The sequence below is a fragment of the Papaver somniferum genome, chromosome 8 (genome assembly GCF_003573695.1).
Source record: "Papaver somniferum cultivar HN1 chromosome 8, ASM357369v1, whole genome shotgun sequence".
In the NCBI taxonomy this organism is placed as follows: Eukaryota; Viridiplantae; Streptophyta; class Magnoliopsida; order Ranunculales; family Papaveraceae; genus Papaver; species Papaver somniferum.
Window position 1 is genome coordinate 16,020,472 of NC_039365.1, and position 144,179 is coordinate 16,164,650.

Here is a 144,179-nt window from a genome sequence, read left to right on the forward strand (position 1 = left end):
AGTGGGAAAAAGTAACTTCATATCAGAATGCAGAGGTTATTACCACGATTTATAAAGGAGATACCTATATTAGTGGTGATATCACTACATCGTCGGATGACAGAAACAATATCACCTCCAATAGTGGTATCCCCTTGATAAATCAAGTAAGCATCACTTTGGGTTGATATGAAGTTGTCGCTTGTGTCTATATCAAGATCAAGTTTAATCCACGAGTTTTTTAAATATACAGAGGTTTTGTTAAACTAAGTGTCACTTTGAGTTCTACATGTACGCTTATGCAATATCAATATGCCATTGAAAGACTAGTGGATGGTCGGTATGTTTTGTTTCAGACCAAACATATCGACTAAGTTTGGTTGGCATATTTTGTTTTAGTCCAAAATGCCGACTAAGTTTAGTTGGCAGGCTTTATTTTAGTCGAGCGTACCGATTTTTCATGGACTGAATTCTGAAAGTACTTGGCCGGCATGCTTTGTTAGTTAAACATGTCGAGTTTTCATGGATTGAATTTTGAAAGTTTGAGTACATGCTATCATTTGACGAATTAAACCAACAATTTCATTTTGAGAATTGTTTTGAGTAAAGTAATTCATTTTGGCTACAAAATCTCAAAAAAAAAAATTTAAAAAAAAAATCCAACAAAATTCATAAGTTAAATTTAATAAAAATAATAATCAAAATATTTACTTAGCTAATTTAATATAATTATATTTACTTTACTGATCAAATATATGAGCACTCCTAATTAATCAAGGACATTTTTGATAATAAAAGAGATATATGGCTATGGAGATTTAGATTGTACTTCCTGATAATCCTATTTTGTTTTATTATCTAGTCTCCGATTAGTTTTAGTATACCCAAATCCGACGAATTTTTTAGCTATTATTTAATTGTTAATTGAATTTTAATTACCTTTTATGTTTATTTTTGAATAATAAAAACTAACTAATTTTTTTTTAAAAGTTCTTAAAATGACGAAAAAGAAAGTATATTTAAAAATCTGAAAATATTAAACTAAGAAAAAGCAGTTTAAAATTTAAAGGGTAGATTACAAACTAAATTATCGACGATAACCCAGTACTTTTACCACTTTTACACACCCCTCATCCTTTACCCTTACATGGGCTTAAATAAGTAGGTAAAATGAAATCTCGGATATAATGTATCGCACCGATTATACGAGTGTGACTTTGGTATTAAAGACTATATTGGTTTTCTTTTGGAAAGTTAGGGGTATAATTATGAATGAATTTTTGGGACCATGATTTTGTTGAGGGGACCATGGCTTGATTAAGTCACATGCCCTATGGTTATAAGGGGTGACCTAAAAGGTGGAGACGACTAAATTACTCTTTTATGAATAAAATATTTATTTAATTAATTAATTAACTAATATTTTTAATTTTAACTTTTTTTTTTCTTTCAATTTTTTAATCTTTTTTTTTTTGTATTCGGTTCGGCTAGAGGAAAAAAAACAAATCTTGTTGAACTTGAAGTTCGGCTAAGAAAAAATATTTAAAAAGTCGCCGAATTAACAAAAAATTTCAGCTAGGGAGAAAAAAAGCGAGCTAACCGAACTCGACGTATAAATTTACAGAGAAGAGTTTGGCTGAGGAGAATTTTTTTGCGAACTAATCGAACTCAACATATGGGTATAAAGAGAATAGTTCGGCTAAGGAGAAAAAATTTGCGAACTAACCGAACTCTGCATTTGGCGTTCTATATAAAAGTTCGGTTACGCTTAGAAAATTTCGTTTTAGGTGAAGTGTTCTTCATGTTCTTGGTTCAGAAATTTCGGTTACCAAACTAGGGTTTTTTACAACTTCTACTAATCGAACTTGATACTGCAACTTTCATTTTCACCCTGTTTTGATGATTACTACTCCATTTTCCAATCAAAAACGAACTAATAGTATTGGGTTTGTGGGAAAGATACTTGCAAATTTGTATATTGCTAGAATCAGAGACTTGTCGAACCAAAGCTAATAAGAAAAAATTTAAAATTAAAACAATATAAGGGCATTTTGGTCATTAACTAAAATGTGTGGTAAGGGGTGGCTAGAATTTGTATATTGCTAGAATCGAGGACTTGTCGAACCAAAGCTAATAACAAAAATTTTAAAAAAGAAATTGAGTTTTTCTTCTTCAAAAAAGTTAAAATTAAAATAATATAAGGGCATTTTGGTCATTAACTAAAATGTGTGATATGGGGTGGCTTCACTTTACTTCTAAATGTCCTACTAAACTTGAAACCACGGGCCCCTCAAAAAAAAAACCATGGTCCGCAAAAAATGGTTTTAATTATTGTTGTGAAGGGTATTCATGAAAGCCCATCAAAAGAAGGTACTTGTTCAATTTCTACTAAATAAGAACGATTTTTTGGGCACTAGCCCATTTTGTTGGGGACTTCTTTGTGATTCAATTGTCCACCCTACATTTTAAGGGGTGTCCTAAATGATTAGTGAAGACTAATCTGCCATTATCCTAATTAAGGTTATAACTAATCCTAATAACCCACTAATCCACTACCCATTAATCTAACCCACTAAATTAAAACCTAAAAACAAAACTGATTAAAATCAGTTTCTCTTCCATTTTCTTCTCCATCATCTTCTTCTTCTTCTTTTCTTTTCTTTTCCTCTTCTTCGTAGACATCGACGTTAATCGTCGATTCCAAAAAATTTCATCGTCGATTAATCCATCTTTATAAGCAATGCGTACCAAGCAAACACCCAGAATTCCAGGATTGAGTCCGGCAGTCGCAAATATTGCGAATCTCCCAAAAGAATTGCAAATTGATAAAAAACTTGAAGAAAAGTTGAGTGGCCAAATCAATCATCCAACAACAAAAAATAAGTCTGATTCGAGTAAAATGCAAATTCGCGGGTAATTTTCTTCATACCCATTCCTTTTAATTCGTTTTTTATTGAAGAAATCGATTAGAAATCATCAAAACCAATTGAAAATGGTAGATACATTAACATTTCGGCTTGGAGAATTTTTAAAAAACCCTATTCTTTTGTAACCGAACTTTCAATATGAAGAACAATTCGGCAGTGTCGCAATTTTTATGAATTTTTAGGTAACCGAACTGTGTAGTTCGGTAAGCTCGCAAGAAAATTTTGCGTAACCGAACTCCTTTTTTACATGGAAAATTAGAGTTCGGTGTAGTCGATAAATTTATATAGGTGACCGAACTTTGGTATTATATAGTTCGGTTACTTCTCAATTTCTAGGGAGAACCGACCTTAGGTCTGTCAACACCAAATATATAGTTCGGTTACTTCACAACTTACACCAGTTAACCGATCTCCTAGTTCGGTTACTTCGCAACTCATATACAAGATCACCGAACTTTAGTCTGTTAACACCTTGTGTTTGATGTAGTCCCAGGTTCAATTTTATTCGATAGAAAATATTTTGTTTAGCTAATAATGTGGTTTTCATTCATTAGGAAAAAAGGAAAAAGATCTAATCTCCACTTAGATGAATATTTGAGAACCCCCACCCCTCGTGGTAAAATACATTTGGATTTCCAAAACCGTGGTACTAAAAATGCTAAACATGGAGGGGATCGTTACAGGAAGTGAACCAAGAGAATGTTCGTAATGTAATCCAAGATGTCAATCAAGAGGTGATGAAGGAAAATATAATTGATAATGTTATTGAAGAAGAGAATGATGATGAAGAAGAGATAGGAAATGAAGACCAAGTAAATGAAGAGTTTGAAGAACAAAGAAAACAGGTTGAAGATGTAGAGGAAGAAGACCAAGTACATGGCAAAGAAGGATAAGAGGAAGAGGACGAAGAGGAGGATGAGGAAGAAGAGAAGGAAGGGTAATAAGAGGAAGAATAGGAGGAAGAGCAAGAAATTTTTCCTGTTAAATAGAAAACAAAGCCGAAGCCTCCTTGTGCTAAATACTCACACATTCCACCTGCTAAGTTGTGTTTGTCACCGGTGACCCAACTTATGGTACTCCAATTTATGGAGGGGAAACATTGTTTGGCTACAAACACTCATGGGCTGCGAAGATCTATGCGACAAAGTTATTCTTAACTAACAAAGCGATTTTATTTATTTTTGGATATGTTTCATCAGGTATTAATAGTATGATGTTCTTTTCGTAGGATCATAATGATGCAATTCGTCTTATTCGTCGTCAAAAGGCGCCAAATGGGATCTTTCCAAGGAGTGTGCCGAGTTTCAGGCGAAGGTTAAAGAATGTGTGTTGTGGAGAGATATTGAGCTCCAACATGTGGATTTTGACGTTGTTTCCGTATCCGAATTTCTCTAAAGACATTATCCCAAGACATATACAATGCATCTTCCATTTGGCGAGATGGGAATTACTCCCGATGATTGCATGAACATCACTGGCCTACCCGTGGAAGGTAAATGTCTTCGAGAAGGCTACGACCCCTCGATGCATTATGAATCTCTTGAATCATTGGCTCTAAAGTTTCTAGGATGGAATGCAACAAAGGCCCAATGTGAGTTTAGACGTGTTGTGAAGTCTTCTAAACGTGGCGATGAGTATAATCCCAAAGAAGCAGATGGATCCTTAAAGAAGATAGTCAAGAAATTTAAGTTGGTAAAGTTGAAGAAAGCATTTGAAGGGACAGATCAGAAGGTGAAGAAGGGAAACCTGGTTATGAACAAGGAGACGCTTACGCACCATGTCACCACTTATTGGTTATATCAGCTAGGAACTGTCATTTTCCCCGATACTTCTGGAAATAAGGTAAATGCAAATTATCTACAGCTTTTGGAGAATCTCGATGAGATGAACAACTACTCTTGGGCCACTGGGGTGCTTGCATTTTTTTTAGGATAGATGAGCAAAGGGTCGGGGATTAAATCAACTCAAATTGGAGGTTACGTAACTCTTATTCAGGTGAGCTTCCACATTGTTAATTAGCAAATTATTCTCTAAAATTTTCTGCGTCCAATTCAATTTCATATATGTGGTAAATATTTTTGTTTTTTCGCATAGGTTTGGATCTACGACCACTTCCCTAAATTAGGATTGGCTAGGGAAACTCTAAATTATCCCTATACGAACCTACAACAGGAAAATAGATATTTTTGGATGCACAAAAGAATTCTAAAGAAGAGCAGTTGGATTCGTTGAGGGATAAATTGGATGATATAACGGTGAACGATGTGGTATTTCACCCATACGCCGTACCCAATGATGTCCCTGTAGATGAAGATGATTTGAATGGTTACTCTACCGTCTCGGCTTACTATGGACCAATTTGGCATCCTAACGGCTATGCAATTTATAATCCAAGGAGAATACTAAGACAACTTACTTGTGTCCAAATGGATCCCTACGTGGAGAATAAAATTTCACCTTGATGGTTCAAGGAACAAAGAACACCGAGAATTCCTTTGTTCCAAAACATGAACCAACTCCTACGGTAAGACATTGGAATGAACAAAACAAGTACAACTTACCTTTAGGTGATTTAGTACCTTGTGGTGAAGATGTAAATGCATATGAAGAAGATTATATGGAGTTTTATCAAGAAATTAGTCATGCTATTGCTGATAAGGCGAAGGCAAATGAGAGGGAGGCTAGGAGAGCTCAAAAGGAGATGCCAATTTGTGGAGAAGAAGCCATTAAGTTATGCGATAATTTGGTAAGTACATGTCTTCTCTTTATCTTTAAAGTTGTTACAAAGTGTTGAAAATATATTTACTTGTGGTTAAAATTGGAATCAGGTGGAGAAGGGTACAAAATTGTTGAAGAAATGGATGATTAGAATCCGTAGTGGAGAGTCGATGTCGCCAAAGGAACAAACCCAGTACCACAGCCAGTAGGAGCATCTTATATCTCAAAGAATGGTGGAGGCAAGTCGGTCTAAGAAAATGAAGAGGGTCGACAACAAGGAGAAGGTTCAAGTCGCGAAGCTATAACCACGGTGGAAGAAACCGGTGGAGGAGATGAAACCCCAACTGATGAGGAAGTTCCATCTAAGACTCTTGGTGAAAAAAGAAATAAAAGCGTTCGTCGTAGTGGCCGTTAGTGATTTCATATGGTAATAGTTTCAAAAAACATCTTAGTCATGAATTTCGTATGGTTTAATTTCGTATGTTTTTGTGTTTTAAACAATTAGTTGAGGAATTTAGTAGTTTGGTATGTGTAACACTTTTATATTTGTTTTAATTGGGTCTGTCTTTTTATTTTATATTTGTTTTACAAGTATAGTGCAACAACTCTTTAATGTTTTGGCTACAGGGCGAAGTTCGGCTAGTCATAAATTTTATGCAAAAAACCGAACACCTAGTTCAGAAACCTGTGAAAGTTTACCAGGTAACCGATTACCTAGTTCGGTTCCCATAAAAATTTACAAGAAAACTGAACTTCAAAGTTCGGTTTGCTCGCAACTTTTTAGTCATTTCCGAACTATTATCTGTAGTCTCAAATTTGTGTACCATTTATATGTTCAGATTGTGTTTGAGCCTTCAAAAAAAAGTTCGGTTCTCACATAAATTTACAAGAAAACCGAACTCCAAAGTTCGGTTTGCTCGTAACTTTTTAGTCATTGCCGAAATATTATCTATAGACTCAAATTTTGAGTTGTCCAGAAGTTGCAAACCTCATTCTCTTGATGCAGAAATCACAAAATTGCACTCTTAGGTTTGTTTTAGAGTGGTTTGTGTTCCATTTATATGTTCAGATTGTGTTTGGGCCTTCAAAAAAAAGTTCGGTTTCAATCATAATTTTACCAGGTAACCGATCTATTAAGTTCGGTGTAGTCGCAAACTTTTTGCGGTAACCGAACTCATAATTTTGAAATTAAAAGTAACCAGTATCTAACACAAATATCAAGTAACGACTACTTATTTTTAAATTATAGCCGTTATAAACCTCAATGGTATATATATGCATCTCATAGTTAACATTTTGTTTCAAAATCTCATAAAAATAGCAGTTAACTAGATGAAGATCTTTCTCTTTGCAGAAACTACGTACTATACTATCCAAACAAGGGTGAAGAACGAAGAATGGATGGTATTATGAGTCAAAGTTATTGGGGGAAAATTCATGAGAAATTTTGCTCCGACACAACAAACCCTCATAACCGTGACCATTTAGCTTTGTTCATTCGATTTGGAAAGATTACAGATAGAGTTGTGGAATTTTTGGCTTTGTTTCGGATTGTAAGGCGGTATCGACTTAGGGGTGAAACATTCGAGGAAATCGTTTTAACATCAAAAAATGAATGGCGAAGATGGAAAAGAAAGGATTTAAAATATGAGGACCATTTCCGCATCCTTTTTCATAGCGCGTTTCGGATATCAAATGTTCTGTAATTTTATTTCGGCAATTTCCTGTAATAGTTCGGCAATGTCTTGTAATAGTTCCTAACCGAACTTCTGTTTGTGAATTCAAATTTAAAAGTTGAAAAATATTCAAGAATTTCATTTTATTAAATCCAACAGAACATACATATAATATAGAGTAGAATTGAAAGAAATGAAATTTAGAAGTTGAAAAAAGAATTTTCTTAGAAACACTTATTCATATAGTTTTGAATCAATAACTTCGGCAATCTGAAAGATTTTACCAGCTAACCGAAAAATCTGTTCGGTTACCTGGTGATTTTTTTCAGTTTGCCGAACTTTACTGAAAAACACTAGTTGGCCCCAAAAATAAAGTTCGGCAAAGTCCTGTAATCTGATTCTAACCGAACTATTATTTGTCAACTCAATAAAATACTAAAATTAACCCAATATTTAATACCAGACTTCAAAAAACATAATATATGATTCATAAGCATAATTAGTACCATTAGAAGTCTCATTTAATCATCCTCAAGTGCAATTTGACCTTCATGTACAATTTCGTCCGACTTTTTCAAAGCTTTCCACATCTCCATGTTATGCTCATACATAATACACCAACCCAACATTATATCGGGGTTAAATGAAGGCCAATAAGAGGTTCCGGAAATCGGAAGCAATGGACAATCGGGTTCTAACCGGAGGCCTATAAAGTGGTTGTTGTCAATCAATGCAATCACACATCTCCTTCGTTTGAGTTGCTCGACATATACCGTTGTTTTTGGGGTGAATGTGAAACTAGCATATTTTGAGAAATAATGAACTACACAATTGAATGCCTCGTCGATTAAGTGTCCACATATCGGCATGCTCATCCAATAATCCCTTGTGATCGGATGGCCCCCATGAAGACGACTTCGATACCTAAAAAATTGCTCGTTGATACTACCATCCCCGCACAACATTGTCTTGTAAAAGGGCGGATTCTCCTTTAGTTTCCACAACAACCTTTGCCTTACATGAGTGATTGCGCACCAATTATATCGCTTGGCACCTTCGATGAAAGGCCCTAGTTGTTGTACGACAACATGAAAACCGCAATTACCATCTGGAGGAACATCGTCGATGGATATAAAAAATTCTTTAATCTATAGAGGTAGATCTTCCAAGTAGTGTTTATTAATATCTGTCGGTTTACCATCATTTGGTTGAGTGTATGGGGCACATTGGATCCTTAAGCTTCATGTCTTGGGAAGATGGTTGACTAGGTGGAAATTTAATTAGTTGGCTTGGTCTCGATGTACACATCAGACCTTTTTTCTGCAAATCTCGCCCACTTGTTTCGCCTTTCTCTGCAACACTCCTACCCTGTTTCTTAGAGTCCTCCAAGTACTTTGCATTGGTCCACTCATGTGCACAAGGATTTCTAGTAGTTGAATTTTTCTCACTCTTCTTCTTAGCCAACACCTTCGCATATTATCTAAGTTTCTTTTTTGTTTCTTTGGAGCGTGGCCTACCTTTCCCTTTGCCTTTTTGCGGTTCATGAGCATTCTCCGAAGTTTGTGAAAATATGATTGTCCTCATGTCATCCCAAAAGATTTTTTTTTTGGAGTTTGTCCATTCCTTGATACATCTCTATTACGGTTCTTCCCATTTCGTTGTCACCAAACTCTTCTCCTGCTTCTTCTCCCTTTGGAGGAGGGATAAAACTTAGATGCTTACAAAATGGATTAACGTCGCTTAAAGGGACTACGCCATGCTCATAGTTGAGTATCATATGGAGACAAGGGAGTCCCATGGACTTCTTCATGTTACAAACACACACCTCATTCGACTCGGTTTCCCACTTTTCAATCAACTCTACTTCTATAATCAACAACTTCATACATTGCCGAGATACGTTGTAATGGATTCCCTTGAACAATTTGTAACTAGCATATTTTCCCGTTATTTTGAATATACGGCTTTTTTGGAACTTCTCTTTAATTCTATCAATGTCGGTCTTGAAGTAATTTTCCACAGCATTCCACATGGTTACAAAGTTATCAACACATCCAAAGAGATTCTTCTTCAACCGGTGGTGAGCCTACTCTACCAAACTTGTCGCTTGATTTCCCAAGTATTTATAATGGTTGGTATATGAATAAACAAACCTCTCTTTATGCGGTTCTAACCATTGGCGAAGAACATACGATACAACATCGTGGTAATCGGGAGTATCCCAATGGGCGATAAACTCCGCAATATTTAGATAATAATCTTCCTCGGTAAGAGACCAACACACTGACTCCCATTCACCATTGAAAGCAACCCATTTAGCGTAATTTAGTTCGTATTGCTTTTCAACTTGCTCTTTTGCATACGCTTGTTTATCTTACGGTAGTTTCTTAACCTCATCATATCCTTTTTTCTTGGGTGGACATATTATTGGCTTGCACCTATGGACCAAATTACACCATATAGCATATTATGGGCTAGTGGGAACACTACCTATATTGCATTCATCAATGCGACTTCATTGTCGGTCACTATAACCCCGGGAATATCATCACCTCAGAAGATTACCTTAACTTGTTGTAGTGCCCAAATGTAACTAGGTTCTTGCTCGTCCCTTAAGAAACAAAACACAACGGTAAAAGGTGACTTCGTCGAAGTACTCCCAACAATATTCAACAATGGAATCTCGTACTTGTTCGTCTTATAAGTACAATCCATTATTAGAACTTCATGAAAACATTGAGCCAATTGAACACTCGTAGGATGCGCAATGAAGAGTTGTGTTATCTCTCTGTCCGAATCCACATCCTTTTGAATCGCCTAGTCTTTCTCGTTGGCCAAGAAATTTTTTTGTTGCATCACTTGTCTATCTCTCCATTCCTTCCTTTTAATCGTCTCAATTGCATTGTAAATGGTGTACAAAGATGAGTGGTTATCCTTTTTATCTTCCTTTAGTATTTGGAACATTTGAACCGGTGAAATACCCATTCTCCTCAATTTTGCTACCTTGTCCATTTATTGAGGAGTTAGCTTTGCCGCCATGAAATGTCCTTCAAGATGCTCCGGACGAGGGTGGTTATGACGACCTTCCATAACCCGGTAGAGAACCCATCCATCCAAATTTTTGTTATGATTAAATGACAGCTTGAATGGGAAATTAATCTTCTTTGAGAAAGTTTTGTTCTTCCTATTTGCCTTTCCCTTACAAACATAACCCTTCCTCTTGTGGCTTTTGTCGTTATCACCGCTTCTCTCACAAACCATTTCAATGCGAGTTTTTGTTCATTCCCATTCAAAACTAATACGCACATGTCTTTTTGTGCATGTTGTCTAGCCCAACTCTTTACCTCCGCCGGATCATTGAATACCAAGTCATTCATGTAGTGATGGGATGTGTCCTCGTACAAAATATCAACTGGGGAAGGTTGATTTTCCATTTGTATTGGATCACATTCAACCTACGAGAAATAGCACAACGTCAATGACAACCATAAACAAGAAACACTTAGAAGTTCGGAAATGTAAAATTTTTATCGGCCTTACCGAACTAAGAGTTCGGTTATCTGTTCACTAAAATGTTTTTGCGAGCTTGCCGAAATTTGATGACAAATTTTCTCCTTAGAAGTTCGGCAACAAAGTTAGTTCACACGACTAAACCGAACCCTATGTTCGTCAACCCCGAGAGTATACTAGACTAAACCGAACTATTATATGTCTACTATATGCTATTAGTTCGGCAACGTTATCTGGAAAAATATAACCGAACTTTGAAAAACCTCCATTAAAAAGGAGTTCGGTTACCTGCGACTGCTAAATCAAGTAACCGAACTGCACATACAGAAGAGTTCGGTTACATCGCAATGCATGTTTGTGACCACTTTGACCTAGCCGAATTTTTTTATTGAAATTTTCAGTTTGACCAATTTTTTGCACAATTCAAGCTACATTAACTAAATTTGAGCCATACATGAGTACCCATATCTTCATCTTCTGGTTGTGGCTGATAAAATTCATCATTTGGGTCGTTAGCTTGAGGTTGGGGACAAAAACATTCATCATCTAACAAATAACTCATATCCGGATCGTTAGAAGTATTGACAAATACTCTAGGAGATGAAGGAGGTTCTGATTCTGAGGAGGAGTTATCATCATAAGAATCACTCATATCATATTTAGAAAACTCAAAATAAGATTTTTTTGGGTTCAACACTATTTTTCTTCGTCTTTTCTTCTTCTTCTTCTTCTCTCTCAAAAATCCTGATTCTAACAAAACTATCTTATTAATAACTCACTAATCACTAATTAATCATTACACTAACACTAACTAATCATTACACTAACACTGATTTAATTATAAAGGGCTTTTTTGGTATTAACAAAAAAATAAAAATAAGGGGTGGTTCAATTTTACTTCAAACATCCATCCCCAAAATAAATGGGTAGTCCCCCACCAAAATGGGTTAGTGCCCAAAAAAATTGTTCATAAATAAGTAGCCCCGAATTATTTTGGAGAGACCTCAAATTGGCAAGGCAAACTAGCCAGGTGAATAAGTGTGTGGCATTTAAGAAGCTACAAAAATGGGGTTCTAATCTGTTAGAGGACAGTTTCCTAACAAGCATTCTTTTTCCATCATAGCTGGTAACAGGGACGTGCCTAAAGTCTTGTTTAAAGGGTGATTGCTGCTGGTAAGGAATCAAGGGGTTCTTTTATGTAGGACGATGGGCCCTAAATTAGTTAAAAATCAAGTTTTTAAAAAGAAAGATATTTGTGCAACTTGTGGTTTTGGTTGCCAGGTCCTGGTTGTGCGTATCAGGAAAAATATATTGAACACGGCCGAGCGGCAAGTCTCGTAATTCCGAACCTCCAGTGGAACACAATAACCTTCTATAAGAATGCAACATTTGATTCAATTTCCAGCGACCTTAGAATCTGTATCACGATGCCCTCAAAGCCAACTTAATGAAATATGTTGGTAGGGACGATTAGTCTTGGAAAAGATTAACCAGAACATACTCCTCTGAACAGTATCAGTAGCTTTATGAGAAACAACATTTTCTCACCAGCACACTTATACAAACCTTATAATTTTATTCTTCGTAACCTCTAACAAATCAATCACCACCTTCATCTTTTTCAAACACTCATATGATTGTGAACAGTCAACACCATGCACATTCTCCTTTTAAGGATATACTTGCTCTCCTGATAAAGGCTCAAACCTGCTATTAGAGTTGTTACAAACAGCCGTTTTTTCGTTGCACTTCAAGACACATTTCCCAGAGTTATCAATTAAATCAGCAACAAAATCATTAGTGAGTGGATGTCCTACAACTTGAACGTTAGACACACTGCAACATAGTCCAGCGAGATAACAAGGGTATTATAATCGAACTATTGGTAATTATTAGTCTAGCGAGATAGCGAAGAGTATGAAAAGAGTAAAACTAACCAAAAGTAGTATAAGTCATCTGATGCAAGCGCCACTCGACCCAACAGTTCAATCTGCAGAAGTCCACCAATGGCAAGAACAGGTTCTGGTAACTTGAAATTTTGCAAACGATGTTCCTGTTGGATGGTAAAATCAACCAGAGTAGTCAAGACTTGGGATTCCAGGCATCAATGAAAAACTAAACAATCACAAGATATTTTCTTCTCATTTTCACCCTCCACCCCTTTCCCAAATTAGATAAAAGACGCACATACCTGAACCATTGGAAACTTTTCTGAGGTATACGTCCATACTACGTGATCTTCAATGGATCTGCGACCTCCCTCATAATCACCCAAAAGGTCTTTTCCTTGTTGAGGTTCTCTAACATGGCCCATTCTGAATCGCACAGCGCTGGCCGAAAATATAGGAAAATTATAATCCGTAATATCTGGGTAGAATAAAAAAAAGTAACTGTCATCAGAAGAAATTAAAAACCAGAGAATGGAGTCAAACCACATAATTAGGTACCAAGAGTTCATGAACATAACCTTGGTATGGTTTGATGTTGATATCAGTGATGAAACACAACTTGGATACCAATTTATAAGTCAATGTCTCAGGCACCTCAGAACTACTCTCTCCCAAACTTGACCAGTAGGAAAGCATCCCGTTGACTACCTCTCTAGGTTCCAAAGTGTTGTGAATATTTTCTTCCAGATAATGATCAGTACTAGACGCACTTATAGCCTTCACAATGCAATACGTTGGAGGAACCAGACCTGCTGCTAGGAAGGCATAAACTCCGTGGTTTTTCTTCAATTTATCCACTTCAACACTACCAGTGGTGTTGAATCCCAATGGCTCTATCGCATTGTTTTCTTCAATGGCTTTAATAGTGCTCGATAGTGCTGGAAACAATCTTAAGCGAAGACTCTTGAAAAACCCACTCGCAGTCACTGCAGAACACATTACAACCGCATTACAATCTGTCAAATATTGGAAAACAAATAATTTGGACAAGACCTGAAACTGCTCATCTAGCTCTCACTTAAGTTTCTCTTTGATCCTATTACGGGAGTAAAAAAGATCAAAAGTCTTTTCTAAATTGTTGTGTTTTCCCCTGCAACTAATGTAGTCAAGAAGTATTCAGGACATCTTATCAACCAAATACAAGAAATAAAAGCTGTGTCAAACAAACTACAAATGTATTTTTAAGATTATGACGGTGAAGTAACACAAGTAGTCTTTTGCAATTTAGTCTTTTGTATTGCTCAACTAAAAATCAAATACAGGCCTCTGCTTACACTTACTCTCCTTCAGAAGCCTCAAGCCTTGGCACTTGTCAATCCTACATCGGGGACTATATAATGGCAGCTTGAGAAGGCTTTCATTTGTGTTGGATAGTAAAACATTAACGAACCCTATTAACTCATTTTTGTGTAATCACTAAGTGTTGTTAGTCAGTTGGTTTTACTAAAGAACCTGCAACCAAATCTCTACTTCTAAGAGTTGAATCTTGAATATCAAACTTCAATATAAGTGTAATCGCAGATAAATTAGAGAATTGAGGTCAGTAGAACCCACCAAATTCGCGCCAGGTACGCGAAACAGAAGCAACACAGACAACATCAGCTGGATCATCCAAAATCGAGATAATTTTCGATGATAAGTCACCGTTAAGCAATTCTATAAAATCAATTGAAGAACCCTCCATTTGAAAACAGTAGAAGCAAGCTTTTGCAGAGGACTAAACCCTGAATGAGATTTAAATAGATAGTAAGTAAATAAACACACAAAAATAAAGTCAAGTTGAAGGATTTTGAGATGAAATTCAACTCAGTTGAATGTTATCCATTTTTGACAAGAAGATCAAAATAAGCAGAATCACAAGAAGGAATATGCAGACCTTTTTTCTTCACAAAAGAGGAGATATGAGATTTACTGTGGCAATAACAAGAGATAACCAGATTATTATTATTATTATAAACTTCCACTTAGAATGTTCACCAGCACCCATTTCAACTGCTTCAAAGAAAAAGCACCAACTTACACGTAGGAATGACTCCATTAGAATTCTAGAAAATGGAATTTAAAGTGGACCCCTCTTACGAGGGATCCCATTGACTAGATGAGGGATCCCATTGACTTATAAACTACCCAATTAAGCCCCGTCTACCAATGTAGGACTAAGGTCCAACACATGGTTACTCTTGGAAAAATCAACCAGAGCAGATCTATCTTCCCTGTAGTTTTGCTGATCTTATTGGGATTGAACGTTACTCTTGGGACACAATAACATTTGATTCAATTTCAAGTGACCTCAGAATCTGTATTACAATGTTACTCTTGGAAAAGAATTACCAGAGCAGATCTATCTTCACTGTTGCAAACTGTAGTTTACTTTTACTGATTATTGGGATTGGACCAAGATAATCAAAATTGTGAGGATTGTCAGAATTTTGTATTATTGTTACAGATAATCTAGGTAACATTAAGCTATAAATATACACCAACATGCACGATTTAATGAAACAACGTATCTCACCAGTACACTTGCACAAACCTTATAGTTCCCGTAACCACCAGCAAAATGATCACTTCCCATCATCTTCACCTTCATCTTTTTCAAACACTATTATGATTGTCTACACCATGCACACTCCAAGATAAGGTATTTAAAAACGATATACTCGCTCTCCTGCCAGAGACTCAATAGCCGTCATTTTGTTGTACTTCAAGACGCATTTCTCCGCAGCGAAATCACTTGTGAGGGGGTGTCCCACGACTTGAACGTGAGACACACTGAAGCATAGTCCAGCGAGACAACAAAGGGTAAGAATCTATAATCAAACTATCAGTAATTATCTAGCGAGATAGCTGATGGGTAAGAGAAGAGTTAAAAACTAACCACAAGTAGTATAAGTAATCTGATGCAAGCTGGACCCGACCCAACAGTTCAATCTGCAGAAGTCCACCGACGGCAAGAACAGGTTCTGGTAACTTGAACTTTTGTAAAAAAATTTCCTGCTTGATGGTAAAATCAACCAGAGTTGTCAAGACTTAAGAATCAAGATATCAATGAAAAACTAAACGATCACAAAATCAACTAGAGTTGTCAAGACAAGGGTGACTAACACACCTGAACCATTGGAAACTTTTCTGAGGTGTATGTCCATACTACGTGATCTTCGATGGATCTGCGACCTGCCTTATAATCACCCAAAAGGTTTCTTCCCTATTGTGGTTCTCTAACATGGCCCATTCGAAATCGCGCCGCCCTGGCCGAATAGATAGGAAAATCATGGTCGAAATGATCTGGGTAGAATCAAAAAAGCATTTGTCATCAGAATAAATAAAATACCAAAGAATGGAGTCAAACCACATAACTAAGAGTTCATGAAAATAACCTTGGAACGGTCGGATGTTGATCTCAGTGATGCAACACAACTTGGATACGAATTTATAAGTCAAAGTCTCATGCACCTCAGGATTACTCTCTCCCATGCTTGACCAGTAGGAAAGCCTCCCCTTGACTCTCTCTCTAGGTTCCAAAGTGTTGTGAATATTTTCTTCCCGATAATGATCAGTGCTAGAAATACTTATAGCCTCAACAATGCAACCTGCTGCTAAAGAAGGAGCCAGACCTCTTGCTAGGAGGGCATAAACTGTATGGTTTTTCTTCAACTTCTCCACTTCCACACTACCAGTAGTCTCGACTTCGAAGGGCTCTATTATATTGTTTTCTACAATGGCTTTAACATCGTTTGATATTTCTGGAAACAATCTTAAGCAAAGACTCTTCGAGAACCCACTTGCAATCACTGCAGAACATATTAAAACCGTATTAGAATGTCAAATATTGGAAAACAATTAATTTGGCCAAGACTTGAAACTGCTCATCTAGCTATCAATTTAGTTTCTACTTGATCCTATTACGGCCTTGCGGGAGTAACAAAGATAGTAAATCTGTTCTAAAACATGTTTTTCCCCGCGCTAATGTAGAAAGAGTGAAGTATTCAGGACCATCTTATCAAGCGAATAGAAGAAACTAAAGTTGCGTTGAACAAACGACAAAAACAATCTTTATTGACCTCTATTAAGAATATGACAGGGAAGCAAAACAAGTAGTCATTTGCAGTGAACATTCTCTACATTGATCAGGAACCATACAAGGATGATGTTTTTATGGTAAGCAGAACTCTGTCAATACTAAATGAAACAACTGAAAGAAAGAAAAAAAGGCAACTAGTAATAGATGATCACATACCAGCTTTGACTGGAAATGAACCAAACTCATGTTCTGCACTAAATCCCTCAATTCAACCATAACAGAAATTCCACAAACTTCTCAAATTAGAATCCCTATAAAGACAATAATCTTCACTGGTCTCTTATCAGTAATTGTCAATTTACAGTCAGCTCAACTTAGAATCGATTACATGCCTCTGCCTACACTTACTCTCTTTCCGCATACACCTAGCATAGCACACACCCTTAAACTCAAGTTACAAGATTACCCAAATTTCATATCATTTTAGCCTCTAAATCTCTAAATCTGCAGGGTGTGGATCCAACATTTATAATCTCTAGTCTCTTCAGTAGAGCATGCAGAAGCCCCAAGCCTCGGCACTCGTCAATGCTACATTGCGGACGATACAATGGCAGCTTGACGAGGCCCTTTCTTGTTTCGGATAGTAAAGCCTTAGCGAACCTTATTCACTCATTATTTCGCAATCACCAGTGTGATGTGTTAAGTGTTGTTAACGATTGTATATCCCTAATAACTGTAATATGGTCCTCTAATAGGTAGTCTGATGCTATTATTAAAGAACCTCCAACCAAATCTCTAGTTCTAAGTGTTGAATCTTGATTGTCAAACTTCAATTTCAATGCAAACAAATAAAGTCAGTAAAACTCACCAAATTGGCGCCAAGTATGCGAAACAGAAGCAACACGAACAACATCAGCTGGATCATCCAACTTCGAGATGATTATAGTTGATAAGTCACCATTAAGCAATTGTGCAAAATCAATGGAACCTTCCATTCAAAACAACAGGTAAGAAACCAAACCTGAATGAGATTTTAACAAATAGTAAGTGAATAAACCCACAAAAATGAGTTCAAGTTAGAAGATATTGAGAAGAAATTCAACACATACTATTTTGTACAATAAGGAATATGCAGACTTCTTTTTTTTCTTAACAAAAGAGGAGATAAGAGGTTTATGGTGGTAAGAACAAGAGATAACCAGATTATTATTATTATCATAAACTTCTACTTAGAAAATTCAACAGCACCAATCTCAACTTACCCATTGGAATGACTTAGTTACCCTTAAAATTTCCACTTCTTCAGACTTCTTCAACTCCTCAACCTCAATTTCACTGTTCTTTATCTCCAGTTATGCAATATTTACATTTCTGATTACACAACTGCATTAATCTCAATATAATCAAGAAACCGTTGTTCCTAATAGAAGTAAGAGTTTGTTGAAGAGCAAGTAAAGTCACAAAATCAGGAGAAACTTTCAAAAAACCGAGTAATTAGCATACCAGAAAGAACTTGAATAAAGTAAATCAGCAAGATCTCTATTAAAAAGTGAATCAGAATCAGAATCAGGTTCAAAAAGTAAATTCTCTTTAGCTATGAATCAAAATAAGCTCTAAGCCATACTTGTGAAACACAACCTTTTAACTTCATTCTCATCTATTTCGAATCTTGAATTCAATGGTTGTGGAAGTTCTTCAATGGGTTCAAGAAATGGAATCAATTGAAGAAGATGATGAAGAAAGTTCTGTGTTTTTGGATTGAGATTGATGAATATCAATTCTGGTGTGATTGGAGATTTTGATGGAGGAGTGGGACTGTGGGAGTTTAGGGGGTAAAATGACACAAGAGTGGGGACCCTCTTTGTAAGAAGTTAAAAAAACTATGTTACAAAGTCAAAAGTTAAAAAACTACGTTGAAAAGTCAAAAATTAATTTGATGAAACAATTTCAGAACGATATCTAGAAAGAAAAAAATTTAATTTTATATGAAGCAAATCCTTTGGTTACGGACTTTTGCAGTTGGCTTGTGCTTGTGGATAACTATGAGAAGTTATTTTTTAACTTATGTAAGTCGAAAATTCAGAAGTTTCAGTTGTAAAACCACTTTTAAAATAAGCTCTTTTGCTTATGATTTCTGAAATTGGCTTATGCTACTGGAGAAGTGAAGCACTTCAAGCAGAGACAGGTTCCGGTCCGGTAACCAAAACATTTGTAAACAATCTTCCTCTCCATGGCAAAATGACTACTTAAAATTGGTGATTACTGGTTAGGAATTGGGGGTTCCTGGATGTCACACTGGTCCCTGTACCAGTTCAAATTCAGTATTAAAAGAAGTTTCTTATGTAACTTGTGGTTTTGGTTGCAAGGTTATATAGCCTTGTCACTCTTGCTTGTGCATATCTGAATATTATAATGAGCATGATCTGGCAACAAGTTTTGTAATTCCTATTCTGCAAAAGAACCTTCAATGGAACACACTAACGTTCTACAGGAATGCAATGTTTGAATCAATTTAAACTGATCTCTGCAATAAGAATCAGTATGACAAGTCTCTCAAAGTCGAGACGACCAGTATCAGTATTCTTTTTTACCACCAGCAAACACAATTTACTAAAACAACACATCTCGCCAGCGGACATTGTTATCACCAGAATCCTTCCAACCTCGACAAAAAGAAAAAGAAAAAAAAACTCATCACTTTCCAATCCCATTAATCTTCATCTTTTACAAACATTGATATAACAGCCAACACCATGCACATTCGCAAGTATTTAAAAATGATACTCGCTCATGTTATGGCTAAGAACTAGATCTGTAAAAGCACAGCTGACACCGAGGACTGCCAAGTCATCTTCTGATGCATCGGAGTCGTTTCCAATAGCCTCTTTCCGGTTGTACTTCAAGACGCATTTCCCGGAGTTATCAATCAAATCAGCAACGAATTCATTTGTGAGTGGGCGTCCCACGACTTGAACATAAGACACACTTCAGCATAGTCCAGCAAGATAACAGAGGGTAAGAATCAGGAACTTTATAACCAGACTATCAGCAATGGTCAAGCGAGATAAAAAGAGGGTAAGAAAAGAGTTAGAAACTGACCACAAGTAGTATAAGTCATCCCAATCAAGCTGGACCCCTCCAAACAGTTCGATCTGCAGAAGTCCACCAATGGCAAGAACAGGTTCTGGTAACTTGAACTTTTGTAAACGATTTTCCTGTTTGATGTGGTAACATCAACTAGAGTTGTTAAGACTTGTAATCCAGATTTCAATGAATATCTAAGCATTTCTTCTCATTTTTACACTCATCCCATTCCAGAAATAGATAAAAGACACGGTGATGCATCTCATGGATAACTAACATACCTGAACCATTGGAAACTTTTCTGAGGTGTATGTCCATACTACGTGATCTTCAATCGATCTACGGCCTGCCTTATAATCACCCAAAAGAAATCTCTCTTGTTGCGGTTCTCTAACACGGCCCATTCGAAATTGCACAGCCTTGGCCGAAAATATAGGAAAATCATCCTCGAAAAGTTCTGGGTAGAACAAAATGTAATTGTCATAAGAATAAATTAAAAATCAGAGAATGGAGTCAAATTTAGGTACCAAGGGTTCGTGAAAGTAACCTTGGGACGGTTGGATGTTGATCTCAGTGATGAAACACAACTTGGACACCAATTTAAAAGTCAATGTCTCATGCATCTCAGGATTACTCTCTCCCATACTTGACCAGTAGGAAAGCATCCCGTCGACTATCTCTCTAGGTTCCAAAGTGTGGCGAATATTTTCTTCCGGAAAATGATCAGTACTAGACGCACTTATAGCCTCCACAATGCAATCTGTTGTTAAAGAAGGAGCCAGACCTGATGCTAGGAAGGCATAAACTCGATGGTTTTTCTTCAACTGCTCCACATCCACACTACCAGTGGTGTTGAATCCCAAACACTCTATCACATTGTTTTCTTCAATGGCTTTAATAGCGCTTGATGTTTCTGGAAACAATCTTAAACAAAGACTCTTAGAAAACCCACTTGCAATCACTGCAGAACATAATAAAACCGTATTAGAATCTGTCAAAATATTGGAAAACAATTAATTTGTCCAAGACTTGAGTCATCTAGCTCTCAACTCAGTTTCTACTTAATCCTATTACAGGAGTAAAAAAGATAATAAGTCTGTTTTAAATGGCCGTGTTTTAGAAGGAGTGCAGTATTCAAGACCATCTTAATTATCAAGCAAATAGAAGAAATTAAAGTTGCGTTGAACAAACTTCAAAAACAACTTTTTGTAACTTTTCTACAAAGAATATGACGGAGAAGTAAAACAAGTACTCCTTTGTAGTGAACAATCTCTTTATCTACATCGATCAGGAACCATATAAGGATCATGTTTTTTATGGTAATTAAGCAGAACTCTGTCAGTACTAAATGAAACAACTGAAAGAAAGAAAGAAAAAAAAAAGGCAATTAGTAATAGATGATCATAGACCAGCTTTGACTGGACATGAACTAAACTCATGTTCTGCACTAAACCACTCATATCAACCATAACTGCAAATTCAGCAATTTTCTCAGAGTAGAATCCCTATAAGAGGAGTGGTAAATTTACAATCAATTACAAGCCTCTGCTTACACTTACTCTCCTTCAGCTCAAAAGCAATGGCTTTCAACTTTGGAATGTGAGTTTTCCTCAAAAACTCAATATCTTTCTAGGAGAATGTATTCATCAAATACTTCGAATAAAGCCTTTCCTCCAGCAGCATATTACATATACCAATCAAGATTTCCCCTATGCAAGAGCTTTTTGGTGTGCAAAAGTCTCACATGTATTTATAGAGTTAACTGCACAAACAAGCTTAATCTGCTTATCTCCTCAACGCAAAATCACATCATCACGAAGACAGTAACCTTGTAGTTCATTTCGAAGACCCGATGTCCGAACTCAGAATGCTTTTGAATACAACAACAAGACCCTAGCAGTTCTATAACCCAATTTAATCTTCACATGCACACATAGACTGACTAAATAAATTCATAATCGCATAGCTTCTCCTAAGATCTAGTACTAAATGTTGAATGTCAAATCCTTCCATGTTTTTGCCTAAACAACTTCAATTTCAATGTAATCGAAGACAAATTGGGTAAAATGAGGTCAGTAGAACTCACCGAATTGGCGCCAAGTGTGCGAAACAGAAGCAACACGAACAACATCAGATGGATCATCCAAAATCGAAAGGATTTTGAGTGATAAGTCACTATTAAGCAATCGTAGAAAATCAATTGAAGAACCCTCCATTTCAGAAAAAAAGAAAAGAAACAGAAGCACGCTTTTTTGTAGAGAACCAAACCCTGAATGAGGTTTTTAATAGAAGAAATTCAATGTGGATGAACCAAGTCCAATTGCTACATGCACAGTGAGTGTAATTACCTATTTACCCTTGGATGATAATCGTGTCCACTTTATGACCCGATCCGAAGGATGCTAATTTCCGGCGAATAAAAGAGGGCCTCTCGACGACATTAAGAACTAAAAGTCCGTTTGGATGTCATAGTAGAAGTTGTTTTTTGATTTCTGGAAAGAAAATAGTCAGAAATTGGTTTAGATACACAATTTTAGAAGCAAAAAAATTAACTTTCTGTGAATTTTTTTTTTTGCTTCTGACTTCTGCTTTTGCTTACAAACACGCTATAAATATGTTTGGGGGAATAATCGTTTGGTCCTTTTTTAGGTGGTCCCAAGTCAGTTTAGTCCTTCGGGAAAACACATTTACTGTTTGGTCCATAATTATTTAAAAATATAAAACAGACAAAAATACCCTTCCGTGTTAACTTCTACTTATTTTTTTTGTACCAGTTCATTCTGTGTGATGAACCATCAAAGTTCATTCTTTCAAATAAACATCTAATAAAACCAAATTAAATCACATATAAATGAACTTCATTATTTTATTAAAATTATATAAAAATTTCGTTATTAAGAACAAAAATCGGAGTTCAATTTTTCAAATGAACACACAACAAAAAACTCCACTATTATGAATAAAAACAAGAGTTCATTCTTTCAAATGAACTTCTAATAAAACCTATATGAAAACCGAGTTCATTCTTTCAAATGAACTCCTAATAAAAACCTATATGAAAACCGAGTTCATTCGTTCAAATGAACTCCTAATAAAACCTATATGAAAACCGAGCTCATTCTTCCAAATGAACTCCTAATAAAAACCTATATGAAAATCGAGTTCATTCTTTCAAATGAACATCTAAAAAAACCTATAGAAGAAAACGGAGTTCATTTTCCAAAATGAACACACAACAAAAATTCGTAAAAAAATAGAGTTCATTCGTAAAAATGAACTGCAGCAGCATCATCTTCATCTTCTTCGTCGTTTTAACAACAGCAGCAAAAACATCACCATCTTCAACAGCAACAACATCGTATTCATCATCTTTAACAGCAGCAGCAAAACAAAAAAGAAACAAAAGAAACGCAAAAAACACCTTCATGGAATTCAACATCATCATCGCAGCATCAATACCAGTAGAGAAGAAAAACCCTAAAAAAACTCCATCGTTCATCATCTTCTTCAACACAAATCTTTATAAAAAATGTGTAAATCAATCACCGTCTTCAACAGCAGCAGATCTCGAAGTCTTCATCGTCTTCGTCGTCTTCATAGTGACAGATCAAATCTTTCAATCAAGATTCATTCTCTGCAACAACAAAAAAACAGCAGCTGAAAGAAAAATAAAAAAATAAAATGGAGGGAAGAGAAACTAGATCTGAAATAAAGAGGAGAGAGAAAGTAAATCTGAGAATGAGATATTTTCTACTAAATTTTTGTATATATGTGGTCACTCTAGGACCAAACCATTACTTTTTAGGACCAAACAATAATATAAGGGTATTTCTGCCACTACAAGATGACAATTACATCATCCATGACGTCACCATAGGACCAAAATTATTTCTAGGACCAAACTATAATTTATAGTTTTATACTTTCAAAAAGGACCAAACAGACAGTTTGACTGAGTCAACTAGATCAAACTCATCCTAATATATTATTTCTATGGCCTATTGGTATTTCGTCCCAAATAAATTGGGGTAGGCTATAGATAAAAGTCACAATAGACCAAGAAATCACAAGAGAGTATCTCCCCAAACCGTCATCCATGCATTGCATCTCATGTTGATATTCTTGCCTGGTCTTAACATAACCTACTCATTTATCCAGGGCCCAGGCTGAGGTACATGTTGTGCATGGGGACACAGAAGCGGAGTAAATCCTTGACGCTTTGCACGACAAGTTCGGTTTTGTTTTTCCCAGTAGAAAAAAATGACAATTTTCCTCATTTGTCACATCAATGGACTCGGGCTCATAAGTCCGTGGGTTGTGGCCTCTCATAACGAAAGACGATATAAAGTCAGAAGAACGGTTTACCTCGCTATTTTTGGCATGACATATCGCAAAGAGGTTACTTCCCACCATTATATCTTCTGGATTTCACTTTTGCGTTCACTTTTGTCGGCATAAAAGAAGACTGTTATACCACCTCCCTGGCCTTCTTGGTTTCACGACTTCAGAACAAATGGTTGGTATTCAATCTGTTAGTAATCACTCTAGGTATATAAATCATTAATAGCTCCACAAAGCTGGTTGTTGACTACCAGAAGCACCTTCCAAAATGATTTTGCAAAGGGACAATCCATGAAGATATAGGAAATTGTCTCTTCAGAAGTTGCAAATATAATGGATGTAATGTACGTAGGAAGATAAGCAATTTTGGCATTTGTAGGATGAATCTCATGAAATTAACATATGGACGAAGGAGTAGTACTATATATATATATAACTTCCATATTTTGACCCAATTGGCGTTGTGAGCCTAACTATTGTAGTTTTTATCTATCTTGTGTTGGTATAAAGATTTGACAGTCAAGTCAGATGACCTTCCTCCTGAAAGTCATAAAGTGTACTCAGGATGACATTTCACTCATCTTGAGTATCATTCTTCCACTTTTCAAGTATCCCAGGTATCATTGGTCTCAACAAATGGTGAACTAGAATTAGATCAGTTGGGAAGTTAGGAGGCTTGTACATAGTAACATTATAATCTCTTCTCCATCTTTCCTCCCAATGATATATACCTTCTTGCGATCTCTAGTTTTCCAAATGTTGTTTTCCTGTATATTAGAGATACCCCACCCCTCCTGGAATTTCTTTTTATACCCATGATGCATTCAGGTGTGATACTTATCTTTAAGATATTTTTATCCTTGAAATACTTGGCTCTCATTAGGCTGGACCTCAAAGATTCTTTATACCGTATAAATTTCAAGCCAATCTTGATAATCGTAGCTGTTAGAGCATTGCTCGGTCGAACTCGCAAGCGTTGATATCTCAAGCTTGTTTGTCAATGTTAGTGATCAAAACTATAAATCTTGATTTCTAGTCTACTTATAGATGAGACTAAAACTTATCTATCACTCAGAAGTATATTTTATTCTATCTCCTATTGAGACTAAGTCGTATAGCTATATAGAATTTTATATTATACACATTTGATATTTCGAGCTGAGTTTAACTCGCTTATATCTTCTCGAAATATGTGTTAGAAAGTTTTTTGCTTTAGCTACGTTCATCATTATTCTTGACGAGTTTAGTTGGAAACAATTTATTTGTTGTAAACTAAATAATGAGTCAAAAGATGATCATATAAAAATCGCCTTGTAACATCTTACATGATTTGTGTGAGACAGTCATTTGATATAGACTCGGAATGTTTCGTATTGATCGTTCGATCATTTGAAAATTATACTATAAGCTAATAGTTTGTGTGAGACAACTATTGTCGCCTTCTAAGAATGTTTCAATGATTGAAATGGAGTTTAGAAAAATTAAACCATTATCTTGATATAGCACAGGATGCATACCAGTATGCGAACAGTTTCACCTGAACAGTATACATACCAGTATACGAACGGTTTTAACTGTCAAAGTCCGGGAACCAAGTTTGCATACCAGCATGCGAACAGTTTCACCCGAGTTAGATCCGGTACGACGGTATGCACACCAGTTTGCGTACCCATTTGCAAACTAAATTGGTTTAAATTCTAATATTGGTTAAGTATGATTTCATACTAATGAAAAAAATACATTTATATATATTAAGGAATGCAATCTTTGCAAACCGTGGCTAAAATGTTCATGAACTGATTCTTTTGAATCAATCCGATTTTGTTTCAATTATGTCTTGTATACTTCTATGAGAATATAAACAATTGAACAACTTTATGAGTAACACAATTAGATTCATTTGATCTAGAAGTGTGAGATGAATGTGGCAAAAGTGATCATACGACTAACTTAGGTTAACTATTGTTGAGCCGACTCAATATACACGTTTAGGTACGATTAACCATATCTAAATGAAGGTATATTTCATTTGTGTGTAACAAGATAAGACCATCTAATGGTGGAGAGATATTGCTTTGGTTTTAAGCAAACTTAGCTTGAATCTTAAATCGGGAGTTCATCTAACGGTGAATATTGATTGCTCTGTTTCAAAGCTATCAAACCCTGATTTGAAGACTATATAAGGGAGAACTCTAGCAACTGGAAAACCTAATCCCCTCACCCCATGTGTGATACTAGTTGCGACTGGAGTCGATTCTCCTTTAACCTAGGTTTTTCCTAAAACCATTATAGGTTAACGACTTAAAGACTTCATTGGGATTCTGAGCCAGACCCAACTATTTTCTTTGTAGTTGCGTGTTCTGATCTTACTTGTTTTATCATATTGAGTATTATCTTCACTAAGATTTGCTCGAGATTTATCTCCAATAGGTAAGATATAAAAAATAATCACAAAGCTCTCCGTCTCATTTTTTGTGATTCCACAATAACTTGTTCTATCACCAGGTAGTTAAGTTATTATGAGGTGATTGATATTTCTAGGTTGTTCTTCGGAAATATAAGACCGGATTATCAATTGGCTCGTGTTCACCTTGATTTATCAAAATACGGAACAAAAGACTTCGTAGGTATTTCTGTGGTTGATAGATTTATCTATCAAAATAGACTTTTCTGTGGGAGACAATTTTTTTTATGAAGTCTTCGACTTTGGGTCGTAGAAACTCTTAGTTGTGGGTGAGATCATCTAAGGGAATCAAGTGCGTAAAGTCTTGTTGGGACTCAGAGGCGTAAGGAACGCGAATGTACATTAATTGTTGTGAGACTTGGTTAGTGATAGATTTTTGTGTCCGATTTGTCTCGATTCTATTGATAGGGTGTAGAATACATCCTATTTATTATCTATTGCCTATGCTTTCTCTGCTACTTTTCTTTTAAATTATGTATTTTACGCATGTTTTTGAGTTATTAGGTATTTTGGAGTCGCACGGAGGAAAAGAAGAAGAAATCACCCAATTTGTGCGAAATGGGCAATATTGTCATTTCATAGGCGACTCATTTAATGAAGAATTTTCTATACTCATCTAGACTCATGGGTTTGAATAATTGGGCTTGGATTTGGAAAGAGAAGATGGAATATTTGAGAAAGACTTGGATTTGGAAGTTGAGATACAAAGGGAAAGTGGTGTTATTATGGAATGAGGATTCTATTCCTAAGAGGATTGCTAGGAAATTGAAGCCTATAAATAGAGAAGTTCTCTACACAATTTTTACACACCTTTTACATACACAACACTTCTATTTTCTTTATTCTTTGTGTGAACTCCTTAGCATGAGTAGCTAATTTTATTGATTAAGGATGAATTCCTAGTTCTTGACATGTTTTGAGTTTTGTTTTAAATCTACTTTGAAGTTTTCACATGATTATCGTTTGTTTTTACTAATAGGAATGTTTATACATTCATGGTTGATTGATAGGTCGTTTAGGATGCATACTAAATTGATTTGTTAATTTATCTAAAGCTAGTGAAAGTTAGGGGATAAGTAATCGTTTCTTGACTCTTTACACAAGTAGCAAACACGAGACCTTGCGGAGGGATTCCGTGGAGCAATTGTGTGTGGAAACAACGTTAACAAGTAGACCTTGATCTAAGAGTCTAACTACTAATATCAATCTAATAAATTCATAAATCTTAATGCGTTTAACTAAATTACATCTTGAGTGAGCTACTACTAGGTGGTTTGGTGAATAGAATACGGTAGTCGAGAACTTCCGTATCCGGTGATACTAGGGATTTAGGGGTTTAGCAGTGAGCTAGATGCTTTACCTACGGTTGGTGATAACCTGTGACTAATAAAAAGTGAAAAAGAACATAACTTGAATAATTGTTTTGCAACGAAGAAAGATTCCTTGATCTAATCCCTCTTATTGGTTTCAACATACACTTTTAATTGCTTTGTTTATTTTCTTTTATTTTTAAAATCTAAAACCAATCCCCCCTTTTGTGACAACTAAACAACTAAAACCTCTTGCTCCTCGTGGGAACGAACTTGACTACACTATATTACTTGTTAATTAGGTGGAAAAATATTATTTAATTTGTTGTGGTTACGACACGCATCATATATATATTGTTAGTTCTCATTTTTGTACTTATTGTGGTGTTTTTAGAGAAATAAGGTTTTGCGGCAAACATTGGCTCGAAAAGTGGTATTTGCACCCCCGGAAGGAATTACCGAAGGGACCCTAGAAGTATGTTGGAGACACCCCGGGACATTTGTTATTTACACCCTTAAAATGGATAAGGGTTACTCAGTTGATAAAGGCCACCTCAAGGTAACTACGATTCACACCCCACCCGAGGATAAGGGGCACATCTTCTCCGTTTGAAATCAGTTTTGGTGGGAAACTGTGTGCAGCGTCTGGCAGATTTTGGACTCGAATTTAGAGATGTTCCAAGGAGATTTAATCGCATATTTGTGTTGGGCCGGATTCTGATTGACCAAACAGGGTTGATTCATGCATTTGGATTGGTTACAATGGGCTGAATAATCGGGTTGACGTGAAACAGAAGGGAAGGTTATCACGGGATGTAGATATGGAAGTTACGCGGAGATTTTCAAGGGTTTTACGGTCAGATTGTGTTGTTACCTTATTGACGGGGAGATGACGTGTTTTGGAACTGAAAGAAGGAAGTTACGTGCAGGATTTTGAGGAGCGAATATCTTCTGATTTTGTTCTGGGAGATTTGGGAAAGTTTGGCATCTGAAAGAGCGTAGACGAGGTAAAGAAGCAAAGAAGAAGCCGTAACTTGCAAGGCAGGGAACTAATATATTCGGTGACGATTTACCTTGGATAGGGAGCTGTGATGTATAAATAGTGTGTTTTGAGTCCCTGGAAGGTGTGTCGAGAGTTTGGGAACCTAAGGAGAGCCAGAGAAGAAGAAATCATAGCTTTACCAAACTCTGTTTCTGGTGCTGCTGTTGCTGAAGAAGAAGAACGCGAAGAACATTGACGCTCGATAAACAGTCGCAGAACAGTGTCGTTGTTTAACAGCTGAAGAACATTAAGCTGTTCAGGGAAGTCTTATTCTAGGGTCTTAAAATCAGCGACAAAACACAATTTTTCTGTAACAGTTCCATTGTAACAGCTGTTTTGCAACACCAATACACTGTTGCAAACAGTCTGTGTTATTACTTTTCACTCTTTTAATCATCTTTTGAGCGACAAACACATATTTTGAGATCATGATTAGTATGAGGAGCTAAACCCCATTGCTGAGGCGATAGAGGAAGCTATTTTTCCAACAAAAAGTGGTATATTCTATTTTATCTTTTTATTTGCAATAATTATATGATTATTTTCCTTGAATTATTATTGATTATGATTTTTATTTGAGTGATTGTGATCTATTTTGATGGAGTATGCTTAGTTTTAAGACTTTTTATGCTTCATACTTGGTACTTACAATTATTACTTTTGAAAATCTACTTGTTGCAATATTTTAGAATCAAATTAAACAAGAAAATTGCATAAATATAAGTATTGGTTTAATCACTTTGAACTTGGAAAATAGTGGAATCTTAGCCTCAGTGTTTCTTTTAGTATTGATATCATCTTTGATTGAGTTTTCTATAATTTTTTGTGACTTTTCTATTTTAATATTAGAATTTAAGTCTAATTAATATCCTTCACAAGTCTGAGAATCAAACCACTTTTACCACTATCTACAAATCACATCAATTTTTGGCGCCGCCCACGCGGACTCGTTTTTAGGGTTTTAGATTTATTTTATTTTATTTTTATTTTTATCATTTTTGTCCTTTTTTATGTTTTTGGGTATTTATCTTGTGTTTACAGGTTTTGGATCATAAAAAAATTGAGCCAAGGAGTTTGGTGATTTCATAAAGACTTGGAGCTAAAGATTAAAGCAAAAAGAACATAAAAGAAGACAATTTTAGTTTAGGGTTTGTTTATTTTATTTAAAAAAAAAAAACTGTATTAGGGTTTATTATTTTTGTAATTTTTCTTTATTTTTTTGGACTTTTGGACTTTTGGATTTTTGATGTGTTTGACTAGGAAACTTACCTTTTTCTCTCAAAGAATCACTTATCAGACCAACATGGGTTTTTAACTCGGAAATAGCCTGACTATTTTCTTGTCCTATCCTGTTACTAGCTTGTAGATTCTGTTCTACGGATAACTGGAATTTTGCAGTTTGCTGAGTTAACAAGGAGAGAGATTCCTCTAAACTTAGGATTTTCTTATCTGACTGATTCTGAAACTGAGCTAGTCCTAAAGGATTCTTAGTATAGCCAAAACCTGGGGGAGCATTAGAATTAATAAACTGACCTTGACTTTGGCCCTTAGACCATGAAAGGTTCATATGGTTTCTCCAACCAGGATTACAGGTTTCTGAATATGGGTCAATCTTTTGACGGTTATCAAATCTAGTGTTATTATAAAGAGCATTGGCCTGCTCTTCAATATCCTAACCTTCCCAAAAAGGCTCCACTCTGCCACTAGTCTGGCCAACTTCTAAGGCTTCTAACCTTTTTGCTATAGCAAAAATTTTGGCATCTGATTCATAGCCTCCTTCTACCTTATTAACGTTTCCTCTACTTAACAGAATTGTTTTCTGGTGTGCCCTACTATTTTCCCATTGCTGGGTTTTTTCGGCGATTTCATTAAAAAATTCCATCGCCGCATCAACAGTTTGGTTTTCAAATCCACCAGTGCATAAAGACTCAACCATGGTCGTTGTGGAATAATCTAAACCCTCATAAAGGATCTGAACTAGCCTAACCTTTTCTAAACCATGATGAGGACACTGGGACAATAAATCATTGAACCTTTCCAAATACCTATATAGAGATTCTCCCTCTTGTTGTGAAAATGTGCATATTTGCGTCCGAATAGACGATGTTTTGTGCCTGGGGAAAAACTTATTAAAAAATGCAGATATAATTTGTTCATATGTCTCAATTGACTCGGAGTCCAAACTATACAGCCACGACTTGGCCTTATCTTTCAGGGAAAATGGGAATAACCTAAGTTTCAAAGCATCATCATCTAAGCCTCTAATTCTTAGAGTACTACAAATTTCCTCAAAATCCCTAACATGGTAATAAGGGTTTTCATTTTCTTAAAATATTGAGAGCATCTGTAAGGTCCCAGGTTTCAGTTCATAGGGTGCCTCCGTTTCAGCTAACTTAATACACGAAGGACGGGTAGTCCTAATTGGATTCAACAAAGCTTTCAAAGTTGCCATTTTTGGCGCTATCGGAGCAACATGGATTCTCTCCTCAGTCAAAGAACGTTCAAAAACAGACTCTTCAAAAGCCGGACTTTCTAGATTAAGGTAATCGAGACGCTTCGAACTACTAGGTTTCTCTTTAACAAATCTACCTAGTGCGTCTCTTTTACGTTCAGGCATACAATAGAATTTTCTAAATTGGAAGGGTAAGCAAACACACAGATCAAGGCCGACTCAACCAAATCAAATTTATTGATTTCTAGCAAACAAAAAACATGATGGCTCCACTTAGATTGTTTCTAGACCAGCTTCTAATCCTTCGAACGGGAATTCGTTACAATTTAAGCAAACCCCTATGGAATCAATCCGAGTTAACGTAAGTTGAATAGAGGCGAGGGAAGCTCGGTGGAGCTTTGATACCCAAGGCCTCACCGTTATTACAAGGTGGCGCAGTCACGCATTCAACTTACAGAAACCGTCAAGAACTTCGAAGTATGCTTAAAAGAGTAACCAATATTTTTCGAATGACTTTCCCGTTAAGCTCGTTACCTTATCGGTCTCGTTCTAGTCAAAATTTTAGGCTTAGGTTCGCGTAGGTTACGTGTTCCTAAAGCGGGCAAGAAGAGAACAGTGATAAAATCAGAAACCTTATCTTGTATGGCCAGGCCTTTCCCTTTACTAGAATAATAAATGTTTGTATTCAGTGCTCAACATATATGCATACGAAGTAGTCCAGTAACTCGCTGACAGGGGATTCGCGAGTGTTTAGAATCTTACCTCCCGTTCCAGACGGGGGATGAATCGGTTGTAGTCGACTCGGGCCACTGACTCCGATGTCTAGTGTACGAACCCAAGGTGCAGAGACAATATCGTAATTGTCCTCCTTCTCTGCAAACAGTTTATATTTAAAGTACCCTTCCGTAGGGTAATAAAAAAAAATGTCCCAAAGTCCAAAAGTCCAAAAAATAAAGAAAAATTACAAAAATAATAAACCCTAATACAGTTTTTTTTTTCTAAAATAAGATAAACAAACCCTAAACTAAAATTGTCTAAAATAAAATTGTCTTCTTTTCTGTTCTTTTTGCTTTAATCTTTAGCTCCAAGTCTTTATGAAATCACCAAACTCCTTGGCTCAATTTTCTTTATGATCCAGAACCTGTACACACAAGATAGATACCCAAAAACATAAAAAAAGGACAAAAATAATAAAAAAAAAAAAAAATCTAAAACCCTAAAAACAAGTCCGCGTCGGCGGCGCCAAAAATTGATGTGATTTGTAAATAGTGGTAAAAGTGGTACGATTCTCAGACTTGTGAAGGATATTAATTAGACTTAAATTCTAATACTAAAATAGAAAACTCACTAAAAATTATAGCAAACTCAATCAAAGATGATATCAATACTAAAAGAAACACTGAGGCTAAAATTCCACTATTTTCCAAATTCAAAGTGATTAAATCAATACTTATATTTGTGCAACTTTCTTGTTTAATTTGATTCTAAAATATTGCAACAAGTAGATTTTCAAAAGTAATAATTGTAAATACCAAGTATGAAGCATCAAAAGTCTTAAAACTAAGCATACTCCATCAAAATAGATCACAATCACTCAAATAAAAATCATATTTAATAATAATTCAAGGCAAATAATCATATAATTATTGCAAATAAAAAGATAAAATAGAATATACCACTTTTTGTTGGAAAAATAACTTCCTCTATCGCCTCAACAAAGAGGTTTAGCTCCTTATATTAATCATGATCTCAAAATATGTGTTTGTTGCTCAAAAGATGATTAAAAGAGTGAAAAGTAATAACACATACTGTTTGCAACAGTGTATTGGTGTTGCAAAACAGCTGTTACAATGGAACTGTTACAGAAAAATTGTTGCTTTGTCGCTGATTTTAAGACCCTACCTGAATAGCTTAATGTTCTTCAGCTGTTAAACAACGACACTTTTCTGCGACTGTCTACCGAGCGTCAATGTTCTTCGCGTTCTTCTTCTTCTTCTTCTTCACCAGCAGCAGAAACTCTGGTAAAGCTCTGATTTCTTTTTCTCTGGCTCTCCTTAGGTTCCTAAAATCTAGACACCTCTTCTATATGACCCAAGATATCTATTTATATCAAAAATACCGATTAAATCTCTCCCAAATCTTCCAAAATATCTTTCCTTCTCTTCACGGCCAAGTTGCGATAATTTCTTGTTTTAGGATTTCTACGCGTTTCTGAGCTTTCCTTTTTATTCTAAACTCTTCCTTAGATAGATACAAATCTTTGGGAAGGTTTACAGCGCTTTAATCTCTCTAAAATTCCCTAAAACAGGTCACGCACGTGACTTTCCATATTTTCTTGTTGTGAGAAAAGTCCGTAGATTGAGCCCATTCTAATCGATTTAAACACCTATATCAGATTCGTAGACCTATAAGGAGTCTATCCTATGAAAATCAGAGGTTTAATCGACCTCAAACTCCTTCAAATCATGATTGCCAAAACTGCTCTTTAACTGCACTTTTTTCCCGCCAAAAACCTGATTTTTGAATGTTGAAGATGGTTGCCTCTTATCCAAAGTAGGGGTGCGATTAGCAACTGCCTGGAAGTGGGATGTCCCTTAGTAATTAGGTTACCCCTTATCCAAAGTGAGAGTCCGAATAGCAAATGTCCTCCAGGTGCTTTCCGACAACTTTTCGAGCCAATTTTTTCCAAAAATGTTTATTGGCCAAAAATACCTACAAATAAATAAAACACCATAATAAGTACAAAAATGAACCCTAACAACATATAGAATCGAGACAAATCGGACACAAAAATGTGTCTATCAACTTTCGGACATTATTATTTTTTTTATTACCCTACGGAAGGGTACTTTAAATATAAACTGTTTGCAGAGAAGGAGGACAATTACGATATTGTCTCTGCACCTTGGTTTCGTACACTAGACATCGAAGTCAGTGGCCCGAGTCGGTTACAACCGATTCATACCCTTTCTGGAATGGGAGGTAAGATTCTAAACACTCGCGAATCCCCTGTCAGCGAGTTACTGGACTCCTTCGTATGCATATATGTTGAGGACTGAATACAAACATTTATTTTTCAAGTAAAGGGCAAGGCCTGGCCATACAAGATAAGGGTTCGGATTTCATCACCGTTCTCTTCTTGCCTGCTTTAGGAACGCGTAACCTACGCGAACCTAAGCCTAAAATTTTTACTAGAACGAGACCGATAGGGTAACGAGCTTAACATGAAAGTTATTCGAAAAATATTGGTTACTATTTTAAGCATACTTCGAAGTTCTTGACGGTTTCTGTAAGTTGAATGCGTGACTGCGCCGCCTTATAATACCGGTGAGGCCTTGGGTATCAAAGCTCCACCGAGCTTCCCTCGCCTCTATTCAACTTACGTTAACTCGGATTGATTCCATAGGGGTTTGCTTAAATTTTAACGAATTCCCGTTCGAAGGATTAGAAGCTGGTCTATAAACAATCTAAGTGGATCCATCATGCTTTTTGTTTGCTAGAAATCAATAGGTTTGATTTGGTTGAGTCGGCCTTGATCTGTGTTTGGTTACCCTTCCAATTTAGAAAATTCTATTGTATGCTAAAAGAGACGCACTAGGTAGATTTGTTAAAGAGAAACCTCGTAGTTCGAAGCGTCTCGATTACCTTAATCTAGAAAGTCCGGCTTTTGAAGAGTATGTTTTTGAACGTTCTTTGACTGAGGAGAGAATCCATGTTGCTCCGATAGCGCCAGAAATGGAAACTTTGAAAGCTTTGTTGAATCCAACTAGGACTACCCGTCCTTCGTGTATTAAGTTAGCTGAAATGGAGGCACCCTATAAACTGAAACCTGGGGACCTTACAGATGCTCCCAATCTTTATAGGGAAAGAAAATGAAAACCCTTATTACCATGTTAGGGATTTTGAGGAAATTTGTAGTACTCTAAGAATTAGAGGCTTAAATGATGATGCTTTGAAACTTAGGTTATTCCCATTTTTCCTGAAAGATAAGGCCAAGTCTTGGATGTATAGTTTGGACTCCGAGTCAATTGACACATATGAACAACTTACATCTGCCTTTTTCAATAATTTTTTCCCTAGGTACAAAACATCGTCTATTAGGACGCAAATATGCACATTTTCACAACAAGAGGGAGAATCTTTATATAGGTATTTGGAAAGGTTCAATGATTTATTATCCCAGTGTCCTCATCATGGTTTAGAAAAGGTTAGGCTAGTTCTGATCCTTTATGAGGGTTTAGATTATTCCACAACGATCATGGTTGAGTCTCTATGCACTGGTGGATTTGAAAACCAAACTGTTGACGCGGCGATGGAATTTTTTAAGAAAACCATCCGAACCTTTCGTGATCTAAAGGCCAAAGTCAAGGTTAGTTTAGTAATTATAATACTCCCCCAGGGTTTGGATATACTAAGAATCCTTCAGGACTATCTCAGTTTCAGAATCAGTCAGATAAGAAAATCCTAAGTTTAGAGGAATCTCTCTCCTTGTTAACTCAGCAAACTGCAAAATTCCAGTTATCCGTAGAACAGAGTCTACAAGCTAGTAACAAGATAGGACAAGAAAATAGTCAGGCTACTTCCGAGTTAAAAAATCAGGTTGGTCTGATAAGTGATTCTTTGAGAGAAAAAGGTAAGTTTCCTAGTCAAACACAACCCAACCCTAGAGGAGTTCATGAATTAGGTGCAAAACCATCGAATCAATTGAATGATGTTAGAACCCTTAGAAGTGGTAGAGTTGTAGACAATAAGGTAACCATGCCCGATAGTGAACATATTGTAGTTCACCCCTCAGGATCTCACCTCTCAGGACCAGTAGCTGAAGAGACTGATAAAGTTTCTGATGATGTGAATTCGGTTCCTGAAAGGTCTGATTTTAGGCCTAGAGCCCCATTTCCTCAGCTATTAGTACCAACAAAGAAGGAATCGAACTTTAATGACATAGTGGAGGTTTTTAAGCAAGTTACCATAAACCTTCCCTTATTAGATGCAATTAGGAAAATTCCTGCTTATGCCAAGTTCCTTAAGGATATGTGTACGCGAAAGCGAAAACTTAGCGTCCATAAGAAAGCCTTTTTAGCTAGTCACGTAAGTTCAATCATTCAGAACACCACAACTCCAAAGTACAAAGACCCAGGTTCTCCTACCATTGCTTGCACAATAGGTAACTTCCGGGTAGAAAAAGCTTTACTTGACTTAGGAGCCAGTGTGAACTTACTGCCATTCCATGTATACTTACACTAGGACTTGGTGAAATGAAACCTACTCAGATGACACTGCAGTTAGCTGATAGGTCTGTTAAAATCCCTCGAGGTGTTATCGAGGATGTTCTTATTGAGGTCGACAAGTTTATTTATCCAGTGGATTTCGTGGTCCTAGATACCCAACCTGTCCCTGACCCAGAGAACCAGATACCTGTGATTTTAGGTCGCCCATTTTTAGCTACGTCTAATGCGATCACTGTCGAAATGGTGTGATGAGTTTCTTTTGGTAATATGACTATGGAGATGAACATTTTTAATGTCAGTAAGCAACCTCATGAGCTAGATGACACATGTGTTGAGGAGGTGAACATGATAGAAGCCTTAGTTCAGGAGTCATTACCAAACATCTTGTCTGAAGACCCATTAGAAAGTTGTCTATCCCATTTTGGTTTAGATTTTGACGACGATAGCACTATTGAACAGGTGAATGCTCTATTAGATTCTACCCCTGTGTTAGACACTGATAGATGGAAAGCTAGGTTCGAACCGTTACCAGTTTCTGAGACTACCCTAATTCCTTCTTTAGAAGAGCCCCCAAAGTTGGACCTTAAACCACTACCCGATACTCTAAAGTATGTGTTTTTAGGCCCATCTGAGACTTTACCTGTGATTGTAGCTTCCAATTTGGATAGTGATCAGGAAAGTAGGCTAGTAAATGTACTTCAAGACAATAAGGAAGCTTTAGGGTGGACTATAGCAGACATTAAGGGTATAAGTCCTACTGTGTGTATGCATCAGATTCATTTAGAGGAAGACTCCAAACCTTCTAGGGAGATGCAACGTCGACTGAACCCTAACATGAAAGAGGTAGTTCGAAAAGAGGTGCTTAAGTTGTTAGATGCGGGTATTATTTACCCAATTTCAGACAGTAAGTGGGTCAGCCCTGTTCAGGTTGTCCCCAAGAAATCAGGTATCACTGTAGTCCAGAATGATAATAATGAATTAATCCCAACCCGAGTGACCACGGGATGGCGTGTGTGTATTGACTATAGGAAATTGAACAAGGTCACAAGGAAGGATCACTTTCCCCTTCCTTTTATCGACCAAATGCTAGAGCGATTAGCTGGACATAGTCACTATTGCTTCTTAGATGGCTACTCCGGTTATAATCAGATCGTTATTGCCCCAGAAGACCAAGAGAAAACCACTTTTACCTGTCCCTTTGGTACCTTTGCGTATAGACGCATGCCTTTCGGGCTATGTAATGCCCCTGCAACTTTTCAGCGTTGTATGATGAGCATATTTTCTGATATGGTAGAACGGTTCTTAGAGGTCTTTATGGATGATTTTTCAGTGTTTGGTTCATCTTTCGATGAGTGCATCATTTGACATTAGTGTTGACTAGGTGTAAGGAAAAAAATTTAGTGCTTAATTGGGAAAAATGCCATTTCATGGTTAAATCAGGAATTGTGTTAGGGCACAGTCTCTTCAAAGGGTATAGAGGTAGACAAAGCCAAAGTTGACCTTATTAAGACTTTACAGGTCCCAAAAACCGTAAAAGATATTAGGTCATTCCTAGGGCATGCAGGTTTTTACCGTCGATTCATTAAGGATTTTAGCTTGATTTCTAGACCTCTTTGCAATTTGCTTGCAAAAGATGTTAAGTTTGTCTTTGATGATGCTTGTTTAGAGGCTTTTGAGAAGCTTAAAACTTTACTCACTACTGCCCCGATAGTCCAGGCACCTAACTGGAACCTACCCTTTGAGATTATGTGGATTCTTCAGATTATGCTATAGGCGTTGTTAGGTCAGAGAAAACAAATTACTTCATGTGATTTATATGCTAGCAAAACTCTGAATGATGCCCAAATGAACTACACAACTACCGAGAAGGAATTTAGCCATCGTGTTTGCCTTGGATAAGTTTAGGTCCTATATTAGGTTCTAAGATCATCTATAGATCATGCTGCTTTGAAATACCTTTTATCTAAGAAGGATACCAAACCTAGATTGATTAGATGGATCCTTTGTTACAGGAATTTTCCCCAGACATTAGAGACAAAAAGGGTGCAGAAAATGTAGTAGCAGACCACTTGTCTAGGCTAGTTGTTAGTTCCCCTAGTGATTCCCTTCCTATAAGGGATAGCTTTCCTGATGAACAATTGTTCTCTGTTTCCCAATCACCTTGGTATGCAAATATAGTGAATTATCTTGTTACTGGTCGAACCCCTCAACATTGGGGTAAGCAAGATCGTTCTAGGTTTTTAGCCGAGGTTAAGCATTTCTTTTGGGACGATCCTTATCTGTTTAAGTATTGTCCGGACCAGATTATTAGGAGATGTGTATCTGAGAGTGACCAGTCTAGTATTATCTCCTTTTGTCATGAACATGCATGTGGGGGTCATTTTAGTGCTAAGAAGACTGCTGCTAAGATTTTGCAGTGTGGATTTTACTGGCCTTCGTTGTTTAAAGATTCCCATAGTCATTGTGTTTCTTGTGAGCGTTGCCAGAAGTTAGGAACCATTTCCCGTAGAAATATGATGCCTTTGAACCCTATTTTAGTGATTGAGGTCTTTGATGTGTGGGGCATTGATTTTATGGGTCCATTTCCTATTTCGTTTGGTTATTACATACTTGTCGCTGTAGACTATGTGTCTAAGTGGGTTGAGGCGGTTCCGTGTAAAACGAATGACCACAGGGTCGTAGTCCAGTTTTTGAAAGAGAATATACTTACACGTTTGGTACGCCGCGAGCTATAATAGTGATGGAGGTTCACACTTTTGTAATAGACCGTTTGCTCTTTTAATGAAACAATACGGTATTACCCATAAAGTAGCAACCCCATATCACCCTCAGACTAGTGGTCAGGTAGAGGTTTCCAATAGGGAAATTAAACGTATTCTAGAGAAAACAGTTAATCCAAATAGGAAAGACTGGTCGTCGAGGCTTACTGATGCCTTATGGGCTTACCGTACTGCGTTTAAGACACCCATTGGAATGTCACCTTATCGTTTAGTGTTTGGCAAGGCATGTCACCTGCCTGTTGAGTTAGAGCATCGAGCCTATTGGGCTATTAAGAACTTAAACTTTTCACTTGACAAGGCAGGAGCTCAAAGAAAGCTCCAGCTCAATGAGTTGGACGAGATTCGTAGAGATGCATACGATAGTGCTAAGGAGTATAAGAACAAAATGAAACTTGTGCATGATAGGAATATTTTACGAAAGTCATTTTCTCCAGGTCAAAAAGTTCTTCTGTATGACACTCGTTTGCATCTATTCCCCGGGAAGTTGCGCTCTCGGTGGACCGGTCCTTTTGTGGTCCGTACTGTTTTTCCTCATGGCGCTGTTGAGATTGAGACACCAGATGGTAGTAGTTCTTCGAAGGTTAACGTTCAGCGATTGAAGCCCTTTTTAGAGCCTTTTCCTACAAGTGATGTTGAGGAGGTCCATCTGGAGGACCCTGTTTACCTTGATTGACCATCGAGGCGATTTTGTATGTTGTGTAATATTTTTGTAGGTTTTTGGTTACATTTCACCCAGGTACTATCTTTCCGACTTCTCTCTTTACTATTTCCTCATGTTACTTATATTTTTGGTACTGTTCTTTGATTAGAAATATTGAGGACAATGTTAGATTTAAGTTTGGGGGTGGGGTAGAACTTTTTGTTACCTTTTCATTGCAATAAATAAACTCCAGAGCCTAGAAATTTATCCCTATTAAGGATGGCACTAACCAATCTAAGTGGATGGAATCATTTTGGTTGTAGGAGTTGAGGAACCAATCTGACTAGAAGGGAACATCTAAAGAGTCTATTCATAAAAGCACAGAGCTCAGGTGTTAGAAATAACATGATAGTTTCACCATATCTCGTTGAGTCCTTTTCACTTCTGTTTTTATTTTGTTTTGTTTTTAAACTATGTTTCTCTAAGTGATTAGGTGGGGCTCACGATTCAAGTTGTTACCAATGCTAGGGTGAATTAGAGTCATTGAGATACAAAAAAAAAAAAAAAAGAAAAAGAAAAAATAAAAGAGAAATTGAGACCAGACCATCAGACCAACTGGAATAAATTCAATAAAGTCGACCATTGGAACCCTTGTATATGCCAGTGTGTTGACCTAGAGTTAGGATTATCAATCACTGGTTCCCTTGTATATGCAGTGTGTTGATATTAGTCAGATTAGTATCTCAGTCCATTAGGATAGGTTAATTTTGGCGGAGGCCTTCAGACATATATGAGAAACACCGTTCACCTAGTAAACATCAAAACCATCTATGTTTTTTTTATATCCATCTTCTTGATCTATCCATGTGATTAGTTTTGACTCCGGATATTGATGTCCATAGTGCGACTATCTGAGTAGAGCTCTGTCACTTCATATGAATTTTAGTATGCTTGAGTGCGAACTCGTGTACATCAATTGGAATTTCGCATCAGGGTACTTCCTCCTGTAGTCAATAAGTATGCCAACCAAGGAGATTCTTTAGTGCCTTCCAAGGTTCTGTGTATATAGCTAGGGTCTAGAGTATAAAGGTTTTTTGGGTATACCTCTGGTAAGCCCTCCGGAGACAACACTCCGCCACTAGGGACACCTAGGGGTTTAAAGGCTTATTGCGTACGCTAAATGCAATCGACGATGCCTGCGACAGTGAGTTAGGATTTTATTTATATTTTATTTTTGCTCGAGGACTAGCAAATAATAGGTTTGGGGGTATTTGATAGACACATTTTTGTGTCCGATTTGTCTCGATTCTATATATTGTTAGGGCTCATTTTTGTACTTATTGTGGTGTTTTTAGAGAAATAAGGTTTTGCGGCAAACATTGGCTCGAAAAGTGGCATTTGCACCCCCGGAAGGAATTACCGAAGGGACCCCAGAAGTATGTTGGAGACACCCCAGGACATGTGTTATTTACACCCTTTAAATGGATAAGGGGTACTCAGTTGATAAGGGCCACCTCGGGGAAACTATTATTCGCACCCCACCAGAGGATAAGGGGCACATCTTCTCCGTTTGAAATCAGTTTTGGCGGGAAACTGTGTGCAGCGTCTGGCAGATTTTAGATTCGAATTTAGAGATGTTCCAAGGAGATTTAATCGCATATTTGTGTTGGGCCGGACTCTTATTGACCAAACAGGGTTGATTCATACATTTGGATTGGTTACAATGGGCTGAATAATCGGGTTGACGTGAAACAGAGGGGAAGGTTATCACGGGATGTAGATATGGAAATTACACGGATATTTTCAAGGGTTTTACGGTCAGATTGTGTTGTTACCTTATTGACGGGGAGATGACGTGTTTTGGAACTGAAACAAGGAATTAAGTCTTCATACAATCGATATTTATCGAAAACAGGGAAAAGGAAGATATTTACGGAAACTGTGAGAGAATCTCGACCCTGTTTTGTTTCAATATGGAAGTTACGTGCAGTTTTTAGAGGAGCGAATATCTTCTGGTTTTGTTCTGGGAGATTTGGGAAAGTTTGGCATCTGAAAGAGCGTAGACGAGGTAAAGAAGCAAAGAAGAAGCCGTAACTTGCAAGGCAGGGAACTAATATATTCGGTGACGATTTACCTTGGATAGGGAGCTGTGATGTATAAATAGTGTGTTTTGAGTCCCTGGAAGGTGTGTCGAGAGTTTGGGAACCTAAGGAGATCCAGAGAAAAAGAAATCAGAGCTTTACCAAACTCTGTTTCTGTTGCTGCTGCTGCTGAAGAAGAAGAACACGAAGAACATTGACGCTCGGTAAACAGTCGCAGAATAGTGTCGTTGTTTAACAGCTGAAGAACATTAAGCTGTTCAGGGCAGTCTTATTCTAGGCACTTAAAATCAGCGACAAAGCAACAATTTTTCTGTAGCAGTTCCATTATAACAGCTGTTTTGCAACACCAATACACTGTTGCAAACAGTCTGTGTTATTACTTTTCACTATTTTAATCATATTTTGAGCGACAAACACATATTTTGAGATCATGATTAATATGAGGAGCTAAACCCCATTGCTGAGGCGATAGAGGAAGCTATTTTTCCAACAAAAAGTGGTACATTCTATTTTATCTTTTTATTTGCAATAATTATATGATTATTTGCCTTGAACTATTATTGAATATGATTTTTATTTGAGTGATTGTGATCTATTTTGATGGAGTATGCTTAGTTTTAAGACTTTTGATGCTTCATACTTGGTATTTATAATTATTACTTTTGAAAATCTACTTGTTGCAATATTTTAGAATCAAATTAAACAAGAAAATTGCATAAATATAAGTATTGGTTTAATCACTTTAAACTTGGAAAATAGTGGAATCTTAGCCTCAGTGTTTCTTTTAGTATTGATATCATCTTTAATTGAGTTTGCTATAATTTTTAGTGAGTTTTCTATTTTAATATTAGAATTTAAGTCCAATTAATATCCTTCACAAGTCTGAGAATCGAACCACTTTTACCACTATCTACAAATCACATCAGTTAGAGATCAACTACATTCCAGTCCGAAGTTAACTTGTAGTAGGCTAGTCTCTGTAGCGGCTTAATACAATGTGGTGTTCAAATATCGACTAGCTCCCTGGGTTTTTCTGAATTTGCGGTTTCCTAGTTAACAAAACTTAGGGTGTCTGTGTTATTTCTTCCCTGTTATATTTGTTTATATTCAGCCGAACTCGCAAGCGTTGCTATCTCAAGCTTGTTTGTCAATGTAAGTGACCAAAACTATAAGTCATGATTTCTAGTCTATTTATAGATGTCTCGGACTAGGACATAGATTGTGTAGTTGAGCATTAGACTTCACGGCGTTTATCATTTGAAGACGAAGAACTACTAAGGCGATCTTGTGAAACTTCATCAACAAAAGGTATGTGGAGACTGAAACTCATATATCACTTGGAAAGTCTATTTCTACTCTATCTCCTATATTGAGACATAAGTCGTAGTGATATATAGTTTTCTACTATGCACATTTGATATTTCGAGCTGAGTTTAACTCGCTTACATATTTCTCGAAATATGTGTTGGCAAGATTTCGCTTCGACCAAGTTCATCTTATATTCTTGATGAAAGTCAAAGACGATCATGTGAAAATTGCCGAGTAACATCTTACATGGTTTGTGTGATACAATCATTTGGTGTAGACTTGGAATATTTCGTAATGATTATTTCAATAACTTGAAAATTGCTTTGATGCTAACAGTGTGTGAAAACGGCTATTGTCATCCTCTAAGAAAGTTTCAATGATTAAAATAAGAGTTTAAAACACTTAACCATTATTGTATTGTGACGTGTTGTGCACTCTTGTACATATGTAATCCATGTCCGGGAACCATAGTATGCGCACACGTTTGCGTACCTATTGGTTTGAGAAATCCGGGAACCTAAGTATGCGTACCTGTTTGCGTACTGGCATACAGGTGCATGTCCGAGAATTTCTGCTGGGATTTAAAGTTCGCGTACCCGTTTGCGTACTGGAAAAACCCAATCTTAGTATGAGTATTTCAAGTATGCGTACCCATTTGCATACTTGAAGGTTAAAGTTCTAAAATCGGTTATGAACATGAACATAAACATTTATATAATAAGGAATGCAATCTTTGCAAACCGTGGATATAATTTTCATGGTTTATTCGAGTGAATCAAACCGATTTTGATTCAATTGTGTTCTTGTATAATTCTATGAGAATATAACAATTGAACAACTCTTTAACTAGTTTCATTTGATTCATTTGAACTAGTCATGGTTAAGATAAATAAGGTTGATATGAGAGTAATCATATGGCTAACCTCGGTTAACTATTTGTGAACCAACGGGTGTACACATTTGTGTACGTTTACATAAACCCAAATGAGGGTACATTTTATTTGTGCGTGACAAGCTAAGTTCGATCTAACGGTTGAAGTATATTAGCTTGGATGAATCAGGTTTTTCATCTAACGGTGAATATTGAATGCTTTGTTACCAAGGTAACTTGGATTGCAAACCATGATTTGAAAACTATATAAAGGAGAACTCTAATAACTGGGAAAACTAATCCCCACACCTCCTGTGTGTTACTAGTTGCATAACTAGAGTCGATTCTCCTTTAACCTTAGGTTTCTATCGAGACCCTGTAGGTTAACGACTTCAAAGACTTCATTGGGATTGTGAAGCCAGCCCCAAGTTTTCTCTTTGTAGTTGCATGTTCTGATCTTGCCCGATCCTATCGTATTGAGTAAAATGGAAATAATTGACTCGAGATTAATTTCTCCGATAGGCAAGATAAAAGTAATCACAAACATCTTCGTCTTATCGTTTGTGATTCCACAATATCTTATTTCGCTAGACGATTAAGATTATTGTGAGGTGATTGATAATACTATGATGTTCTTCGGGAATATAAGACCGGTTTATCAATTGGTTCCTGTTCACCTTGATTTATCAAAAGATGGAACAAAAACTCTTGGGTATTTCTGTCGGAGACAGATTTATTCAATCTATAGACTTTTATGTGAGAGACAGATCTTTTTATCAAGTCTTCGACTTTGGGCCGTAACAACTCTTGGTTGTGCATGAGATCAACTAAGGGAATCAAGTGTGTAGTATCCTGCTGAGATCTGAGACGTAAGGAACACAACTGTACCTTGAATTAGTTTGAGATTGATTAGGGTTCAACTACAGTCCAGTCCGAAGTTAATTGGTAGTAGGCTAGAGTCTGTAACAGCTTAATATAGTGTAGTGTTCAATCTGGACTAGGTCCCGGGGTTTTTCTGCATTTGCGGTTTCCTCGTTAACAAAATTCTGGTGTCTGTGTTATTTCTTTTCTGCATCATATTTTGTATATAATTGAAATATCACAGGTTGTGCGTTAAGATCAATCAATTAGAATATCCAACCTTTGGTTGTTGATTTACATTGATTGACACTTGAACATTGGTATTTGTTACCATTCAAGTAACTTCTCTTATATTTAGTCGAACTCGCAAATTTCTATGTGGTGATTGCGGATTGAATTAAGAGTTAGAGATATTAAACTCTTTGATATACTTTACCCTAGATTGAGTCTGACTCTCTAGTTTGAGAAATCCCGGAACCTAAGTATGCGTACCCGTATGTGTACATGCGAGAGGTTCATGTCCGAGTTTTTCTGTTGGGATTGGAAGTACGCGTACTCGTTCGCATACTGGCTAAACCCAAACTCAGTCCGGGTATTACGCGTACCCGTTTTGGTACTTAAAGGTTAAAGTTCTAAAATCGGTGGTGTACATGAACTAATATATTTATATAATAAGGGACGCAATCTCTGCAAACTGTGGCTATAATGGTCATGAATTGATTCGAGTGAATCAAACCGATTTTTCTTCAACTGTGTTCTTGTATACTTCTATGAGAATATAGCAATTGAACAACTCTTTAACTAGTTTCATTTGAGTCATTTGAACTAGTTATGGTTAAGATGAAAAAGGTTGATATGAGAGTGTTCATGTGACTAACTTCGGTTAACTATTGTTGAGCCAACTTTGTCTATATATTTAGATACGGTTACTCAAACCTAAATGAAGGTACATTTCATTTGTGTGTGACAAGCTAAGTTCGATCTAACGGTTGAAAGATATTAGCTTGGGTTTAATTTAGTTTTCATCTAACGATGAATATTGAATGCTTTGTTACCAAGGTAACTTAGATTGCATACCCTGATTTGAAAACTATATAAAGGAGAACTCTATCAACTAGGAAACCTAATCCCCACACCTCATGTGTGATACTAGTTGCATAATCTAGAGTCTATTCTCCTTTAACCTTAGGCTTTTCTTAAAACCTTGTAAGTTAACAACTTGAAGACTTCATTGGGATTGTGAAGCCACACCCAACTATTTTCTCTGTAGTTGCGTGTTCTGATCTTGCTTGATTATATCGTTTGAGTGCTATCTTCTGTAATATTTGCTCGTTTGAGTGCTATCTTCTGTAAGATTTATCCGATAGGCAAGATAAAAAGTAGTCACAAACATTTTCGTCTCATCGTTTGTGATTCCACAATATCTAGTTTTGCTTCCATACAATTTAAATTATTGTGAGGTGATTGATAATACTAGGCTATTCTTCGGGAATATAAGTCCGGTTTATCAATTGGTTCCTGTTCACCTTGATTTATCAAAAGACGGAACAAAACTCATTGGTATTTCTGTGGAAGACAGATTTATCTATTCCAATAGAATTTTCTGTATGAGACAGATTTATCTATTCTAATAGACTTTTCTATGTGAGACAGATTTGTTTATCAAGTCTTCGACTTTGGGTCGTAGGAACTCTTAGTTGTGGGTGAGATCAGCTAAGGGAATCAAGTGCATAGTATCCTGCTGGGATCAGAGATGTAAGGAGCGCAACTGTACCTTGAATCAGTGTGAGATTGATTAGGGTTCAACTACAGTCCAGACCGAAGTTAATTGGTAGTAGGATAGAGTCTGTAGCGGCTTGATACAGTGTGGTGTTCAAACTGGACTAGGTCCCGGGGTTTTTCTGCATTTGCGGTTTCCTCGTTAACAAAATATAATGCGGTTTCTTCATGAATGGCAATATCCCAATACTCTTAGGTTTACAAACCCCCGCTTTTTCAATGCAACAAATTAAGTCTAATGGCAGTGTGTACCAATTCTAGAAGAAGTTAAAAAACTGGAGGTTAACTTGTTTCTTTTTTGGGTTTCCAATTTGCGAATAGACGAGCAAATTGAGCAGCAAACTTGTTGGCAAAGAAGGGAAGAAGCAACAACTACAATTTTTTGGAAAGATTCAACACCTTTGTTTTTAATTCCTAGACCGACCTGTAACATAATCAAGGCTTTTAATGTAAATACCTTGTATCTCCACCAGAACAAGGTAATCCAATGGATTCAGCCACCAGAAGGATAACTCAACCTGACTCTATGTTGAATGAGACTGAATCCGAGTGATTATCAATTCTATATCATGCATTGACTTACGAAGTCTATTATACATCAACAAACTTTTATTAAGGTCTTAGCTATATGATTTTAAGGTGAAAAAATTGAACGTGATTATTTACTATATATTATTTTTGAGGTCAAAATTACAATAGCGGAGTTTAATGTTCATTGTTCAACAACATAACAATTAGTCTCATTTCACCATTTAAATTTAAAAAATATCTAGTATTGACTACTATTAATAGAGTCGCCAACTCTTGAGTTTTGAAGTAAATACTAGGGTCTGCTAAATAGTGATCCTTATTTTAGACAAAAATCCTTGATCCGGTGGAAATATATAATTCAACAAGAAAAAAAAAGTAAAGTAAAATTACGAACATATCTTACAGTACCATGGAAGTTTTTTTGAACTTAACTTTTCTGTCCCAGGATGTGATGTCAGAGCGTTCGAGTTTTGAAAGAATGTGATGACGATTTCACTTAACATCAACTGAGGTTGAAACTCTATAGATACCTTTGGGATCAATAAAATTTATTAATTAAGCAAGGTTATATTATTATTGTTAATTTAACGAGTTAAAAATTAGTTTTTGTATGTCTGGTTCGGATCAAAACATCATACTATTCTAGAAAAATTACTGAGTAATCGGGTATTACTTAATGAAGTTTCAACTCAATCTGAATCTACAAAATTTAATTTAGTAAATCAAAAGATGCAATAGTGAATCAAGTCACCTTATTTTATTGGAAAATGCGACACAATCCTTGGACTTTTTGGGTTTTAAAAGACACTTCTAATAAAAAGAGCCGCAAAAAGCGGCAGACTTGTGACTGATATCTGCAAGAAGTGACAGAATTACCACAAGATTAGGATGATCCAGAAATTAGTTTATATGATCACGAAAAGTTTAGGTCACAAGATTAACGTTGGATCACACTGGATTTTCAGTTACTTTGTCGTTTTTGAGTTATAATACATATTCAGTGTTATACATAATGTCAGTTTTTGAGTCGATGTGAAGCATCTGGTCATCAAACATATTTTAGATCCCATGTACAATCCAAACACAAAATCACATCCAATACGAAAATCAAATTCTAGCACGACTGCTGAAGACGTGTACCAATCCGTATAAAATAAAATAATCTTGATCATTAAATAAATCTCTAAATTTGGTACACACCCTAGCAATAACGGTACCTGTCTTAGAAATCATGTATTTTTGGCCATGACCTACAAAAGTACTAGGCCAGTGACAAATTTTTGGGAAATTCCAAAAACAACCATTAAAATAACGAATTTTATAGGACACGTCAGGTAGGGCTGGCAACGGATAACCAATATCCGATATCCATTGTCGAAATCCGACATCCTATAGGATTTAATCCGAAATATCGGATATCGGATATCGGAATCGGATATTCTATCAGATATTTCTTCTTAACGATAACGATATCAGAATAGGTTGTTTCGTTAGGTTAATATCCGATATCCGATAGCCTAGGGGTGTACTTGTAATTTCCTACCCCTAGGTATTATCCATCGGTCTGTCGGAGAACCTAATCTTCTCTATTCTCTAGTCTAGTCTCTCTAAGCAGCGTTTTTCACCTCAAGTTCCCAACACAGACGACCTAAAGAGATTCGATGGTGTCGTTATCTCTCCATTTTTGATTTTGCTTCATCTTCCTCTACTTCTCTTGCAAAAGCATTTCGGGTTTCTATCTTATCGATCGACGAAGGTATTTTTCACTGGATTTTGATTCAATAGTGTAGTGTGTAGAAGAACGATGTGATTCAATTGTTTGTTGTCCTAAGGTTTTCATCCTTATTCATAAATATTTTGAGTTCCCATGTCATTTAATTTGTAAAACGTATTATTTTCTGATTTTGTTTCTTCATTTTGGATTTTAAGGGTTATCTTAATTTGTAAAACAACCTCACCTTGTTTTCTTATTTTACTCGGCATCTTCTTGTAATTACCCACAAACCCATTAAGCTCCCAAAGTGTCTCAACATCAAAAGCTTCAATATCAGTATCAAGCTCATCCCTATCTTGAGCTAGTTCAACATTTCACTTTCTAATTATCTGCAAGACTTGATCCATCCTATCTTGAGGTAAATTCTGCAACACCTCACCCAATTTCTCCTTCTCAATACTCATATCTCTTTCATTTGCATCTTTAGCTTTCGGCTTTGGCTGTTTCACAACTTGTTGATACACATGAAGAGCAGCAGACATCACTGGTTGTGCAGGTGTTGATGGTAACACCATCGGTAGTGGTTGAGGTGGAAGTAAAAAAGATGCTTCGATGACTGTGGATTTGAATTCCCTCTGAGAGGTGGTGGTTTATGCATAATTCTATCAGGTGTCACAGTCCTCATTGTATCTGGAGTTAATGATGCTAAAACCCTCTGTCGAACATAACCCGACCACTCCCTTTCCGGTTCGTCATCAGAAATCCCAATAGGAACAACGATGCTGCTATCGGATTTTAACGGATAAATATCCGATATCCGATAGCTTAACGTTAACGATATCGGATTGCATTTTTGATATCCGCCGGATGTTATCGGATATCCGATAACCCTTAACCTTAACCTTATCGGTTTGTCCAATATCCGGCGGATATTTATCCGTCGACAGCCCTAACGTCAGGAAACCAAGCCGCACTTTACACAACAAAAAATCTTGGTGAACCGTGAAAACGGACACCATGAAAACCGCCCCCTCACAATCTCTAATTTACTGGTTACACTAAACCAAACCCCCTGCGAATTCCCTGGTACAGGGCCCACCGTCACGGGTCTTCACAGTTTTGCCGTGGTTTTTTGACACGGTTTTTATAAAGCCACTGTATATACGTATATGATAACCAAAGTGGATTTTTTTCTTTTCTTTTTTTTTAATGAAAGAATGTTTATTAGATAGCCCAAATTATTTTGCTACGTCATTGTTTGACCACCAACGGCTACATTAAAAATCATTTTCTAAAACTTTTTTATTCATTTTTTTTCTGTAGCATTTTTGTTTTGTTTGAAAGTCTGACCGTTGCTCAAAACAACCATTCCACTGCGTCACCTGCAAACGGCTAGTTTTTTCTCTCACCATTGTATAAATTACCGACTCAACACTCGAGAAACCTACGACTCACTCAATCACTTTAACAAACCTCTCTTATCTTCTTCTCTTCTCTCACTCGCTCAGAATTTCTGAACTCTATACTAAATTCAGTAGTATCAATGGCAATTTCATCAAGATATGTAGCTTTGTCCATGTCTTTGGTTCTTGTTAATCTGATCATGTTCAGTAACTTCTCAGAAGCTAAAGATTTCTTAGTTGGAGGGAAATCAAATGGATGGGAAATCCCATCATCACCTCAATCTCAACCATTAAATCACTGGGCTCAATCTTCTCGTTTCCAGCTTGGGGATTCTCTAGGTAAAAACAAATTATTACTACTTCATTTTCAACTCTATGTCTAATTTCTGAAATTAATCAACATTTTTGTTTTTATAAACAGTATGGGAATATGAAACAGGAAAAGACTCAGTGTTGCAAGTAACAAGAGAGAGCTACTTGAACTGTGTTTTGACAAAACCAATTGCTGAATACAAAGATGGTAAAAACACTAAAGTTGAAGTCAACGAATCTGGTCCTTATTATTTCATCAGTGGAGCTAAAGGGCATTGTGAGAAAGGCCAGAAATTGATTGTTGTTGTCATGGCACCAAGAAGTACTGCACCTGCCCCTTCACCAGTTGATGCACCAGCTGTATCTCCCACTAGTGGTGCTACTACTACTATCAGCAGCAGCTCAAGATTTGGAGGAGTTTTATTGATCATGGGTTTGGGAATCGCTTTGGTGGTTTAAAATGGGAAATATTTTTTTTATTGTTGATGAAATTTACAAAAATTTATTGATATCAGAAATTCAAATTATAATGAATGAAATCTGGGTTTTTTAACTTTTCTTTTTTTTTTTTACTACCCAAATACACGAATTTACTTAAAAAGTCTTCCCACAAGCACACACAGAATCAGCACTTCTGTCTCTCTTCTTCATCATAGGTTTGTCACTGGCAGCAGCGACCACAGTCTCCACATTGATAATATCTGGTACATTCTGTACCTGGGATATGCTTCAGGGCGTATTCCCCGGAGCAACCAATTGGCTCAACAATGAAATCACCTGTGAGTTGGCGTCCCACGACTTCAACTTGAGACACACTTCAACATAGTCCATACAAAGAACATTAATCAATAACATTACTATTGAACTAATCATCAAGTATGAAATTAGTATATATAATCTTCGTGATGAGTCCAAGGATTATACAGTATTTTAGATAGATTAACAAGACACAAGAGTAGATCCTGTTTGTAAAAAGTTAAGAAACTAACCGCACGTGTAAGGGGCCAGGAACCCGATCCAACAGTTCAATCTGCAGAAGTCCACCAATGGCAAAAACAGGTTTCGGTAAACTGAACATTTGCAAGCAAGTTTCCTGTCGAAGGTAAAATGAAACAGAGTTTTTAAGTCTAGGGGAAAATCGAAAAATAAACAATCATACAATCTGTTCTCAATTTCTTCCCCCTCCTTCCGTTCCCATAATGGATAAAAGAGATAGGCTGATGCATTTCATGGATAACTAAACACACCTGAAGCATTGGAAACTTTTGTGAGGTGTATGTCCACACTTCGTGATCTTCAATGGATCTGGGATGTGCCTCATAATCACCAACAAGATCAGTCTCTCGTTCTGGCGTCCTGAAGTGGCCCATTCGAAATCGCACAGCCTTGGCCGAGGCTGGGAAGTGAAAACAAGTACTTGTCATCAGAATAAACAAAAAAAACCAGAGAATGGAATTAAACCACATATGTAATAATTAGGTACCAAGGTATCATGAAAATAACCTTGAAATAGCTGGACTCTAATTTTAGTAATGAAACACAATTTGGGTACCAATTTATACGTCAATGTCTCGGGAAGATCAGGATTGCTCTCTCTTTCACTTGACCAGTAAGATTCCCCCCCTATAAAGTAACAAAGTGTTGCGAATATTTTCTTCCAGAAAGTTATCTGTACTAGACGCACATATAGCCTCTAAAATGCAATCATTTGTCGCATAGTAATCCAGACCTCGTGCTAGGAAGGCATAGACTCGATGGTTTTTCTTCAACTTCTCCATTTCCACATTACCGTTGGTCTCGACTTCCAAAGGCTCTATTATATTCTCCTCTTCAATGGCTTTTATAGCGCATGATGTTTCTGGATACCGCCTTAAGCAAAGACTCTTAGAGACTCCATTTGCAATCACTGCAAAACATATAAATCTGTATTTGAATTCGCCAAATATTGGAAGATAATCAATGCAGCTTCATTCTTGTCATTCATTTCCAGAAAAATAAATGAACAAAGATTCAGAAAAGACTTGAAATTTGAAACTGCTCCCAGTTCTCAATTGGTATATCTGCTATTACCTTTTAGGGGGTAACAATGTCTGTAAGTGTGTTCCGAAATTTAGTTGACGTGTTTTGAAGTCGGAAAACCAAAAAGTATCAGGGCCATCTTATTGACCAAATTGAGGAGATTAAAATTTCATTGGACAAACTATAAACAACTTATTTGTAAGTTCTACTGTATACAAGACAGAAAAGTAATACAAATAGTCTTCTGCAATGCTTATAAGGCTGTAAATGTTTTATCAGACCTTAAGGCTTGGCAAACTTAAGTTAATCCTAATACAAACTATTTTCACATGTATTGCACGACTTCACCAACATTCTATTCATATTATAGCATAACAGAAAGAAACTAATAAGGCATGTCAATTAGGTAAATGCATGCAGATAAATCAAATAACTGAGGTCACTATAACTCACCAAATGCGCGCCAGGAATGTGAAACAGCACTAGCGCGAACAACGTCAGCTGATCCCAAATACGAGAAAATTTTCAATGACATATCATGGTTGAGCAGTGGTAGAAAATCCCTAGAATCCGCCATTCCAGTCAACAGCTTCGGAGAGCCAAACCCTGAATGAGATTTCCATAGAAAGTAAGTGCTTGAACTCTTGCTAATGTCAATTGAGCAGCATTTAAGATGCCCCAAAACCCTGACAAACATATCTTTATATGACGAAAAGATGGTTCCTTACATTAATAACATAATAAACAAAAAAGGAAGAGCATTTAACTGAAAATAAATAAATTTGAGAAGAAATTCTACCGAAATGTATTAGTAACAGGTGTACATATTTTAAGTCTTGAGAAGTCGCCTAAATTATCAACAAAAGAAGATCAAACTAACAAAAGCACACAGATTAAAGACGAATTTTTACAAACCCGCAGAGCTTCTGTTTAGAATGTAAGAGAAGATGAAATCCATGGTAACACAACAAGAGATCTCCTCTTTCATTATTTATAAGATGAATGAAACTTCAGAATTGTCAGTGGAGACAAATACCTCAAGCCAGATATTTATACAGTTTTGCCTAGAGGAACCACCCTCTAGTAAGGTGGTTTCCTATCACCTACCTATTTGAAAGGTTGAGTGTTTGACTTTTCTAATAGAATCTCCGAGTGAAGATGAGTTGGCAAAGCGGTGAAGAACATGTATAAGACACGCATAAGCAAAAACTAAACTAATATTTCCTGGTCTTTCTACAAAGAAAAGCAAACTTTATTCTCCAAGTTTCAAGTTTGGATATATATGTATAATATGTTTCAAGAGACGTAATATTTAGGAAATTTTCTATTATTTTCTAAATCCCATTGATTGGTTTTGTTTACTTATTGATAATCATGCATTGACTTATAAAAACAACCCCATGAAGGACTTAGTTAGCTACATCATGCATTGACTTACCAAACAGAAAAATTAACTATTACTTTTAATCTCATGAAGATAATTAGCAATATTACGAGCTCCTCTACAAATTTGCAACTGATTCCTTAACATGGATTCTGTGGCATAAAATTGTTGATTAACAGCAATAGAAAGAGAAACTCATACCTCACCAGCCACTGTTAAGCCAAGAATAGCAGAAGAAACAGAAATCTCAGAAGGTTGCATTTAAGCAACTCGTCAGAAATCTATAGAACCGACTCCAAATCTACATTTAAGCAGCTCATCAGAAAAGAAAGAGGTAGCTCAACTGCTTCATCTACATTCCGAAAAGATTAGTACTTGAAATAGATTCCACTTCCATGAAAGATGTCAAATTTTATTGAGGAAAAATATCACAAATTTTTTATAAAACACCTGATTCTGTCTTAGTTATAGGCACAGAGAAAACACAGTTGCAAAAGATAAAATAAGAAACGACAGCTTTCACACTCTAAATACACCATATCTGATGCATAAACTTCAGATAATTATATGCTTCAATTGTTACAAGTGGCTGTTTCTGGGTTGTACTTCAAGACGCATTTCCTAGACTGATCAATTAACTCAGCAACAAAATCATCTCTGAGTGGTCGTCCCACAACTTGAACCTGAGTGATACTACAACATAGTCCCACAAAGAGGAAGAATTAGTAACATTGTTATCGAACTCTGCCAAGTAAGAGATGATATAATCCTGATAAGTGCTAGAGTAAATCCATGGACGTCATGGATTATATCTAATAAATTGTTGAAACACCGAGTGGTTCCTCTTTAAATAAAAAAAAAGAGTTGGATGCTAACCAAAAGTAGAATAAGTCATCAACTGCAAGCGCCACTCATCCAAACAGTTCAATCTGCAGAAGTCCACCAACGGCAAGAACAGGTTCTGGTAGCTTGAAATTTTGTAAACAATTTTCCTGTTTGATAGTAAAATCAATTAAAGTTGGCAATATTCGGGAACCCAGATTCCAATGAGAAATTAGACAATCACAGAATCTGTTCTCCACTTTACCCTCATCCCATTCCCAAAATAGGAAAACAGAGATGCAGATGCATTTCATGGATAACAAAACAAACCTGAACCATTGGAAACTTTTCTGAAGTGTATGTCCATACTACTTGATCTTCAATGGATCTTCGACCTGCCCTATAATCACCTATAAGATATCTCTCTCGCTGTAAATCCCTGACATGTCCTACTCGAAATCGCACGGCCTTGGCCGAACATATCGGAAAATCATCGTAAAACACTGAGTAGGAAAACAGAAGAATTTTCCATCAGAATAACTGGAAAATCAGAAAGCGAAGTCAAACACATAACTAGGTACCACAATATAATGAAAATAACCTTGGAATGGTTGGATGTTGATTTCAGTAATAAAACACAACTTGGACACCAATTTGTAAGTTAACGTCTCAGGAACCTCAGGATTACTCTCTCCCAAACTTGACCAGTAAGAAGGCCTCCTGTATACTCTATCAGTAGGTTCCAAAGTGAGGTGAATCATTTCTTCCGGATAATGATCAGTACTAGACGCACTTATAGCCTCGAAAATGCAATCTTTTGTCAAAGAAGGAGCCAGACCTCGTGCTAGCAAAGCATAAATTTGATGGTTCTTCTTCAGCTTCTCCACTTCCACACTACCGGTGGTCTCGACCTCCGAAGGCTCTATTATATTGTTTTCTTCAATGGCTGCAATAACGCCTGATGTTTCTGGAAACAATCTTAAGTAAAGAATCTTGGAGAATTCACTTGCAATCACTGCAGAACACATTGAAACCGTATTTCAAATATTGGGAAACAATAACAAGACTTGAAACTTCTCATCTAGCTCTAAATTAATATTTCTAGTTAATCTATCACGGGAGTGAAACAGATCGTTAGTCTGTTTTTTGATTGTCATGTTTTTCCCCGCACAAAATCAGAAAGAATGAAGTATGCAGGACCATCCTATCAACCAGATTGCATCAAACAAACTACTAAAATAAGCACCAGGTGAAACAAGTTAGATATGTTAAGCAGAAGCTGCAGAACCCTCAAAATACTAAATGAAACAACGGAAAGATAAAAAGGAAACTAGTAATAGACGGCCATAGACCAGTTTTGACTGGAGATGTATGAAACTCATGTTCTGCACTAAAGTTAAATCACACATTTCATCAATAACCTCAAGTTCAGAAAATTTCTCAGTTTAGTATCCCCAAAAAGGGAGACGATAAGCTTCATTGGTCTTTTACCAATAGTGGTAAATTTACAGTCAGCTTCATCAGCAAATTGCCAATTTCATAGAGTCCTATTTGTGTTATATAGAAAAACCTTAGTGAACCTAATTCACTTCAGTTTTTGTATTAAGTTGACTGATTCTCTTATTAAAGAAGCTCACCAAATCTCTTATTCTAAGTGTTGCATGTCAGATTCTCCTATGTTTTTGCTTAAGAAATTTCAATTTCAATGCAATGGCAAACAAATAGGGCAAAACGAAGTCAGCTGAGCTCACCAAAATGGCGCCAGGAATGTGAAATAGAAGCAACACGAACAACATCAGCTGGATCATCCAAATTGGAGAGAATTTTAGAGGATAAGTCACCATCAAGCAATTGAAGAAAATCAATTGAACCCTCCATTCAAATTAACAGAACCAAGCTTTGTAGAGAACTAAAACCCTGAATGAAAGAGATTTAAACAGACACTAAGTTATTAAACCCCAAATGAAAGAAGAAGGTTAAAAATAAACAAGAAATATATACAGACCTTGTTTTTAAAATTGGAATAGGAGATGAGAGATTAATTTGCTAAGATGTAAGAAGAAGAAATCTCTATTTTTTAATAAAAATTATACCTCATTGGAACTTATTTCACTTCACTTACCTAATTACCCTTGGGTGAAGTATGAGCAAATGTGACAAGTGACACTCCCAAATCTGAATGAAAAAAGAAAAAAATGCGCATCCAGGGAATCGAACCCTGGTCAGTACCGTGGGAGGGTACTATGATACCACTACACCAGATGCGCTTGTTGTTTTTACAAAGGCTTGTGGATATCTAAGATCATCTCCATAGTAATTAGTAAGCAACAGAAAAGTTGAGCTGCACTCTTCCAATTTGATTGTTTTTTCAGAAAACCGTTGAAGCATAATATGATATTACGATAACAGTTAGGTTACAAATAATACAGCATACTAATTTACTAACAGAGACAAGGTGTAAGGTAAGAAGAGTCTCTGTCATCATAAGCACACACAATAAATCACAGGTTTATCACTGACAGCACCCCCAAACTCTCCCCATTCATAATATTTGCCACCAGTAGCTTTAACTGGTTTATATTTCAGCAGAGTATTTCCCAAAATCGTCCATCGGCTCAAGAATGAAATCACCTGTGAGTGCGCGTCCCAAGACTTCGAACACACTTCAATGTAGTCCACGCAAATAACAAAGGACAAGACATCAGTAACATTACACTACTGAAGTAGCGTTAAGTGAGATATTAGTATAAACTTCATGATGACATAGTGTTAAACAGATCAACATGACAAAACAGTGGATCCTCTTTGACCAAACAAGAAGTTATAAAAACTAACCGCAAGAAGCCAGGAAGCCGACCCAAAAATTCAACCTGCAAATATCCACCAATGGCAAAGACAGGTTCTGGTAAACTGGACGTTCGTAAGCAATTTTCCTTCCAATGGTAAAATCCGTCAAAGTTGTTAAATCTTGGGGAATCCAGATACAATCTGCTCTCAATTATACCATCAATCTGTTTCCATAATGGGTAAAAGGAAGAGGCTGATGCATTTCATGGATAATGGAACTGACCATACCTGAACCAATGTAAACTTTTCTGAGGTGTATGTCCATACAACGTGATCCTCAAAGGATGTAGGATATGGCTTATAGTCACCTGCAAAATCAGCCTCTCATTCTGGTTCCCTGAAATGGCCCATTCGAAATCACACAGCCTGGGCCAAAGCTGGGTAGAGAATACAAGGACTTGTCATCAGAATAAACTAAAAACCAGATAATGGAGTCAAACCATATCCATATAACAAGGTACTAAAATATTATGAAAATAACCTTGGATTAGATGGATTCTGATCTTAGTAATAAAACGCAAGTCCGGTACCAATTTATAGGTCAATGTCTCAGGCACATCAGGATTAATCTCTCCTCTACTTGACCAGTAAGAAGCACCCCCATTAAGTACTGAAGTATTGTGAATATTTTCTTTCAGATAATTATTTTTACTAGACACACATATAGCCTCCGAAATGCAATCCCTTGTCACATAGTAATGTAGACCTCGTGCTAGGAAGGCATAAACTCGATGGTTTCTCTTCAACTTCTCCATTTCCACACTACCGTTGGTCTCGACTTCCAAAAGCTCTATTATATTGTCATGTTCAATGGCTTTTATAGCACATGATGTTTCTGGACAGCATCTAAAGCAAAGACTCTTAGAGACTCCATTTGTGATCACTGCAGAACATCATATTGAAGCCTGTATTAAAAGTACTGGAAGACTATCAACTCCATTTCATTCTTGACATTCATTTCCAGAAACATAAATAAGATTTGGACATAAGTCGACAGTTGAAACTGCTCATCCAGTTCTGCTTATACATTTGTAGGGAATAACAAAGATCACAACGTGTTTGAAAATTTAGTTGACGTGTATTGAAGTCAGAAACAATGAAGTATTTAGGACCATCCTATCTACCAAATTGAAGAAATTAAGGGTGCATTGAACACCCTACAAACAAATTCTTTGTAAGTTCTATTGAGAAAATGACAGAAAAGTAAAACAAATAGTGGTTTGCAATGATCTTGTACATCAAAAGAGAATTATATAAGAATTGAGTCATATACAGGCAAACAAAACTATCCCAATACTAAGTGAAACATCCAATACCTACGTATTTTGTTAATAAGTTCTGTCCTTGGATTTGTATTACTGCCTATAATTGGGCTACAAATATTTTATTAAACCTCGAGGCTTGGATTTCTTAAACCAACCCTAAACTAGTTCATATGTATTGCACCAATTACCTATAGTTTAACTATGTCATAGCATACACACACAAAAAAAAGTAAATTAGGTGAATGCATACAGATAAATTAAACAATTAAGGTCACTATACTCACCAAATTTGCGCCAAGAATGCGAAACAGAACTAGCACGAACAACATCAGCTGGTTCATACAAGTATGAGAAAATTTTCAACGATAAGTCACGGTTGAGCAACTGTGGAAAATCCTGAGAAGCCTCCATCCAAAACAACAGCTTTGTAGAGAGCCACACCCTGAATGAGATTTAAACAAAAAGTAAGTGCTGGAACTCTAACTAATGTCAAATTACAGGATTGAATTAAATTGGCAGCACTGAAGATGCTTCAATACAATACATATCGTCACTGAGTTTTAAACCCTTTTCATATGAATAACAGATTGAACAAAGTAAAAATATTTAACCAAAAAGAAACATTTTTTTTTTTTGGAGAAGATATTCCACAGAAATGTATTATTAACAAGTTCAGATATCTCAAGTCATAGCAGGAGGCCTAATTATCAAAGAAAGAAGATCAAACTAAGAAGAAGTGGACATATTAAAGACGTTTTGCCGAATCTATTTATAGTGGAAAATGGGATGAAATCTATGGTAACAATAAGAGACTTCTTTCAGTCGGTTCAGGAACCAAATTTAGGAATGTCAGTGGAGACAAATACCAAGCCAAACAGTTATATAGTTTTTCCTAGAGGAATCATCGTCTGATAAGCCGGTTTCCTATCATCTACCCATTGGGAAGGTTGGGAGTTTGACTTTCCTAAGAACACCTCCAAGTGGATATGAGTTGACGAAGTGGTTGGAAACACGTGAAAATACACATTAGCTAGATAAACAAAACTAATGTTTCCTCATCTTCTTCTTCTTTCTACAAAGAACAACAGGCTTTATTCTGCATAATGTTTCTAATTTTTAAATCTCATGGATTGGTTTTATTTGTTTATTGTGTATCATGCATATCCTGTTCTAAACTTGTCAAGTTGAGATAAAAATAAGAACAACGCCAATTAAAGGACATAGTTAGCGATGCATTGACTTACCAAGTTATATAAGAACAAACTTAACAAGCTAACTAAAGGACTTAGTTAGCTATATGATTTTAGGGTGAAAAATTGAACGTACTTGTAATTTATTTTCTTTAGTCAAAACCACAGTAAAAATTGAAGTTTAAAGTTCAACAACGTAACAATCAGTCTCGTCTATTCGATTTGAATTCACAAAATATCAAGTATTGACTATTATTAACAGAGTCGAGAACTCTTGAGTTTTGAGAACAATATCAGAATCTGCCAAATATAAGGAAACAGTCAACCTAATTTTGTTCTTGTCATTTATTTCCAATAACAAGTTATGATATGGAAAGTCTTGAACAAATTTATGAGCTCTATCAAGCAAATAATAGGAAACTTAAGCAAATAATCTTTTTCTATGCACATCCCTCTACATCGAGAGGGAACCATATATCACATCGAGAGGGAACCATATATTGCAAAATATGCAACAAACAGGGTACAGTAAAGAACCATAGCAAGTATGTGTTATTGAAACAAAATCAGTCACCAACTAGAAATTGATCATTACCTTGATAAGAAGATGAAGTATCCCAGTGAAGAGAAATATCACCAGCCACTGTTAAGCCACGAACAGCAGAAGAAGCAGAATCTGAGAAGGTTCCATTAAAACAGCTCATCAGAAACCCCAGGTTTACAGTTTCCTTACCATCAACAGTAATAAAGGAAAGAGGTTGTTAAACTGCTCCATCTACATATCCGAAAAGATATGTGGAAAATTTGTATTGGGAAGGTGATTGAAAAGTATCAAATGTAATGAAACTGTTTTTCGAAGTATTTGTTTGCGATCTGAATATCTAATAATATTATTAAAGGTATTTTCCATGGAGTTCTGATAGTAATAAACTATTAGAGTGAACAGTTCTATAAAACACCTGATTCTGTCCTAGATACAGGCACATAATAACAAAGGTGGCAAAGGATAAAAAGAGAAATATAGTTTTCACACACTCTTAGTATACCATATCTGATGCACAACTTTAAATAGTTATATGCTTCAATTGTTACAAGTAGCTATTTCTGGGTTGTACTTCAAGACGCATTTCCTAAAGTGATTAATTAATTCAGCAACAAAATTATCTCTGAGTGGGCGTCCTACAACTTGAACGTGAGTAAAACTACAATGTAGTCCAGTGACAAATAGGAAGAATTAGAAACATTGTTATCGAACTCTGCCAAGTAAGAGATGAATATAATCTCGATAAGTGCTAGAGTAGATCCATGGATGTCACGTATTATATCAGATAAATCTTTGAGACACAAAAGTGGTTCCTCTTTAACTAACAACAAAAGAGTTGAATACTAACCAAAAGTAGAATAGGTCATCAATTGCAAGCACCACCCGTCCCAACAGTTCAGTCTACAGAACTACACCAATGGCAAGAACAGGTTCTGGTAGCTTGAACTTTCGCAAGCAAGTTTTCCTGTTTGGTGGTAAAATCAATTAGAGTTGGCAAGATTTGAGAATCCAGATTCCAAACGAAAAATCAAACAGTCAAAGAATCTGTTCTGCAGTTTACCCTCATCCATTCACAAAATAGATAATGAGAGATGTTGATTCATTAAATAGAAAATAAGACACACCTGAACCATCGGAAACTTTTCTGAAGTGTATGCCCATACAGGACAATCATCATCGAAAAAACACTGGGTAGGAAAATATAAATATTTTTCATCAGAACAAATGAAAAAACAGAAAATTAAGTCAAACGACGTGACTAGGAACCACAATAAAATGAAAATAACCTTGGAACAGTTGGATGTTGATCTCAGTAATGAAACACAACTCGGTTACCAATTTGTAAGTTAATGTCTGAGGCACCTCCGGGTTACTCTCTCCCATACTTGACCAGTAAGAAGGCCTCCCGTACACTCTATCACTAGGTTCCAAAGTGAGGTGAATCATTTCTTCTGGAGAATGATCAGTGCTAGACGCACTTATAGCCTCGAAAATGCATTCTTTTGTCAAAGAAGGAGCCAGACCTCGTGCTAGCAAAGCATAAATTTGATGGTTCTTCTTCAGCTTCTCCACTTCCACACTACCGGCTGTCTCGACCTCCAAAGGCTCTATTATATTGTTTTCTTCAATGGCTGTAATATTGCTTGATGTTTCTGGAAACAATGTTAAGCAAAGAATCTTAGAGAATCCACACTGCATAACACATTTAACGCGTATAATTATCAAATACAGTATTGGGAAACAATAAAAACACTTGAAACTGCTCATCTAGCTCTATTAATATTTCTACTTAATCTTATTACGGGAGTGACAAACGATCGTTAGTCTGTTTTTTAATTGTCGTGTTTTGCCCCGCACAAAATAAGAAAGAATGAAGTACTGTATGCAGGACCATCCTATCAACCAGATTTCATCAAACAAACTACTAAAACAAGTACCAGTTGAAACAAGTTAGATATGTTAAGCAGAACTCCCCAAGTACTAAATGAGACAACCAAAAGATAATAAGGCAACTAGTACTAGACGGCCATAGACCAGCTTTGACTGGAGATGTATGAAATTCATGTTCTGCACTAAATCACACATTTCGTCCATAACCTCAAATTCAGAAAATTTCGTCCAGCTTTGGTACTTCTCAACGCTATGGAGTGGGCAGTAAACTGCCAATTTCATAAGAGTCCTATTTGTGTTAGACAGTAAAACCTTAATCAACCTAATTCACTTATGTTTTTGTACTAGGTTGACTGATTCTCTTGCTAAAGAAGCTCACCAAATCTCTTATTCTAAGTGTTGAATGTCAGATTCTCCTACGTTTTTGCTTAACAAACTTCAATTTCAATATAATCACATATAAATAAGGGTAAAGTGAGGTCAGTAGAGCTCACCAACATCACGAACAACAATTATGCGAAACAGAAGCAACACGAACAACATCAGCTGGATCATCCAAATTCGACATAATTTTAGAGGATAAGTCACTATCAAGCAATTGTACAAAATCCATTGGAGAACCCTTCCATTTCAAATCAACAGAAGTAAGCTTTGCAGAGGACTAAACCCTGAACGGAAGAGGAGAGAAGAAATTAGAAATCTCTTTCCCTGGATGAACCAAAAGTATTTTTACTTCACTTACACACAGCAATTACCTTATTACCCTTGGGTGATTATTATTATCACAAACTGAACAGTGGATTAAGGCACCTTTTAGGGGCAAATGCGACACCATCGGACTTGAGCTTTAAGAGACAGCCAACCGAGTCTGAGGGAGCTGCAGCTTGTGCGACTCAAATGACTCACTTTGGTTAATCCAGAATTGCTACATCCTACAATGCCAGGAGGAGTCTAGAACATGTTCATACAAGATCGGTGTAAAGGCAAATGCTGATTTCGAGTTACAATATATATATATATATATATATATATATATAGTTCTTGGATTACGAAACATATTCTGCGTTTACTCTGTGGCTGTTTTTGAGTTGTCATGGATATTTCTAATCAGGAGGGAGATTTCGATCACGTGACACATTTTCGCTCGAAATAATTTTTGGGCTGCAAGGGGGATTTTCGATCCAAGGTTATGTATATGTACTATCTAAAGAGCAAAACAGAAACCTGAAGATTGAAACTCATCTAAGATGTACATAGCCATATATAGACGCTTCAAAAATGAAATAGTTATACTACTAATACGCTGCAAACTATTTGTACACTTCTTGACGTAGAAACAGTTTCATCTTCTTTGTTCTTAACAGACATATCTTCAAGCAATCTTCCATTAGGTTCTGGCACCAAAAATGTAAACAATGCACCCAAAAGGTTGATGCAACCGAGCATAATCTGAGGAATTCCTATTCATAGTTTTTGCTGGTGGAATCCATCCAAGTGCACTAAAGATAACCTTCTGAAACTAATTCTGACTGTAATAAGCAATATCGATTAAGAACCATGTAGAAGCAGTTCCAAGTAAATTCTGAACTGCATAGAAAATAGCCCAAATGAATTCTTATCTTCAGACTTCAGTTGGTGAGACTACTTGTTTAAGCATAGAACCCATTACTAGTGATGCTATTGATACTGGACCAACTGCTAAATGTCTTGAACTTCCAAGAACCGCATATAACAATGGTGGTACAAAACTTGAACCTGTCATCATATCCCACAATACCCTAAATCAATAAAACTCTTACAAAAATTTTTTTGCAAAAAAGGGAATTAAAAAGTGCTTACATAGTCCTTGAATAGGAGGCAAATATGCTAACTAACCCTGCAATGTCAAAAATTTAGGGTTCGTATCAAAACCATAAACTTTAAGATAATATGATGGGCGTTTAAGAATGTGAAGAGTTTGCATACCTGAGGAATAGACAAACTTGCAATGGTGACACCAGAACAATTCTCTTCTCCATACATTATCTTAAAGGACGTCAACTATTTCAAGATGGTACATCTGTAGCCGCGTCAAGTTTTTTAAGATGGTAGATCTATAGCCACGGTTGTTCTTGTTTTTAGTTTCCGCCAATGTCTCATAGAATTTCTTGAAGACCCTTTCTTGAACACTGGGATCTGAAATTAGTAAAGATCAGTTTGGATGGCAAATATTATTGCGAATATAATTTAGGATTTCGAAGGAAACATAAGATTAAATTATAAAAACATGGAATACCTCATATAATCTGTTGAATCCTAGCATTAATAGAGTCTCCTATCTTGCATTTTTGGTGTTTTGATCAAAATGTTGCTCCAGGAAATTATATAATGAATTGGGCTGTACGTGGGGAGCTAAGAAAGAAAACCAGAACATTTACTTTGCATGGCTTATCTAAACTTGTGGTGCAGTTAACGAAGTCTTGGTGCATGACTTGCAAGAAATAGATATGTGACAACTCATGTACTGCAGTGAAGTCCGGTGAGAATTGTCTCACAAAAGGTAGCAAAAAAATAATGCGCATCCAGGGAATCGAACACTGGTCAGTACCGTGGGAGGGTACTATGATACCACTACACCAGATGCGCTCGTTGTCTGACACAGGGATGAAATGCAATCAGGCCAGGGGTTCAGGCGCCTAGCTTTTCCAAGTTCCAGAAACAAGATTTTCTCTTACTATTTTAACACCAGTTCTTGTACTTTTACTTGGGATAATTTCAGTGCATATAACAATTTCAAGTATAACATTTATCAAAACTAAAGATGGAAGTATTTCAGGGAAGACAAGCTTTAAGGAATCACCATTGTAAGAGAAGCAAAATTTTCCATGGATTACAGACTAAAACTAATGTTTAGGTGGCAAAAAGTCGAAAACTGTATCCCCCAACGAGTAGAAATTGCGCTAGAGTCCTCACTGATTCTATGGCTTCATCCTTGGTTTGGCATTTTTTTCTGAAAAAGCTCTTCGGCTTCGTTATGCCCAAGTGCTCCAGAGGATTGCGGAGGGGATAAATGGAGTCCCAAACTTCTTATAATACTTATTAGCTGCTCCATCCCCAATAGTTACATGTAGCTCGTTCTGGGTTGTACTTTAAGACGCATTTCCCAGAGTAATCAATTAACTCAGCAATGAAATCATCTGTAAGTGGGCGTCCTACTACTTGAACGTGAGACACACTTTTCAACATAGTCCAGCGAAGTAACAAAGGGGATGAATCAGTAACATTATTATCTTGCAAAAAGTAAAACATAGACGCAGAGTGCATCAATGGATGTCATGAGCAAGAAAAAACTAACCGTAAGTTGTATAAACCATTATACACTCCAGCCTGGACGCGACCCAATAATTCAATCTGCAGAAGTCCACTAATGGCAAGAACAGGTTCTGGTAACTTGAACTTCTGCAAATAGCCATCCTGTTTGATCTTAAAATCATTATTGTTGTTATGACACCATCTGTAACAATTTGCGCAATAGATAAATGCATTTTAAGGATAACAAAACACACCTGTCTCATTGGAAACTTTTTCGAGGTGTATGTCCACACTACATGATCTTCAATGGATTTACCGGCGCCATAATCACTCGTAAGATATCTCTCTCGTTGCGGTTCCCTGACATGGCCCATTCTAAATCGCACATCCTTGGCTGAATATAAATTATGCTCGGAAAACACTGTGCACAAAAGAATTACGCAATCTAGAAATAAACCAAAACCAACATAATGGGGTCAAACCATATATAACTATGCACCAAGATAGCATGAACATAACATAATAACCTTGGAATGGTTCGATATGGATCTCATTAATGAAACACAATTTGGATACTAATCTATACGTCAATGTCTCAGGCACCTCAGGATTAGTCTGGACTTGACCAGTAAGAAAACCTCCCTTGAAAAAGAACTCCAGGAATCAATGTCTGGTGAATATCTTCTGCATTAGAACGACTACTAGACGCACATATAGCTTCCAATATGCATTCTTTTGTCAACGAATGTGCTAAACTTCGTGGTTTTTCTTCAACTTTTCCACTCCTCCACTACCACCCCATAGACTGTATTACATTGTTTTCTTAATTGCTTTAATAGAACTTAATGTTTCTGGGAACAATCTTAAGCAAAGACTCTTAGAGAATTCACTAGCAATCACTGCATAACATATTAAAAACCTTATTATAATCTTCCAATCTTTGGACTGTAAAATTGAAATAATTGAGGTGCTTACCAAACTGGCGCCAAAAACGAGAAACGGAACTAGCGCGAACAACATCAGCTGGATTATTCAGATTGGAGATGATTTTGAATGATAAGTCACTATTTAGCAATACAACAAAGTCAATACAAGACCCCTCCATCTGAAAACAACAGAGGAAACAAACCCTCAATTTAAAAGCTAAGATTTTGCCCTAATTAAAGACGAGGAGATGAAATCTAGCTTTCACCGGCCGTGATTTTATAGTAGTAGTTGTTTGGGCCTATAGGTTTAAAGCGGGCTTTTTTGGGTAGCCTACTAAACTAATTAATTTGGCCCGGCTGGGTATGTAATGAACCCTACTAAAATTGCCGTTAACGGTGTAACGGATGCCGAGATCATCATGTCCCCTGTCTTCTCCTTAGCCACTTAGCCAGCGCTGTTGAAGAGCTTTCAACAAGTTTATCTGACAACTTCATACCAATAATAGGATATCACGTACACTTTTGCTGAAAACATCGGTACCTTTGTTGCCTTCGATACACCGGTGACCGGCCTAAGTACATGATCATTACTCTACCCTAGTTACGGAGATGGGAAAAACAATTCCTTTCACTAAGAAAGTATATGAGAATGTTTTTGGAAAAGAGTACTTGGTCTTTGTTCTTTGCTTTTGACAGTACTTATGTCTAGAACGGATTCTTAATACTGGTAAGTCTTCACTTGAATGTTCGTTCGTTCGTTCTTGAGTATCCGTACGTTTTTGAAAAACTATTATTTGGTGTCACCAAGACATAATAAATATTACAAGATTGCAATATTAAAAAAAAAACAAAATGGAAGTTTTCATAGAACATCACTAATTGCATCAGAGTGCATAACAACATAAGAAAAATAAAATAACGTACATCAACCTCAATTACATATTACGGAAATACATATTCAAATAAACACCTCAAAATAAGCAACCAAACTCTGACACTTACTACTCCTATTGAACATCGATCTACCAGCATGACTCATCTTTAAAGAGGAGGACATACGAAACCAGGTGGAGGGTTCTTTCCACAAGTGACGAGAACTTGAAGTGCTAGAGGAATGAAGATATTAAGATTGAGAAGCTTAAGTCGTATGCTAGTGCAAAGACAAACTGCAGCTTCGAGCTCTAGCAATCCTGCAATTACTGGACAGCAAGCATTTTCAACTGGGTCTCCCAACCCAACATGTACCAACCCACCAAGTACATCTACACATAGCCCTAACTTCAAAGCATTAATCGGGCAACTCGGGGAAGTTGAAGGAGGACTGAGACCTGGAAGTCCACCACCTCCTCCAATAGGAGGTAGAAGTCCACCACCGCCTCCGATGGGAGGTAAAAGCCCACCACCGCCTCCAATAGGAGGTAAAAGTCCACCACCGCCTCCGATAGGAGGTAGTAGTCCACCTGAAGGTGGACTGCCTCCGCTATATGGAGGATATGTGGAAGCAGGTGGTGGGAGTGTCACTGGAGGATTCCTAACAGTTGGTGGGCGCCCAAAAACTGGTGGATTGGTGGAAGGTGGAGAGAATCTAGGTGGGTTGCCACCTCTGCCGGGTGGGTGAGTGGGTATCGGTGGAGTTGGACGTGCTTGGTAAGGAGGGTTGCAATAACCACAAGCATAAATTGGAGGCAAAGCCAGCAAAGAAAGAAGGATGAAAATGTAGAACACTGCTGTAACCCTCAACGTACTCATGATCATGGTTGATGTTTAGAACTACTTGAGGATCAGACTACACGAAAGGAGATCGATGGTTTTGATGGATTGATAGCAATAATATTTCATGTTTATATACTGCATTTCATTGACATGCCCGTGACTGTTTTTTCCTTAGTTTATTATTTCATTGCATGCAATAGCTGGTAACCAGAGAAAAAAGAGTACAATACTTAAGTTTTCAGAAGAAGATGGATAATGTTAACAAATCCCTTATTGGCTGCAAAAAGCATGCAGCACAAAATTATATCGGATTCCCTTTTGGAGTGCTTGAGTTTTAATTGGAAAATTTTGATTAGAGATTTTGGAATTTTGTTGAATATATACGGTGGGGAATTCAAAACCAATCCGTGAATAAATAGGTTGTATGGTTCCGTGACAACTAATAATTTACAGCTTTGATTTCATAACTCTCTCTGTTTCACTCACTTCAATGATCTTCTCTCCAATGTATCATTACAATTTTATTGTCCCCCAATGTTGGTAATTTCTGCGAAGCTGCATAGAAGCAATATGGAGGACTAAAGCAAATTTGAAATCCTAGCTAGCTAGATTGCTAAAAAATTTGTTCATTTGAGTAAGGAAACATGTGACTTTTGTGCAGGAAAGTTTAAAGACAATGTGGGCGCGGTATTGCAGTGGTGGAGCCATAAGTTCAGCGTAGTGCGACTGTGCGACTGAAAAATCTAAATAAACAATAAAAATGGGACTTGATTTTTATATATCCTGCATCACCAAATTGCTTTGGAGTCGCGTTTTGTGCACATTCTCTAAAAAAGTTGGCCTTACAAGATTTGGATGGTCGATGGCTCAATGCACGGTATTCCACTATTCAAGTATGAAAGAATTACCAATTTACTATGGTATTATATTTTCATGAACAAAATACAAACACAATCAAATCACTTCTGAATTTTTCTTCTATTTATATAATTTGCTGTTTGGCCCGATCTAGAGAATTAGTTTCTGGCTCATTCCGGTGAAAAGATCCTTTACCAGCCTTCAAAAGAGAAGCATACAACAACTCATTCCATGTATCAGGCACACCAGGCAAACACCAATGAATACAATCCTGAAAAGGTGTAGCTGCCAGCCTCTCTTGAGTAGTTTTGAAGTATTTTTGATACAATGAAGGGTGTCCGTCAGACCGATAGTACGAAAGTTTACTAATATTTAGATATATAACAGGAGTCTTCATTTTCCGAAGAGTGTTCTCTAAAATTTTCACCTTCGGAGCTGAAGTATCTACGTACGTGTTGTTACTATTAATAGGCATTGTTTCTAAGTTGCATTTTCCACCTGTGTTCCATCTCCCGCCTCTGCATAATAGAGCAATTATAGTATTCGTTATAACGAATATCCGTAGATCAATGGAGTGAGTGATTATTTGAGCATTTACTTACACGAAATGGGGAACTGAGTATCCTCTAAAAACAACTTGGGTCTTGTTCGAATCGATGTTCCTATTGATCCAATTTCTCCAAGTATTAAGAGCTTTCTTGTACGCTTTAACGAGCCGGAGCTTTGGGTACAGATAGTTACCCTCTTGAAAATAGTTTAACCTGCAATTCGAAACAAGCGATTTTGTGAGGCATAAATACTCATTCTCACATAAAACAATATGATGCATGTCTATGTAACTTACCCCTTATAAGTTTTTTGATCTGTCCACCAATGCCACGAATTGAAAACTACAACATCAGCATCACGATATACCGATGCTGCTTTATCGTTAATCACATCCAACCTTAGAGTTTGTGGCTCAGGTTTTAGTTCAGCGTGGCTTCTGCGACCGGCTATATTTGTTTCATTAACAAGAAAAGGTGCCCACACAAATACCACCGTACAGTTGTAGTCCTGGAATTAAAAGTCGAAGCATGCATGCATATATCCAACCCCGGAATCAGCAAGGAAAAGTTGAAACATGCACAAATGGAAGACCTGCTAAAAGTAGAAAACAAGACTTACAGCATACATTAAAGAAATATCTCCTCTCGACTTGAAATCTGTATTCCCAGGGGGTTTGAAAACTCGGCTCTTATCAGGAATGGCATGCCAAAGGATACACAAAAGAGAACTAAACATATTCCTATTCAAAGAATCCCCCGTAAATACCAATTTCTTTCCTCTCAACCTCTCCAGAAAATCAGTTGCATTAAGGTAGCTACAAAATAAATTAACAGGTTAACCTTTAAGTGTCCTAGTTAGCCAGTATATATGACAACAAGCATGAAAAAAATGTGCATTCAGGTCCTACCTACTTGGTCAAGGAACTCGAAAGGAAGATATATAGATTACCTCGGGATATTATTACATGCTGCATTTGTTTGCTGACGAGATTGCCACCGCCAATGGAGAAATTCATCATCAGGTCTTCCATTGCTGTTACAAGCAAACGCTTCTTCGACATATGGGCAGGAACCCGGTGAATAATATTTATTTGGATCGTGGTCCCTTACCCATTCACCTTCAAAAAGATCACAATCACCAATATCAGAAGATTTGTCACTTCTAGAATAACTACTTGAGGCAGCATTGTTAAAATTCTCTTTTGTAACCGCCAATTCTCCATCTCTCTGCTGATCCATGGAAACAATAGTTGAGTTTACAAATAAATTGTCCGTGCGTCTCTTTTCCGGTTGATGAGTTTCAGTAGAGTTTTTGGGGAACTCCGGATAAGAATTGGACGACACAAAAGAAGCGGTAACCATAGTAGTATTACAAGTGGTACTACTTGAAGTGTAAAAACATTTGACATTATTTGGAAGCATAAAATTCATTAACAATGGGAGCATTGAGATAATAGTTACAAGAACAAGGATTGAAGCTCCAAGGACAAAACCAAAACCAATCAGTATCGACGATCCATTCCTCTGAGAGCATTGGTGAAATTTTCTTATCAAGTAACATGATTTCTCCCAAATCTTTTTCATGAATATTATCTTGTTTGAATGACATGTGAGTCAAGTCACTCTATGGAAAATACTAACCAAACTTTGATCAATGTGAAAGAAGCTAGCTATATTAGCTAGCTAAGAGGATTTCCATTGATCTTGGTAAATGGAAAATTAGCTCCAAGTTGCAATGTAATCGCGTATGCCAATAACATAAACTAAGAATTGGAAAAATCAACAGGAAGGAAACCAAGAACTCGATCTCCTGTTCCGTACCGTTTACGGGACGCAATTTGTTTGACATTGTATTTTAAACTGCTAACCAGGTGATCTTCTCGATATATACAAGTCAATTGCATGGATTTTCATTTCAAGGGAAACCCGAGTAGTTAAGTTATTAATTACATATTAAATTACTTTAATCACCATATAATTACAAATTAAGCTGGAATTCTGGTCACTGGTCACTACGGGAAGCATGTTTTTATATCCGGCCTGGGGATGAGCACCGAGTACCGACCCCAGAGGCCTGCAATGCATTCAGATTTGGTTTAACTAGCTAGTGAGTAGTGAGTGGATCAGCTGGCTGATTGGTCGTTGGTTTGGAATTGTGGTCACTGGTCACTAAGGAATCCTCGCAATCACGCTATTACAAAAAAAAAAAAAAAATCAAATAAAAAATGTTGGGTTTAAATCCTTCTGCAGTATACATTTTTTTTTTTTTGATCGTGAAAGAGAGATCATATTGAAGAAATAAGAATTGATTACAACTGACTGAAAAGAAAATAACAACGGGATACAACTTTCAATTGAAAGAGTAAAAGATAACCCAAAAAGATTCTTACAAAAGACACGGCAAGAAAAAATCGAAACCCAAGGGATACTACCTCACCTAAGCCCAATAAGCCCATTACAAGATATCCAAATGATAAGAGATTTGTCCGTAGGGAAAGAGATGATAACCCTAACTAAAACATCATCGTTACAAACTGCTGGCGGCGGCGCCTATCACCATTTGCAGCACCTCCGTCATCAATCACCACCAACCATTGAAAACCTCCATCTAATTTTGTTACCCTGAATATCAACAGAAAATCGACACTTGTTAGGGTACCGATCCTAAATTATTGTCATAAGCCCATGGGTAGAACTCAACTCGAAAACCGGTTGACTAGATGAGGGAACCCATTGACTTATAAACTACCCAATTAAGCCCCACATAACCAATGTGGGACTAGGATCCCAACATCCCACCACGCTTCCAGACTCAACGTCCTGGTTGGCCCACTCTATCGACACTGACCCGACGTCAGACCTTTCCTTATGGAGGCTCCACTCAACTATCAGTATTCAATGCGGTGACAACTACGCCCATACACCTTAATCCAGCCTATAGGTCACCCCTTCCGTGGAGCGTGCATGGGTCGTGGTGGTTGGCTCTGATACCAAATGTTAGGGTAGCGACCCTAAACTCGTCATAATCCCATGGGTAGAACTCAACTCGAGAACCGGTTGACTAGATGAGGGAACCCATTGACTTATAAACTACCTAATTAAGCCCCATTAATCAATGTGGGACTAGGATCCCAACACTTTTGTCGATTTAGAACTGAAGATGGAATGCTTCTTCATCATCATCATTACAAACCAACACTTTGCTGGTTGAGATCTGAAGAGCTACGGGATGGGTGTATAAGGAATGTTTGATATGGAGTTTTTATTTTAGGATAGAGATTGAAGGATATGTATTAATCGACTTTGGATGATGAAACTAATATAGGATTTCACTGATTATGTAGATCCGGTAAAGAAGTGGTAGGTAATTGTACCATCAACACTTCAAACTTAGATGAGGTGAGATTTGCAGAGGGAAAAGAAAAGGGAAGCAAATTCTTCGATCCAGGGAATTGAAGAGAGATTGGGAGAGAGAGATTCAAGCATCCATGGCTACTTGACCATCTGCAACAACCCAAAACTAAAACTACATTTTAAGTAAACAAAAGAGATGAAGTCTTGCTCGGATCCAGTCCGATTAGACTAGATCCGAGCAAGCAAGGATCAGCGGCGGTTTTTTATTTCTGTAATTAGGGTCAAAGAGAGAGGGAGATTTATACGACTATTTCTCTCACCTAAAGATAGGATTGGCAGTATAATTTTGTGCTCTGTTTATCCTGCGGAATACTTAAACTCCGTTACTCTATTATTTGGGGACTTTTTGTTCCGGAAAAGTTTGGTTACTGAGGAAATTCTTAATTTTTAAATTTTTTGATTTAGTCTACCTGAACGGCATACTCGTCATTAAAATTTTAATCTAAGACACATGGAGATGAAGTGAGTTAGGGCAATAAAGCACGTTGGCATGTGTTATTGAACTGATTTAGCGGTAGAAGGCCACTTGAAAGTATTGTATGGGTTAACTTAGCGTAGCATATCTGTAGGAGGCTAGGCAGGATGCACGTGCTTCCGGAACTAGAACTAATTTCGAAACAATCCGCGTTAAAAATTAACATGGCTCATCGCTGCTAATGCGCTACCTTTTTGTTTGGGGGTGTACTTTGACGATTAGCAGCTTAGTGCTAGGTTATTTGACTTGATAAAGAAGGTAATGTTGTGCGGGTAAAAGTAAAATAGGACGAACTAATCCAAGTCACACCAAGTACTGTCAAAATAAGAAAATAATCCAAATAGGGATGAGAGAGAGTCCTTTATCCATATAACTTTCTTTTCCTTTTCAGAAACTCATAACTCGCAAATAAAAAAGCCCTTCTGACAGCCCACCCCTGCACGTCTTCCGAGGACGCGAGCTTATTGAGACCCACACAAAAAAAAGAAAAGTGAGAGGCGGGTTTAGTCCGGGTTTTTCTCTCGGTATGTAGAGAAGCGATATTTCCTTTTATAAAAATATCTTTTCCTTCCGTATAGATATATGCCCATAAAACCAATATATTATCGAACCGTCATTTTCTCTTTTCTCAAGTTATTATGGGCCAAGGGGACCTTTTCCTTGACAAGAATTTAAGCACAATTCCTCCTTTTAAGCCTTAGATTTAGGGTAATCCATCATCCAACAAGGGATTAGACCTAGTCCCCAAAACCCACCCATTAAGTGGAGGCTCCAAAGGTCGAGGGGGACTCCCTTTCTAAACGCCATCAATTTATATACTAATAGTTGACCTTCACGGGGTTTATTGGGGAGATTAAATTGAAGATTATTGTATTTGAGATGAAGATGGTATTCTAAAGAATCAAATGTTGGAAGATTTAGGTTTTAATCCAGCCAATGGACCCAAATATATTACTATATTTGGTACTATTACTCTCAGAAAAGGCGAGGGTACCCAAATATATCTCAAGCTAAAAATTTTCCTACCTTTAAGTCCTTTTTCCGAAAGTGATTGTATATGGACTGAGTCCAGATAATACAACTAATCGGTTCACATTTCGTGTGATCGTCTATGCATACGAGATCGAGACAATACAAAAACGAAATATGTTTACTTGATACAAAGGTTCGGACTTAACCAAACACAATAGGATTGCTTATCAAGTAAATAGGAATTAATTTGTTAATTTATTTTAATTATAATAAAACAATTATAATACTGAATATAAAAGTTAATGACACGACAAGATTTTGTTAACGAGAAAACCGCAAATGCAGAAAAAACCCCTGGACCTAGTTCATAATTGAATACTCTCAGGATTAAGCCGCTACACAAAATTACACTAACTTCGTATAGTTGAGACCAAGTAACTAACCCTATAGTTCACCTAGTTCCTTATGTATTCCCACGCCTGCAACTTATAAATAAGTCACGTACTTGGAACAATTCATTTGGTTCGTATTCCAAACAGTAAAGGAACAACAAATCTGTTTGGTATCAACTTTATTCAACCAAGTGATATGAGTCGGACAAAGGCTCTTCCGTTTATCTCAACATAAATTCCTTCGTCAGGTCCTTAGATCTATCTTATATTCAATCACCCAAAGGTAATCGTTTAAGATTAAGCCAACAACACCTTTAATCCGAAGAATCGTGTTGATGCCGATCTACTCAATTAATCAATCCAATCTACCACAAGGATAAACCGATTATTAATTGGATCCTCTTTTATCGAAACAAGTATTGTGCACACCAAAGATTATAAAACCCAAGTCAGATCTTCAATATCTTCTTTGTCTTCAAATCTTCTTAAATCTTCAATAAAAACCTGCACACAATCACTTGAATCTCTTGTGATCAATCACGCACAGAACGAAGTCTGTTAACAATGGATTATCACAAGATCGTCTTTAGAACTAATAACAGTCTAAAGATCCCTGTCGAAACTCTGAACTAGTTTAAGTGAATCTTATATCAGAAGAAAAGATTCTCGAGAATAAACAAACTAGGTGCAATCAGATTTCAACCACCGTTAGTCAATCAAATCAATCGAAAACAAAAGATAAACCACAATTATCTAGTTTCCCACCAACGGTACACGCTAGAGCTTCTCAATCCCAAAGAAGACTTTAAACTGAGCGGACGTAAGAGATTTCACCTAATTAGGTTACTCTCCTCTCCGAATAGGCGGCTACACCAGTAACAACAACAAAAGAGTAAATATGTTGTTACGAAGGATTAGTTTGCTAGAAAGGCAAACTTCGAGTATTTATAGACAAGGAAGTTTGGACATCAAGGAATTTACAAACCGAAAATATTCTCAAGATATTCATAAAAGAACATATTCGGTTTTCATAATTCCTGGAAATGCTCTGTCCAAAAATAACGATCGAAATCTCTCGGAAAATCTAATTAGTAAATGCACATTACTAATTCTGTAATTTCCCTACAAAATGAAATTAATAACCATAATTAAAAGATTCTTAAATTACTTATGTTTCGATCTTGGGATTCTCTTCCCTTAGCCGTTAAGGAATATCTTTGAACAATTAAAGAAATAAACATTCACAGCACGTGTTCAAAGTTTGTCGACATCTTAACTTTGTAGTTCTCTTTCGCACTTACAACCTTGAAACCGATTTGCCACACTCCAAACAAGTTTAGAATTGGTTCATCTGACTTTCAAGAACTATGTGATTGATCAAACCAACATTCAATCACAATCATGGTTTTACGGTTCTACCAAAACAAGTTTCGGTTCTACCTCCATGTGAGTAATGTGCATAGTCATACTAGCTTTCCAAAAATTCGGTTGACTAGGTACTAGGATCGGTTCCCCACATATATATGGTATATAACTTATATGTGTTGCACATGTCCATAGGATCGGTTCCCCTTTGCCTAAAAACATGTTGCACATGTCCATAGAATCGGTTCCCCTTTATGCTATAAACCTTGCTGCACCCCATACAAGGATCGGTTCCCTTTGATATACTGCACCCATTAAAAGGATCAGTTCTCCTTTCCTTTTAATTGGTTAGACATACAAAATCCGATCATACCACAGGTGATTACTTGAGATCGGTTTTACTAATAAAAGTTATACAAATACATAAGTCAGGCCTTTGTGAATAGTTCTACCAAGAACACAACAAGTTGTGAGCGGTTATACTCTATCACACATATTGGTTGTTCATAAGATATGCAATCAAAACCAATAACACCTGGCAATTTCTTTTTCGGTCCACAAAAAAGTTTATGAACTTACTTCCTTAGAACACATGTAAACATTGTTCCCTAGGATGAAATCCTCACCTCATACCCATACATAATCACAATATCATTCAAATGATTATGGCGATGTCTTATCTACAAAGTTTAATGGTTAAGCAATAAACCTCGTATTGTATTCCTTAATACTATGTCTATCTAGAGTTCAAATATGCTTCGTAGTTATGTTTTCAATATGAACGGCTTGAAAGATACGTTAGGGAATGAAACAGTTCAAGTCAAATATCACTAACCTCAAGTGGAAGGATGATTGTTCTCGTTGTAGCTCCTTGCTTCTTCACATCTTCAAGACCTCACAATACTTGTAATGTCTCATATCCTAATACTTTCAAGCTAACCTATACGAAGTTGACTCTAGTACATAATCAAGCGACTCTTAACATTATTTTTGATTCACTAAAATATGACAACCAAACTTGACATACCAACGCTTGGTGGGTTAAACCGAGCCATGCTCTAACACTCTCTAAATATTTTAGGCTAGCAGAACCTATTGGAATTAGAGTTCCCTATATTGGTGCAACCGATATTTGGAGTACTCTTCTTTTTATTTGACATATACATGCAACCTCTTGCTTCAAAAATTGAAATAAAAACTTTTTTTGCTGTCCAATGGCATTCAACCATTGATTCAACATAGATTTTGTTTCGTGTTGTACCCATCATTCATAAAAAGATTTATCATGTTTAGATTGTGTATCCTTGACACCTAAGAATTCTTAAGTTAGATAAGGTTTACCTAGAGCTCTGCGGATCAGTTTACATACTGAGTCAACCCAACACAAAGAATTTTGAATCTTTCCAATGCTAATCTTGATATCTACTAGTTCTTGATCATTCCGAACCATCTATCATGTGTTTCGCAGTATTATAATTTCTTTATATACTCATCAGATCATGTTTTAACTTTTTTTTTAGTTCTTTATCTTTAGATCTTTGCGTTATCCTGTTGAAAACTTATATGACCTGTGAACTTTAACATTTCTAAATCTTTATCCCTCTATTTCTTTGTTTGATTTTTCTTTCATTTAATGACTTTCTAATTCCTTCTTGCGGGCTTCTCTAGATTTGTTATGGATCATATCTAGTTTTAGATCTTATATCGACAATTAGGTCTGTCAATATCTGCCTGATATCCGGAATCCGTTTCTGATTACCGATATCCAATAGGATTTTATCCGTTTAATCGGATTTCGGATATTAGATCGGATATGTTATCGGATATTTCTTCCTTAACATATCGGAATCAGATTAGGCTGTATTAGTTTGGTTAATATGTGATATAATAGGGACCCACTTGTAATTTTCCCATACCAGACTCAAGGAGGACTCGAGAAGACCTAAAAGAACTCATTTATTTTTTCTTCTCTTCTCACCGCCTCTCCACTGAATCTCTGCAACAAACCTAGATTTAGCAGCTGATAACATCAGGAGTTAGTCATCTTATGCAACGTAAATTTCTTAAACTTGGCGTGAAAGATCGAGGGTGTAATGGATTAAGATATACCCTAAATTACGCGTGCTAGTACCAATCTTTCACTTCTCTCTGTGTAGAAAATTAATTAGTATTTTGGTTCTGTTTGTTTTGGGTTTTGTTGACAGAATTTGTTGATACAGAGTGAAGTTGTATTTTGAAATCAGAAATTGCAAATTAAGGTTATGTTTGTATTTTGATAAATTCTATGAATTTATAATTTATTAGGGTTTTGAAATCAGAAATTGCAAATTGGGGTTTCTGTTTTTGTTATAAAATTGGGGTTTTCTTCTCAGTCATAGGCTAAACTTATTGAGTTTAGTGGTTATTATTGATTGAATTGAATCATTTAGATGATGACTGAATTAGGGTTTTTAATGTTGTTTTTGTTGTTTGATGAAATTTACCGGTTATTATTGATTGAATTAAATCATTTAGATGATGATTGAAGTTGGGTTTACTCTTTACTGGTTAAATTTTAATGAAAACCATAGATTGTTGAACACTAATCATGTTGATTATTGGATTGAAATTGTTTTTTCATTTTTCAAGAACTCCATTTTGATTTGCAGAAGTGCATATAATGTAATGTAAAATAAACAAGTGTATGTGTTATTCGACCATATGCTAGCATATTATGTAATGTAATGTAATGCTGAAGCATTTTTAGAGAAAAATCTTAGTATACTTCTGAAATAGTCTTACTAACTGTTAAGAAGGGTCATGTTAAAGTAAAGGTATTGGTGAAACATTCTATCAAGTTGTGTTATACTTCTCCTATGTATGAAGAGTTATAATAATATCACATCATACAGTTTTTTCCCTCCTTCACTTTTCTTGTGCACTTTGTAATCTCAGTCTCAGTGGCATCGTAAGATTTCCAATGATGACCCAATTGAGTATTTGAGTGATAAAGCAAAATTGTTTCAAACCTTTTGATGAAATGGAGAGTTTCATTCAATATTATGTTAATATTTTTATTATGAATAGTTTTGCTACTTCAAATTTTATGGATCTACTCTGCTTGTGTTGTTTACCAAGTGTTACAGTTGAAGTTACAGAATACAAATGATTGCAGAGGATGTGCATGACAAGTTGTGCAGGCAATTGTTTCTTCATTGTGTTTTATTCAGAAATTGTTTCATGAGTTTGTTAGTATCTTCCACTCCCCTTCTCTTCTCTTTAGGTACTGGTGGGGAATCTGCAAAGAGGTGTCATATCCTATCAAGGCTTATGCTTTGACTCCTTTTGTTAGAGCATATCTCGGTGGAACCCACCAAGCGTTGATATGTCAAGTTTGGTTGTCATATTTTAGTGAATCAAAACTCATTTAAAGAGTCGCTTGATTATGTACTAGAGACAACTTCGTATAGGTTAAATTAGAAAGACTAGGATATGATACATACAAGTATTACTCGAAGACTTGAAGAATGTGAAGAAGTAAAGAGATACAACGACAACGTCATCATTCCTCTTGAGGTTAGTAATATTTTGACTTGAATTGTTTCATTCCTAACGTATCTTTCAAGTCGTGCTATATTGAAAACATAACTGCGAAGGTGTGAATTATTATACTCTAGTAGTGAGACATAGTATTAAGGAATTAAAATACGAAGTATAACGCTTGTCTTTTGAACTTCGTATATAAGACATCGACATAATCGTATGAATACATCTGTTGTGATTATGTGTATGGGTAAAGGTAAAGATTTCATCCTTGGAAACAATGTTTACATTCGTTTAAAGGAAGTACATTCATAAACTTGTTTTATGAATCGAAAGTGAAATCGCTAGGCTTATTGGTATTGTTATTCATTGCATATCTTTGGATTACCAATATGTGTGAGTTAGTAGAACCGATCATAATTAGTTATGTATCTTGGTAAAACTAATCACAGTGCCTGACTTATGTATTGGTATGACTTTTATTAGTGCAACCAATCCTAAATAATCACCTAAGATGGTATGATATATATTTGTAATTGGTGTAACCGATCCTAGTAATTGGTATGACCGATCTTAAAATAGTTGTGTAATCGATCCTTGTAATTGGTGTAATCGATCCTAGTGACTTGTGTAACCGACTACAATTAATACCATGAGTATATGGTGACCGGTCTCGGTAATTGATGTAACTGATCCTGGTAACTAATGTAACCGGTCCCAGTAACCATATGGAGGTAGAACCGATCCTTGTGTTTGGTCGAAGAACATGTTCAGTAACTCTTATCTTTTATTGTTCAAAGATATTCCTTAATAACTCTAGGAGATCCCAGACCGAAATAAATCAAGAATCTTTTGATTAAGGTTGTTGGTTTTATATGCTATTAATTACCATCATTGAACTGCATATCTATGGAAAATAAAAATTGGTAATGTGCATTTACTAATTGGAGATTTTCTAGTGAGATTTCAGAAATATTGGACAAAGCATTTCAAGGAATTATGAAAAACAATTTGGGCATTTATTGCATATCTTAAGAATATTCGGTTTTGGAAATTACTTGGTGTCCAAACATCCTTGATCTATAAATACCTAAGTTTTCATTTCGAGCAAACTAATCCTAAGAGCCAGAAAAACTACCTTGTTATGTTGTTACTGGTGGAGCCGTCTATCCGGAGAGGAAATTACCCAGATTAGCCGAAATCTCTTACGACCGCTCGTTAAAAGACTTCTGTGGGATCAAGAAGCTCTACGAGTACCGTTGGTGGGAAACTAGATAATTGTAGTTTATTATTAGTTTTCGATTGATTTGATTAACTAACGGTTGTTGAACTTTGATTGCACCTAGTTTGTTTATTCTTGAGAATCTTTTCTTCAGATATAAGATTCACTCAAAGAACTGTTTGTAGATCTAAAGACGTCTTGTGATAATCCACTGTTAACACACTCCGTTCTGTGCGTGATTGATCAAAAGAGATTAAAGTTATGGTGTGCAGATGTTTATTAAAGATCCAAGAAGAATTGAAGACAAAGAAGATTTCTTATTGGTTTCATAATCTTTGGTGTGCACAAAACTAATCGACTGAGATCCAAATATAATCGGTTTATTTTTGATAGATTTGATTGATTAGTTGCGTATATCGACATTGGTATATAGTATCTTGGTGGATTCTATATCTGATTCCAAAGTCTAAACTCTGCTACTTCGGTAATTGTTGAATAGATAGATCTAAAACCCGAAAAAGGAGTTTATAGGATTAAACAGAAGAGCCTTTGTCAAACTCGTATCACTAAGGTTGAATAGATTTGTTACCGAACAGATTTGTTGTTCCTTTACTACTTGGAATACGAACCAAAGGAATTGTTCCAATGCGTGCACTTATCGAATGTTGGAAGCGCATGGATACTAAAGAAACTAGGTGAACTATAGGTTTAGTTGCTTGGTCTCAACTATACGAAGTTTGTTAGATTTTGTATAGCGGCTTAATTCTGAGAGTATTCAATTATGGACTAGGTCCCGTGGTTTTTCTGCATTTTCGGTTTTCTCGTTAACAAAATCTTGTTGTGTCTTTTACTTTTCTATTTCCGCAATTATAATTGTTTTTATTATAATTAGAAGTAAAATACACAAATGTTAATTCCGTATTACTTAATAGTGATCCTATAGAGTTTGGTTAAGTCCGAACCTATTATCAAGTAATCACACTTTGATTGTTGTATTGTATCGATCTCGTATCCATAGACGATCATACAAAGTGTGAATACTGATTCGTTGTATTGTCTCGAATCAGCCCATAGATAATCACTTTCGGTAAGAGGACTTTTAGGTGGAAAAGTTTTATATTGAGGTATATTTGGATGCCCTCGTCTTTTCAATTGGTATCAGAGCAGGAAAACACAAAAATATCTAAGAATCCGTGTTTGGTGCGATCCAACCTATAAGTCATGAGTCAAAATAAGAAAACCAAAGCTAAACTTATGAAGAACTCAGTTAACGAATGTCAAGATAATGAGAATAAGGTCTCAGAAAAGGTCAATGGAAATTGGTCTTGTAAGTCTTTTCGAAAATCAAGAAGAAAGTCAAAGACTGATAACTTGATTGAGAATCAGGATCCTGATCAGGAAAGAATGAACCCAAAAATTAAAGAAACATGTTTTGGATCCGACTCCAATCTCTAGTGAAAATTCTTCTGTTCCTAAAGAAGAAAAGAGATTAGATTCACTAGTCTGCCCAAGTTCTGAATTTCGTAAAATGTTAGAAAGATTCTTCAAACTTGTTGAAAACTATTCAGAAAAGGGAAAAGTCATTGACAGCCTAGATGATGTCCTGGAAGTTATTTTTCAATTAAGTGTAAGAATCTGTGAAGGAAAGACGAGCGTACCCAAACACACCAAACACAGAATCTGACGATTAAGTACTCCATGTAGATCCAATTGCTAATAATCTTCTTAAGGAATGTCATCAGAAACTCTCGGAAGCTGAAAGCATCATTTTCAGTGAGAAGGTTAAATATGATTCTATGGTGCAAGAGATTATCTTAACGAAATACGAAAGCTTAAGAAGAAATTTTCGGTGGTCGTGATCGGGAAGTTATTCTTCAAGCAAAGCTAGATAACTTGGAGAACATTGAGATGAACTTAGTATTGTATTCAGAACGAGAAGATCTCAAAGTTCAATGTGAATCATCTAAGAATGATCTAGTTACTGTAATTGAGAAGGTCAAAAGGTTGGAAGAAGAAAACTCGATCTTAAAAGATAGTTTGTGTAGAAATAACAGCTCAGATAAATTAACCTTGATATTGGGAGCATGTAGAATTCATCGTTAACACGAGGATTGGGCTATGAAGGAAAAAATTCTCCTAGTATTTGCGAAGAGGTAAAAATTTTCAAAGCTAAAGATTCTTCTCAACCAAAACCTTCCACCGTTAACAAAAGTGAAGTATCTCTACCAACTGCCGATGAAGAAAAGATGAAACTCTGTCAAGCTCCAAAGAAATTACCATTCAGGTAACACTAAACATAACTTTTTCCATTTTAGTAAAGATTGCATATTTCTTAAACGAGATAAAACCAGATCTTATTCTGTTAAGATGACAAGATCTGATGTTCCAAACTAGAGAAAAAATGAGTCTCATAATATCAGTTCTTTCAGTTTTCCTCCCAAGAAGTTTCATAATTATATTTGGGAGAAAAATAAATACGTTGCTCCAAAAGCTGCTCAGAAATGGATACCAAAGAAGATCAATAAAGAAACAACTGCTATTAAGAAGAATCTCCCAGAAAAGAGTTCGATAAGGGATAACATCTTAAAAAGGTATGGGACAGTTATTGAAAGTTTCAAGGAGATTGTTAAATTCCTAGAGTCTATGTATGATTTTGTTTCGCATACTTGTAGTGAGCAAGATTTTGTTCACCTCAACACAACCTGATTGTGTTGAAAGTGCATCCTCACCAAGAATCCCTTGTAAATGCGGTGAGGATTGCAAGAGAATTGGGGCGCACATATTATGTTGGGTATTTTTCTTTATGTGGAAGCTTTTCGCTTTAACCAAGTTCATCTTATATTCTTGACGAAAGTCAAAAGATGATCATGCAAAAATTGCCGAGTAACATCTTACATGGTTTGTGTGATACAATCATTTGGTGTAGACTTGGAATGTTTCGTTATAATTATTTCAATAAATTGAAAATCGCTTTGATGCTAATAGTGTGTGAAAACGACTATTGTCATCCTCTAAGAAATTTTCAATGATCAAAATAGAGTTTAGAACAAGTGGAAATAAACATAGTGTGCCTACTTTCTTGTGTGTAAATCCTTGACCGGGAACCAAAGTATGCATACCCGTGTGTGTACCTGTTGGTTTGAGAAGTCCAGGAACCTAAGTATGCGTACCTGTATGCGTACTGGCGTAAGGTTCATATCCGAGAATTTCTGCTGGGTTTGGAGGTATGCGTACCCGTTCGTATACTGGAGAAAACCAAACTTGGTCCGTCTACTTAAGTATGCGTACCCGTTTGCATACTTGAGTGGTTATTGTTCTAGAATCGGTTTTGCTCATGAACCAATACATTAATATAATAAGGAATGCAATCTTTGCAAATCGTGGCTATAATGTTCATGAATTGATTCAAGTGAATCAAACCAATTTTTATTTAATTGTGTTCTTGTATACTTCTATGAGAATATAGCAATTGAACAACTCTATAACTGTGTTAGAGCATTGCTCGATTGAACTCGCAAGCGTTTCTATCTCAAGCTTGTCTGTCAAGTTTAGTTTCCAAAACTATATGTCTTGATTTCTAGTCTACTTATATCTAAGAAGGGAGATGACCGTGCGGAGGAGACTCTTTGAACCGAGCAGTTTTGAACAGCACACTGTATTAAGCCTCTACAAACACTAGCCTATTACAAATCAACTTCGGTCTGGACTGTAGTTGTACCCCAATCAGTCTCACACTGATTCAAGGTACAGTTGCACTCCTTACGCCTACGATCCCAGGAGGATACTATGCACTTGATTCCCTTAGCTGATCTCACTCACAACTAAAAGTTGCTACTGCCCAAAGTCGAAGAATTTAATAAAAAAATCTGTATCACACATAAAAGTGTACGAGAATAGATAATTCTGTCTCCCACAGAAATACCTACGAGTTTTGTTCTGTCTTTTGATAAATCAAGGTGAACAGGAACCAATCGATAACCCGGACTTATATTCCCGAAGAACAGCCTAAAATTATCAATAACCTCACAATAATCTTAATCGACTAGCGAAACAAGATATTGCGGAATCACAAACGATGAGACGAAGATGTTTGTGACTTCTTTTATCTTGCCTATCGGAGAAATAAATCTCAAGACAATTCTTACAATTGAGCTCTTACGATAGAAACAACAAGATCAGATCACGCAACTACAAAGAAAATAGTTGGGTCTGGTTTCACAATCCCAATGAAGTCTTTAAGTCGTTAACCTACAGGGTCTCGTGAGAAACCTAAGGTTAAAGGAGAATCAATTCTAGATAACACAACTAGTATCACACAGGAGGTATGAGGATTAGGTTTCCCAGTTGCTAGAGTTCTCCTTTATGTAAATTTCAAATCAGGGTTTGCAATCAAAGTTACTTTGGTAACAAAGCATTCAATATTCACCGTTACATGAAAACCAGATTAGATTCAAGCTAATATCTTTCAACCGTTAGATCGAACTTAGCTTGTCACACACAAATGAAATGTAACTTCATTTAGGTTCGGGTAACTGTACCTAAACGTGTACACTTAGTTGGTTCAACAGTAGTTAAACAAATGGTTAGCCATATGAGAACTTTCATATCAACCTTATTCATCTTCACACAACTAGTTCTAATGGCTTCAAAAGAACTAGTTAGAGAGTTGTTCAATTGCTTAGATCTTGCATACAAGACACAATCGAAACGAAATCGGGTTGATTCATTTGAATCAATTCATGAACCTTATAGACACGGTTTGCAAAGATTGCATTCCTTATTATATAAATGTTTAAGTTCATGAACGGACCGATTTTAGAAAGTAGCACACTTAAGTATGTGTACGGGTATGCGTACTTAAGTAACCGGTTTTGAGTTTGTTTAAGTTTCCAAACTCAGCAGAAATTCACGGGTGTGAACTTTCCGTCATTATGTGTACGGGTACGCGTACTTTAGGTAACCAGATAAGAGTTTGTCAATTTCCAAACTCAACAGAAATTCACGGACGTGAATCTTCCGCCAGTGTGGGTACGAGTACGCATACTTACCTAGTCTCCTTCAATCATTTTATATACACACAAGTATGCGTACTATAGGTTCCCGGTTTATGGACTTTTACACTAATGTGCGAACACACTGCTTATATCCAAAGAAGGTTACATAATCTAAACTATCATTTCGATCATTGAAACTTTCTTAGAGGATGTCATATAGTTGTTATTCACACGGTCAAAATTATTCTGGCCTAGGGCCTAGGGATTGCAAATTAGGTCAAAATTATCACAATATGTTTAATCCAAAATATTTTGGCCTAAGGCTTGCAAATATCCGGTCCCACATGATTATGGAAATAATAATAATAAAATAGGGAGTCATGAAGTGTGGGACCAGCTATGTCCAAGGCATGGCCGGCCGGCCAAGGAGCCCGGTCCCAAGGCACTTTTCCTAATTTTATAATACTTTTCATGATTTTAGGGAAATATCATAAAACCAAGGAGTTTGTTGAAACCAAGGAATTTGTTGAAATCAAAGAGTTTCCATGAGATGAGGGAAACATAAAAAATAATAATAATAAAATAAGGAGCGTGTGGGACCGGCTGGCTAGGGCCCGGTCCCACGAGTTTTCCTAATTTTATATTATTTTTGATGACTTGAAGGAAATTTCATGAATTTAAGGAGTTTTCATGAAACGAAGGATATTTGCTCAAATGAAGAGATTTTCATGAGATCAAGGAAAATAATAAAAAATATAAAATTGGGCGTGGGACTGGCCACGACACGACCGACTGGTCGGTGGGCCCAGTCCCCTGGCGCCTCGATTAATATTTATTATTTATTATTTTCTTCCTATTTTGCATAGGTTCATCGTTCCTTCGTGTTTTGGAATGCTCGTTCGTGCATTCAGGTGCTCGTATGTGCATTACTGCTGAGTACACTTGCACCATTTTGGTCGGGGCTTACTCGATAGCGGCTCAGATGCCCGTACGTTGAACATTTATCACTAACCCGTGGAATTCTGCTGGGAAGAACCACGAATTGAAGTGACGAAATATTACGAAGAATCGTTAACAGAATATAGCTGAATATTCTGTTAACGATTAGAGATAATTAATTAATGGCTCTATACTAGCACGCATGTTGTCTAGGAGCATTAATTATTTGAGAATTGAGAAACATGAGCTTGTTGAAACGTCATATTTCCTTTATATAGTAAGGTAAAACCTTGTTGCACCCTGAAGACGTTATTGCTCTATACTAGCAGGCAAGCTATCTAGAAGCCGTCCAATCTTTCGATTCTATATAGAAGTAATTACTGAAATTGCTCAGTATTCATGAGATGTGCCGTTGCCTCAGCTGAGAGACTACAAATCTACATATACTCTAAGAGACAGTAGTCTCAGTCAGAGATTTCATGGCATGAGCTTTCATGCTTCAATGAGAGACATGAGCCTCAATACTCATCTGATTGCTGGATCAGGAGCATGTATAATTATGGTTTTATGATTTTAACGTTTGTAGAAAATCCACCATATACATTAAGTCCCCTTCTTAGTGAGGGACAATCATGTTCCTCAGTCAGCACTGAATGGTGATTTTCCAGTTACAAACAAAATAAGTAATTGAACTTAGTCGTAAGATAAGACGTTACCGGATTTTCGATTGAATGAGCAAACCATGAATTGAATGAAAATCCCAGTGGCATGATAAAGCATCGTCTAATGAACATAAATTGGTGTAGAACCGCTGATTTGATGGTGGAACCTTGGTCGGTTTATGACTCACAGGCCGGGCCTATTTTGGAAATAAAATTTGATATAAAAGGAATTAATCTTTTTTTTTTATTTCACCTAGACCGACCACCACCCTTGCTTCTTCATCTCCCTCGGGTCAGCAGCGAGAAGAATCGCCAGAAGTTCGCCAAAGCCGCCGCCGCCGTCCGGCCAGTTTCCGTCCGGCGCTGTCAGGTGCGTCAATTTTTTTTTTAGAAGTTTGATGATCCCTCCATGAGTTCTTCATGCTAAAATTATATATATGTGCATACAATTAGTATGAGCTTGCAAATAGCCGGTCTTGCAAGCCCTAGCCCTAGAAATATCTCCAGGCCAAAATATTTTCCTCGGCTATTTGCAAGCCCTAGGCCAGAATAATTTTGACCTAATTTGCTCACTTGCTCATACGAGCAATATTTGCTCAGACTAAGGAATATTGGTTCAACTATCAATATTCAACAATTCAGCAACATTTGCTCACCTTAAGTTATCAACATTTATTCGACAATATACTTTTGTCTCAGCAGGCATGTTCAATTCATGAGTCTCAGAACATTTGCAAATCACGTTCAACTCAACAATACAAGGACTCATCGTCCCATAAAGTCAGCAACTGAATCCACAATCACGAGATGTCAATCGTGTCACATGGGGGATATTAAATAGGGTTTTGGTATGGTGGTCTACGACACGTGTGTTCATACACACGACGAGAATGTGAGCAAGTCGTGCAATCAGTTGGAGGAGTTAGCAAAGTAGTGGATGGGAAATCAACCAAGTCTCCGCACGATTAGCAACTGGTTTTGACACGACTTCTCACCTCCCCAGTATTTGACTTCAGAAACTGTCACACTCCATGGGATCAAGGTGTTTACAATTCCAGCAATATAAAAGGCATCTGAATCATGATTGAAACAGACAAGAATTTCTATACAAGTTCATATAGACAATATTTCGTCTACACGAACTCATCGTCTGAGCAATCACTCTCAACTGAGTAAATTCAATCATTCAGAAATTTCTTACGCAGAATACACAACACACCTACAATCTCGATCACCATTTATCTCACACATTTCTCAACTTCCCTCATATAGATCGAACCATCCTCTCTTGTGACCGAATTGACTCTGGAACGACCATTATCTTGGTTTAGGCCGGAGTCCTAAAGACTGATCTCTCGAACTTAAAACACTCCCTTCTTGCAGTGCATCTGTGTGAGGTTGAGAATTTTCTCGGTTCAAGGAGTCTCCTCCGCACGGTCATCTCCTCGATTCCTTAAAAACCAGCAAATCGTTTTTCCCCATCTACAACTTCACAGGTTGTTTTCCATGTCTTCTGTTCTTTGTGAACAAGAGTGAGATAAAAGTCTTTGTATTGGGGATTAAAAAGCCGAGTTGGATTTAATATTCGTGATTGATTATACAACTTGCAATCTAGGTTTTTCACCTCTTGTCTATTCTAAGGTTTTCTCTTCTGATATAAAACCTTCAAGAGTTGTTGATCGTAAATCCTAGGTTTTGATAGATTTCAGTTTCCTATCGTATATCAATACTTGTTTGTCGAAATCAGAAGCTAGAAAGAAATCTTCGATTAAGGCATCTCGTAAAAACCCTTAAGAAGTTTTAAACAAGATATCTCTAGATTTATTCTAGTTGTTCTTGTTGTAAAATCATTAGGTTTCTCTTCATATTTTTGAAGAGTATAAATATAATAAACCCTAATCTACAAGTTTGTTTTGATATTACTTGTACCTAGTAATTGTTTTTCTCAAAACAAACACAAGATTTTCAAAACCTTGATTCATATCTAAAGGGAAATCAAACTGGTGTTTTGTGCAAACAAAATATCGAAAAGTCTCTACGTGTTGTTGTATCTTCTAAAGAGAGCCTTGTGTTCTGTTAGAAGATTTACGAGAAGAATTTCTAAGGAGAATCGGTGTTCTTCTAGGAGTTCTGTAAGTGCTTGAATACAGCTGAAGAAGGTATTACATCTAGTCCGAATAGGTAGTAGGAAATTGGTGTAACATCTTATAATCAGTTGGTGATTATTCTGGACTAGGTACCGGGGTTTTTCTGCATTTGTTGTTTCCTCGTTAACAAATTTTTGGTGTCTGTGTTATTTCTTTTCCGCATTATATTTGTTTATTATAATAGAAATATCACAGGTTGTGCGTTAAGATCAATCAGTTTTTGTATCCGGAATTTGGGTTGTTGAGTGAATTTATTGACACTTGAACATTGGTCTTTAGTACCATTCAAGTTATTTGTCATTATTCACTCAGGCTCGCAAATTCCGATTTTTTTGATTGCGGATTGAATTGAGAAATTGAGATATAAGGTCTTTGATATACTTTTCTTAAGATTGAGTCTAACTGTCTAGTTGATTCTATTGAAAGTATATTGGAGTTTGTCCATACAGATTGCTAAGAGAAATATTGGGTGTGGTTGTTAGACCCCCGTTTTTGACAAGCATCCTTGGTCTATAAATACCTAAGTTTGCATTTAGAGCAAACTAATCCTATGAGCCTACAAAACTACCTTGTTGTGTTGTTACTGGTGGAGACGTCTATCCGGAGAGGGAAGTACCCTAATTAGGAGAAATATCTTACGACCGCTCGTTTAAATACTTCTATGGGATCAAGAAGCTCTACGAGTACCATTGGTGGGAAACTAGATAATTGCAGTTTATTATTAGTTTTCGATTGATTTGACTGGCTAATGGTTATTGAACTTTGATTGCACCTAGTTTTTTTATTCTTGAGAATCTTCTTTTCTGATATAAGATTCAATCAAACTAGATCGAAGTGTCGACGAGATCTTTAGAAATGTTTATAGATCTGAAGACGTCTTATGATAATCCATTGTTAACAGACTTCGTTCTGTGCGTGATTGATCACAAGAGATTCAAGTTGTGGTGTGCATGTGTTTATTGAAGATTTAAGAATATTTGAAGACAAAGAAGATTTTTTATTGGTTTCATAATCTTTGGTGTGCAAAAAACTTGATCGGCTGAGATCCAACTATAATCGTTTTATCTTGGTGGATTCTATATTTGATTGCAAAGTATAAACTTTGGTACTTCGTTAGTTGTTGAATAGATAGATCTAAAACCCGAAAAAGGAGTGTATCGGATTAAACATAAGAGCCTTTGTCAAACTCATATCACTAAGGTTGAATAGAGTTTTTACCGAACATATTTGTTGTTCCTTTACTGTTTCGAATACGAACCGAAGGAATTGTTCTAGTGCGTGCACTTATCGAATGTCGGAAGCGCAGGGATATTGAAGAAACTAGGTGAACTATAGGTTTAGTTGCTTGGGCTCAACTATATGAAGTTTGTTAGATTTTGTATAGTGGCTCTGAAAACGAGGGGGTCTAACAACCTCACCCAATATTTCGATTAGCAATATGTATGGACTAACTCTAATATACTTTTAAGAGAATCAATTAGACAATCAGACTCAATCTTAATAAAAAAGTATATCAAGGAGTTAATATCTCTATATCTCGATTTGATCTATACTCAAGCAAATGGAAATCTGCGAGTCTTTATCAAATACTAGAGAGATAAACTTGGATGGTACCAAAGACCAATATCCAAGTGTCAATCAATTTAAATCAACAACCAAAGGTTGGATATTCTAATTGATTGATCTTAACGCACAACCTGTGATATTTCAATTATATAACAAAATATAATGCGGAATAAAAATAACACATACACCAGAAGTTTTGTTAACGAGGAAACCGCAAATGCAGAAAAACACCGGGACCTAGTCCAGATTGAGTATTAAGCCGCTACAGACACTAGCCTAGTACAAACTAACTTTGGTCTGGACTGTAGTTGAACCCCAATCAATATCACACTGATTCAAGGTACAGTTGCGCTCCTTACGCCTCTAATCCCAGCAGGATGTTACGCACTTGATTCCCTTAGCTGATCCCACCCACAACCAAGAGTTGCTATGACCAAAAGTCGAAGACTTTAATAAACAAATCTGTATCACACAGAAAAGTCTACGATAATAGATAAATCTTGTCTCCCACAGATAAATGTAAGAGTTTTGTTCCGTCTTTTGATAAAATCAAGGTGAAAAGGAACCAATCGATAACCCAGAATTATATTCCCGAAGAATAGCCTAGAATTATCAATCACCTCACAATAATATATATCGTATGGTAGCGAAACTAGATATTGCGGAATCACAAACGATGAGACGAAGATGTTTGTGATTTCTTTTTATCTTGCCCTATCGGAGACATAATCTCAAGTCAATCTTACAATTGAACTCGTACGATAGAAAATGGCAAGATCAGATCGCTCAACTACAAGAGAAGTAGTTTCGTCTGGCTTCACAATCCCAATGAATTTTTTCAATCGTTAACCTACAGGGTCTCGAGAACAAACCTAAGGTTAAATGAGAAACGACTCTAGCAAAACCAACTAGAATCAAACAGGAGGTGTGGGGATTATTTTTTCCAGTTATTAGATGTCTCCTTTATATAGTTTTCAAATCAGGGTTTGAAATCTAAGTTTCCTTGGTAACAAAGCATTCAACATTCACCGTTAGATGAAAAACCTTATTAAACCAAGCTAATATCTTTCAACCGTTAGATCGAAACTTAGATTGTCACACACAAATGAAATGTATTTCATTTAGGTCTGAGTGACCATACCTAAACGTGTACACTTAGTTGGTTCACAAATATTTAACCAATGGTTAGCCATATGAGCACTTACATTTTAACCGTATTTATCTTCTTCACAACTAGTTCAAGTGACTTCAAAAGAACTAGTTGAAGAGTTTTTCAATGGATTAGGTCTTTATGAACAATATATCCACGGTTTGCAAAGATTTCATTCCTTATTGATTTATTGTTTAAGTTCATGAACTTCAAATTTGAGAAATATAACCATCTTGGGTATGCGTACGGGTACGTGTACCATAGCTACCGGATTTGAGTTTACAAACTCAGCAGAAATTTTCGGTCAAAAACTTCTGTGGGTACGTGTACGGGTACGCATACCTAAGGTGACTGGTTTACTAGTTAGCAAACTTACAAACTCAGCAGAAATGAAGTTTTGGAACCCAACTTGTCTCCTTCACTAATACCGTATGCACACATATGCACAAACTTGGTTTCCGGCACATGGATTTATATACTAATGTGCGAACACACTATATATGTTTATATCCATAGTTGGTTAAGTAATCTCAACTCTAAATTTCAATCATTGAAACATTCTTCTATAATGCTATAACAGTCGTTATTCACAACTATCGTCATCAAAGCTATTTTCAAGATTGAAATGTCATCATGACTTTCTTCACGGGTAAAGATGAAAAGTGGTTAAAGCGAAAGCTTACCAACACATATTTCGAGAAAAAGATAGGCGAGTAAACTCGGCTCGAAATAGCAAATGTTTATGTATGAAAACTATCATACTTATATGACTTTGTCTCAAGAATAGGAGATAGAGAGGTAGACTTTTGAGTGATAGATAAGTTCAAGTCTCCACATACCTTTTAATCGGATGAAGTTCCACTGGTTCCTCGAGTAGTTCTTCGTCTTCATAAGATGATCGTCGTGGAGCCTGGAGCTCAACTACACTTAATTGTCCTAGTCCGAGACTTATCCATAAGTAGTCTAGAAATCAAGACATATAGTTTTGACAACTAAACTTGACAAACATGCTTGAGATAACAACGTATGCGAGTTCAACCAAGAAGTTCTCTAACAATCTCCCGCTTGTCAATTTTAGTGGCAAAACTATCAATACATATGGATTACAAAATAAATAAAACTTTGTAGCTTCTCGTACACATGCTTGATCTCCTTGGTGCTTCAAAATTACTAGAAAACTTCCTCTTTTCCAAGTACTCCCGTGATTCCATAGATGTTCAATTCAGCATCATAGTTGTTGAAGATCCGTAGCCATAACAATGAGAAAACAAAAGCTATCGATCATTGTTATACAGTGTCATAGTATTATTACACAGTATTAAGGTTTTTATATCATAACTTCGACAACAATACTATGGTGATATGTATCACTCCCTCTTAGTCAATACTTTCATCTCAACATGAAAACCACTCCCCCTTACATAATGATTTGTAAAACACGTAAAACACGTAAACCATATGTATTTATAGTCTGAACTACATATTAATTCTCCCTCTTTTTGTCAATAAAATTGGCAAAGGTACAAAACGGGATCCTAATGAAATTTCCACTAAGATGCTTCAAGACCAAAAAAAAGTACATATCAACTTTGTTTAGATGCAATCAAATAAACCGAAGCTAAATGCATTCATCAAGGAGTTTATAAAGATACAAGATAACTCCTAAAATATTCCACATCCGCACTCCCCACAAAGATATGGAAATTAAGCGAAAGTTTAAAAGAATTCTCCCCCATTTGAGGTCATTACCGAAAGAAACAAGAGCGACCTTCAGTTCACAAGAAAAGAAGGATTTTCTTTGGATACTAAAAATCACAAAGGAAATGATTTTCTATCCAAAATTCTCAATTAAATTAACCACAAGAGAACCCATGATTAATTTAATCGGAATACATAACCAAATTAACCACAAAATAATTCTTGATTATTTTAGTTGGAAATGCTCACATAAGAAGACTTATGGAGCCGCACAGTACATACATACGAATATGGATCAAGGAAGATCAATACTGCGGAACAAACAAAGATTCATTCTATTTTCATCACTATTTGCATAACGACATATAATATACATAATCTTTATATACAAAAATTCATCCTATCTTCCATGAATTATTTGCATAATGACATAATAGGTTCAATTTTTGAATGTCAAAAGTTCATTGATCTTTTATCAATACATGCATATCGACATATGAAGGAGATAAATTTTGACAAAGTATGGGACAATCATAGTTCACGGACACAAAAACAGATATCCCATAACAAATTGCAATATATAAAATCAATAAAGATTAATACTGCAAAAATAATCTTTTCCCTTTGAAGGTAGAATCAGTCTCTTTCGCACGGATTTACACCAAGAGTGGTTGCCAAAGGCGTATAAAAAGATTTTCTTAACAAAGAAGAACATACAAAGTCATTAAAGACCATGCATCATAGTTCACATAAGATGATTATGAGCATTCAAGAACCCCATAGCAATGCGTACTACTGCCTATTCTTGAACTTCCTTCTTTGTGATTCACCAACATCATTCTTTTAAAAGCTACAAATCAGCTTATAAGAGAATTACTCCAAGAATACAAGTGCCCAAGTCCAACATAAGTAGAACAAGTGCGACGAAAACAGAGCAAATTACTCAAAAACAAAATATGGGACAAAGACCAACCTCAACTCATTCAAATTTAAGATTTTGCATCACCATTTTGAATATAATTCAAAGATCAAGAGAATGAAAAAAGAATGAGATCATTCCGAGTTCGGACGAAGACGTTACGGCCAAAATAAATTTACCGAATATCGATGTCAAGTATGCATACGGGTTTGCAAACGAATTTTCGTATCCTGGAGCAATATGCAAACGGGTATGCGTACTTAAACCCTAGATTTTGATTTTAAATGATGTTATGCATACCTGTTATGTGTACCATGTAATCCAAACATCCCGAACTATTATTTTCAAACCTAAACATTTAAGAACCTTAAACACAGATCAAGTTAGGTAGAAATGAACGATAAAAAAGGTACATGGATCATTATAAGTTCTCTAATTAAGAAAATAAAAACACAAATCTTGATCAAGTTTATAGACATACCTTTTTTGAAGAATCCAGTTGAATTCTACAGCCTTACCGAACATAATCTGTGCGCCCCAATTTTCGTGCTTCCCTCACCATATACATAGCAGGGAATTCCTTGTTGAGGATGCACTTGCAACACACTCAAGTTGTGTTAAGGTGAACAATGTCTTGCTCACCACAAGCTACTTTTGGATTATCATGAAAGAGATCGCTTTTAGAAACTTTCACATCCAAATCCATCTTTCCAAAGAACTTATTAAGTTCCAACATCATCGATACTGCTTTCTCTATAGTCATGGAATTTTCTGGGAGATCATTCCTTTTTACACTCAAAACATCATTGACTTTCTTTGGTATCCACTTCTGAGTGCATTTAAGAATAACTGGAACCTTCTTCCCATTACTCTCTTCTATAATTCTTGGAAGAGAATTGGATTGACTATTCTTTTGCAAGTTAGTCTTTCTACAATTGGGAGCATCGAATATTGTCTTCGTCTTTACAAATTTATTCTTTTAATAATCATTACAATTGTGAAAAGACTTCGTATGACGTTTATAGGAAAATCTAGGATTATCACAACACTGGTTCCTTTGCCTAAAGGTTGGACGTATACAAACCGTAATGTTAAGAGTGTTAGTCTTAACATATGATCCCGGTTTAATCACTTCTTTTGACATCCAAAGAAGAATATCACGAAGTTTTTCATTCCTTATACGAAAACGACATCTCCTTTCTAGGTGACCTTTGTTTCCACAATAATGAAAAATATAAGGAACGTTCTTACCCGTATTCATGTGTGATGGTTTTGGAGGTTGATATACTTTTCTCTTTTGAACCTTAACTTCCGGTGAAGGTATTTCACTTTTGCCATCAGTGGAAACCTTTTGTTGAGAAGAATCACTAGACTTGACAAAATTTACCTCTTTGCTAATACTTGGAGCATCTATTCCCTTATATCCCAATCCTCTTGTATCACAGTGATTTCTACTTGCTCCTAGCATAGTGGTTAATTTACTTGAACTAGTATTGAACTTTTTCAAGTCATCTTCCAACATCTTGATTTTATCAAGAGAAGCAACTAAATCATCCTCAAGGTGTTTTTCTCGAGCGAGAAAAACGCTTTCTCTGTCATCAAAACATGTTTGCCGGGAGTTAATCCTTGATTCAGATTCTGCAAGTTTCTCTTCCAACAAAAAATACTTTTGATAAAGGTTATCACATTCAAGTGACTTTATACGTAGGTTTTCCTCAGAATTCTTGAGGATCGATTCGTTATAACGATTCGAAACATAAACACCTGTATAACATCTTCTTAATTTCTTGTTTTCTCGACAGAGAGGAGTCAGAAGAGGTGTGACATGAGAAGTTGTCATCTTCTTCTTTTCTAAAGAATTCAAAACCTTAAAATACTCTGAGACTTCCTCATCAACATCTCAATCAATATCTGAATCACCTTCATCAGAAAGTTCATCCAACTGTTCTTCTAGGCGTATTTCCCTGACTTCAACAGGTTCTACATTAAGAGAATGTTTAGATACTGACCTAGATGTGATAGTTCTCTTAGGTGAATCCAATCTTTGAAAATCATCTGGTAATTTATGAACTGATACGTTATTAGAGATAGACTCGTCCATAAAAATCAGATTGCTTCACACACAGACTTATGAGGTCTTAGCGTGTTTGCCTGCTCTAATACCAATTGAAAATGCGGGGGTCTAACAACATCACCCAATATTTCGATTAGCAATCTGTATGGACTAATGATGGAATTTTTAATTGTCGTTGTAGTAAATAGGATTCGAACTTTAAGATTTGTGAAGACTAAATTTAAAGGTTTAACGAAAATAATAAAAGAGAGCTACTGGGACTAGGATTCCACCAAATTCATATCATAAGGCTCAATTATTCATTCTCAACAATTATCACTCAATAAAAATAACATCGACTCTTATTTTGCCAAAGTAGATTCTCAAAATATTAGTTATAAATCGTAAGCATGGGACATCAAACATTTAAGCAAGCATGACCCATCAAATAAAATAATCACTAATTAATTCAAATCATAATTCTATTTTAATTAGTGCAAAAGTCATATAGAAAATAAAATAAATTTACCCATGTATGAAATTCGGCTTCCTCCGTCGTTCCAGTGTTGGGGTTTAGCTCATTAGGTTGGAAACACGCTCAAAAATATAATTCATAGCTCAAAAGGTGTTTTTATTAAAGAAGAGTAATAATATAGTGAATATGCAACGCTGTATTGGCGTTATAGACGTCACCGTTACAAGAAATTGTTGCAAATTCAAAACAAGCGTGCCAAACTGACTGTTACGAGTACTGTCAATAAACGACAGTTCTCCGCGACAGTCTGTAGGCGTCAAATGTTCTTCTTCTTCTTATTCTTCTCTGCAATCCTCTGTTCTTCTCCCCAACTCTCGATGCCCATCTATGACTCCAGTAAACCCATTATATAGTCTCAACAACACCCAATATCTCTTGTTCAATGCGCAAATATTCTCTCTTTACTCCATTATTCTCCACGGGAATATTTTTCATTATTATCACGTGATTCTAAGTTGTTTGATTCATCCCAAAACCCCCCATTAGAAAACCGCAAATATTAAAATAATATCCTACGTAACTTCCTATTATAACTCAGAGAATCAAATCACTTAAACCCGAAAATATCTTCTTTTGACTTCTCTGCCAAATCATTGAGATTTTATTCTCCTTCCCTTTTCTGTTACGTGTATATGAGTTGTTGAACTATCTTCAGGATAATAACAAATCAAAACAGAATATCTTCTTTCCATTTCCTTCCATATAACTCCTCCAATCAATGCAGAATATACTCCCACGACAAATCTTCTCCAAATTAGCATGTAATAACACAAACAATATCTTCACCTCTATTTTCTTCAAACCGATATCCATACTTTTACAAATCAAAGGCAATCACCGCTCCTGTTTTAATGTTACATCCCATCAGCAATCAATTCCCGTGCGAGAAAAATCCAAGAATCTCGTAAAAATCGTGACCAAAAATACGCAGTTGAGAACCAAAATTTTCCCTCCAATTTTTGAATTCAAAAGGTTGAAAATGACCTCCCTTTATCCAATCCGGGAGTGCGAATAGCAATTAGGATTCCCCTTAGTAATTGGGTACCCCTTATCCAAAACTGAGAGTCCGAATAACATGTGTCCTCCGGGGTACAAAAATCACTTTTCGAGCAACTTTCTCCATAAGAGATTATTTCATAAAAACACCTACGAACAAGTTTATTAGTGATAAAATGAGTCCCAGCTAATGTATTTATGGGTGAAAATGCTTCGCACTTTCGTTCTCATCAACTAACTCTAATATACTTTTAAGAGAATCAACTAGACAGTCATACTCAATCTTAATAAAAAGTATATGAAGGAGTTAATATCTCGATCTCTCGATTTGATCTATACTCAAGCAAATGGAAATATGCGAGTCTTTATCAAATACTAGAGAGATAAACTTGGATGGTCCGAAAGACCAATATCCAAGTTTCAATCAATTTAAATCAACAACCAAAGGTTGGATATTCTAATTGATTGATCTTAACGCACAACCTGTGATATTTCAATTATATAAAAAAATATAATGCGGAATAGAAATAACACATACACGAGAATTTTTGTTAATGATGAAACTGCAAATGTAGAAAAACCTCGGGACCTAGTCCAGATTGAACACCACACTGTATTAAGCCGCTACAGACACTAGCCTACTACAAACTAACTTCTGTCTGGACTGTAGTTGAACCCCAATCAATCTCACACTGATTCAAGGTACAGTTGCGCTCCTTACGTCTCTGATCCCAGCAGGATGCTACACACTTGACCCTTAGCTGATCTCACCCATAACCAAGAGTTTCTACGACCCAAAGTCGAAGAATTTAATAAACAAATATGTATCACACAGAAAAGTCTAGGATAATAGATAAATATGTCTCCCACAGATAAACCTGAGAGTTTTGTTCCGTATTTTGATAAGATCAAGGTGAACAGGAACCCATCGATAACCCGGAATTATATTCCCGAAGAACAGCCAAGAATTATCAACCACCTCACAATAATCTAAATCGTATGTAGCGAAACTAGATATTGTGGAATTACAAACGATGAGCCGAAGAAGTTTGTGATTTATTTTTTTCTTGCCCTATCGGAGATATAATCTCAAGACAATCTTACAATTGAACTTGTACGATAGAAAATGGCAAGATCATATCGCTCAACTACAAGAGAAGTAGTTTCGTCTGGCTTCACAATCCCAATGAAGTCTTTCGGTCGTTAACCTACAGGGTCTTGAGAAGAAACCTAAGGTTAAAGGAGAACCGACTCTAGCAAAACCAACTAGTATCACACATGAGATGTGGGGATAAGTTTTTCCAGTTTCTAGATGTCTCCTTTATGTAGTTTTCAAATGAGGGTTTGCAATCTAAGTTACCTTGGTAACAAAGTATTCAATATTTATCGCTAGATGAAAAACCTGATTTAACCAAGCTAATATCTTTCAACCGTTAGATCGAAACTTAGCTTGTCACACACAAATGATATGTATTTCATTTAGGTTTGAGTAACCGTACCTAAACGTGTACACTTAGTTGGTTCATAAATAGTAAACCAATGGTTAGCCATATGAGCACTTCCATATTAACCGTATCCATCTTCTTCACAACTAGTTCAAGTGACTTCAAAAGAACTAGTTTAATAGTTGCTCAATTGCTTAGGTCTTTATGAATAGACACAATTGAAACAAAATCGGTTTGATTCACTTGAATCAATTCATGAACAATATAGCCACGGTTTGCAAAGATTGCACCCCATATTGATTTATTGTTTAAGTTCATAAAATTCCGATTTGAGAAATATAACCATCTTGGGTACGCGTACGGGTACGTGTATCATAGCTACCGGATTTGAGTTTACAAAATCAGAAGAAATTTTCGGTCGAAAACTTCCATGGGTACGCGTACCTAAGGTGACTGGTTTATTATTTTGCAAACTTACAAACTCAACAGAAATTTTCGGTTCGAAAACTTCCGCTGGTACGCGTACCCAACCTGTCTCATTCACCAATACTGTATGCACACATATGCACATACTTGGTTTCCAACACATGGATTTATACACTAATGTGCGACCACACTATATATGCGTATATCCATAGTTTGTTACGTAATCTCAACTCTACATTTTAATCATTGAAACATTCTTCTATAATGTTATAACAATCGTTATTCATAACTATCGTCATCAAATCTATTTTCAAGATTGAAGCGTCATCATGACTTTCGTCACGGGTAAATATGAAAAGTGGTTAAAGTGAAAGCTTACGAACACATATTTCGAGAAAAAGACAGGTGAGTAAACTCGGCTCGAAATAGCAAATTTGTATGTATGAAAACTATCATACTTATACGAATTTGTCTCAAGAATATGAGATAGAGAGGTAGACTTTTGAGTGATAGATAAGTTCGAGTCTCCACATACTTTTTAGTCGGATGAAGTTCCACTGGTTCCTCGAGTAGTTCTTCTTCTTCCTAAGATGATCTCCATGGAGTCTGGAGCTCAAATACACTTAACTGTCCTAGTCCGAGACTAAGCTATAAGTAGTCTAGAAATCAAGACATATAGTTTTGACAACTAAACTTGACAAACATGCTTGAGATAGCAACGCATGCGAGTTCGACCGAGCAGTGCTCTAACAAGATTATTTCGGAGAGTATTCAATTCTAGACTAGGTCCCGAGGTTTTTCTGCATTTGCGGTTTCCTCATTAACAAAATCTTGCTATGTCTTTTACTTTTCTATTTTTGCAATAATGATTTTTTTTTACTATAATTTGAAATAAAATATACAAACTTTAATTCCGTATTACTTGATAGTGATCCTATAGAGTTTGGTTAAGTCCCAACCTATTATCAAGTAATCATATTCTGATTATTGTACTGTCTCGATCTCGTATCCGCAGACGATCACACAAAGTGTGAATACCGATTCGTTGTATTGTCTCGACTCAGTCCATAGACAATCACTTTTAGTAAGAGGCCTTATAGGTGTAAAAGTTTTAGATTGAGGTATATTTGGGTACCCTCGTCTTTTCACCTTTAATCATGCATATGTCCATCAGGATCCATTGTTTGTTCATATTCCTAACTTCCTTTCCCTTTTCCATTCACTAGATTCGATTCCTTGAAACATTATAGGTGATGTCTAGGTTCGCAGTAGCTTTCAGTACTAGAAAATCTTTTAAATTCATAATTCGTTTCTGTATTATCACCAATGCGATAATACAATAACTGTATAGGTTTTGTCTAGGTTCGCAATAGAATTTAGCACTCGAAAACGGTCATGTTATTATAACTCTTCATATATATTTAGTAAACATTCTATCAAGTTGTGAAGGAGATAAACTCTTCTTGTTAGGAAAGTAAAGATATTGGTGATAAGTCATGTTAAAATTTGAAATGCATAAGCCCTGTTATACTTGATTTAAAATTTAAATTTTACCTTACATGACAAGAGGTCAGGAACTTCAATATACATTCTTCCTTTTATGACATTTCCTTATCTATAATATTTCTTAATCTTGTTATATAATTTGCTCTGCAACTGAGTGTACTTGTTCTGTTAGTGAATGATCATGTTACAATTGAAAAACACTTACGCTCTTTCTAAAAGACTTCAAAATTTTACAACTTCTCAATTTGATAGTTATTTATGTCGTTTTACAGAATCTACTATCTTAGTTTTGGCGATTGTTTGCAGGATATTGCTGCCGGAGCAGTAAAGAAGAGGCGTCCTGCTACTAAGAAGCCGTACTCTAGGTAAATAATTGGTGCTACTTTGGTTTGATCCTGTTAATAAGATTGTTATGAACTTATGAGGATTGACTGAATGTCAAAGTAGGGTCATATATTTTATCTCATTAAGCAACACACCACCACATAACATGTAACATGTATTAAGCTAAACTATCCTAGCTAGTCATTTGCTTGTTAGGTTGTAAATTAAATTGAAATTGAAGCTGGTTGGTAAAGAATGTTCTTGAACTGTATTTGATCTTGATTACTGAGTTTGGTTTGGATTCTTGTTGTTATTGATATGAATGCTTTTTAGTATTTATTGTTGATATTTATGAATGTTTTTTTTCATTTCTTTGGTAACTTACTGTGTGTTTAATTTTAATATAGGAAATTGCAAAAATGTTTAGGGCAAGACAATTGCAACGTCAAATTCAACCCCTTTGCCTCAATCCCAATCAAATGCTATCATTTATATGGATGTTTCACAATCACAAAGTGTTCAAGCTTCAGCAATTCTCTCAACACCGGGTACTAGTGACGTTAGGAGATTACCAGAACCAGGAGAGAACCCAGATGATGATACCATGCAAAGATCTCATGCAAATGATGAAGATAGAGAAACTAATGAGGATCCACAGATAACTACTCCAAAGAAAAATCTTAGAGCAACAAGGTCACCAGTATGGGATGAATTTTTAAGGGATATTAAAATAAGATACAACAATAAAAAGGTGAAGGAAATTGTTGTACTAGGTACATGCAACCATTGCAAGAAGGTAATTGATGCGTCAAGTGTCAGTGGTACTACTAGGTTGTCTAATCATCTAAAGACCTTCTCAAAGAGAGAACAGAACAAGCCTGGACAACAAAAGATTCCTACTTCACTGAAAACAACAGGTAACAAAGCTGTAGAATTAGCTAATTACAAGTATGATCCTGCAGTTTCTAGGGAATACATGATTAAAATGATTGCTAAGCATGATTACCCTCTAAAAATGGCTCAATATTTTATAATTAAGAATGTTTTGCAAGTATTTGAACCCTTATGCTAAGATCATATGTAGAAACACAACTTGAAGTGATTTGATGAGGTTTTTTCATGAACATAAATAAGAATTGCAAGTAGTATTGGATAATTTTACCTCCAGATGTAGTCTTACAACTGATACGTGGACTCCTAAGCAAACTAAAGATGGGTATTGTTGTGTAACATGCCACTACATAGATGATGGATGTAACTTGGTGAAGAAAATATTATCTTATATTTTAGTGCCATCACCACACAAGGAGATGTTCTCACAAATGTATCAAAACTTGCACTCTTGAATGGAACATAGATAGGAACTTCCTTGATTTAACTGTTGATGATGCTGACGTTAATGGTGTTATGATAAGAAGTTTGATTAGGTGGCTAAAGAGTCAGGATTGTCTAGTTCTTGATGGGGAACTGTTTCACATGATGAGGTGTGCCAACCACATTATTCATTTGGTTGTCCTAGATGGTATGAAAGTTTCTGCTACATTTGTGCAAACAATCAGAGATTGTATTAAGTAAGTTAAATCTTCACAAGATAAAGAGAGGTTTGAAATGGCAGTGTCACAATGTAGGTTGTTTGGAAAGGCAGTTAGTCTAGACGTGGAAACTAGATGGAACTCAACTTTTGTCATGCTTAAAAATGCAATTGAAATAAAAAAGGGTTTGAAAGATTAAGTGTCCTTGATCCTGAATTCTATTGTCTACCAAGTGAAGATGAATTCAAAGGGGTAGTTATTTGTGAATGTTTAGCGATGTTTAATGATATTTCAACCAGGTTTGCAGGGATTAAGTATCCAACTGCAAATCTGTACTATAATGGGGTATAAGAAGTTAACAAGTGCATCAAACAATGGGAATACAATGATTATGAGTATATCATAAAAATGAGGTTGAAGATGAGGGAAAAGTTCGATGCAAATCGGCTTGACAGTAATTTGGTTATGAGCATTGGAGTTGTGTTAGATCCTAGATACAAGGAAATATGGGTAGAGTTACATTATAAGATGTTATATGGATCCAGTGGAAAATTCAAAACACAATTGACAACTCTTTTCAATGCATATCATTCATAAAACTCAAATGTAGATGAACACTATTTTGGCGGCCGCCGCTCTGTCTCTAGCTCAAGTATGATGGATTCAGGAAACCTAGATGAAGTACGTGATTCTGATTATGATGAGTTTATGATGGAAAACATTGAATTTAAGGTGCATAAATCTGAGTTGGACAAGTACTTAGAAGAACCAATGCTTAGCAAAGGCTCACTGAAAGATGAATATTTGTTTGAAATCTTGAGTTGGTGGAAGCTAAATGCACCTGAGTACCCAACTTTTTCAAATATGACAAGAGATGTCTTGGCTATTCCAGTCATCAGTGTGGAATCCAAATCAATGTTCAGTGAAGATGGTAGAGTGCTTATAACATACAGAGCTTCATTAGGTCCAGTGCTTATTGAAGCATTGTTGTGCTTAAGCGATTGGTTGTCAGATTTCTTTTGTGAAGGTAACATTTTTTTTCTTCTTAAACTCACTGCACAGTTTCATATGTTATTTTTCTTAGTTTCTATTATTACTACTTATAGATGTAGTTGTGTATCTTATATGAATGTTTACTTGTTATAATGCAGATATGGAAATCGAAGAAGAATGAAGACAAGAGAGTCAGAGACTGGAGAGGAGAGTGACAGATACTTATCATACTTAGTGATTCAAATTTTCTTACTTTCTTTAGCATTTACTTGTGTTTCTTTTCATGTATGTTTGAGTAAGTGACTTGGAGACATAACTACGTACAATGTTTTAAGACTGTTTATGTGTTTGAAGACAATTTGGATGGTATGTATGAGAAATAGAACTTAAATTTCACCTCTACATATGCTTTACAAATTATAGATTTTTTTTGTCAGAACCAGATATTATCGGATAAATATCCAATACCCGATAGCTTAACATATCGGAATCAATATCTGATTTTGATATCCTAAAGGATATTATCAGATATCAAATATCCGATAGTGCTTAACCTTTCGGATACGGATTTCCAAATATCTGAAGGATATTCACCACTGACAGGCCTATCGGCAATTTCGTAAAATCAGGTGGTATTTCCTTTCATAATTCTACGTCATCCAGCAGTTTTGCAAGGTACACAAGTACCAGCTTTGAGTATTTTCCAGTATGAAATCCATTGATATTTCCTCTCTTAAGTGTTTGAATCCATGAGCATCCAGATGAGTTTACCAATTCAATACCCATTCAATCTTCAGAAAATTCAAAAATTTCACTTTTCCCCTAAACTACACCATGATTTTAGGAGTCATAAATATTTTATGGGCTACGTGCAATTAAAAGCTAGCAATAGATATCCTCGTAAAAGATTGGTTTATTCTGTGCTATCATTTAGGAAACATAATACATTCGAGTTAACAATCTTATTCTCAATCCTAATGTTTGTACCATGATAAAATTGCCACATATTGGGCCAGAATGCTCTTTGGACCACCATTCAGCCGTTATACGAGTATGTCATCCATCCAACCAACACAATCCACCATCCTTCCAGTCAGTAAAGTCAATTCATGATCGATGATCAAAGGAAACGACCGGTCAACTGTCAAAGTCAATCACCGGTCAATGGTGTTTCCAGCTATATGAGGGTGAAAACAGTTTCTGCTGATTTCGGTAATTTCGAGTGTGTGGGTGAGAAACGAGTCTAAACCCTAAACAATGTACTGCAAGGGAGTACTTTTGATTCGAGAGATCAATATGTTCAAATCCGGCCTAAACCAAGAAATGACCATTCCAAACTTGATGCGGTCACAAAGTGAAGGAGAAGGGTTGGTCTTAGGGAAGGAAGCGAAGAGAATGTTGAGACCAGAATAGTTGATTCTGGAAGAGTAGTTATTTGACGACTTGTATCAGAAAGTGAAACGCTAGCAGATTGGAAAGCTAACAAGTGATTTCTGAGTGTTGTATGCTCCCGAACAAAAAACTTCTCTTTGGTGGAAATAGGTGAGACCTATTTATACAAGTCGCAACGAAACGTACCCTGGTCTCGTAAGAAGTGGAAACGGTTGAGTAAATGAAAGAAAATGGTAACGGGTAACGCCTGGAATTGATGGTTCCATAATGAAGGAAACGTTTCACCATTACTTCTTGTATTTACTAACCGCCTCACCCTTATGACACTTTCCTGTAACGGGTGTAGTGTACGACGCACGCTGTAAACCGCCAAACCAATACCCTGATGAGCATCCTCCAGTTTGTGACATGTTTTGATGTCTCGAGTGTTTTCTTGGAAAAGTGTAGCATGTTGCTACGTGTGGCGTGGCCAAAGGATTTGGCGTTTGTAGACAAGCTGGTGTCGTGACCAAAGAATAGGCATCGTAGCCAGGTTGGTGTCGTGACCAAGAGGTAGCATCGCATCCAAGACATTGCCACGACTCGTTTGGTGGAAGGTTTGTACGGATGATCTGCATCTCAGGAAGAAGGGTATCCGTAGATTTTTTCAACCCTTCGTTTGGCAACCAGCGGCATTGGTTACAGCACTTGCATGTTCTTGGAACGACCAAATTAGGGTTTTGGCGTCGTGGCCAAGAATTGGCGCCGTGGACAAGAGATTTCCAAAAATCGTTTGGTGGAAAGTTTGTATGGCTGAGATTCGTATCTCAGGAGGAAGGGTGGCCGTTGATTGTTGCAACCCTTCGTTTGCAGCTAGTGGCATGGTTTAGGCTCGGTCAAGCTAGGATTTTGGCGTAGTTTAGGCGCGGCCAAAACTAGGGTTTTGGCATAGTTTAGGTGCGGCCAAAATTAGACCTTGGAATTGGTCTAAAAGTTGCCATGCGTTCGGTGGAAAGCTTGTACGGCTGAGATTTGCATCTCAGGAGGAAGGGTGGCCGTTGATTGTTGCAACCCTTCTTTTGGCAGCCAGCGACATGTGGTAGGGCTGGCATGGACTCCTAAGCAAACTAAAGATGGGTATTGTTGTGTAACATGCCACTACATAGATGATGGATGTAACTTGGTGAAGAAAATATTATCTTATATTTTAGTGCCATCACCACACAAGGAGATGTTCTCACAAATGTATCAAAACTTTCACTCTTGAATGGAACATAGATAGGAACTTCCTTGATTTAACTGTTGATGATGCTGACGTTAATGGTGTTATGATAAGAAGTTTGATTAGGTGGCTAAAGAGTCAGGATTGTCTAGTTCTTGATGGGGAACTGTTTCACATGATGAGGTGTGCCAACCACATTATTCATTTGGTTGTCCTAGATGGTATGAAAGTTTCTGCTACATTTGTGCAAACAATCAGAGATTGTATTAAGTAAGTTAAATCTTCACAAGATAAAGAGAGGTTTGAAATGGCAGTGTCACAATGTAGGTTGTTTGGAAAGGCAGTTAGTCTAGACGTGGAAACTAGATGGAACTCAACTTTTGTCATGCTTAAAAATGCAATTGAAATAAAAAGGGTTTGAAAGATTAAGTGTCCTTGATTCTGAATTCTATTGTCTACCAAGTGAAGATGAATTCAAAGGGGTAGTTATTTGTGAATGTTTAGCGATGTTTAATGATATTTCAACCAGGTTTGCAGGGATTAAGTATCCAACTGCAAATCTGTACTATAATGGGGTATAAGAAGTTAACAAGTGCATCAAACAATGGGAATACAATGATTATGAGTATATCATAAAAATGAGGTTGAAGATGAGGGAAAAGTTCGATGCAAATCGGCTTGACAGTAATTTGGTTATGAGCATTGGAGTTGTGTTAGATCCTAGATACAAGGAAATATGGGTAGAGTTACATTATAAGATGTTATATGGATCCAGTGGAAAATTCAAAACACAATTGACAACTCTTTTCAATGCATATCATTCATAAAACTCAAATGTAGATGAACACTATTTTGGCGGCCGCCGCTCTGTCTCTAGCTCAAGTATGATGGATTCAGGAAACCTAGATGAAGTACGTGATTCTGATTATGATGAGTTTATGATGGAAAACATTGAATTTGAGGTGCATAAATCTGAGTTGGACAAGTACTTAGAAGAACCAATGCTTAGCAAAGGCTCACTGAAAGATGAATATTTGTTTGAAATCTTGAGTTGGTGGAAGCTAAATGCACCTGAGTACCCAACTTTTTCAAATATGACAAGAGATGTCTTGGCTATTCCATTCATCAGTGTGGAATCCAAATCAATGTTCAGTGAAGATGGTAGAGTGCTTATAACATACAGAGCTTCATTAGGTCCAGTGCTTATTGAAGCATTGTTGTGCTTAAGCGATTGGTTGTCAGATTTCTTTTGTGAAGGTAACATTTTTTTTCTTCTTAAACTCACTGCACAGTTTCATATGTTATTTTTCTTAGTTTCTATTATTACTACTTATAGATGTAGTTGTGTATCTTATATGAATGTTTACTTGTTATAATGCAGATATGGAAATCGAAGAAGAATGAAGACAAGAGAGTCAGAGACTGGAGAGGAGAGTGACAGATACTTATCATACTTAGTGATTCAAATTTTCTTACTTTCTTTAGCATTTACTTGTGTTTCTTTTCATGTATGTTTGAGTAAGTGACTTGGAGACATAACTACGTACAATGTTTTAAGACTGTTTATGTGTTTGAAGACAATTTGGATGGTATGTATGAGAAATAGAACTTAAATTTCACCTCTACATATGCTTTACAAATTATAGATTTTTTTTGTCAGAACCAAATATTATCGGATAAATATCCAATACCCGATAGCTTAACATATCGGAATCAATATCTGATTTTGATATCCTAAAGGATATTATCAGATATCAAATATCCGATAGTGCTTAACCTTTCGGATACGGATTTCCAAATATCTGAAGGATATTCACCACTGACAGGCCTATCGGCAATTTCGTAAAATCAGGTGGTATTTCCTTTCATAATTCTACGTCATCCAGCAGTTTTGCAAGGTACACAAGTACCAGCTTTGAGTATTTTCCAGTATGAAATCCATTGATATTTCCTCTCTTAAGTGTTTGAATCCATGAGCATCCAGATGAGTTTACCAATTCAATACCCATTCAATCTTCAGAAAATTCAAAAATTTCACTTTTCCCCTAAACTACACCATGATTTTAGGAGTCATAAATATTTTATGGGCTACGTGCAATTAAAAGCTAGCAATAGATATCCTCGTAAAAGATTGGTTTATTCTGTGCTATCATTTAGGAAACATAATACATTCGAGTTAACAATCTTATTCTCAATCCTAATGTTTGTACCATGATAAAATTGCCACATATTGGGCCAGAATGCTCTTTGGACCACCATTCAGCCGTTATACGAGTATGTCATCCATCCAACCAACACAATCCACCATCCTTCCAGTCAGTAAAGTCAATTCATGATCGATGATCAAAGGAAACGACCGGTCAACTGTCAAAGTCAATCACCGGTCAATGGTGTTTCCAGCTATATGAGGGTGAAAACAGTTTCTGTTGATTTCGGTAATTTCGAGTGTGTGGGTGAGAAACGAGTCTAAACCCTAAACAATGTACTGCAAGGGAGTACTTTTGATTCGAGAGATCAATATGTTCAAATCCGGCCTAAACCAAGAAATGACCATTCCAAACTTGATGCGGTCACAAAGTGAAGGAGAAGGGTTGGTCTTAGGGAAGGAAGCGAAGAGAATGTTGAGACCAGAATAGTTGATTCTGGAAGAGTAGTTATTTGACGACTTGTATCAGAAAGTGAAACGCTAGCAGATTGGAAAGCTAACAAGTGATTTCTGAGTGTTGTATGCTCCCGAACAAAAAACTTCTCTTTGGTGGAAATAGGTGAGACCTATTTATACAAGTCGCAACGAAACGTACCCTGGTCTCGTAAGAAGTGGAAACGGTTGAGTAAATGAAAGAAAATGGTAACGGGTAACGCCTGGAATTGATGGTTCCATAATGAAGGAAACGTTTCACCATTACTTCTTGTATTTACTAACCGCCTCACCCTTATGACACTTTCCTGTAACGGGTGTAGTGTACGACGCACGCTGTAAACCGCCAAACCAATACCCTGATGAGCATCCTCCAGTTTGTGACATGTTTTGATGTCTCGAGTGTTTTCTTGGAAAAGTGTAGCATGTTGCTACGTGTGGCGTGGCCAAAGGATTTGGCGTTTGTAGACAAGCTGGTGTCGTGACCAAAGAATAGGCATCGTAGCCAGGTTGGTGTCGTGACCAAGAGGTAGCATCGCATCCAAGACATTGCCACGACTCGTTTGGTGGAAGGTTTGTACGGATGAGATCTGCATCTCAGGAAGAAGGGTATCCGTAGATTTTTTCAACCCTTCGTTTGGCAACCATCGGCATGGTTACAGCACTTGCATGTTCTTGGAACGACCAAATTAGGGTTTTGGCGTCGTGGCCAAGAATTGGCGCCGTGGACAAGAGATTTCCAAAAATCGTTTGGTGGAAAGTTTGTATGGCTGAGATTCGTATCTCAGGAGGAAGGGTGGCCGTTGATTGTTGCAACCCTTCGTTTGCAGCTAGTGGCATGGTTTAGGCTCGGTCAAGCTAGGATTTTGGCGTAGTTTAGGCGCGGCCAAAACTAGGGTTTTGGCATAGTTTAGGTGCGGCCAAAATTAGACCTTGGAATTGGTCTAAAAGTTGCCATGCGTTCGGTGGAAAGCTTGTACGGCTGAGATTTGCATCTCAGGAGGAAGGGTGGCCGTTGATTGTTGCAACCCTTCTTTTGGCAGCCAGCGACATGTGGTAGGGCTGGCATGGCCTTGGCATCTTTTAGGCGCGGCCAAAATTAGGATTTTGGAAAAACCGTGATGTTTGGCCTTGGGCCAGAAGTTGCCATGCGTTAGGTGACGAACTTGGACGGCTGAGATCTGCATCTCACATGGAAGGGTAGCCGTTGATTGTTGCAACCCTTCGTTTGGCAGCCAGCGGCATGTGGTAGGGCCGGCATGGCTTTGGCATATTTTAGGCGCGGCCAAAATTAGGGTTTTAGCAAAACCGTGATGTTTGGCCTTGGGCCAGAAGTTGTAGTGCGTTAGGTGGCGAACTTGGATGGCTGAGATCTTCATCTCAGATGGAAGGATAGTCGTTGATTGTTGCAACCCTTCGTTTGGTAGCCAGCGGCATGTGGTAGGGCCGCTTTGGCATATTTTAGGCGCAGCCAAAATTAGGCTTTTGGAAAAAACCGTGATGTTTGGCCTTGGGCCGGAAGTTGCCATGCGTTAGGTGGCGAACGTGGACGGATGAGATCTGCATCTGATGGTTTATCAAAATTGATTGTAGTTGTGGTAAAAACTGGGTTCTTTTCAGACTTGTGAAGGAAATAATTTTTAGACTTAATAAAAAAATTAAAGATAAAACAAATTAAATTCAAAGGTGATGTAAATATTATGGAAAGACCAGGGGTTAGGATTTCACCATTCACCAAAATTCATGTGATTCAATGATAATTATTATCATGCAATTCTAGACGTTATAATTCAAATCAAAAACAATTGTGATTCTAATCATTGCCTAAATCAGATTTTCAAAACATCCATTGTTAATCGCAAGCATGAAATATCAAAAGCAATAAACCAAGCATATTTCATCAAGAGAAAACACAATTAATTAATAAAAATCATTTATTCAATTTTCATTCGGTGCAATTAATCATAAAAAGATTGCATAAATAAATTTAAATGAATTTTACCACATAAATTTTGGAAGAATGGCTTCCTCCATCACCCCTGGGATTGGGTTTAGCTCCTCATCCCAAAAACACACTCACAAGATGTATTCATGGCTAAAATAGGTGTTTTTATTGATGTATATAAGATGAAACAGGAATTAGCAACGTTGTAGAAGTGTTACAGCGTCACTGTTACAAAGGGGTAAGTGTTTTTGAGACTGGTTAAAATAGGTGTTTTTATTGATGTGTATAAGATGAAACAAGAATTAGCAACGCTGTAGAAGTGTTACAGCGTCACTGTTACAAAGGGGTAAGTGTTTTTGAGACTGCTGTAAACGATAAGCCTTTACTGTATAAGAACGATACTTGTTCTGCTTTTAAGATTGTCGAAGAACGACGGACTCTGCGAGTCTATTCTTCTCCTTCTTCTTCATCCTCGAGCAGCAGCAGCAGCAACAACAATACCTCCTGTAACTTCTTCTTCTCGTCTCTCATGAACTCCCAACTCTCTCCTAAGGGTTTCTAAAACTTTTTAACCCTCTTTATGACTTGAACCAACTCTTATATAGTCCTCTAATCCCGAAAAATCTCTACTGAATCCGCGACTTTTTTTTTCTTCTCTGCGTTGTTGAGAGAATATCTCTCTTGTGATCTCCCTGTACGCGTTTGTTAGCTATAAACTTGCCACCAAAATCTTATCAAGACTTGAACAGGACCAAGTACAACAATCACTAGCGTGAAACTCTCCCAAATATTCCTCACAAAATCTTCAAACTCAACAGAAGCGTACGTGTCCTGTTTGGACTTTGATCACTTCTCCCAGCCATTCCAGCCCAATTGGTTGGGTCCAATCGATTGTAACAGACCTGTTGAGTCTTGTAGAGTCCATACGTACCAAATACAGCCATTGAATCTCCTAAAATCACGTAGAAATTCGATCTCCAAATCTGCTCCTCGCTGCATGCATTTTCCCGCCAAAACTTGTATTTGAATTATGAAGATGACCTCCCCTTATCCAGTTCCGGTCTCCCTTTAGCAGATGCCTGGAAATGGGTCACCCCTTAGTAATTAGGTTACCCCTTATCCAAAGTGAGAGTCCGTATAGTAGTTTTCTCCCACGGACGCAAAAACCATTTTTTTAGCCAATTTCGCCGCAAAAGCTTATTTCTCCAAGAATACCTACAGGGACATAAAAAGCCATAATAAATATAAAATCGAGCACTAATAATATATACAATTGAGATTATATAAGACACAAAAATGTGCCTATCAAATACCCCCAAACTTATTATTTGCTAGTCCTCGAGCAAACCAAATAGAAAATAAAATCCTAACTCACTGTCGCAGGCATCGTCGATTGCATTTAGCGTATGCAATAAGCCTTTAAACCCCTAGGTGGCCCTAGTGGCCGAGTTAAAGTCTCGGGAGGGCTTACCAGAGATATACCCACAAAACCTTTACTCCTAATTGGTCACAAGTATCCAAAGAGCTATGAGGACATACATATTCTCAACCTATCTCCAAGTAACTAGAATGCCAGAGAAATTAAAGGTGTCAGCTCTAAAGCTAACTGAAGAAAAGGGGAGACACATCCACACGACTGCTAGATAAAGAGATATCCGCTATACAGCTAGATAAACATTGTAAGATGCGTCCGCTGCTTTACAGCTGGATAAGATTAGGAGAGAGATAAAAATGAGAGGGACATCTGCTATACAGCTGGACTAATTACGTGTGATGAGTTAAACCAGTGCTAGAAAGATCTTGTGCCAGATTGAAAGCAGACTAACAAAGCAACCAAAATGCATCTTTCTTCGACTCTCTCACAGTGCCCAGTAGAAACAACGCCTTCTTCGGTCTTCAACTGTTGATGATAAACTCTCGAACCTCATAGAACCTTGACAATTAACTCTTCTCTTCGATTTCTTGCTTGACTTATAAATTTCTTCTTCCCTATGGCCTTATTGAACAAAAAACGTAATGATGTTTCATTATTATTTTTTTTTATTTTTTTTTTCATTTTTTTTTTTTTTTTTTTTTTTTGGCTAAAATAAAAAAATTACAAGACAAAAATTTACATGGCCATGAGAGAAGGACTTTCAAAACTTGGATCTTCGCAACTTGTGATGTCTTGGTATCATGGATTCTAACAACTTATATCATTTGCTCTTATAACTTCAACTTTGATTTTTGAATTATTCTCTTCTATTGTTGCTTCTAAACCTAAAACGTCTTCACTTTCTTCATAGATTTTGATGTCGCTCCGCTTGTTGATGATGATAAGTTTCTACTGAGAGAGAGTCGCAATCCAGTAACTAAGACTACATTGTGAGGTTGCTTTGTCTTTCTGGCATTTCCTGACCTACTTGCCTTTCCATCATGTATGGTTAGGTCCATCACGGTTACCCTCTAAAAAGAACAAGTTCTCTCCTGAATTTCAAGGATCTCAATGTCTTTTTCTCTAATGTCTCAATAAGTTGTTATCTGTAGCATTCCAATTTCTATCTTTTCGGTGAGAAACAATATGTAAACTTAGCTAACCGGATACCATGTGACGCTAGAAGTTTCAAAAGTGCAACTAAAAAGTTTCTCCCATACCCCCAAACTTAAATCTAACATTGTCCTCAATGTTCTAAAGATGAAAAAAAGCATGAACAAGGAGAAACTGTTACCATTTGAAGCAAAAGAGATAAGGAAAGATATTACCGTGTCGCATGAATATTGGGTTACCTCCCAAGAAGTGCTAAGTTTAAAGTCTTCAGCCAGACTAAGCAAGGATTAGTCAACTCGAACCGTATAACAGTAGCCGGAATAACTGTGGGTCTTTAAAACCAAAAAGAGCTGACAAAAGGAAACTGCAGTGAACCAAGAAAATGTACAAGACTAGCATGCCCTTACCTAGTTTCTGGATAACTATCGCTAATTGCGGTTCAGGTTCAGGTTCTATGAAGGGGTCTAAATAGACTATTTTCCTCGGATGCATTTCCTCATAGGTAGGATCCAAATTATTAGGTCCTAGAGTCTGGAAAAACTCAGATAAGAACCTGGAATCACAAAATAACCTAAATAATTTAGGATCCTCTAAGTCAATTAGGTATGACTTACATAGTTGACCACAGTCAGAGTAGTGGTCATTCTGAAGCAAATGTGTCGATTCTAATTTCCTAAAGTACTTAGGCTTAGTCTCAGAACGTAATAAGTGACACATTGGAAATCTATACGTTCCCACAATTGGAAGAAAACTATTTGGTGGGAAAACAAAGTCAATCTGGGTATCATAGCCTGGGCAAACCACATCAACCAGAGGATGGGTTTCTAACGACTGAACTTTTTTCAGGACATCATTAGGTTCGGGAAACCTAGTATGAAGATAATCTTGTAAGATGGTTGAGGCATGGATATCAAGTCCTATGTGAGGGGACTTTCTGAGAGTTAAAGGTAAAGCACTAGGAAAGTGATAATCACCCCCAAACTTAGAGTTTTCAGTGTCTCTAGATAGACCTCTAATTATTTCTTGAATTTCCGTATCTTCAGAGTCCTTAAAATATTCAAGAGATTCTTCTAAGTTATTATCAGGTAGTGCATCTTTACTCATCTCTACGGGTCTATCTTCTTCTTCCAAGACTATTGTTTCTAAGTCGCTAGACTCTAAAACAACATTTTCAGAATAAACCCGTTCCTCTAAACCACTATCGGCTTCGTAATCAAAAGGAAATACTACATCGTCTAAAACGGTGGTATTCCTAATCAAATCCTCGTCCTCTTGAATAGGTGAATAATCATAAAAATTATTTGGATTGAAAAAAGTAGAAATAAAAAAGAAAAGTAAAGTAGAAATGAAGAGAAAAATAATATAATCACTATAAAGCTCAATTGGATTACTAGATTCCTGATCACTATGCCTACATATTTCAGATTCTTCATCACTACTATCCTCATCATCATAATAGTACGAAGATGATTGAACCTTATCTAAATAAGTAGTTTTACCAATTATAACCTCGTTATCTTGATTATGTGAAAAACTATCTTCATTCTCAAGGGTATTATTGGATACACTATATTGGAAATTCAAGTTATTTCGAGCAATACTTTTGTTCGTATCTAACTCAAGTCTACGTGTCGACTCAGCTATCCTCTCAAGGGTCTCTTCCAAAGAAAGTTCCCTTAGTGTAGGATCTAAGTTTTGAGTTAATCTATTGAGGATATCTTCTACAGATTTAGTTGTTCTTGCATTTCTTTCGTCCATAACTACATTATTCACCTCATCTAATTTATACGTCGATTCAGCTAACTGACGTGATGACTCAGCTAAATTCCTGAGAGTCTCTTCTAGAGAAAGAATAGGAACTGAAGGATCATAATAAGGACTACTTTTCAATAGTTTGATTGTATCCTATAGAGACGAAGAACTAGTACTATAATCTTCTTGCTCGTATGACTGATGCACGTGTGGATAGTAATTGGGCTCACCATGGTATGAACCATAACCTTGAAAAGGTTGGCGTCCCCAGCCACTATTCTCACTATGGTCATAATACTGATGATGCCCATATTCAAATTCAGGTCGATATTCATTGTATTGGCTTCTATCATACCAGTTCGACATTCTTAATTGCAAGGGAATTCTACACAATCACAAACAAGGATGACTCGACCAAATCAAACCTATAGAATCTAGCAAACAAAAAGCATGATGGCTCCACTTAGATTGTTTCTAGACTAGCTTCTATCTCTCGAAGGGGAATTCGTTACAGTTTAAGCAAACCCCTCTGGAATCAATCTGAATCAAAGTAAGTTGAATTGAGGCGAGGGAAGCTCAGTGGAGCTTTGATACCCAAGGCCTCACCGCTATCACAAGGCGGCGCAGTCACGCATTAAACTCACAGAAACCATTATGAACTTCGAGATTTCTTAAAAGGTAACCAATATCCTTCGAAATTTTTTCCTAACAAGCTCGATACCCTATAGGTCTCTTTCTAATCAGATTTTAAAGCTTGGGTTCGCGTTAGGTTTCGTTTTCCTAAGGCGGGCAAGAAGGGAGCACTGATGAAATCCGAACCCTTATCTTGTATTGTCCAGGCCTTGCCCTTTACTAGGAATTTAAAAACAGTCCGGTTCGTCCTCAAACAATTATCACCTTAAGGAATACAGTAACTCGCTTATAGGAGATTCACGAGTGTTTCGATTGGACTTACCTCCCGTACCAGACGGGGGATGAACCGTTGTAGTCGACTCGGGCCACGACTCTTATGTCATGTACGAACCCGAGGGGCCGAGACGATATTGTAATCGTCGTCCTTCCCTGCAAACAGTTTGTATTTAAGGATCCCTTCCATAGGGTATAAAAATAAAAATAAAAATGTCCAAAGTTTAAAGTCCACAGTCCACAAAAATAAAGTGCAAAAGAAAAAGTAAATTACAAAATATTTCCTAATACAATTCTAAAAAAAAAAAAACTAAATCCTATAACAAAAATTGTCTTTCTTTTCTTCTCTTTTAGCTTTAAGCTTTGTTCCAAGTCCTTAGTATCCAACTTCAAACCTGCAAATCAAAGACACACCCAAAGAAACGTAAAGAGGAACAAATAAAAATAAAAAATAAAATAAATAAATAAAAAATCTAAAAAAAATGCTACCTAAACACAAATCCGCGTCGGCGGCGCCAAAAATTTGATGGTTTATCAAAATTGATTGTAGTAGTGGTAAAAACTGGGTTCTTTTCAGACTTGTGAAGGAAATAATTTTTAGACTTAATAAAAAAATTAAAGATAAAACAAATTAAATTCAAAGGTGATGTAAATATTATGGAAAGACCAGGGGTTAGGATTTCACCATTCACCAAAATTCATGTGATTCAATGATAATTATTATCATGCAATTCTAGACGTTATAATTCAAATCAAAAACAATTGTGATTCTAATCATTGCCTAAATCAGATTTTCAAAACATCCATTGTTAATCGCAAGCATGAAATATCAAAAGCAATAAACCAAGCATATTTCATCAAGAGAAAACACAATTAATTAATAAAAATCATTTATTCAATTTTCATTCGGTGCAATTAATCATAAAAAGATTGCATAAATAAATTTAAATGAATTTTACCACATAAATTTTGGAAGAATGGCTTCCTCCATCACCCCTGGGATTGGGTTTAGCTCCTTATCCCAAAAACACACTCACAAGATGTATTCATGGCTAAAATAGGTGTTTTTATTGATGTATATAAGATGAAACAGGAATTAGCAACGTTGTAGAAGTGTTACAGCGTCACTGTTACAAAGGGGTAAGTGTTTTTGAGACTGGTTAAAATAGGTGTTTTTATTGATGTATATAAGATGAAACAGGAATTAACAACGCAGTAGAAGTGTTACAGCGTCACTGTTACAAAGGGGTAAGTGTTTTTGAGACTGCTGTAAACGATAAGCCTTTACTGTATAAGAACGATACTTGTTCTGCTTTTAAGATTGTCGAAGAACGACGGACTCTGCGAGTCTATTCTTCGTCTTCTTCTTCCTCCTCGAGCAGCAGCAGCAGCAACAATACCTCCTGTAACTTCTTCTTCTCGTCTCTCGTGAACTCCCAACTCTCTCCTAAGGGGTTCTAAAACTTTTTAACCCTCTTTATGACTTGAACCAACTCTTATATAGTCCTCTAATCCCGAAAAATCTCTACTGAATTCGCGACTTTTTTTTTTCTTCTCTGCGTTGTTGAGAGAATATCTCTCTTGTGATCTCCCTATACGCGTTTGTTAGCTATAAAATTGCCACCAAACTCTTATCAAGACTTGAACAGGACCAAGTACAACAATCACTAGCGTGAAACTCTCCCAAATATTCCTCACAGAATCCTCAAACTCAACAGAAGCGTACGTGTCCTGTTTGGACTTTGATCACTTCTCCCAACCATTCCATCCCAATTGGTTGGGTCCAATCGATTGTAACATACCTGTTGAGTCTTGTAGAGTCCATACGTACCAAATACAGCCATTGAATCTCCTAAAATCACGTAGAAATTCGATCTCCAAATCGCTGCATGCATTTTCCCGCCAAAACTTGTATTTGAATTATGAAGATGACCTCCCCTTATCCAGTTCCGGTCTCCCTTTAGCAGATGCCTGGAAATGGGTCACCCCTTAGTAATTAGGTTACCCCTTATCCAAATTGAGAGTCCGTATATTAGTTTTCTCCCACGGACGCATTTGTTTAGCCAATTTCGCCGCAAAAGCTTATTTCTCCAAGAATACCTACAGGGACATAAAAAGCCATAATAAATATAAAATCGAGCACTAATAATATATACAATTGAGATTATATAAGACACAAAAATGTGCCTATCAAATACCCCCAAACTTATTATTTGCTAGTCCTCGATCAAACCAAATAAAGTCCTTGGCACGGAGATGTGGCTGGCATGGTATGCCATTGGAACCGTGGTGGCTGGCATGCCTTGGAGCGGAGATGTGGCTGGTATGGTATGCCATTGTCACTGTGGTGCGGTTGACATGGTTGGCATGCCTTGGCGCGGTGATGTGGCTGGCATGGTATGCCATTGGCACGGTGGTGCGGCTGACATGGTTGGCATGCCTTGGCGTGGATATGTGGCTGGCATGGCATGCCATTGGCACCGTGGTGCGGCTGGAATGGTTGGCATGCCTTGACGCGGAGATGTGGCTGGCATGGTATGCCTTTGGGACTATGGTGCGGCTGGCATGGTTGGCATGCCTTGGCACAGAGATGTTGTCGGTCAGTATTGAGGGTTCTGCCGTGGAATATAACGTATATAAAAAAAGGTACCCCAGTAATTTTTACGTAGGCATGTTGAATGATTCAATAAATGTGTTAGTGATCGTAGTGATGTTATTACTCAAGTGTGACGTCCGTGTTTGACTAAGGTTTTCCGATTTTAACCCTAAGCTAAAAACCACCATCAACACCATCCACCCTGCTAACCAGTTTCCATTCAAGTTTCCAGACGCGCTGCAAACCGGTTTCAAGTCAAGTTGCCAGTCGCACTGCCAACTAGTTTCCAGCCAAGTTGTCAGCCGTGTTGCCAACTAGTTTCTAGCCAAGTTGCCAGCCGCGCTGCGAACCAGTTTCCATCCAAGTTGCCAGTTGTGCTTTCAGCCAGCGTCCATCCATGTTGCCAGCCATCCATCCTCCTTCTAGTCTTCCAGTCAAAGATCGATAGTCGCAGTCAACAGCGAAAGTCAACCCTGCTCGTCAAAGTCAAGGTCGTTGGCCAAACCTGCAAGCTCATGTCAATCTTGCACATTTCTACCGATCTAGTACAAAACTTGCTGAACCACGTAAAATTCGTGTCTCTCGTCTTTATGCTTGTTTCATCAACATCACTAAATTAATCGTGTTCTGTACCTGGAAAATATTTCTGGGTACAACAAACATTGACTAATGCAAATGAGAAAAAAAAACATTTTTTACCCACGAGGGTATTTGTGCAAGATCAACCAAATTCCCACAATTTATTATATATAACCAAAAAAGGAGTCTTTATAACGCACCCGTCCTTCAAAAACCCAATTGTTATTTCTTCCTTTTTGACTATGGTTATCTCATTGCTAAGAGAATGCACTAACCACTTACATATAGAATGTATGTGCTACATTTACATGTAGAGAAAATGCTAAAATTGACTAAAAATTTATGATTTAACATACAATTCGATTTTTGAAAATGAAAAACGAGTTTTCCTTGTCGTATCTTTATTGTTCTTGGTTCATGCTAACATATTTTTTTTAAATATTGTATAATATGTTTGAAGAATTTTATTTTTGACCATATAAAAAAACATTCTGATTAAGGTTGTACAAGGCCTTTCTAGATTCAAGATCGGCTCTGCCGGTGTGCATGTATAACTATTGACGAGTTACACAACCAACAAGGACAGGAGGGAAGTAATTTTGGATTCCAATAAAAAAATAAATTGGATTTCAATAAAACAAAAAGTTTGGGCCATACGTAATCTCAACAAAATGTGGGTGCAAAAAATAATGGTACAATTAAAATTTGTACATTCACGAGTTCGCAATACGTTTAATTTTTTATTTTTTCCTACCCAAAAAAACTCCTTCAAAGAAAATTACTGAATATAAATGATAATAGACTAGAAGACAGCGTTGCGTGAGAATTCAAGTGTCGGAATCACCTTCCTTGAGAAGGAACATGAAGCATTCAAGCTATTGTGGTATACAATGTTGTTATTTATTTATTTTTATTTTATTTTATTTTGGTAAAATCACATTTCAATTCATTCAAACCAAAATAGTGATTACATGATTGCTTACAAGATTATCAAAAACACTAAAATACAAGATAATCAAAACCCAAATATAAATGATGACACCAATTGCAAGTACATCGCGAAGAGAAAGAGTCGTGAACCGCAAAGACATCCAATTTTTTTAGATGTAGTAGTGATGAATGATGGGTATGAACCGGAAACAACTCCGACCATTTAAAATAAATATCTTCTTCAATAAGAGATGCTCCAAACAAAATGGAGTATTTTGCCTAAAATCTTGTAGATCCAAACGAATCTGGGTGCCCTAAATCCCTTTATTGAAGATGAATCCAAAGCGACGCCGAGCAGAATCATTGATGTCCTTGATGAACCAAGAATAGCAAGCCAAGAAACATAATGGAGATTTGAAAGAATCACTATTAAAGCGAAGAGAAAATCGTCCAAAAGACGAAGAAAAGATCGTCCAAACAACGAAGAAATGTGTCCATAGACACCAAAAACAACAAAAATAAAAACTAAAAATACATGTTAAATTATTATTATTCATGAAAAACTAAAAATCCTTGCTCAGATGTAGCCCAAAAAAACTAGATCTGAGCAAGAAATAGGAAGTTCTAAAAATAAAATTCTTCTTTTAGGAGAGAGGCAAGAGAGAGAGTCTTTCTTATTCGATATGTTGAAAAGAAAAGAAGTTAATATTCCTTACAATGTTGTTATTGATGGCTATTGAAAGGGGCAGAGCCAAGAATTGAGTAACCATGCCTGTAACCCCCTAAATTTTTTAAAAACAATATTAGAGCACTTTATTTTCTAGTGGCTTTTTTTATTTATCCGAACAAACTATAGCATCTAGCCCACCAAAGTCCTCATATTTTATTTTTTATTGAGCCCCTTATTTGAATTCTGGCTTTCCCACTGGCTATTGGCATCAATCTGAACAATTTCTTCCCCAACTGATGTATTCAGAATGGGATTTATGGTGCTATCATGAAAATGGCAAGCATGTATATCGTATGAGCTTCCGCATTGGTCAAAACATTTTCTTTTGCGAAAGTCGGAACAAATTTTTTGGACCCCATAGCATATGAGTCCTGGCTCCATCCATGACAACCAGAATCGATGACGAAGACACACAGAGACCATCATAAAACAAGCACCCAACGAGAGGCAAATACCTGTGAGAGTAGTGTAACATAAGTGTAAGAAAAACAGTCATATGTCTTCAACTATCAAATGGGACACAAACCTTGTGATTCTATTAAAACTATTTAGCTAGACATGTACGAATTATGAACTTATAGTTGGGAGATAATTTTGCATTTCAATGTATGAGCAGAAGCCGACCATCAAGTGGTCTGATGGTTGATATGCTTCCTCCCACTGTGGAGGTAGGGGTTCGAACCCGTAATTGTCATAAATAACTCCTTATAAGGAGTTAAGAATGTAGTCCAAGACCACTCTTCCAAACCATCAAAAAGATATGTATGAGCAGGGATAAAAGCTAGTGTGCATCATGTTATTTCTTAATGTATAAATTGAATATCGATTTTCATTAATTTGGGTATCCATTAGCTTGTGCAAAATGTAATTTCATGTTTAGCAGTTAGCAAATCTCTGTTAGCAATAAATCTCCGAATAACTAGTCGGGGTTTCTTTCTTGGAGGAGATACATCAAGTTTGGTTACCAACAGATAAGTTCTCTGAGATATTTCTCCCTGATGATCCTAATCAAAAAGGGGATTTTGATAAAGTACTCCTGTTTTTTTAAATCCATAAAATTAAGAAACCTGTTTTGAGGCATACTCAAACGTTTTGAGGCATACATCTGTCTAAGTTCGGCTGAAAAGTTATCAGCCGAACCTAGGCAAAAACATAGGTTATCAGCCGAACCTTGAGTATGCCTCAAAATATGTTTCAAAATTAATGTCCCCGTTTTTTTCAAACTTTCTAAAATACCCTCACCGTTTATTTGCACCCCTTGGGCCCGCATAATGGAGTCAATGGTCGTTTACCTAGTCAAAATATCGGGTCAAATTACCATATATACCCCACACTAAACCTAAATCGTGAGAGAATCTTCAGTTTCTCTCGTTTCTTCCTCCTCTCTATTGCGGTTGTTGTGTGGTCGATTGGTTTGAGTTCTGATGGGTAAAGAGAGATTTAATATGGGGGACTAAACTGAAATTGAATGATTCAAGGAAGGTTGATGGTGATTGTATGGAAAAAAGATCGATAATATATTGATGTGATCTCTCTTACACGTATCCGATCCGACAGTCCATAGGAGAATAAATCAGTTCTGGGACCGACTGGAAAAAGGATCCTCTCGTAAAACCCTAGTCCATCTTCAATTTCAGATCCCATCAGGTAATATTCGGCTACAAACTATCGAAATTATTACTAATTTCTGCAAATTTGTTCACGTTTCTAGTTGTTGATGATTTGAATGGTGTAATTTGAGATGCAGATAGAGACGATATTGGTGAGTTGTTGTTTCCTTAGAACGTGAATTAGATAAGAAGAAGAACTGATGCCATCGATTAACAGGGATGAAGGGACTAGATTCAAGGGTTATTGGGTCTGTTGTGTGGAAGAAAAAATGGGTTTTGTAGAGATGTAGATATGGTATGGTTGATTGAGAAAGATTGAGAAGATGATGTTGAGTCCGTGTGTATGGTGATGGTGAAATGGGTTGTTAAACTGATTCTGCGATGAAGGTTAATGGTGTTTGACTCAAGGAAGAGATGGGTTCAGCAGGGGAGAGTCTTTTTTGTGTTGTGGGTGATTTTTAAGATGAACTAGGTGAAGAATAGGGGTGAACAACGGATAGATTAATGTTTGCAGGAAGAAGGCCTGAACCTGGACGGAAAATGGCTGAGAAACAAACAGAACCCGGACGACGTAGAGTCCAATGACCGATCTCAGTGCAGAATTGGTCCGATTCAACTCAGTAAAACAGCCAATAAGGTCGTTTTTTCTATTGACTCGGCGATTCAAGTGGATTCGGTTCGACTCAGTAGGAAGGGCTTTTTAGACTTTTTAACACTTCCACCTAAGTGTTAACGCCTGCTAACTGTTGTTTCCCGTTTTTTTAAATAAAACGATCAAGGAAAAGGCATTTTGACAAATTTCTAAAAAACAGGGACATTTTTTTTAATATAATGTGAAAAGTAAGGGTACTTTATCAAAAAGCCCAATCAAAAGCCTTCTAAGAAATTTCTTCTAGGGCTTCAATTAATATTTCTTTCTATACTACAATGGGTTTCTGAGCATAGCTTCAAACTTCTTAAATCTGATGTTATATCTGGTCTTCCAACTGCTAGCTTGCCTATACCTCAGGTATGAGAAGCTTCCCATGTTTTAAGTGGTTAAATCCCCATATTATCTTAAAGTTTATGGTTTTGATATGAACCCTAAATTTTTTGACTTTGCAGGGAATTTATGCTAAGTTGGCAAATTTTCCTTCTATTCATGGACTATGTAAGCACTTTACAATTCCTTTTCTTGACAATTGTTTTCTTTGTACTACCATTGTTGCATGCAATTCTCGGAAGTTCAAGACATTTAGCAGGTGGTCAAGTATCAATAACATCACTAGTAATGGGTTCTATGCTTAAAGTATTCTCACCAACTGAAGACCCAACTCTATATCTGAAAGTGACTCTCACTTCAACATTCTTTGCTGGTGTATTTCAGACATCTTTGGATCTACTTAGGTTAGGCTTCATAATCGATTTCCTATCGAAACCGACTTTAACCGTGTTCGTTGTAAGTCTACAACAGCTTAAGGGAATGCTTGGAATTACTCACTTTACTCCTAAGATGCAAATTGTCAATGTACTGTCTTTTGTTTTTAGCACCACAAAAGAGGCATACATATGGCTAGGACTTATTTCCCTAATGATCGTCTTCCTAAATTAGAATCAAGAACCATATAGAAAGTTTCTCTGGGGCTTCAATATATCATTCATGTACTTCAAAATATTTCCAATTCAGTATGCATGTGTATGACAATGTTAATAAATTGAAATTTAATACTGAAAATCGTGTTTATTAAAAATAACGAAAAATGGGTAATTTGTCCAAATATTTTTAAATCACGGTTCAAATGGAAGAGTAAAAAATAGTTTGGGTGAAATGGCCAAAAAAAAATAGCAAAGATGAAACTGGATTCATCCTAGCTTAAATTTAAAAAATAGCAAGGATGAAACTGGATACATCCTGTGCAAATTAAAAATAAGAAAAAATATTTGAATGGGCACGATGAAACTGGTTACATCCTGCCTATTTTTACATTTTTGTCCATTTAAAAAGTATCAAAATCTAACTGTCCATTTCACCCAGGAATTGTTGGTTTTGGTCTTTTCAACTAATTTTGTGTAAAAATAAATAAATATAGAAGATGACTTTGTTTCAAGTTTGTTCTAAAAGTGTAAGAGAAAAATAAAATGAAGTCCTATGAGCTTGTGAAAGAAATGAATGAGCTAAAAAAAAGGTGGTGGCTATTTTAAGGCGTATTATACTACTATCGCACTTCTCTGATCTCTCGGTAGGATCTTGACTATATTTCCATCGAAAATATAATTATTGTCAGACTTGGTGTGCTGGTCATATTGCAGTGGTGAATTATTATCACCATCTTTTATATGTGGGCACCTATTTTATTCCGTTACTGAGAGAAGGTACGTAGAGCTAGTGTGAAGGACAAGGAAAATTCCATCTTCAATATTAAACCTGCAGCTTTACCTACCATAATGGGACGGTGTACCGTGTTCTCTACAAATTGATTCTTGCGCCTTTTCTTTTTTGCAGCGTCGTTATATTTTAACATACCGAATGGTCTTTACTTGGTAAATAATGACACTATTATATATACGAAAATAGAAAATAAATTAATAAACTGTAGAAGTGAGAAACTGAAGACAAATTTAAAGAGACGGTAAAGAAACTTCCAACATGCTAGCATGTGGAAGAAACATGATTAAGAAATCATTTATGTGGTGACCGGCCACGTTCTAAATTTCTATTTTATTAAGACTCCAGGAGCCAATGAGGTTGGTTCCTTATGCCTGAATTAATTAGCAGGAAAGAGCCCCAAAAAGATGTTTTAATTAGACATCTATTTAAGGATGATCACAACCCTTTGAATTTTGGATATACACACATAGTCCATAAGTTGTCAAATCACACTATTAGGCTATCCCACTTCTCTAATTCACAGATTTCATTTCTTGTACGTTGCACAGAAAATTAAGAATGATGTCCAGTATGGGGGAGACTGTAATGAGAATGGGAACACTCATGGGAAGTATCATGTTTATTTATACCATGATTCAACAATTCATCCCACGGCAAATCTCTGATTATCTCTCAGTATACATGCACCGAATTACGGCATTTCTAAATCCTTACATGGAGATAAGCTTCGATGAATTCACTAGTGGTGGTGGTGAATGGTTGAAACTAAGCAAAGCGTACACCGCAGTTGAAGCTTATTTGGGTCCTAAAAGTTCTAAATTTGCAAAGCGACTGAAGGCTCGGATAGTGAAGGGAAACAAGGGTCTTGTCTTCAGCATGGATGATTATGAAGAGATAGTTGATGATTTTGAAGGGGTGAAAATCTGGTGGTCCTTGGGCATTACTGTCCCGGAAACCAATTCTTTTTCTCGTTATCCTTCGGCTACCGAGGAGCGACGACACTTGACGCTCACATTTCATCAGAAACACCGTGCAATTGTCACCAAGTCATATCTAAATCATGTCATCAAGGAGGGAAAGGCAAGCATGATTGAGAACAGAAACATACGGCTCTACTCTAATAATGCAAACCAGGGGTATTATGAATACAAGAAGACATTGTGGAGTCATGTAGAGTTTGAGCACCCCGTGACATTCGATCACCTCGCAATGGATCCAGCAAAAAAACAAGAAATTATCGATGATCTTGTGACGTTGAGTATGGGGAGAGACTACTATCTGAAGATTGGCAAGCCATGGAAGCGTGGGTATCTCTTGTATGGTCCCCCGGGTACTGGTAAGTCTAGTATGATTGCTGCCATGGCTAAGCTTTTGCATTATGATATATATGATCTTGAATTAACGGCAGTGAGAGACAATAGCGAGCTTAAAAAGCTTTTACATGATACATCAAATAAGTCTATTACTGTAATAGAGGATGTCGACTGTTCACTGGATCTTACCAGCAGAAGGGAGAAGAAGAAAATGGAGGAAGATGAAAAAGAAGTAGAAGAAAGTAATGAAGACATCAGCAGGGTTACGCTATCTGGGCTTCTTAATGTCATAGACGGGTTATGGTCAGCTTGCAGCAAAGAACGAATCTTTGTGTTTACCACTAACTACGTCGAAAAACTAGACCCAGCTCTAATTCGTAGAGGCCGGATGGACAAACACATTGAACTGTCGTACTGCTGTTTTGAAGGATTCAAAGTGTTTGCGAAGATATACTTAGACCTGGAGTCTCATGAACTCTTTGGCACCATAAGACAGTTGATCCATGAGGTAAATGTTTCTCCTGCTGATGTTGCTGAGAATCTAATGCCTAAAACCATCAAAAGAGACTCTCAAGTTTGTTTGCAAAACCTGATAAAAGCTCTTGAGAAGATAAAAGAAGATGGAAAGTTGAAAGCTGAGGAAGAAGAAGAATAGAAGAAGGAAAACGATCATGCATGGACATGTATCATTGATTTGGTTTAACGCGTGCTTTGTGAATTTATTTGAACTTCAAAATTTGCTGCTATTTTAAAATTTAATCGGTCTTGCATTGTTGTCACGGGATCCAAAACATAAATATTCAGCTTTTACGTGAAAATAATTTTACGTCATACAATGCATATTTTAAAATCAGAACTAGAGATAGGTTTTTAGCACAATTATGCATATATAAAATTTTGGTGAGCCATGCATACCTAAGAGTGTTCTATACCTATTGACTGCAAAATAAAAAAGCCGCCTTCTATGATCTAGCGGTAGTCTTTTAACTAGCTACTTCCACCGAAAATGTAAATGTAATTTAATTTATTGTGAGACTTGGTGCTGTTCATAGTGAAGTGTTAAAGGAAGTTGCCTGTTATTCTGATCTGAGAGAAGGCACGTAAAACTCATGTGAAGCACAAGTCTAATGAAGGAAAAATTCCCTCTTCAATCAAAGTTACACCTTTTACGTCCCATAATGGGACGGTGTCCCCCGGTGCCGGCCCTGAGGCAAGGTCAACGAAGGTTGACTTCGGGGCAACACCAAACAGGGGCAGCAAAAAAGCTTTTCTATCTGGAGGGTTCTTATCTTACAAAAGAAAATGAAAGTCTGTAACGTGACAAAGGATAAAGTGGAGGACGTTTTCCTAAAAGAAGAAGGGTCATACTATAAATAAGAAGTTACTTTAATGGTTTATTGGTCAATATATATCTAACATCGTTCTCTCTGGAAAACTACTTACGTCCAATTTGCTGCCCTACAACGCTCTAACATTACCGCCTCTTCACGATGAGTGAATTGAAGCTTATGAATTTCAGAATATATATTTACATACTGAATAGATCCAAAAAAAACCAATAGGTGCTTACTGTGGAGCTTCCAAAGATGGTCATACCAATGGGAATGAAGAGAGGATTATAGATTGCTTCTAAATGGGGACTTCCTCGAGTTGACTGGATGATCAATTCAAGTTATGCTGCATACAGCCTTAACCACGTTAATGTCTTTCATTCCGTTCCGTTAGTGATGCTGCTGATGCTAATTTTTGTTTGAAGTGTTTGAGAACTAAAATGGCGTTGCATATGTTCACTGCTACAATACAATATCAAGTTCAAATATAGTGAATACTGTGACGATTTTCAATCCATTGCTATGAGGCTGTGTATTATGTGGCATGATGCGGAGCACAAGCACTTTTGAAGAAGATGAGACAGGAAGTGCTATTACAATGCTTTATAAACCATTTTTTGTTACTTGAGAAGTATATATATATTCAGGTTTTCCAGCAAAAATTTGCAACTTGATGTATACATGTACGTAAAAATCTAAAATTGTTGCTTGATATGTGTAAAATACTTGTCTGGATTACTGGTAACAACATGAGGGATTTCAGGATGGGGCAACAATTTTTCCTTCGCTTCCGGGCAGCGAAATCTCAAGGCCGGGCCTGGTGTCCCCTAAAGATAGATTCTTGCACCTCTTTCTTTTCTTTTTTTCTGTAGCATCGCCGTTGTTATCTTAATAAAACCGAATAATCTTTACCTGATCAAGAATTAATGACAGTATTATATATGAAAGTTGAAAAAACAAAGTAAAAGAATAAATAAATATTTCCCATTAGAAAACTGTGAAACTGAAGAACACTTTAAAGAGACGGTAAAGAAACTTCCTGCATGCATGTGTAAATAAAACGATTAAAAAACGTTTATGTGGTGAACATTTCAATTAATTATTTTTTTTATTAAGATTCCGGCTGCTGATGGGGTTCGTTCCTTGCCAATTAAGCATGAATTAATTAGCAGGAAAGAGCACAAAAAAAGATGCATGTTTTTGTTTCTAGTTACAACGATGAGAGCTATGACATCTCTATTTAAGCATGATCACAACCATATGAGTTTTGGATATACACACACAGAGTATAAGTTTTCATATCACACTATCAGGCTCTCCCACTTCTCCGAATTTCATTTCTTGTTGCTCAGAAAATTAAGAAAGATGTCGAAGAGTATGGGGGACATTTTGATGGGATTTGGAACACTCATGGGAAGTATCGTGTTTGTTTATACGATGATTCAACAATTTGTTCCAGAGTATGTCACTCGTTATCTATCAGTATGCATATGCCGAATTACGGCGTTTGCATATCCTTACATAGAGATAAGCTTCGATGAATTCACTGGTGGTGGTGATTGGTTGAAAGTAAGCAAAGCTTACACCGCAATTGAAGCTTATCTGGGTCCTAAAAGTTCTAAGCTTGCAAAGCGACTGAAGGCTCGGATAGTGAAGGGCAACAAGGATCTCGCCTTCAGCATGGATGACGATGAAGAGATAGTTGATGACTTTGCAGGAGTGAAAATCTGGTGGTCCTTGGACAAGACTGTCTTAGAAACCAAGTCTTTTTCTCGTTATTCTTAGGCTACTGAGGAGAGACGACATTTGACGCTCAAATTTCATCGGCGGCACCGCGAGACGATCACCGGGTCATATCTAAATCATGTCATCAAGGAGGGAAAGGAAAACATGATTGAGAACAGGCACATACGGCTCCACTCTAATAATGCAAACCATGAGTACGGATACAAGTTGTGGAGTCAAGTAGCGTTTGAGCACCCAGTGACGTTCGATCACCTCTCGCAATGGATCCAGCAAAAAAGCAAGAAATTATCGATGATCTAGTAACGTTTAGTATGGGGAGAGACTACTATCTGAAGATAGGTAAACCATGGAAGCGTGGGTATCTCTTATATGGTCCCCCGGGTACTGGTAAGTCTAGTATGATTGCTGCCATGGCTAAGCTTTTGAATTATGACATTTATGATCTTGAACTAACGGCAGTGAGCGGAAATAGCGAGCTTAAACAGCTTTTACATAATACATCAAATAAGTCTATTACTGTAATAGAGGATGTCGATTGTTCACTCGATCTTACCAACAAACGGGAGAAGAAAAAGGAAGAAGATAAAGATAAAGATAAAGAAGATGAAGAAAGTAACGGGGACAGCAAGGTTACGCTGTCTGGGCTTCTTAGTGTCATAGACGGGTTATGGTCAGCTTGCAGCAAAGAACGAATCTTTGTGTTCACCACTAACTACGTCGAGGAATTAGACCCAGCTCTAATTCGTAGAGGCCGGATGGACAAACACATTGAAATGTCGTACTGCTGTTTCGAAGGATTTAAAGTGTTTGCGAAGATATATTTAGACCTGGAGTCTCATGAACTGTTTGACACCATAAGACATTTGATCCATGAGGTAAAAGTTTCTCCTGCTGATGTTGCTGAGAATTTGATGCCTAAAACCATCGAAAGAGACTCTCAAGCTTGTTTGCAAAACTTGATAAAGGCTCTTGAGAAGATAAAGGAAGATGAATAGTTGAAGGCTGAGAAAGAAGAAGCATAAAACAAGGGAAATGATGGTATCGTTGATTTGATTTAACCAGTGTGTTGTGAATTTATTTGAACTTCAGATTTGTTGTTTTTTATTATATTCTGCTATGACGTGAAAATAATTGAAAAATAATTTTATAAAGATTTTATGGGATAGTATATATTCTGATGATCTACTCAATGTTTTGGAATCTCTCCATGCATATGGAAGCTTAACTCGTGAATGAGTGCTTGAAGAACCTTACCGTTTAATTAGGCATTACCAACCTAGCTAGCTACCATGGTCCTGTGTTCTTATCCGGCCAGTTCTGTGTGCGTCAGTGTGTTCAGTAATATGTGTCAATGTGTGTTTGTGAAGAGAATTTTGTGCTTTTTCATTGATCCTTCGGGTCTCTCTTCTTCGTTCACTTCTCCTTACCTTTATAAATAAAACACATTATGAAAACCCTTACCAATCATGAAGTGTTTGTATAATTATTTTTGGTGGATTATATTAGTACTGGGATGAGTAGGAGGAACGTAGGATCAAATATACATCTTTTGTCCCCAAGGCCAAGTTGTTAATAAAAATAGTAGGTGTCAGGAATCCTCTACCAACAAGTCAGGGAGCTTATAATGGAATAACAATAAATCGGAAGGAAAAAGAAAGAACTCATACAAGAAAAAAATGGCAAAAGCTCATCACCATCTATGTTTCTCAGCTCCTCTTCTCATCGGGTTTCTCTTGGTTTTGTTCGTCTCATACTTCGCGTAAGTTATACAAGCTGTTTGTTAATTTCCTTTGCGTTTGTGTCTTGCTGCTCAATTATAATGTTGTTTCTGTTGACAACTGGCACTACGGGAAAAATCATCATTGACGACATAAGATAAGAGTTGCAGTACCCATACGACAACTCCATTTCATGCATTGTGGAATGGGGGTATTATAGAAAGTCCAAGTTTTTCTACAATGGTTGACAAGTGTTGTAAAGGGTGATGTGATTCATGGTTCGACAATAGTTTGTCAATGTTGTGATTCTCTTTCGATTTTTTTTGATAACCTAACACAACTTTTGCTTGTATTGTAGAATAATCTTGGACAACATAAGTAGCATATCGTAGAAACATATGCAACAACAATTACCAGTATTATGAATAATATTTGCACAACACTTGTATGAATTGTCGAACTATCTTGGACAACACAAACTTATGTTGTAAAGTAACTGTTTCGTAGTCGAAAACTGGAAGACAACATCGATTAGTATTGTGAATACTACTATCATTACACTTCCTAGAGTTGTACAACTATACTGAACAACTCCTACTTATGTTGCAAGATTTGTTTTTACAATACCCTTAACTGTTGTAATATTTGAAGTAACAACTTCTGTTGTCTGTAAATGAATGTGTAACTACAACTTTTATTAGAAGTTGTGTGCATAAAACTATTTTGAAAAAAAAGATTATAGCTGAAACTGGATTGCCGAAAGTATTTCACATTCACATTAACCTGCCAGTGCAATACACTTACATTCATTCAAGTTAACCTACTAGTGTTAACCACATACATTCAAAAAAATGGCAGTGATACAAAAGTTAAGTTTTCTAAACACACTCCAAAAAGATTAGGAAGATGTCTATGGGAACACTAATCGATCCTTGGGCCATGTAATAAAACTTCCGACAGCATTACTAACATACTTGAACTCTGAAGTTGGCATGTAGACTTAAGCATCATCCACATGAGCAGTAATCACACACTGTATGCCACATCATAATGAATCTGGAAACCGCATCCCATTCAAGTTACTATCATTTGTGGGGGAACTGCCATTTCTATTTCGGTAGGAGCCATCATTGAAGGCCTGATGAAGTCTTCTTCAACCTTAGGTTGTGATGAGTGTCAAATATTGTATATATTTATCCCTTTTTGTTGGCATTTAACTCATCCTTTGTGCATTAATTCTACATTTTATCCCATATTCTGTATTTTCATTGTTTTCAAGAATAAATATTTTTCTTACTTAATTTTATATTTTTAGGTAATAAATAAAGTTTGGATGAATTGCGGAGCGGAATAGAGCAGAAAAGTAGTGAAAAGCCGGGAGGAGTTACGCAAGGAAGCCGCGAAGAACGTTGTGCACAAAACCAAGAGGCTAGGAATGGTCTTGAAGAAGAAGAATTGTCCTTAAAGAAGATATGGGCTTGGCATACCCAAGGCCCAAAACCCTTACTCAAACACATTTCCACTATCCAAGCCCGTCTCGGATTTCAGCCGTCAGATCGAAGCATTTCAGCATCCTACGGTCGCTCCATCATCGCACATCAAACTCCGAAGCCCCCGCTTTACATCGCAACGCCCATCTCCATCTTGGGTCGTCCGTTTTGCTACATCCCTTCATCCGACGGTCGCTCCACGCTTACCTCCGTATCACCGTTGGATACACCTACCATCTTCCCATCCATCGCTCCTTGTCGCAGATCATCAAACCTCTCTGCACCCGCCTAACACTCAAGTATCGAACACCCTATACCCCTATCCAAACGCCCCCTAACCCTAACTCTATCGACTTCTTCTTTCTTCTCCATCTCTTCTTCCTTCCCCCGTCTGCAGAACCCGTACCACCACCATGTCCGCCATCATCACCACCAACTCCACTTCCACAACCACCACTTCCACCAACTGCCAACAAACACCATCATCATCACTCCCAAATCCCTCTAACGTGCCCATCATTTCCTATTCACTGATTTCCCCTAGTCTAGGGTTTTGAAAATTAGGGAAAAAGAATTGATGGACATGGCAGAGAAATTAGGTGAAGCTAGAGACAAACTGACACATGGGAATGGAGTAGGAGAACAAGAGAAAGGATGGGTCAGTGTGGATTGAAGAGAAATCGCATCAAAGAAGGTAAAATCCGAAACCCTAATTTCTCTGCCAAATTAGGTATTTGGGAAATTGTCCCCAATTTTCAATTGAAAAAAGCATGGAGAAGAACAGAGATGATAGGGGTATGGTTGAATTAAGTGAATTAGGTGAGAAACCCTAATTATGTACTGTTTGATTTTGGGGATTTTGGGGGAAGAACCCTAATTTTGTAGTTTTGGGAAATTGGGTCTGTGGGTATAAATAGGAAGTGTGGGTGTGTATGAGAGGGGATCTCCGGACTAGCCAGTAGACATTTTGAAGAAATTTTCATTACAATTTCAAATTCAGTCCCTTTATCACAGTTGATTTTTGAATGTTGTGTGTTGTGTTTGAATTATCTTGTATGATGAATGCTTGTGTATGTAATATGTTGAGCATGAGCTAAGTAGCATTAAGCTAAGGCTCAGTTGAAGCCTTATGCACTGTCAAATGACAAGTTGCTAGGATAGTTAACTCCATGCCCTGTTTTGCTTGAGCAATTGGAAGAAACTAATGCTCATAGTGCCTGTGATTGACTGTTCTGTCAAAAGACAGTCAATACTAGGGGCAAACTAATGAGCAAGTTAGTTCTCTTCCATTTCTAGATGTATGCATAGGATATTCAACTCAACCTAGAAATATGTTGTTTGATTAGGACACAAGGTGGATTCTAAGCCTTGGCTTAACCACAAATCCTTTACAATCACTTATAATTTCAGTTCTATTTTGTTCCCTGCTAAATTTACTTTCCTTCACTGTTTTTCTTGCATTTTGAAGCTGTTGTGCACTGAAATCAGTGCACAAACTCCCCCTGCCCTTGGCTTACAGCCTTGGTTCCCTGATATTTTTATTTTATATCCTCTTCCATTTAATCTTTGCTGTTTTGCCATCTTGTGTTAACTGCTTTGCTTTGTTAACTGTTTTGGTTCTTTGCATCTGCCATATTACATTGCCTTGCTCACTGCCATAGTGCTTTGCACCCATTGATAGCTTAGGATAATTTCTTGTATGCTCCCACTCCCTGTGGACTGATCCCATTCTTACTTTCTATACTAAAACTTGACCTTGTATACTTGCAAGTCTTTTGTGTGTCGTTCCCAAGCACACCAAGTTTTTGGCGCCGCTGCCGGGGAGTGGTGCTTGCTGCTGCTGATTTCCTTTGCTGTCCTGACCTGCAATCATTGCAGCAAATCATTGCATACTTGCACCAGATCATTGCAGCATAACCTCTGCAATCATTGCACTGAGTTGTCTGAGCTTCTTCACTATCATTGCAGGTGCCACTGAGTTGCTGCAGAGGTGTGTTGCTGGCCACCTGAGCTGGGCTTCGCCAAACTTTGCAACTGGGCTTAGTCACCTGCTGCTGCTGGGCTCTGCCTTTTTCTGTTGCTGGGCTCGTGATCTTCTGCTCCTGGGCTTCGCAGCTGATCCTCATGGGCTCGTGTTGTTGAACCAACTCCAACTGTTGCTGGGCTTGGGCGTGAGCTACTTAGGACGATCCTAAAGCCCAACTGGGTTGTGCAACTAAAAGGGGACCAAAAGCCTATTTTTGGGCTTCCCTCCAAAAATCAAGTAAGCCTAACCCATGAGTTAACCCACTTGGGCCTCATTTAAATTCAAATTCGGGCTTGTAATAATTAATTTAATTATTTATTTGGGATTGTAATAATTTTTATTTTCCTTTATTTTCTTTTTCTTTTTTTTTATTTGGGATTGTAATTATTTCTTTTGTCTTTATTTTTCTTTTTCTTTTATGGGCTTGTCTTAATTATTATTATTGTTTTTATTTTCTTTAATGGGTTGTGCTAATTTATGCTAGGTTTAGTTCAAAAAAAAAAAAAAAAAATTTCCAAAGCCCAATTTTAAACCAAAACCAAAACCCACTCAAAACCAAATCATCAAAACCCATTTTAAACCAAAATATTGGGCCTTTTGTGGTCCAAAATTGTTTCCGATTGCTTTGACTAAAATGTTAGTTAAGGTACCTGCTAGGACATGATTGTGACCTACAGAGACCAAACAAACAGACTTGTTAGAATTAACCCAGACGAACCTATCGAAATTCTAAGTTCTGAGGGAGACAGTCCAGATCAACCAGAAACAATGGGAGAACCCCGTACACTCAAGGATTATATGTACCCAACGAGAACCAATCAACCTTCTTGTATTGTGCTACCCGAGGTTAATGGCCATTATGAGCTGAAATCGAGCACAATACAAATGCTTCCTATTTTTAGAGGTGTTGAGAATGAAAACCCTTATCACCATGTGAGAGAATTCGAGGAGATTTGTGGAACTCTGCGTTTCACTCAAATGCCCGATGAAATCCTAAAGTTAAGGCTCTTTCCTTTCTCCCTGAAAGATAAGGCAAAGGCCTGGCTGTATGCTTTACAGCCTCAATCCATCATGACATGGGATGACCTCATAAAGGAGTTTTTCAAAAAGTTTTTCCCAAATCACAAGACTGCGACAATTCGTCAAAGTCTAAATAGCTTTAGCTAGATACCTGGAGAGATTCAACGAATTATTGCTCCAATGTCCCCATCATGGTTTTGAAAAATGGAGACTTGTGCAAATTTTGTATGAAGGTCTAGATGTGTCCACCCGAACAATTGTTGAGTCGATGTGCAATGGTCTATTCGTAGACAAAACTGCTGATGCGTCTTGGGACTTCTTGATTGAAGTAGCTGAAAAGACGCAACAGTGGGAATCCATCCGTGAACCCAGAAAGACTACATCAGAAGCTAAGGCTTTTAGGATTGAAGCAAATTTCGAGGGAAAAGCAAACATGGCATCAATAGTTAGGAGATTAGAAGAGTTAGAACTACATAAAAATTCAAAACCTTCCACCACTACTCTCCGAGAACATGTCGCTTCGTCTGTATGTGCCGCTTGTAACGATCCCAACCATCAATTCCAAAATTGTCCCGATTTTCTTGCAGTCCAGGAATCTAGGCTTGAACAGGCACATGCCATGTTTCAAAAACAAGAGCATAACCCCTATTCACATACCTACAATCTAGGATGGAGAAACCACCCTAACTTTTCATGGTCCAAAGGACCCACTCAGGGAGGACCATCTCAACCCAATCAGAGCTATCAAAACAATCAGGGATCTCAGAACAATCAAGGTTATCAACACCCGAGAAACCCTCAACAACAATCAAACCCTCAACAATCATATCCTCAACACAATACCGAAAAGAGACTATCCAACATCGAGGAGATTTTCCAGAGTCTGGTGCAAAGTCAGAAAAGTCTTGATCAAAAGATGGGTCAAATCTGTGATTCCATAAGTGAGAGAGAAAAGGGTAAACTTCCGAGCCAACCCCAACAAAATCCAAAGAGTATATTTCAAACAGGCTCATCACCCTGCAAGGAAACCTCTCCCGATCAAGTACATGCCATTACCACCCTCCGAAGTGGTAAAGTCATCGAGAACAAAGTGGGCGAACCTAATGAATCTGATACAAATTCCACGCTGTCTCCACAACCCCAGAAAACCAAAGAATCTGAGCAAGTTGGAAAGCCTGACAATTCTACCGCTATGAATGTCCCTTTGCCAACTCATTCTCCTATTGCCCCATTTCCTCAGAGATTAATCTATCAACAGAAAAGTACCCATTACAATGAGATGTTAGATCTGTTCAAGAGAGTCAACATCAACATTCCTTTTCTTGAAGCAATCAAGCGAATCCCTGCTTATGCCAAATTCCTCAAAGACTTGTGTACTCAAAAGCGCAAGCTCAATGTGCACAAACGTGCTTTCTTAGCTGAGCAGGTGAGTTCCATCATTCTGAACAAAACTCCACCCAAGTTTAGGGATCCAGGATGTCCAACAATTTCTTGCACTATAGGAGAACACACTGTCAATAAAGCGTTATTAGACCTGGGTGCAAGTGTTAACCTTCTGCCATATTCTGTTTATGAGCAGTTAGGTCTTGGGGAGTTGAAGCCAACATCTATCACTCTACAACTGGCAGACCGATCTGTCAAGATTCCTCGTGGATTGGTCGAAGACGTTTTGATCAAGGTTGACAAATTCTATTTTCCCGTAGACTTCATTGTCTTAGACACTCAACCTGTACAAAACCCAGACTGTCACATTCCAGTCATCTTAGGACGTCCTTTCTTAGCTACGTCCAATGCGATTATTGATTAGAGATTTTCTGTGGGGTTGTAGTAATAAAGGTTCAAACTCTCGGACTTGTGAAGGTAATGGATTTTTAGATTTATAAAAAATTATATACACAAAAATATTAACAATGGTGCAAGAGGTACTGGGGTTTAGGATTCCACCGAATTCATTTCTTAAGGTTCAAATAATGATTCTTTTAACAATTATAGCTCAGTAAATATATAAAATATATTGACTCTTATATTTGCCAAGATAAATTCTCCAAATATTAGATGTAAATGTTATGCATGAGGCATCAAATCATCTAAGCTAAGCATGCCGCATCAAATCAAATGACAACTAATTTTTTCAAATCATAATTTCAATTAAAATTAGTGCAAAAGTCATGAGAAGAATTAAATATAATTACCCAAGTGTGAAATAAGGCTTCCTCCATCACCCCAGTGTTGGGGTTTAGCTCATCATGGTGTAATTCATCTCAAAATATATTATTATTTCTCCAAAGTTGATTACAAATGAGTAAACAATGCAACAGAGAAATCGCAACAGCAGTTCCTGATGCGAAGACGATGTTGGACTGATACAGAGAAACAAATGGTGACGGAAAATAAAGTTCTGTGGCTGAATATGCTGTTGCAAATCGGTTGAAGAAATTGTTGCGAAGATGAAGAAACTGTTGCGCTTCGGATGAAGAAACCGTGGCCGATTCCTTGTTCTTCAGACAGCAGCAGCAGCAGTTTCTCTGTCAATTTTTCTCTCAATTCCTGTGGAGTCTACACTCCTCCTATAGACCCCAAACTCTCGACAGCCTCTCTAGTACTCCCAGGGAACATATTTATACACCTACAGCTCGTTGAATCTCCCTCAATTACTCCATATAATTCTCTTTAACTCGGCAGTAAAGAAAAATATTCTTGGGAATATTTTCTTTCCATTCTTGCTCTGGTACGCATAGATTTCCATCCTGGTCACTCTAGAAGTGTTTAAACACGACCCACAACGTTGCTAGAGCCCTCATGCATGAGAAGAACACGCTCAAATCTTCTCCAATCCCGTGTCCAACCCGTGTTTCCCTGTTTTTCTTCCGTGAATTGTCCAGCTAATTATGGCCAAATTTGATCGAACCAAAAGCCCAAAACGTGTTCCTAAACCTATATCACATCTTCCTACCAAGTTTGAGCCATTGAATCGCACCACAACACCTTCATTTTGTCGATTGAAATTCTGCCAGTTGATGAACCAATTTTCCCGCCAAAAAGTTTATTTGAATTTGAGAAGAAGGTGCCCCTTATCCAGAGTGCTGGGGTGCGAATAGTAATTTGGGTGGAAATAGTAATTTTGGGGTGGAAATGATAATTTTTCTGGGATCCTCCGGTACATTTCTGGGACGTTTCCGGTGCATTTCTGGGTTGCCTTAGGTACATTTCTCCGGGGTGTAAATCATCACTTTTTGAGCAACTCTTTCCACAGAAGGGTATTTTCTCCAAAAACACCTAAACAAACATAAAAACACCGTAATAAGAACAAATGGATACTAACAAAATACACAAAAGAGATGAAAATAGACACATAAATGTGTCTATCAAATACCCCCAAACTTATTATTTGCTAGTCCCGAGCAAATCTAATCTAGAAAAGTGACCGAGTTAATCTCGGGTGGGTTTATCAGAGGTGTACCCACAAAAACCAATACTCCAGACCCTAGCTATCTACGAAAAATCTTGGAAAGCACTAAAAAAACTCCTTGGTTGGCATACTTATTAATTACAGGAGGAAGTACCCTGACGCGAAATTCCAATTGCTGTATACGAGTTTGCACTCAAGCATACTAAAATTCATATAAGTGACAGAGCTCTACTAAGATAGTTTCACGATGGACATCATACTCGGAGTCAGACTAATCACATGGAAAGATTAAGAAGATGGAAAAAGAAAAATGTAGATGGTTGAAAAGCGAACGGTGTTTCCCATATCTGTCTGAAGGCCTCTGCCAAGGTGAACCTAACCTAAATGACTGAGATACCGGTCTGACTAATATTAACACACTGGCATATACAAGGGAACCAGTGGTCAATAATCCTAACTCTAGGTCAACACAACTGGCATATACAAGGGTACCAGTGGTCGACTTTATTGAATTTTATTCCGTTTGGTCAAATGGTCTGGTCTAAAACTTCTTCTTCTTTTTTTCATTTTTTTTTTTCATAACTTTTTTTTTTCTCTTTTTTTTTTTCATTCATTTTTTTTTTCAATACTCAGTCACTCTATTTTACCCTAGCAGTGGTAACAACTTGAATCTTGTGCCCCACCAAATCACTTGAAATAAAAGAAAACTAAAAATAGAAAGTGAAAAGGACTCGACGAGATATGGCGAAACTATCATGTTAATTCTAACACCTGAGCTCTGTGCTTTTATGAATAGACTCTATAGATGTTTCCATCTAGTCAGATTGGTTCCTCAGCTCCTAAAACAAAAATGTTTCCATCCACTTAGATTGGTTAGTGCTATCCTTAATAGGCGTAAATTTCTAGGCTCTGGAGTTTATTTATTGCAACTAAAAAGTTTCTCCCATACCCCCAAACTTAAATCTAACATTGTCCTCAATGTTCTAAAGATGAAACTAAAAGCATGAACAAGGAGAAATTGTTACCACTTGAAGCAAAAGAGATAAGGAAGGATATTACCATGTCGCAAGAATATTGGGTTACCTCCCAAGAAGTGCTAAGTTTAAAGTCTTCAGCCAGACGTAGGAAAGGTTTAGTCAACTCGAACCGTATAAAAGTAGCCGGAATAACTGTGGGTCTTTAAAACCAAAAAGAGCTGACAAAAGGAAACTGCAGTGAACCAACGAAATGAACAACACTAGCATGCCCTTACCTAGTTTCCTGATAACTATCGCTAATTGTGGTTCAGGTTCAGGCTCTATGAAAATAGAATATTTTCATTGGCTGCGTTTCTTCATAGGTTGGATCCAAATTATTAGGTCCTAGAGTCTGGAAAAACTCAAATAAGAACTTGGAATCACAAAGTAATAACCTAAATAATTGTGGATCCTCTAAGTCAATCAGATATGACTTACAAAATTGACCACAGTGAGAATAGTGGTCATTCTTAAGCAAATGTATCGATTCTAATTTCCTAAGGCATTCAGGTTTAGTCTCACAACTTAATATTCGACACATTTGGAATATAAACGTTCCCACAGTTGGAAGAAAACTATTTGGTGGGAAAACAAAATCAATCTTGGTATTATTGCCTGGGTTAACCACATCAACCAGAGGATGGGTTTCTAACATTTGAGACTCTTGTTGGATATCATTAGGTTCTGGAAAACGATTATGAAGATAATCTTGTAAGATGGTTGAGGCATTGATGTCAAGTCCCAAGTGAGGGACCTTACTAAGAGTTAAAGCACATGGAGAATGATACTCACCCCCAAACTTAGAGTTTTCGGCGTCTCTAGATAGACTGGTCATAACCTCCCTAATTTCTAGGTCGGCAATTGATTTTTCTAAGTCAGGTTCATCCTCGCTAATCTCTACGAGTTCATCTAAGACTAGTTTCTAAATCGTTTGACTCGATCTCAAGATAAACTGGTTCCTCTAAACCATCATCGGTTTCGTAAACAGGACATACTACATCGTCTGAAACGGGGTATCTCTAGTCAAATCCTCGTCCTTTTGAATAGGTGAATAATTTTTAAAATTATTAGGATCTGAACCAGAAATAATATACATTATAAGGCTCAACTGGGGTAACAAATTCCTGATCACTATTCCCACATATTTCAGATTCTTCATCATCACTATCCTCATCATCATGATACAATTTTTGAAATTCAAGAATTCTCAATCTTTGTTCCAAACTACATGGTCTATGTTTATAATATTTCTCATAGATCGTTAGAGGTGATTCCTCAATAAAAGTTGGAGTATCCATATATCGCTGCCCACGCATATATTCACCAAGAGTCATTTCCGAAGACGTCTCTTGATAACGAGAATTTCTAGACATATATTCTCGCAACGTCATCGCAGGTGGCGTCTCCTCAAAAGGATTCATCACCGAAGAAATATAAACTACAGAGGGATTCTATACAATCACAAACAAGGCCGACTCGACTCCACCAAAGCAAACCTAAAGATTTCTAGCAAAAAAAAGCATGATGGCTCCACTTAGATTGTTTCTAGACCAGCTTCTATCTTTCGAAAGGGAATTCGTTGCAATTTGAGCAAACCCCTCTGGAATCAATCCGAGTCAAAGTAAGTTGAATTGAGGCGAGGGAAGCTCAGTGGAGCTTTGATACCCAAGGCCTCACCGCTATCACAAGGCGGCGCAGTCACGCATTCAACTCACAGAAACCATCATGAACTTTGGAGTGTGCTTAAAGAGCAACCAATATTTTTCGAACGAGTTTCCTATTAAGCTCGTTACCCTATCGGTCTCGTTCTATTCCAAATTTTAAGCTTGGGTTCGCGTTAGGTTTCGTTTTCCTAAGGCGGGCAAGAAGGGAGCGGTGATGAAATCCGAACCCTTATCTTGTTTGGCCAGGCCTTGCCCTTTACTAGGAATAAAACAGTCTTCGTCCTCAAACAATTATCACCTTAAGGCAACAGTAACCGCTTGCAGGAGATTCGCGGTTTCGATTGGACTTACCTCCCGTACCAGACGGGCGATGAACCGTTGTCGTCGACTCGGGCCACGACTCCTATGCCGTGTGCGAACCCGAGGGGCCGAGACGATATAGTAATCGTCGTCCTTCCCTGCACACAGTTTATATAATAATTTTTTTTTTTTAATAATAATCCCTTCCGTAGGGTTAAAAAAATAAAGTCCAATTGTTAAAGTCCAAATCCAAAATAAATAATAAAAAAAAATTACAGTTTTCCTCACACACTCTAAAAAAAAAATTAAAAATTAAATCCTAAAATTGTCCTTTTTTTTCTTCTTTTTCGCTTTAAGCTTTTTCCTCTCCAAGTCCTTAGTTTTCACTTTGAACCTGCAAATAAAGACAAAAAGAAACGTAAAAAG

At 36.8% G+C, this 144,179-nt stretch overlaps 9 protein-coding genes, 3 long non-coding RNA genes, 2 other non-coding genes and 2 pseudogenes across 26 annotated transcripts; 4 read left to right on the forward strand and 12 right to left on the reverse strand.

The window, feature by feature from the left end:
* Positions 1-12,180: 12,180 nt before the first annotated feature.
* LOC113304379 (F-box protein At4g00755-like) lies at positions 12,181-15,427 on the reverse strand. Of its 3 annotated transcripts, none has more exons than XM_026553478.1 (6): positions 15,293-15,427; positions 14,314-14,483; positions 13,278-13,685; positions 13,002-13,177; positions 12,748-12,863; positions 12,181-12,646 (listed from the first exon to the last, which is right to left on the reverse strand). In XM_026553478.1, the coding sequence occupies exons 2-6, from the start codon at positions 14,441-14,443 to the stop codon at positions 12,481-12,483; spliced, it is 996 nt and encodes a 331-aa protein (XP_026409263.1). In that variant the 5' UTR covers positions 14,444-14,483; positions 15,293-15,427; the 3' UTR covers positions 12,181-12,480. The 3 variants fall into 3 exon arrangements, with proteins under 3 accessions (XP_026409263.1, XP_026409264.1, XP_026409262.1); XM_026553479.1 differs by having other exon boundaries at positions 14,314-14,751; positions 15,293-15,425; XM_026553477.1 differs by lacking the exon at positions 15,293-15,427 and adding an exon at positions 14,636-15,044.
* Positions 15,160-18,649, reverse strand: LOC113304380 (F-box protein At4g00755-like). 6 transcript variants are annotated; one of them, XM_026553482.1, is made up of 8 exons: positions 18,419-18,639; positions 18,284-18,319; positions 18,043-18,163; positions 17,649-17,801; positions 16,137-16,550; positions 15,869-16,044; positions 15,638-15,753; positions 15,160-15,531 (listed from the first exon to the last, which is right to left on the reverse strand). In XM_026553482.1, exons 4-6 carry the CDS (start codon positions 17,773-17,775, stop codon positions 15,965-15,967), a joined length of 621 nt encoding a protein of 206 aa, XP_026409267.1. In that variant the 5' UTR covers positions 17,776-17,801; positions 18,043-18,163; positions 18,284-18,319; positions 18,419-18,639; the 3' UTR covers positions 15,160-15,531; positions 15,638-15,753; positions 15,869-15,964. The 6 variants fall into 6 exon arrangements, with proteins under 6 accessions (XP_026409267.1, XP_026409270.1, XP_026409269.1 ...); XM_026553485.1 differs by having other exon boundaries at positions 17,649-17,768; positions 18,284-18,649; XM_026553484.1 differs by lacking the exon at positions 18,284-18,319 and having other exon boundaries at positions 18,043-18,151.
* A 614-nt stretch (positions 18,650-19,263) lies between these two features.
* LOC113301923 (F-box protein At4g00755-like) lies at positions 19,264-22,137 on the reverse strand. The gene is made up of 5 exons (XM_026550760.1): positions 21,951-22,137; positions 20,412-20,825; positions 20,146-20,321; positions 19,880-19,995; positions 19,264-19,765 (listed from the first exon to the last, which is right to left on the reverse strand). Exons 1-5 carry the CDS (start codon positions 22,078-22,080, stop codon positions 19,552-19,554), a joined length of 1,050 nt encoding a protein of 349 aa, XP_026406545.1. The 5' UTR covers positions 22,081-22,137; the 3' UTR covers positions 19,264-19,551.
* Positions 22,138-35,573: 13,436 nt separating this feature from the next.
* LOC113307157 lies at positions 35,574-35,673 on the reverse strand (annotated as a pseudogene).
* A 15,074-nt stretch (positions 35,674-50,747) lies between these two features.
* LOC113304383 (early nodulin-like protein 1) lies at positions 50,748-51,555 on the forward strand. The gene is made up of 2 exons (XM_026553489.1): positions 50,748-51,029; positions 51,112-51,555. The coding sequence occupies exons 1-2, from the start codon at positions 50,831-50,833 to the stop codon at positions 51,459-51,461; spliced, it is 549 nt and encodes a 182-aa protein (XP_026409274.1). The 5' UTR covers positions 50,748-50,830; the 3' UTR covers positions 51,462-51,555.
* On the reverse strand, positions 51,457-57,299 carry LOC113304382 (F-box protein At4g00755-like). 3 transcript variants are annotated; one of them, XM_026553488.1, is made up of 11 exons: positions 57,233-57,299; positions 56,979-57,144; positions 55,829-56,242; positions 55,558-55,730; positions 55,282-55,397; positions 54,607-55,098; positions 53,475-53,627; positions 52,555-52,908; positions 52,250-52,398; positions 51,992-52,095; positions 51,457-51,817 (listed from the first exon to the last, which is right to left on the reverse strand). In XM_026553488.1, exons 2-5 carry the CDS (start codon positions 57,103-57,105, stop codon positions 55,317-55,319), a joined length of 795 nt encoding a protein of 264 aa, XP_026409273.1. In that variant the 5' UTR covers positions 57,106-57,144; positions 57,233-57,299; the 3' UTR covers positions 51,457-51,817; positions 51,992-52,095; positions 52,250-52,398; positions 52,555-52,908; positions 53,475-53,627; positions 54,607-55,098; positions 55,282-55,316. The 3 variants fall into 3 exon arrangements, with proteins under 3 accessions (XP_026409273.1, XP_026409271.1, XP_026409272.1); XM_026553486.1 differs by having other exon boundaries at positions 52,506-52,908; XM_026553487.1 differs by lacking the exon at positions 57,233-57,299 and having other exon boundaries at positions 52,506-52,908; positions 56,979-57,174.
* On the reverse strand, positions 51,664-53,598 carry LOC113305161 (F-box protein At4g00755-like). The gene is made up of 6 exons (XM_026554257.1): positions 53,475-53,598; positions 52,732-52,908; positions 52,506-52,625; positions 52,250-52,398; positions 51,992-52,095; positions 51,664-51,817 (listed from the first exon to the last, which is right to left on the reverse strand). The coding sequence occupies exons 1-6, from the start codon at positions 53,596-53,598 to the stop codon at positions 51,664-51,666; spliced, it is 828 nt and encodes a 275-aa protein (XP_026410042.1).
* Positions 57,300-57,423: 124 nt separating the features above from the next.
* Positions 57,424-57,494, reverse strand: TRNAG-CCC. The gene has a single exon. It is a non-coding gene; the product is annotated as a tRNA-Gly (tRNA).
* Positions 57,495-57,606: 112 nt separating this feature from the next.
* On the reverse strand, positions 57,607-63,614 carry LOC113304384. 4 transcript variants are annotated; one of them, XR_003338166.1, is made up of 10 exons: positions 63,458-63,614; positions 62,360-62,725; positions 62,198-62,260; positions 61,921-62,037; positions 61,125-61,205; positions 59,624-59,781; positions 58,556-58,957; positions 58,303-58,451; positions 58,063-58,160; positions 57,607-57,890 (listed from the first exon to the last, which is right to left on the reverse strand). It is a non-coding gene; the product is annotated as an uncharacterized LOC113304384 (long non-coding RNA). The 4 variants fall into 4 exon arrangements; XR_003338165.1 differs by having other exon boundaries at positions 58,063-58,215; XR_003338163.1 differs by having other exon boundaries at positions 58,063-58,451.
* Positions 63,615-64,194: 580 nt separating this feature from the next.
* Positions 64,195-67,829, reverse strand: LOC113306810. Its single transcript, XR_003338845.1, has 7 exons — positions 67,230-67,829; positions 66,509-67,153; positions 66,298-66,416; positions 65,803-66,177; positions 64,929-65,138; positions 64,803-64,839; positions 64,195-64,718 (listed from the first exon to the last, which is right to left on the reverse strand). It is a non-coding gene; the product is annotated as an uncharacterized LOC113306810 (long non-coding RNA).
* Positions 65,518-65,588, reverse strand: TRNAG-CCC. The gene has a single exon. It is a non-coding gene; the product is annotated as a tRNA-Gly (tRNA).
* A 361-nt stretch (positions 67,830-68,190) lies between the features above and the next one.
* LOC113305162 (36.4 kDa proline-rich protein-like) lies at positions 68,191-68,974 on the reverse strand. The gene has a single exon (XM_026554258.1). The coding sequence runs from the start codon at positions 68,933-68,935 to the stop codon at positions 68,222-68,224; it is 714 nt and encodes a 237-aa protein (XP_026410043.1). The 5' UTR covers positions 68,936-68,974; the 3' UTR covers positions 68,191-68,221.
* Positions 68,975-69,760: 786 nt separating this feature from the next.
* LOC113303013 (protein trichome birefringence-like 2) lies at positions 69,761-71,907 on the reverse strand. Its single transcript, XM_026551998.1, has 5 exons — positions 71,249-71,907; positions 70,919-71,114; positions 70,596-70,807; positions 70,354-70,512; positions 69,761-70,269 (listed from the first exon to the last, which is right to left on the reverse strand). Exons 1-5 carry the CDS (start codon positions 71,881-71,883, stop codon positions 69,876-69,878), a joined length of 1,596 nt encoding a protein of 531 aa, XP_026407783.1. The 5' UTR covers positions 71,884-71,907; the 3' UTR covers positions 69,761-69,875.
* Positions 71,908-124,161: 52,254 nt separating this feature from the next.
* LOC113302335 lies at positions 124,162-125,910 on the forward strand. The gene is made up of 3 exons (XR_003336787.1): positions 124,162-124,389; positions 124,490-125,361; positions 125,457-125,910. It is a non-coding gene; the product is annotated as an uncharacterized LOC113302335 (long non-coding RNA).
* A 1,296-nt stretch (positions 125,911-127,206) lies between these two features.
* LOC113301252 (AAA-ATPase At3g28510-like) lies at positions 127,207-128,792 on the forward strand. Its single transcript, XM_026550011.1, has one exon. It carries the CDS (start codon positions 127,279-127,281, stop codon positions 128,686-128,688), a length of 1,410 nt encoding a protein of 469 aa, XP_026405796.1. The 5' UTR covers positions 127,207-127,278; the 3' UTR covers positions 128,689-128,792.
* A 1,870-nt stretch (positions 128,793-130,662) lies between these two features.
* LOC113301468 lies at positions 130,663-132,167 on the forward strand (annotated as a pseudogene).
* Positions 132,168-144,179: the final 12,012 nt, after the last annotated feature.

Coding starts and splice junctions, on each gene's coding strand:
- LOC113305161 (XM_026554257.1), bottom strand. CDS start 53,598: ATGGCGGATTCTAGGGATTTTCTACCACTGCTCAACCATGATATGTCA. Junction 52,909..53,474: donor ACATTCCTGGCGCGCATTTG/GTGAGTTATAGT, acceptor TATGTTTTGCAG/TGATTGCAAATGGAGTCTCT. Junction 51,818..51,991: donor CCTGGCCCCTTACACGTGCG/GTTAGTTTCTTA, acceptor ACTATGTTGAAG/TGTGTCTCAAGTTGAAGTCG.
- LOC113301923 (XM_026550760.1), bottom strand. CDS start 22,080: ATGGAGGGTTCTTCAATTGATTTTCTACGATTGCTTAATAGTGACTTA. Junction 20,322..20,411: donor CAACATCCAACCGTCCCAAG/GTTACTTTCACG, acceptor TGTTCTACCCAG/AACTTTTCGAGGATGATTTT. Junction 19,996..20,145: donor AAAAGTTTCCAATGGTTCAG/GTATGTTAGTTA, acceptor CACATCAAACAG/GAAAATCGTTTACAAAAGTT.
- LOC113304380 (XM_026553484.1), bottom strand. CDS start 17,775: ATGGAAGGTTCCATTGATTTTGCACAATTGCTTAATGGTGACTTATCA. Junction 16,551..17,648: donor GCATACTTGGCGCCAATTTG/GTGAGTTTTACT, acceptor TATGTTCTGCAG/TGATTGCAAGTGGGTTCTCG. Junction 16,045..16,136: donor CAACATCCGACCGTTCCAAG/GTTATTTTCATG, acceptor GATTCTACCCAG/ATCATTTCGACCATGATTTT.
- LOC113304383 (XM_026553489.1), top strand. CDS start 50,831: ATGGCAATTTCATCAAGATATGTAGCTTTGTCCATGTCTTTGGTTCTT. Junction 51,030..51,111: donor CCAGCTTGGGGATTCTCTAG/GTAAAAACAAAT, acceptor TTTTATAAACAG/TATGGGAATATGAAACAGGA.
- LOC113304382 (XM_026553488.1), bottom strand. CDS start 57,105: ATGGAGGGTTCAATTGATTTTCTTCAATTGCTTGATGGTGACTTATCC. Junction 56,243..56,978: donor ACATTCCTGGCGCCATTTTG/GTGAGCTCAGCT, acceptor TGTGTTCTGCAG/TGATTGCAAGTGAATTCTCC. Junction 55,731..55,828: donor CAACATCCAACCATTCCAAG/GTTATTTTCATT, acceptor TTTCCTACTCAG/TGTTTTACGATGATTTTCCG.
- LOC113303013 (XM_026551998.1), bottom strand. CDS start 71,883: ATGAAAAAGATTTGGGAGAAATCATGTTACTTGATAAGAAAATTTCAC. Junction 71,115..71,248: donor GCATGTAATAATATCCCGAG/GTAATCTATATA, acceptor TTTATTTTGTAG/CTACCTTAATGCAACTGATT. Junction 70,513..70,595: donor GATCAAAAAACTTATAAGGG/GTAAGTTACATA, acceptor TTCGAATTGCAG/GTTAAACTATTTTCAAGAGG.
- LOC113305162 (XM_026554258.1), bottom strand. CDS start 68,935: ATGATCATGAGTACGTTGAGGGTTACAGCAGTGTTCTACATTTTCATC.
- LOC113301252 (XM_026550011.1), top strand. CDS start 127,279: ATGATGTCCAGTATGGGGGAGACTGTAATGAGAATGGGAACACTCATG.
- LOC113304379 (XM_026553478.1), bottom strand. CDS start 14,443: ATGGAGGGTTCTTCAATTGATTTTATAGAATTGCTTAACGGTGACTTA. Junction 13,178..13,277: donor CAACATCAAACCATACCAAG/GTTATGTTCATG, acceptor TATTCTACCCAG/ATATTACGGATTATAATTTT. Junction 12,864..13,001: donor AAAAGTTTCCAATGGTTCAG/GTATGTGCGTCT, acceptor ACCATCCAACAG/GAACATCGTTTGCAAAATTT.